The 135,760-nt window shown below is 55.8% G+C and overlaps 8 protein-coding genes, 1 long non-coding RNA gene and 1 pseudogene across 15 annotated transcripts in view; 6 read left to right on the top strand and 4 right to left on the bottom strand.

Moving 5' to 3' along the window:
- Window positions 1-28,578: 28,578 nt before the first annotated feature.
- Window positions 28,579-32,032, top strand: SLC7A4 (solute carrier family 7 member 4). The gene is made up of 5 exons (XM_062182285.1): window positions 28,579-28,616; window positions 29,248-30,288; window positions 30,673-31,313; window positions 31,510-31,618; window positions 31,731-32,032. Exons 2-5 carry the CDS (start codon window positions 29,307-29,309, stop codon window positions 31,904-31,906), a joined length of 1,908 nt encoding a protein of 635 aa, XP_062038269.1. The 5' UTR covers window positions 28,579-28,616; window positions 29,248-29,306; the 3' UTR covers window positions 31,907-32,032.
- Window positions 32,033-33,029: 997 nt separating this feature from the next.
- On the bottom strand, window positions 33,030-39,964 carry P2RX6 (purinergic receptor P2X 6). Its single transcript, XM_062182098.1, has 12 exons — window positions 39,831-39,964; window positions 39,208-39,358; window positions 36,869-36,940; window positions 36,533-36,608; window positions 36,320-36,413; window positions 36,130-36,210; window positions 35,887-36,028; window positions 35,699-35,808; window positions 34,607-34,700; window positions 34,427-34,492; window positions 34,202-34,279; window positions 33,030-34,095 (listed from the first exon to the last, which is right to left on the bottom strand). Exons 1-12 carry the CDS (start codon window positions 39,962-39,964, stop codon window positions 33,973-33,975), a joined length of 1,221 nt encoding a protein of 406 aa, XP_062038082.1. The 3' UTR covers window positions 33,030-33,972.
- A 698-nt stretch (window positions 39,965-40,662) lies between these two features.
- On the top strand, window positions 40,663-53,854 carry LRRC74B (leucine rich repeat containing 74B). Its single transcript, XM_062182640.1, has 9 exons — window positions 40,663-40,822; window positions 41,445-41,587; window positions 41,955-42,087; window positions 42,979-43,185; window positions 47,044-47,153; window positions 48,023-48,138; window positions 50,695-50,773; window positions 52,156-52,251; window positions 53,702-53,854. Exons 1-9 carry the CDS (start codon window positions 40,678-40,680, stop codon window positions 53,852-53,854), a joined length of 1,182 nt encoding a protein of 393 aa, XP_062038624.1. The 5' UTR covers window positions 40,663-40,677.
- Window positions 53,855-60,079: 6,225 nt separating this feature from the next.
- LOC133752291 (tubulin alpha-3 chain) lies at window positions 60,080-63,700 on the top strand. Its single transcript, XM_062182770.1, has 4 exons — window positions 60,080-60,290; window positions 61,056-61,204; window positions 61,492-62,172; window positions 63,404-63,700. The coding sequence occupies exons 1-4, from the start codon at window positions 60,170-60,172 to the stop codon at window positions 63,698-63,700; spliced, it is 1,248 nt and encodes a 415-aa protein (XP_062038754.1). The 5' UTR covers window positions 60,080-60,169.
- Window positions 63,701-64,249: 549 nt separating this feature from the next.
- THAP7 (THAP domain containing 7) lies at window positions 64,250-66,427 on the top strand. Of its 3 annotated transcripts, none has more exons than XM_062182044.1 (5): window positions 64,250-64,329; window positions 64,505-64,584; window positions 64,969-65,124; window positions 65,435-65,575; window positions 65,640-66,427. In XM_062182044.1, the coding sequence occupies exons 2-5, from the start codon at window positions 64,505-64,507 to the stop codon at window positions 66,193-66,195; spliced, it is 933 nt and encodes a 310-aa protein (XP_062038028.1). In that variant the 5' UTR covers window positions 64,250-64,329; the 3' UTR covers window positions 66,196-66,427. The 3 variants fall into 3 exon arrangements, with proteins under 3 accessions (XP_062038028.1, XP_062038030.1, XP_062038029.1); XM_062182045.1 differs by lacking the exon at window positions 64,250-64,329 and adding an exon at window positions 64,331-64,372; XM_062182046.1 differs by having other exon boundaries at window positions 64,291-64,584; window positions 65,661-66,425.
- LZTR1 (leucine zipper like post translational regulator 1) lies at window positions 66,410-77,992 on the bottom strand. The gene is made up of 21 exons (XM_062182043.1): window positions 77,734-77,992; window positions 77,282-77,344; window positions 75,099-75,155; window positions 74,705-74,784; window positions 73,886-73,994; window positions 73,446-73,529; window positions 73,108-73,165; window positions 72,533-72,672; window positions 71,821-72,022; window positions 71,324-71,479; window positions 70,990-71,100; window positions 70,516-70,608; window positions 70,318-70,413; window positions 69,819-69,984; window positions 69,403-69,572; window positions 68,852-69,008; window positions 68,434-68,560; window positions 68,195-68,344; window positions 67,612-67,717; window positions 67,447-67,527; window positions 66,410-67,358 (listed from the first exon to the last, which is right to left on the bottom strand). Exons 1-21 carry the CDS (start codon window positions 77,931-77,933, stop codon window positions 67,242-67,244), a joined length of 2,523 nt encoding a protein of 840 aa, XP_062038027.1. The 5' UTR covers window positions 77,934-77,992; the 3' UTR covers window positions 66,410-67,241.
- A 162-nt stretch (window positions 77,993-78,154) lies between these two features.
- Window positions 78,155-91,098, bottom strand: AIFM3 (apoptosis inducing factor mitochondria associated 3). 4 transcript variants are annotated; one of them, XM_062182290.1, is made up of 21 exons: window positions 91,059-91,097; window positions 89,363-89,432; window positions 88,664-88,835; window positions 84,763-84,976; window positions 84,532-84,641; window positions 84,197-84,306; window positions 84,062-84,106; window positions 83,732-83,828; window positions 83,525-83,637; window positions 83,163-83,249; window positions 82,740-82,831; window positions 82,520-82,650; window positions 82,309-82,424; window positions 82,132-82,203; window positions 81,976-82,039; window positions 81,703-81,779; window positions 81,488-81,605; window positions 80,342-80,440; window positions 80,088-80,163; window positions 79,573-79,677; window positions 78,155-79,099 (listed from the first exon to the last, which is right to left on the bottom strand). In XM_062182290.1, the coding sequence occupies exons 3-21, from the start codon at window positions 88,692-88,694 to the stop codon at window positions 79,060-79,062; spliced, it is 1,797 nt and encodes a 598-aa protein (XP_062038274.1). In that variant the 5' UTR covers window positions 88,695-88,835; window positions 89,363-89,432; window positions 91,059-91,097; the 3' UTR covers window positions 78,155-79,059. The 4 variants fall into 4 exon arrangements, with proteins under 4 accessions (XP_062038274.1, XP_062038277.1, XP_062038276.1 ...); XM_062182293.1 differs by lacking the exon at window positions 79,573-79,677 and having other exon boundaries at window positions 91,059-91,098; XM_062182292.1 differs by lacking the exon at window positions 89,363-89,432 and having other exon boundaries at window positions 91,059-91,094.
- LOC133752009 (uncharacterized) lies at window positions 81,851-83,306 on the top strand. Its single transcript, XR_009864881.1, has 4 exons — window positions 81,851-82,056; window positions 82,153-82,215; window positions 82,342-82,404; window positions 82,512-83,306. It is a non-coding gene; the product is annotated as an uncharacterized LOC133752009 (long non-coding RNA).
- Window positions 91,099-97,043: 5,945 nt separating the features above from the next.
- The window catches only part of CRKL (CRK like proto-oncogene, adaptor protein), a 40,075-nt gene continuing 1,358 nt past the window's right edge, over window positions 97,044-135,760 (bottom strand). Inside the window, exons 2-4 of one of the 2 annotated variants that reach the window (XR_009864872.1) lie at window positions 125,786-126,251; window positions 98,129-100,602; window positions 97,044-97,940 (exon numbers count right to left, since the gene is read on the bottom strand). Coding sequence is in view for 1 of the 2 variants with exons in the window: in XM_062181937.1 (XP_062037921.1) it covers window positions 100,468-100,602; window positions 125,786-126,251 (601 nt within the window). In the remaining variant the exon portion in view is untranslated. Of the gene's footprint in view, window positions 100,603-125,785; window positions 126,252-135,760 lie in introns of both variants that reach the window. The other variant, XM_062181937.1, reaches the window with a different exon arrangement.
- On the top strand, window positions 122,037-122,701 carry LOC133751805 (tubulin-specific chaperone A-like; annotated as a pseudogene).

The raw sequence follows: 135,760 nt of genomic DNA on the forward strand, positions 1-135,760 counted from the left end.
AAAGTGATAAACTGTTAGCCAGAAGAAGCAAAGCAACTAATGTCCACAACCAGGAAAGAGAACAAGGATATCACCGCTGATATGATATTAAAAGGATAAAGCAATATTAGGAACTTTGTGCCAAAAAATCTGACAACACACGAAGTGGAAATTCCTTAAACATGCTACCAAAGCTCAAAAAGACAGAAACAGAATAGAAGTGGAATAGGCAGGCAAAATGGTCACATCATGATCAAGATAATTTTTTAATTTTTTATAAGGCAGAGTTAGACAGTGAGAGAGACACACACAGAGAGAGTTATAGACAGTGAGAGAGAGACAGAGAGAAAGGTCTTCCTTCTGTTGATTCATTCCCCTAATGGCCTCCACAGCAGGCGCTGCACTAATCCGAAGCCAGGAGCCAGGTGCTTCCTCCTGGTCTCCCATGCGGGTGCAAGGACCCCAAGCACTTGGGCCATCCTCCACTGCCTTCCTGGGCCACAGCACAGAGCTGGACTGGAAGAGGAGCAACCAGGACTTGTACCTGATGCCCCAGGCAGAGGATTAGCCAAGTGAGCCACGGCGCCAGCCGATCAAGATAATTTTTAAAAGATTTATTTCAAAAGCACAGCAAGAGTGGCCCAGGAAGGCAGTGGAGGACGGCCCAAGTGCTTGGGCCCCGCACCCGCATGGGAGACCAGGAGGAAGCACCTGGCTCCTGGCTTCAGATCGGCGCAGCACCAGCTGTGGCGGCCATTTGGGGAGTGAACCAACGGAAGGAAGACCTTTCTCTCTCTCTCTCTAACTCTGCCGTTAAAATAAAAAACAAACAAACAAAAAAAAGAGCGAGAGAGATCTTCCATCTGCTGCTTCACTCATCAAATGGCTGCAATGGCCAGAACCGGTCCAGACCAGAGCCAGGAGATTTTTCCAGGTCTCCCACATGGGTATTAGGGGCCCAAGCATTTGGGTCATCCTCTGCTGCTTTCCAGGTGCATTAGCAGGGAGCTGGATCAGAAATGGAGCAGCTGGGACTAGAACCGGCACCCATATGGGATGCCAGTATCACAGGCAGCGGCTTTACCTGCTACACCACAAGGCCAGCAACATGATCTAGATAATTTTAGGTGAGAGCACAAGTGGGGACTTCAAAAGTTCAAGGGAAATGAATTTAAATATAAAGCAAATTTTCCATGAATTTTTGAGGCCCACTCATTCTTTTCCCATCATACAATGATCACATTTGAGTTCAGAAATCTCAGCTACTTTGAATTGTTTCTAATTTCCTAACACATGAGGCAGGCATTCGATGCAGTGGCTAAGATACCAGTTAGGGGATGGGTATTGTGGTTCAGCAGTTTGAGCTGATGCTTTGGACACCTGCATCCCACATCCGAGTGTGCAGATAGAGTCCCACCTCTGCTTCTGATCCAGCCTCCTATGTGCAGTCTGGGAGGCAGCAGGTGCTGGTTCTAATACTTGGGTCTCTGCCAAGTACTTGGGTTCAAGGACTTAGTTCTTCCTTGTAGGAGACCCACATAGAGTTCCTGGCTCCTGGATTTGGCCTGGCCCAGCCCTGGGTTCTGCAGGCTTTTGGGGAGTCAATCAGAAGATGAAAGAACTGTCACTGGGGCCAGCGCTGAGCATAGCAGGTAAATCCTCCTCCTGCAGTGCCGGCATCCCATATAGGTGCTGGTTCTAGTTCTGGCTGCTCCACTTCCGATCCAGCTCTCTGCTATGGCCTGGGAAAGCAGAAGATGGCCCAAGTCCTTGGGCCCCTGCACCCGCGTGGGAGACCCAGAAGAAGCTCCTGGCTTTGGATCGGTGCAGCTCCGGCGGCTGCGGCCAATTGGGGAATGAACCATTGGATGGAAGATTCTCTCTCTCTTTGCCTCTCCTCTGTGTAACTCTGACTTTCAAATAAATAAATAAATCTCTAAAAAAAATATATCTGTTACTGTGCCTTTCAAAAAGAAAAAGCTGTTGGTGCCAGTGTTGTGGTGTAGTGGTAAAGGCACTGCCTGAGAAGCTGGCATCCTGTAAGGGCGTTGGTTCATATCTCAGATGCTCCACTTCCAATCCAGCTCCCTGCTAACGTGCCTGGTGAAGCAGCAGCAGATGGCTCAAGTGCTTGGGCCCCTGCCACCACATGGGAAATCCAGGTGAAGCTCCTGGCTCCTGGCTTCAGCCTGGCCATCGCTGCCATCTGGGGAGTGAACCAACAGATGGAAGATACCTACCTGTCTCTCCCTCTCTATAACCCTGCCTTTCAAATAAAAATATATTTTAACAAAAGAAAGAAAAAGATGCCAGTTAGAATGTCCTAGCATACTGGAGTACCTGGGTTCAGTGATCCAGCTTCCTTCTAATGCAGACCCTGAGAAGAAGCAGTGATGGCTCAAGTAGCTGGGTTTCTTTTTTCTTTTCGTTTAATTTTTTTTTTTTTAATTTGACAGGTAGAGTTATAGACAGTGAGAGACAGAGAGAAAGGTCTTCCTTCCGCTGGTTCACCCCCCAGTTGGCTGCTATGGCTGGCGCACTGCACCGATCTGAAGCCAGGAGCTTCTTCCTGGTCTCCCATGTGGGTGCAGGGCCCAAGCACTTGGGCCATCCTCCACTGCCCTCCTGGGCCACAGCAGAGAGTTGGCTTGGAAGAGGAACAACCGGGACTAGAACCCGGCGCCCATATGGGATGCCAGCGCCGCAGGCGGAGAATTAACCAAGTGAGCCACGGCGCTGGCTTTTTTTTTTGCTTAAATATTTATTTATTTAAAAGGCAGAGTGACAGAGACAGAGAAAGAAGGAGAGACAGAGTGCAAGAGAGACTTTCCATCTGCTGGTTCACTCAGCAAATGGCTACACTAGTCAGGGCGAGCCAGGAGCCAGGAATTCCATCAGGGTCTCCCACAAAGAAGAACCAAGTCCTGGAACCCGGGATTCTCACATGGGTGGCAGGGGCTCAGGTACTTGGGCCGTCATCTGCTGCTCTCCCAGGTGCATCATCAGGGAGATATAACGGAAGCACAGCTGCCTTCACTCAAACTGACTGCGTATGCGCCATTACAAGCATTTGGGGAGTGAATCAGCAAGATGGGAGCACACTGAGTGTGTGTGAGTGTGCATCTCTCTTTCAAAGAAACAAAAATTAACATAACTGCTAGGGGCCTGCACTGTGGTGTAGAGGGTAAAGTCGCCACCTATGATGCCAGCATCTCACGTGGGCACTGGTTAGAGTCCCAGATGCTCCTCTTCCAATCCAGCTCCCTGATAATGTGATTTGGAAAGCAGCAGATGGCCCAAGTACTTGGATCCCTGAGCCCACGTGGAAGACCGAGAAGAAGCTCCTGGCTCTGGCCTGGCCCAGCCCTGGTCAATGTGACAATCTGGGGAGTGAACCAGCAAATGGAAGACCTCTCTCCCTCTGTAACTCTGCCTTTGAAATATATAAAATAAATCTTTGAAAATAACAAATAGGGCCGGCGCCATGGCTCACTTGGCTAATCCTCCGCCTGTGGTGCCGGAATCCCATATGGGCTCCGGGTTCTAGTCCCGGTTGCTCCTCTTCCAGTCCAGCTCTCTGCTGTGGCCCGGGAGGGCAGTGGAGGATGGTCCAAGTGCTTGGGCCCTGCACCCGCATGGGAGACCAGGAGGAAGCACCTGGCTCCTGGCTTCGGATCAGCGCAGCACACCAGCCGTAGCGGCCATTTGAGGGGAGAACCAATGGAAAAAGGAAGACCTTTCTATCGTCTCTCTCTCTGAAACTCTACCTGTCAAATAAATAAATAAATAAATCTTTAAAAAAAAGAAAATAATAAAATAATTGCTTAAGCTAGCACTACAATCTCCTAGCTCTTAAGCACAACAGTGTGGAAACCTAGCATATTCTCCTCTTGTCCTTATCCTTAGCAATGTAAGATCAGCACCTAAGTCTCTTCTGGCAGTCTAATTCTGACTCCAACCAACCTAGGGTACTGAGCCAAAAAAAACTATATATATATATATATATATATATACGTATCTTCAGCTTTCAGCAGAGGTTGCTCTCAGGACAAAACTCTCCAGAGCTAATAAATTCTATAATGAGGTTCCGGGGTTCATGAAGTAGGATGTTTACCGATTTCTATGGCTTAGGTTTCCGGAACACAAATCATTTGAACACCAAGGAAGGGCGTCTGGACTGTCCAACACTGCCCAGAGATCAGCAGGAGTCCTTCTGGGTTATATTCACAGCAACTCACATTAGCAGGGATCTGGATGGGAAGTGGAGCAGCCAGGACTCAAACCAGCGTCCATATGGGATGCCAGCACCACAGGTGGAGACTTAACCTACTATGCCACAGCGCCAGCCCCTTTCTTCTAATTTTGAAACTCCCTTTCATCTGTGGGATAAGATTAGATATTTTACCTTCACACCTGGAATAACTTTCTTCTTAGAAACCACCACCTCCACCCCTCCTCTGAGCAGAAAAATGTTTCGAGGACAGTGATTTGACCAAGTACTTGCACTTGTGAAATCCTGATTGATGCATTTGAACTTGAGGAAACCATCACTGAACTGTCTATCTCTCCTAAAGTTATTTAATCATAGTATTTTCTTCGTAAAGACAAAGCTTTTGCTCAAAATAACTAAAAATGGGAAAATGTACCATTTTATTCTTTTTTTTTTTTTTTAAAGATTTACACAGAGGGAGAGAATGATCTTCCATCTGCTGGCTCACTCCCTTTGGATGGCCAAAATGGCCAGAGCTGGGCTGATCCGAAGCCAGGAGCTTCTTCCAAGTCTCCCACATGGGTGCAGGGCCCCAAGCACTTGGGCCATCTTCAGCTGCTTTCCCAGGCCACAGCAGGGAGCTGGATCGGAAGTGGAGCAGCCAGGACTCAAACCAGCGCCCATATGAGATACCAGCACCACAGGTGGAGACTTAACCTACTACGCCACAGCGCCAGCCCCTTTCTTCTAATTCTGAAACTCCCTTTCATCTGTGGGATAAGATTATTTTCTCTTCACACCTGGAATAACTTTCCTCTTAAAAACCACCACCAGCAGCAGCCAGCAGGGGCCTGTGCTGTGTGGATGAGAATAAGCCTCAAACCAACTTTTTTCAGAAGGAGAATACAGGGGTTAATCTGAGTTACAACACAATTGCATATTTTTAATAAACCTGGAAGCTACCAAACTTTATACATTGCAGTTTGGGCAGAAATTGAGGCTGAAGGGGCAATCGCTGTGGTGTAGCCAGTTAAGCAGCTGCCTGCGAAACCAACGTCCTGTATGTGCGCTGGTTCGAGTCCCAGCTGCTCCACTTCCAATCCAGCTTCCTGCTAATGACCTTGGGAAAGCAGCAGAAGATGGCTCAAGTACCCTGCACAAACACGGGAGACCCGGATGAAGCTCCTGGCTCCAGCCAGGCCCAGCTTTGGCTGTTGCATCCGTTCTGGGAAGTGAACCAGCGGATGGAAGATATCTCTCTCTGTCGCTCTCTGCCTTTCAAATAAATCAATCTTAAAAATACAGAAATTAATTAAGGCTGAAATGACTGGTCTTTGGCTTTAGTTAACTGGGGCCACCTGGACCATGTAAAGTCCTTCCCAGGAGCATCAGCAGGAAGCTGAACGGGAAGCAGAGCAGCCGGGCCTGCAATCAGGCCTGGGATATGGGATTTCCGCCCTGCAAGCCGGGGCTTAACCAACTGGCTTGCCAGCCAGGATCTTAACCACGGCACCAAATGCCGGCCCCATCGGGGCAGCCTTCTGTGTAGACACTGGAAAAGAGCCAACTAGTCCAGCCATCGTGGGCAGGGTGAAAGACCTGTGGAACAGCCGCGTGCCTGGAACACAGCACAGCCGGAAAACAAGACGCCCACGGGGCTATTTTAGCGCATTGTAAAAAGCCAGACCGCACACTGCGAGCTACCTTTGGTGCAGGAAGGGTGTAAAACCTAACTATTCCCGTGCACTGGGGTTTGCTTTTAAAAATTAATTGCAAGTCTAAACACACATACAAACCCTATCCAGTGGAGGAAGTGACATTTTTTTCCCCCAACACGTCGTTTTTATATCAAGTTTTAAACAGCGCCCATGTTGCAAGGAGCTCACAAGTATCATAAAGACTATAAATAGAGATTTGGTTGTGTTGCGGTTGGGAAAGGCGTCCCATTCGTGCCGGGGGCGCTGCCCAAGGGCAGAAAGTGGGCCCCCGCCTGCTGCGTGGTCGCAGGACGGACTGGACCCCCACGCTCAAAGCACACAAGGCCTGCAGGGAAGAACCCATGCAGCAGCGCCACGGCCCCGTGTCGCCCGGCCTCGCCGCTGCCCACGGCCTCCTGCGGAGCGCCCACCTCCCAGCAGCCCCGCGGGCGTCCACTCACCATGCCGGTCGCCGCTGGCCGCACACCGCCTTCTCACCTCCGCTCGCTCCAACGCCACACGCCCCACTGCCGCGCGCAAGCGCTGTGTGCCGCGTCCTGATTGGCTCGCCGCTCGCTCAGCGGCCATTGGCTTTTTGACTGCTTGGGGGGGTGGGTCGCAGGCCCGGTTCTCCATCGTGATTGGCCATCTTCCCTGCCCGGCAAAGCCATCCTTCTGATTGGTTGCCACTTTAGGCGGGAAGTTGGTGACGCTGCTTCGGCGTGAAGCGGCGGGGGCTGAGGTGACCGAGGCCGGACTTAAGAGTCTGGTTTTTCTCTGCTGGGCGGAAGTTGAAGGGCGACCGAGGCAGATTGGCGTGGTTGTTTCGCGGGAATGTGTGGCACAGAGTGACTCAGGGCGAGGTGGAAGGCGGGAGTCGCCGTCAGCCGCACCACCCACGCACCTCGGTGAACGGACACAGAATCTCCAAGAAACATCCACCCAGTTTCGTGCCACTGATCTGAGGGGAAATCGATAAAAAAACACCTTAGGGGGCAGGCGTTTGGTGTGGTGGATAGGCACACCCCCACCCCACCCCTCCGTGGAGTGCCTGGGATTGCGGGATTGCGTCCGCCTTCGCTTCCGGTCCTTCCTTGCTAATCCCACCCTGGGAGGCACCCAGGATGGCTCAGGTGCTGGAGTCCCTGGCCACCCCCGTGGGACAACCAGATTGAGCGTCGGGCTCCCACCTGGTCCTGCCCTGCTGTTACAGGTATTCGAAGACTGAACCAAGAGCTCTGGATGCTCAAATAAATAAAAATTACTTATTAAAAAAGATTTATTTGTTTATGTGAAAGGCAGAGTTAGAGAGAGGAAGAGATCTTCTGTCCTGGTTCACTCCCCCAAAGGACTGCAACTGCCAAGGCTGGGCCAGGCTGAAGCCAGGAGCATTTCGGGTCTCCCACGTGGGTGGCAGGGACCCCAGTACTTGGGCCATCTTCTGCTGCTTTCCCAGTTGCATTAGTGGGGGCCTGGATTGGCAGTGGAGCAGCTGGGTCTTGAACTGGGTCCCTGTCTGCTTTTTTTTTTTTTTTTTTAAGATTTATGTTATTTATTTGAAAGTTAGAGAGGTAGAGTCAGAGAGAGAGAGATCTTCCATCCGCTGATTCACTCCCCAAATGGCTGCAACAGCCAGAGCTGAGCTGATCTGAAGCCAGCAGCCAGGAGCTTCATCCAGATCTCTTGTGTGGGTGCAGGGGCCCAAGCACTTGGGCCGTCTTCTGTTGCTTTCCCAGGCCACAGCAGGGAGCTGGATCAGAAGTGGAGCAGCCGGGACTCGATCTGACACCCATATGAGATGCCGGCACTGCAGGCGGCGGCTTCACCCACCACGCCACAGTGGCGCCCCCTCCCCGTCTGCTCTTTTCTAAGTTGCTGCTTTTTTTTTTTTTTCTAAGTTGCTTTTTAATAATGTCAAATCATCCAAATTCTTTCCTTTTCTCAGAGGCTTTTTACTACTACTGCTGTCTGGGCTATAACTGTCTTTTATAACTGTCAGTGCCAGTATGAGCTACCATCCAGGACTCATATATTCATTTACAGGTTTGGGTGGCAAAGCTGTTGGAAACACAGTGTTCTTTTGTGTTTATTTTATTTTGTTTTTGTTTGAAAGGCCCAGAGAGAAACATTGACTGGTTCCCTGCCCAACTGCTTGCAAGTACGAGGGCTGAGCCAGGCGGAAGCCAGGAGCCAGGAACTCAATCCAGGTCTTCCCCCTGGGTAGTTGGGACCCAAGTACTTGAGCCATCACTGGCTGCTTCCCATCCCACGGTGCACATTAGCAGGAGGCTAAATTGAAAAAGTAACGAGGACTTGAACCCAGGGAGTCTGACATGGGATGGAGGTGTGCCAAGTGGCGTCTTAACTGCTGAGACAAACGCCCAACCCACGGTCCACAGTGTTTAATTCATGTGCTACTCTGTCTTCAATTGTCCTCCCTCGTCACCTGGAGTAACTCCTGGCACTCAGCAAACCCCTCACAGTTCGTACCACCACTAGGCACCAACATTTTGGACTCAGCCTGAAAAAACTCAATAGAAAAATCCCAGAAACAGTAAGTTTTAAATTGTGGCCGGTACCATGGCTCAACAGGCTAATCCTCCGCCTTGCGGCGCCGGCACACCGGGTTCTAGTCCCGGTTGGAGCGCCGGATTCTATCCCGGTTGCCCCTCTTCCAGGCCAGCTCTCTGCTATGGCCCGGGAAGGCAGTGGAAGATGGCCCAAGTGCTTGGGCCCTGCACCCGCATGGGAGACCAGGAGAAGCACCTGGCTCCTGGCTTCGGATCAGCGTGATGCACCGGCCGTGGCGGCCATTGGAGGGTGAACCAACGGCAAAAAGGAAGACCTTTCTCTCTGTCTCTCTCTCTCTTTCACTATCCACTCTGCCTGTCAAAAAAAAAAAAAAGTTTTAAATTGTGCACCATTTTTAGTATTGTGACTAAATCCCAGACAAGCCCACCCAAAATATGAATCATCCTTGTGTCCAGTGCACAGTACTTACAGTAAGATATTTTGAGAGGGGGCCATCATGGTTCAGCAGGCTAAACCACTGCCTATGATGCCAGCATCCCACATGAGCACCAGTTCAAGGGAGCCCTGGCTGCTCCACTTCCAATCCAGCTCTCTGCTAATGCACCTGGGAAAGCAGTCAAGGATGGCCCAAGTACTTGGGCCCCTGCACCCAAAGGAGACTCTGATGGATTTCCAGGCTCCTGGCTTTGGCCTGGCCCAGCCCCAGCCATTGTGGCCATCTGGGGAGTGAACAAGAGGATGGAAGATATTCTCTCTCTCTCTCTCTCTCTCTCTCTCTCTCTGACTTTCAAACAAATCTTTTTTAAAAAAGAGATTTGGAGAGAGATTACATTCACTTAAGTTTTATTTCAGTATATTATAATTGCTGTATTTTATTGCTAGTTATTCATTTCTTATTGTGCCTAATTTATAAATTAAACTTTATAATAGGTTTGTATTAGGATTAGATACTATCCACTGTGTCAGGCATCCACTGGGGTCTTTGAATGTATCCCCCACAGCTAGGGAGGGATTACCGTTGACTCAATTGAACAAGACTGCTAAGCTATGAAGAAGCAACTAACACTGGGGAAGCTGCAAAGATAAGTCATTTTAATAAAACCTGCACAGAATTTTCTAAGTCTTTGCATCCTTGAGAATAAGGATGTGCCATCTTTCATCTGAGAATTTCATCTTCTGCTTTTTAAGAAATAGCACAGGAGCTAGTGCTGTGGCATAGTGGCTAAAGCCGGTGCCTGCAGCACCGGCATCCTATATGGGCACCAGTTCGAGTCTCAGCTTCTCCACTTCCAATCCAACTCCCTGCTAATGGCCCAGGATAGCAGTAGAAGATGGCCCAAGTCCTTGGGCCCCTGCATGCACGTGGAAGACCTAGAAGAAGCTCCAGGCTCCTGGCTTCAACCTAACTCAGCCCTGGCCATTGCAGCCATCTGGGGAGTGAATCAGCAGATGGAAAATCTCTCTCTGCCTCTGCCTCTCTGTAACTCTGCCTTTCAAATAAATAAATAAATCTTTAAAAAAAAAAAAGCACAAAGATCAGGGTGATCTTTTTGTACCTGCCATTTTTCAAGTGGTTTTAGCTTACTCAGTATGCTACAGGGGTATATGAGGGTACTCAAAAAGTTCATGGAGGGGTCAGCATCACGGCACAGCCAGTTAAGCCCCTGCCTGCAACCCTGGCATCCCATAAGAGCACCGCCTCAAGTCCCAGCTGCTCCACTTCGGATCCAGCTCCCTACTAATGAGCCTGGGAAAGCCACAGAAGATGGCCCAAGTCCTTGGGCCCTACCAACTATGTGGGAGTCCCAGACGGAGTTCCAGGCTCCTGCCTTTGGCCTGGCCCAGCCCTGGCCATTGTAAACATTTGGGGAGTGAATCAACAGATGGAAGAGCTCCCTCTCTATCTGTAACTCTCCCTTTCTCTCTGTAACTCTTTCAAATAAATAAAGTAAATCTTAAAAAAAAAAAAAGTTCATCAAGGGGTAAGCATTTAATCTAGCAGTTAAGATGCCTGTATCCCATTCTGGAGTGACTGGGCTCAACTTCTGGCTCCGACTCTCAACTCCAGTTTCCTGCCAGTGTAGACTCTAGTAGGCAGCACGGATGTCTCAAGCAATTGGGTTCCTGTTACCCATATGGGAGACTTGGATTGGGTTCCTGGCTCCTGGTTTTGGCCCAGTCCAGCCTCAGCCATTGTGGGCATTTGGTGAGTGAACCTGCCCATTCTCTCGCGCTCTCTCTTTCTCTCTGTACCCCTCAAATAAAATAAATTTCAAATTCTTTTAAAGTTTGTAGAAAATGCTTATGATGAAAAAAAAAACAGCATGGTTTCAACAATGTTTGGCACCAAAATAAATTTATCTTTTCATTACATCTTCTGCAAACTTGCTGAAGTCCCCTCACATTTTAACTATTTCATTTCCCCACTTGATTTGATGCCTACGGAGAGAAGAAATGAATTAGCAGCTGAGTGGCAAAAGCAAACCAAGAGAAAAACGTGACTGACATACGCAGGGAAGAACAAACCTACGTGTGCTGTCCAGTACCTTACTGAGCTAATCTCTTAGGGACACAGATAATGCAGTCCCATTAAGCCATGGTGTCTCCTCTCAGGAGGTGAGGTTATAGGTGAACTCCGGTCTGAGTGAAGCCTTGCTCTGGTATGAGCAAACAGGTATTTGATGAGAAGTATTTTTATTGAAACAGAAATAAAGCAAAGGTTAGTGACTGGAACAGATACACACCCGGTTTTTGAGTTCAGAGAGCAATCAGTTGAAGAGATTTCTGCACGTTGGATTTGAGCTATTTTTAGTTGGAGTGAGGGTAGGCAGTGACAACTCCGATGAATTTCCTTGGAGCTTGATGTTGCTTGGTGATGTCTCCGGCTGTCAGATGGCCTGTGTCGAAGCCCACGTGAAGGTTGTCCATCCCTCGTCTGTTGTAATTGCTCTGGTGTTTGTACCAAGCTGTCCAGATCTTAGCTTCTTAGGACTTCAGGAGAATGATGATTTGAGTTATTAATGATTTATTTTGTAAAGATTTATTTATTTATTTATTTGAAAGTCAGAGTTACACAGAGAGAGAAGGAAAGGCAGAGAGAGAGAGAGGTCTTCCATCTGCAGTTCACTCCCCAATTGGCTGCAACAGCCAGAGCTGCACAGATCCAAAGCCAGGAGCCAGGAGCTTCTTCCAGGTCTCCCATACGGGCACAGGGGCCCAAGGACTTGGGCCATCTTCTACTGCTTTCCCAGGCCACAGCAGAGAGCTGGATCAGAAGTGGAGCAGCCAGGCCTTGAACCGGCGCCCATATGGATGCGGGTGCTTCAGGCCAGGGCTTTAACCTGCTGCGCCACAGTGCTGGCTCCATTATTAATGATTTTGTTTTGGGAAAATTCAGAAGGTGGAAGGTACAGAGAGATCTAAGGAAAGAGGTGGGCAAGCCCAGGATCACGCGGAGTGTCATTTTCTGGGGAGCTGAAGCGTGGTCTCAGGCAGCCGTGAGACATGCAGATCTGCACCCGAAGGCAGGAGGTAACGGATTCCATGGACAAAGTGGCCCGTGGCTACTTGGAAAATGAGAGACAGTGCAGGATTCTATTGAGAACGTCGGATTACCGTAACAGCTTCATGAACCTGTAGGGCTCATGAAGATGACCTGCAGGATTACCTGAAGGGCAGGATAGTGACCTGTGACCAAAATGGCTGTGGAGATACTGAGTCCCTGCAGAGACTGTTGATGAGCTGTTGCTGTACAACACGGCAAGAGCCAGTTCACAAAGAGGAAGCAGCTTGATACCAGTGACACAGGGCACTGCTTGACAACCCACAGGGTGTGTTCCATACAGTCTTCCTTTTGAATCATAGAATTTTCCCCTCCAATCATCTCTGTGTTTATTAAGGAGACCAAGAGGGGAAATGTTAACTTCCCTGATTGGATCACTACACACTGTATACCTATCTCGAATGTCACACTGCACTCATACATACAATCAGTGTTCATTAAAAATAATGGGGAGGCGCCGGCGCTGTGGTGCAGTGGGTTAATGCCCTGGCCTGAAGCACCGGCATCCCATATGGGTGCTGGTTCAAGTCCTAGCTGTTCCACTTCTGATCCAGCTCTCTGCTATGGCCTGGGAAAGCAGTGCAAGATGGTCCCAAGTCCTTGGGCCCCTGTACTTGTCTGGGAGACCCAGAAGAAGCTCCTGGCTCCTGGCTTTGGATCGGCACAGCTCCGGCCGTTGCAGCCATCTGGGGAGTGAGCCAGTGGATGGAAGACCTTTCTCTCTCTCTGCCTCTCCTTCTCTCTGTGTGTAACTCTGACTTTCAAATAAATAAATAAATCTTTAAAAAAATAATAATGGGGAGTGGCATATGGTAACGCAGTTGGGATGCCTGCATCCCATGTCAGAGGCCCTGAGTTCGAGTCCAAGCCCCACTTCTTTTTTTAAGACTTATGTTTTTGTTTGAAAGTCAGAGTTACACAGAGAGAGAAGGTGAGGCAGAGAGAGAGAGAGAGAGAGAGAGCTCTTCCATCTGCTGGTTCACTCCCCAGTTGGCTGCAACGGCTGGAGCTATGCCAATCCAAAGCCAGGAGCCAGGAGCTTTTTCTCCTACATGGGTGCAGGGGCCCAAGGACTTGCGCCATCTTCCGCTGCTTTCCCAGGCTATAGCAAAGAGCTGGATCGAAAGTGGAGCAGCCAAGATTTGAATTGGCACCTATGTGGGATGCTGGCACTACAGGCAGAAGCTTTACCTGCTACGCCACAGTGCCAGCCCCTCCACTTCTGATTCTAGCCTCCTGCCGATGCACAGCTTGGGAGGCAGCAGGTGATGGCTCAAGTACTTGGGCCCCTGCCACCTACATGGGAGACTTACATTGAGTTCCAGGCTCCTGGCTTCAGCCTAGCCCAGTTGCCAGCATTTGAGGAATGACCCAACAGATGGAAGATGGCTCTCTGTGTCTTTCAAAGAAATAAATTTTTTTAAAATGTTAAAGAATAATGGCAATGGGGCAGGCCGTTAAGATGCCAGCTGGGATGCCTGCATCCCAAGTCCAAGCGCCTGGGTTCGAGTTCTGGCTCCATTCCTGATTCCAGTTTCCTGCTAATGCAGACCCTAGATAGCCGTAGATGTGGTTCGAGGAGCAGAGTCCCTGCCAGCCACATGGGAGACCTGGATTGAGTTCCAGCTTTGTCTGGTCTGGCCCTGGCTGTCTCAGACATTTTGGAAATGAACCAACAGATAAAAAGATGTGTGTGTATCTGTGTGTGTGTGTCTTAAATAATTAAATAAGCAAAGTCTTTAAAATAATAAAATTAATATATTTGTAAAATAAGTTTAGTTTCATTAATTTTGCCTGGCTATTTATGTAAGTATGGTAAAAATACTTAATGATTATATAGGCCCTTAAAAGTCTGGTTTGTTGAACAGGAACAAGAAGTAATCTCAGATTGGACTTTTGAAAGCATCTCAAGGAGGCCCCCTGGGAAAAACTGGCTGGTGTTGTGGCGTAGCGGGTTAAGCCACCGCCTGCGATGCTGCAATCCCAGATGAGTGTGGGTTCGAGTCCCAGCTGCTCCCCTTCCAATCTAGCTCCCTGCTAATGCGCTTGAAAAATCAACGGAAGACGGCCCAGTTGCTTGGGCCCCTAACAGCCACGTGGGAGGCTAGGATGCAGTTCCCAGCTCCTGGCTTCAGCCTGGCCCAACCCCAGACGTTACAGGCATTTGGGGAGTGAAACAGTGGATCTCTCTCTCTCTCTCTCTCTCTCTCACACACACACACACACACACACACAACACATTCAAGGCCGGCGCCGCGGCTCACTTAGGCTAATCCTCCGCCTTGCGGCGCCGGCACACCGGGTTCTAGTCCCGGTCGGGGCACCGATCCTGTCCCAGTTGCCCCTCTTCCAGGCCAGATCTCTGCCGTGGCCTGGGAGTGCAGTGGAGGATGGCCCAAATCCTTGGGCCCTGCACCCCATGGGAGACCAGGATAAGCACCTGGCTCCTGCCATCGGATCAGCGCGGTGCGCCGGCTGCAGCGTGCCTACCGCGGCAGCCATTGGAGGGTGAACCAACGGCAAAAAGGAAGACCTTTCTCTCTGTCTCTCTCTCACTGTCCATTCTGCCTGTCAAAAAAAAAAAAAAAAAAAAAACACATTCAAATTTTTTTTCCAAGACAGCTTAAGAAAGTAAAGCTCCTCCTTGCTAACCAGGAAGGTTGAGACAATTCAGACCAGTTCCCCTGGGAACTTGCATGTTGGACAAAGAGACTCTCATGTTTTGATCCCCAGCGAGCCGGCTGGCTGCCCCATGCAAACCCGACAGCCTGCACCACTCTACCCCAACCCCCAGGGGTCACAAAGCCACACTCTCAAGACATACAAGATCAAAGAACAATTTTATCTTCCGATCCCCCCCGCCCCCCATGATAAACCACACAGAAGACAGAGGCAGGCTGTGGCTCAGTCAGACAAGGGTACTCCTAACCAAATTCACAAGAGTCCTGATACCACAAACTAATTCTTTTTTAAAAAAAATATTTGTTTATTTGAAAGGGAGAGTTACAGAGAGGCAAAGGCAGAGAGACAGAGAGAGAGGTATCTTCCATCTGCTGATTCACTCCCTAGATGGCCGCAACAGCCGGAGCTGGGCCAATCCGAAGCCAGGAGCCAGGAGCTTCCTCCAGGTCTCCCATGCAGGTGCAGGGGCCCAAGCACTCGGGCCCATCTACTGATTTCCCAGACCATAGCAGAGAGCCTGATGAGAATTGGAGCAGCCGGGATTTGAACCAGTGCCCATATGGGATGTTGGCACTGCAGGCAACGGCTTTACCTACCACACCACAGCGCTGGCCCCACAAACTAATTTTTACTAGTTTTTGTGCTGCCAATCTGAACTTGGAAAGGGATGAACAGATTGACCCTCCTCTGCATCTCACCACTGCAGACAGGATGTGGTAAAAAGCCCTTACCTTCCGCTGGCTCCTGTCGGCTCTCCCAGGCTCCAGAGGAAAGAGGGTGGGCAGCCCAGATTTTTAGGATTCTATCCTTGTCACACACCAAAAAAAAAAAAAAAAAACCTGTATGGGCAGTAAAACTCTGCTTCTGTCCCTTCTGAGTCCCTTGGGGCTCAAGTATTAAAGTGACCTCTGGCAGATGAACAAGAGCAGGCCCGATTGTTTTACACGGCGAGGGGCCTCCTAAGAAGACCCAAAGAAGCAGTGAGAGGCAGTCAGTTATATACTGAATTGGGCAAAGACTACTAAGAAGCAGTAGAATTAGGTGGGGAGGTGCAAAAGATAAGAGTTATTCTGACAAAGTCCATGCAAGATTAATGGGCCTGGGCTTTCCGTCCTTGACACTAAGAATGTTGCATTTTTCACATAGAAATGCTATCTCCTGTCTAAGAAACATCCACAAGGTCAAAGTGATCTTTCTGCACCTGCTGCTTTCCTTTTTGCTTTGTTTTGTTTTAAAATTTCTTCTATTTATTTGAAAGGCAGAGAAAGGGAGAGACACACAGAGAGATCTTCCATCCTCTGGTTCACTCCCCAAATGGGAGATGAGATGTCAACATCTCAGGCGGCGGCTTAGCCCACTGTACCACAACACTGGCCCCCTGTGCCTGCTGTTTTTCTTTAAGTTTTATTTGTTTATTTATTATTTGAAAGTAGAGTCACAGAGAGGCAGAGGCAGAGATCTTCTATCTGCTCGTTCGCTTCCCAAATGGCCACAATGGCCAGAGCTGGGCTGATCCAAAATCAGGAGCCAGGAGCTTCTTCCCGGTCTCCCACGCGGATGCAGGGGCCCAAGGACTTGGGCCATCCTCCACTGCTTTCCCAGGCCACAGCAGAGAGCTGGATCAGAGACCAGGAAGAAGCTTTTGACTCCTGGCTTTGGATCAGCTCAGCTCTGGCCATTGTGGTCATCTTGGGAGTAAACCAGCGGATGCAAGACCTCTGTTTCTCTCTCTCTCTCTCTCTCTCTCTTTCTCTCTAATTCTTTCAAATAAATAAAATAAATCTTAGAAAAAAAAGGAAGAGAAAGAAGAAAAGGATGTCCAAAGAGCTTGGGTCCCTGTACCCACGTGGGAGACCCAGAAGAAGCTCCTGGCTCCTGGCTTAGGATCAACCCAGCTCTGGCCATTGCAGCCATTTGGAGTGAACCAGTGGGTGGAAGACCTGTCTCTGTGTCTCCCTCTCACTGTAGCTCTGCCTCTCAAATAAATAAATAACTCGGGGCTGGCACTGTGGCGTAGCGGGTAAGGTTGCTGCCTGCAGTACCAGCATCCCATATGGGCGCTGGTTGGAGTCCAGCTGCTCCACTTCCAATCCAGCTCTCTGCTATGGCCTGGGAACAGTAGAAGATGGCCCAAGTCCTTGGGCCCCTGCACCTGTGTGGGAAGACCCGGAAGAAGCTCCTGGCTCCTGGCTTTGGATCAGCACAGCTCCGGATGCTGCAGCCAGTTGGGGAGTGAACCAGTGGATAGAAGACCTCTCTCTCTCTGTGCCTCTCCTTCTCTCTCTGTGTAACTCTGACTTTCAAATAAATAAAATGAAACTTTAAAAATAAATAAATACATAATTAATTTAATTATTTAAAAGTACATTAAAAGGAAACTAATTCAGAGGAAGAAAATGATTTAACAATCAAACCAGGGGCTGGCGGTGTGGTATAGCGGGTAAAGCCACCGCCTGCAGTGCCGGCATCCCATATGGGTGCCAGTTTAAGTTCCGGCTGCTCCACTTCCAATCCAGCTCTCTGCTATGGCCTGGGAAAGCAGTAGAAAATGGCCCAAGTCCTTGGGCCCTTGCACCCACGTGGGAGACCTGGAAGAAGCTCCTGGCTCCTGGCTTTGGATCAGCTCAGCTGCAGCCATTGCAGACATCTGGGCCATCTAGGGAGTGAACCAGCAGCAGATAGAAAACCTCTCTGTCTCTTTGCCTCTGCTTCTCTGTAACTCTGCCTTTCTAATGAATAAATACATCTTTAAAAAATAGGAAGCTGGAACCAGGAATGGAGCCAGAACCCATACCCAGGCACTCTGAAATGGGACGCCATTATCCAAACACATCAGCTTCACCCCCGTCTTTAGAGCAGCTTATAACTCACACATGGTAATACAGATCAGAAGTTCTAATATATTCAGAGAATTACACAACCATCACCACGACCTAACTGCAGATAAGAAAACCGGTACCCATTAGCATTCCTTTCTCCCCCACCCACTGGAAACCGCTAATCTCTTCTCTGTCTCTACTGGTTTGCCTGTTCTGGATCTTTGGTTGAAATGAAATAATTTACTATACGGTCATTTGTGGCTAACTTCTTCCACTGAGCAAGAGTCATCTATGTTGGATCAGCGCTTGATTTGTATAGGCAAATACTATTCCAGTGTACGGCTAAATCAGTTTATTTATCCATCACCAGCTGACGGGTGTTCAAGTGGTTTCCGAATGATACTTTTATGGAAACTCACAGGCTGTTTTCCGCATGGATGCACGCTTTCACTTCTCTTGTGTACATATGTTATGGGGGTTGGGGTGGGATAGAGGTTCTTTTCTTCATACAAGAAAGAATTCAAACGTAAGACAGAGCAGCAGTAAGGACGCTCGCCAATTTTCATGAAAAGAATACACCTGGGGCCGTCGCTGAGGCTGAGCGGGTGACCCCGTCTGCAGCGCCGCCATCCCATGGGGGCAACCTTCCGGCTCTGGCTGCTCCACTTCCGATCCAGCTGCCTGCTAATGTGCCTGGGACAGCAGCAGAGGCTGCAGAAGAAGCTCCTGGCTCCTGGCTGCAGCCTGGCCCAGCGCAGGCTGTGTGGCCATCTGGGGAGTAAACAAGCAGGTGGAAGATTCTCTCTCTCTCTCTCTCTCTCTCTCTCTCTCTCTCTCTCTCTCTCTCTCTCGGGCTGATTTCTTATCTTCCTACCTAACATATATACACCTGAAACACAAGGGCTGCTTCCCATCTACCTCATGTTTAGCACCTGGAGAGACTGCCCAGCTGTTTTCCAAGGCAGCCACGTAATCTTACTTTCTCACTGGGCCGGCACCATGGCATAGAATGTGGAGCCTCTACCTGTGGCGCTGGCATCCCATATGGGTGCCAATTCGAGTTCCACCTCCTCCACTTCTGATCCAGCTCCCTTAATGTGCTTGGGAAAGGAGCAGAAGATGGCCCAAGTGCTTGGGCCCCTGCACCTATGTAGGAGACCCAGAAGAAGCTCCAGGCTCCTGGGATTGGCCTGGTGCAACCCTGGCTGTTGCAGCCATTTGGGAAGCGAAGATGGAAAATTCTCCCTCTCTCTCTCCATCTCTCTCTCTCTCTCTCTCTCTCTCTGCCTTTCAAACACATAAATAAATCTTTAAAAAGAAAATTGTGGAAATGCCTATTAAGAAAAAACTATGCACAGGTTTCAAAAATATTTTGCACACACGAATTTGGAATAATGAGGCTGATTTATGAATTACCAAAGGGTCTTGTAGCATGGTCTTCAATATGTGCCCTTAGAAGGAAGAACTGTTATTCTTTATTTTGGAGCTTTCTGAGTTCGATTTCAAACTTCCTGATTCGTTTTCAAGTCAAAATTCAAGAATGTAGAACCAGTAATGTGAAGACCTAGGCTTTCCTAAAAGATAAATGTTCGTATGGGTAACAGCTTCTGTGGTGATTAAAAACACCAGGTCCTTACTTGCATACTGATGAACACAGAATACAAATGAATTCTTTTTAAGGGCAAGTATTCTAAGTTAGCGTATTTACCTTTCCCCCATTTCTTATTCCCTCTCCTCCCAAAAGAGAAATCATTGCAGAAAAACTGCAGTCAGGCCAGGCGTTAGAGCTCAGTTGTGTAGTATGCTGCTAGCATTGATGCTGAACTCAGCAGCATTCTTTTATCATCTTATTGCTGATGTATTTATATGTATGTGTAGTGTTTATCAAATTTTATTACAGAAGATGCTAACTAGAGTTTTAGGGAACTAAGGGAATAGCTGATGTGCCCAAGTAATCATGCATTGAATTCAATATTTTATATTAAACCCTCAGTGTTGAAAAAAAAATATTTTGCACACAAATAAACGTAGCTTTTATCTCCAATTCCCCACGAGCTTTTTAAGTATCCTCATCCAAGTAGGAAGGGAAGGCGGAGGAGATCTCAAACCGGTTTCCACCCCATCTGGGAGGGCAGCCGGCATCTGCAGGTGTGACTGAGCTGCACTCGACCCCATTCCCACACTCCTGCCTCCTACTTGCCACAAGGATCATCCTGGACTCTGTGGAACGCAGTCTTTGCACGACCAGGACAATCAACTCACTCCTCATCTTACCGCCCTCCGGCCAGCAGCTCAGAGGCAGACACATGCAACGTAACAGAGCAGAGGCTCCTGGTGCCTCTCACTATGGCCACTGGCGGGCTGGGCTGGAGATGCCAGTCCTGCCTGTTGTTCACCTCCCAGCCAGATTGTGTCATTTTAGATGAATCAAGAGACCTAAGAGAGGGGCCGGCGTTGTGGTGTAGCGGGTAAAGCTGCCGCCTGCAACGCCAGCATCCCATATGGACGCTGGTTCGAGTCCCTGCTGCTCCACTTCCGATCTAGCGCTCTGTTATGGCCTGGGAAAGCAGTGGAAGATGCCCCAAGTCCTTGGTCTCCGCATCCAGTGGGAGACCAGGAAGAAGCTCCTGGCTCCTGGCTCCTGCTTCGGATCAGCCCAGCTCTGATAGTTGCAGCCATCTGGAGAATGAACCAGACTTCTCTCTCTGTCTCTACTTCTCTCTATAACTCTAATTTCTGATCCAGCTCCCTGTTTATGCACCTGGGAAAGCACCAGAATGTGGCCCAACTGTTTGGGCTCCTGTACCCACATGGGAAACTCTGAAGAAGCTCCTGGCTCCTGGCTCCTGGCTTTGGATCAACCCAGCTCTGGCCATTGCAGCCATTTGAGGAGTGAACCAGCAGATGGAAGAGTCCCCCCACCCCCTTCTCTCTTCCTCTCTTTCTGTAACTCTGTCTTTCAAATAAATAAAAGAAATCTTTAAAAAAAAAAAAAAAGACAATTTAGGGACTGGTGCTATGACATAGCAGGCAAACACCTGGGGTGTGGCATCCTATATGGTTCAAGTCCCAGCTGCTCCACTTCTAATCCAGCTCTCTGCTATGGCTTGAGAAAGCAGCAGAAGATGGTCCAAGTGTTTGGGCCCCTGCACCCATGTGAGAGACCCAGAAGAAGCCCCTGGCTTTTTGCTTTGGCCTGGCCCAGCTCAGGCCATTGGAGCCATTTGGAGAGTGAAACAGAGGATTGAAAACTTCTCTCTGTCTGTCTCTCCCTGTCTCTCTAACTTTGCTTTTCAAATAAAACAAATATTTTTAAAGAGATTTATTGGCTAGCGCCATGGCTCAATAGGCTAATCCTCCACCTGCAGTGCTGGCACTCCGGTTTCTAGTCCAGATCGGAGCGCCGGATTCTGTCCAGGTTGCTCCTCTTCCTGTCCAGCTCTCAGCTGTGGCACGGGAGAGCAGTGGAGGATGGCCCAAGTGCTTGGGCCCTGCACCCACATGGAAAACCAGGAGAGGCACCTGGCTCCTGGCTTCAGATTAGCGCAGTGCACCGGCCACGGTGGCCATTGAGGGGTGAACCAATGGAAAAGGAAGACCTTTCTCTCTGTCTCTCTCACTGTCCACTCTGCCTGTCAAAATAAATAAATAAATAAATAAAAAAGATTTATTTATTTATTTATTTGACAGTCAGAGTTACATAGAGAGAGAAGGAGAGGCAGAGAGCGAGCGAGCTTCCATCCACTGCTTCACCGCCCAAATATCCGCAATGGCCGGAGCTGCGCTGATCCAAAGCCAGGAGCCAGGGGCTTCTCCCAAGTCACCCATGTGGGTGCAGGGCCCAAGCACTTGGGCCATCCTCTGCTGCTTTTCCCAGGCCATTAACAGGGAAGTGGATCTGAAGTGGAGCAGCTAGGTCTTGAACCAGTGCCCAAATGGGATGCTGGCATCAAAGGCTGTGGCTTAACCCACTACACAACAACACTGGCCCCAATCCGGCAGTTTCTTTCTTTCTTTCTTTCTTTTTTATTTTTATTTTTTTATTTTATTTTATTTTTTTGACAGGCAGAGTGGACAGTGAGAGAGAGAGACAGAGAGAAAGGTCTTCCTTTTGCCGTTGGTTCACCCTCCAATGGCCGCCGTGGCTGGCGTGCTGCAGCCGGCGCACCACGCTGATCCGATGGCAGGAGCCAGGTGCTTATCCTGGTCTCCCATGGGGTGCAGGGCCCAAGCACTTGGGCCATCCTGCACTGCACTCCCTGGCCACAGCAGAGAGCTGGCCTGGAAGAGGGGCAACCGGGACAGAATCCGGCGCCCCGACCGGGACTAGAACCCGGTGTGCCGGCGCTGTAAGGCGGAAGATTAGCCTATTGAGCCACGGCGCCGGCCAATCTGGCAGTTTCTTACAAAACTAAACATATTTTTACCATATAACCCAGAAATCACACTCCTTGGTATTTTCTCAAATGAGTCGAAGATGTGGCCACAGGAAAAACCTGGGCGTGGATGTTTATAACAGCTTCACTCATTATTGTCAGAACTGGAGAGATACCAAGATGTGGTTCAGAAGGTGCGTGGAGAAACTTCGGCCATCCAGACAACAGGGAGTTACTCAGTGCCAAAGAGAAACATGTCATCAAGCCATGAAAAGATAGAGGAACCCTAAATGCATATTGCTAAGCAGAAAAGTCCAATCTTTTTTCCAGAACATTTTGGAAAAGGTAACTCAATGGAGACAGTAAAAAGATGGGAGACTGGCGTTGGGACATAGCAAGTTAAGCCACCGCCTGCTGACACTGGCATCCCACCTGAGAGCCTGTTTAAGTTCCCTCTGCTCTGCTTCCAATCCAGCTCCCTGCTAATGCTCCTGGGAAAGCAGTGAAGGATGGCCCACGTGCTTGGGCCCTTGCTAGCCATGTAGGAGACCCAGATGAAGTTCCTGGCTCCTGGCTTCAACTTAGCTGAGCTGAGGCCACTATGGCCATTTGGGGAGTAAACCAGCAAACCAGCAGGTGAGAGATTTGTTTGTGTGTGTGTGTGTGCATGTCTTCCTTTCTCTCTCTAACTCTGCCTTTTCAAATAAAGAAAATAAATCTTAAAAAAAAAAAAGTAGGGCTGGCACCACAGCTCACTAGGCTAATCCTCCACCTGCTGCGCTGACACCCTGGGTTCTAGTCCTGATTGGGGCACCGGATTCTATCCCAATTGCTCCTCTTCCAGTCCAGCTCTCTGCTGTGGCCCGGGAAGACAGAGGAGGATGGCCCAGGTGCTTGGGCCCCTGCACCTGCATGGGAGACCAGGAGGAAGCTCCTGGCTCCTGGCTCTGAATCAGCACAGCACCAGCCGTGGCGGCCATTTGAGGGGTGAACCAATGGAAAGAAGACCTTCCTCTCTGTCTCTCTCTCACTGTCTAACTCTGCTTGTCAAAAAAAAAAAAAAAAAAAGTAGAAATACCGTTGTTTTCCTGGGTTGGGGAGGGAGGTATTAATAAGTAGAGCAAGAAGATTTTGAGGAAGGTGCAGCTACTCTAAGACACTCTCACAGTGTACACATTACACATGTGTCAGAACCCACGGGCTGCACAGCGCAGGCAAGAGCCCTTCTTTCAGCCATGGACTCTGGGTGACAAGGATGTGTTAGCGTAGGCCCCTGGGTTGTAACAAATGCACGGCTCTGGTGTGGATGTTGGTGGGGAGGCTGTGTCTGTGTGGGGACTGGCAGTAAATGGAACTCTCTGTACTTTCTGCTCAATGTTGTTGTGAACCTCACACTACTCTGAAGAAGAAAGACTATTAAAAAACAATAGACCATAAATAAGGGTTTATTTTTGGGTGCAATTCTATCCCTTTGATCTCTACGACTGTATGTAAATACTACAGTCTTCATTATTGTGACTTTGTAGTCAGTTTAGAAATCATGAATTGTGGGCCGGCGCTGTGGCTCAACAGGCTAATCCTCCGCCTTGCGGCGCCGGCACACCGGGTTCTAGTCCCGGTCGGGGCACCGGATTCTGTCCCGGTTGCCCCTCTTCCAGGCCAGCTCTCTGCTGTGGCCAGGGAGTGCAGTGGAGGATGGCCCAAGTGCTTGGGCTCTGCACCCCATGGGAGACCAGGAGAAGCACCTGGCTCCTGCCATCGGAACAGCGCGGTGCGCCGGCCGCAGCGCGCTACCGCGGCGGCCATTAGAGGGTGAACCAACGGCAAAGGAAGGCCTTTCTCTCTGTCTCTCTCTCTCACTGTCCCCTCTGCCTGTCAAAAATAAAAAAAATAAAAAATAAAAAAAAGTAAAAAAAAAGTAAAAAAAAAAAAAGAAATGAATTGTGAACTGTCCAATTTTGTCTTTTTTAAAAAAGATTTATTTATTTATTTATTTATTTGAAAGGCAGAGTTACAAGAGAGAGGACAGGAAGAGAGAGATAGAGAGGTCTTCCATCTGATGGTTCCTGCCCCAGATGGCTGCAACAGCCAGAACTCAGCAGATCAGAAGCCAGGAGCCAGGAGCTTCTTCCGGGTCTCCCATATGGGTGCAGGGGCCCAAGGACCTGGGCCATCTTCTTCTGCTTTCCCAGGCTATTAGCAGAGAGCTGGATTGGAATGGGAGCAGCTGGGACTTGAACCAGTGTGCATATGGGATGCCGGTGCTGCAGGCGGCTCCATGTCCTCCTCCTCCTCTTCCTCCTCCTCCTCCTCCTCCTTCTTTTAAGATTATTTGAAAGGCAGAGCAATAGGGAGAGAGGAACACGCACACACACACACGCACACACAGATTTTCCATCTGCTAGTTCACTCCCCCTACCACACACACACATAGGGGGCAGGGAGAGAGAGAGAGAGAGAGAGAGAGATCTTCCATCCACTGGTTCACTCCCCAAATGGCTACAACAGGAGCCAGGAACCAGGGCTTCCTCCAGGTCTCCTGGGTGGATGAAAGGGCCCAAGGATTCGGGGCCATCTTCTGCTGCTTTCCCAAGCACACAGCAGGAAGCTGGATTGGAAGAGGAGCAGCCAGGACTCGAACCGGTGCCCATATGGGATGCCAGCACTGCAGGCTGGAGCTTTAACTCACTGTGCCACAGCGCCAGCCCTTAAAAAGATTTATCTTATTTATTTGAAAGGCAGAGATGATAGAGCTAGAGCTAGAGCGAGAGAGAGAGAGAGAGAGAGAGATGGAGAGAGAGAGAGAGACCTCCCTTCACTGTCCACTCTTCAAATGGCCTTAATAGTCAGCGCTGGGTCAGGCCAAAGCCAGGAGCCTGGCACTCCATCCAGGTCTCCCATGCGAGTGGAAGGAGCCCAAGCACTTGGGCCATCCTCTGTTGTGTTTCCAGGCACATTAGCAGGGAGCTGGATGGGAAGTGGAGCAGCCAGGACTTGAACCGGTGCTCATATGAGATGCCTACATCGTAGGCGGCAGCTTAACTCACTCAGCCACAACACCAGCCCCTCAAAGTATTTTTATAAATGAATTTATTCAAAGTACCTTATTATTTTTGACACTATGTGTAGGACAGAATTGTTCTGTTAATTTCATTTTAGGATAGTGCATTGCTGGGGTATAGAAACACATTGATTTTTTTGTTTATTGATCTCATATCCCACATCTTTGTTGAGCTTTTGTTAGTTCTAATAGGTTTTTTTTAAGAAGTTTATTTTTATTTATCTGAAAGGTGAAGCATGGCTAGAACCTCCAGTACAATGCTAATACAGGTGGTGAGGGTGAACAGCCTGTGGCCGGCACTGTGGTGCGGTGGGTTTAAGCCACTGCTTATTAGAGGGCTCCAGTCCTGGCTACCCTGCTTCCTATCCAGCTTCCGGCTAGTGCACCTGAGAAGGTAATGGGTGACAGTCCAAGTTCTCTCTCTCTCTCTCTCTCTCTCTCTCTCTCTCTTCCTCTCACTCTTTCAAATAAATAAATAATCTTTTCAAAGATTTATTTATTTTACTTGAAAGTCAGAGTTACACAGAGAGGAGAGGCGGTGTGGGGGGGTCTTCCATCTGCTGGTTCACTCCCCAGATGGCTGCAACGGCCGTAGCTGCGCTGATCCAAAGCCAGGAGCTAGGAGCTTCTTCTGGGTCTCCCACATAGGTGCAGGGGTCCAAGAACTTAGGCCATCTTCTACTGCTTTCCTAGGCCACAGCAGAGAGCTGGATCAGAAGTGGAGCAGCCGGGACTCAAACCGGCGCCCCTATGGGATGCTGGCAATGCAGGTGGCTGCTTTATCCACTATGCCACAGTGCCAGCCCTGGATATTAGCCTTGTAGTTTTCTTTTCTTGTAAGGTTTCTTGGTCAGATTTGTGTCAGAGTAACCCTGGCTTCATAGAGTGAATTGGAAATCACCCCCCCGCTACTTTCTTCTCCCTCTTGCACTTGCCTGAGGTTGTTGCGTGGTGTAAGTGGGGTCCCTGCTCAGGGGGGTCCCAGGACTTGATCTGCCATGTCCCCAGAAATTTACGATTCACTGCATCAACCAAGCTTGGTCTCAAATGCCCGCTGTGGGCTGGTGCCTGCAGTGCTCTGGTCTGTGGGCCCAGTGTTGTGGCTCAGAGGGTTAAGCTGCCACCTGCGACACCAGCATCCCATGTGGCACTGGTTCCAGGTCCCAGCTGTTCCACTTCTGACCAAGCCCCCTGATAAAGCAACAGAAGATGGCCAAGTGGTCCCTGCCGCCCACGTGGGAGACCAGGCTGGAGCTCCTGGCTCCAGGCTTCGGCCTGGCCCAGCCCCAGCTGTTGCAGTCATTTGGGGAGTGATTCAGCTAAGTGGAAGATCTCTCTGTCCCCTTCTCTCTCTCTGTAAGTCTGCCTTTCAAATAAATAAATAAATCTTAAAAAAAAAAAAAAAAAGTGGGGGCCGGCGCTGTGGCACAGCGGGTTAAAGCCCTGGCCTGAAGTGCCAGCATTCCGTATAGGCGCTGGTTCTAGTCTCAGCTGCTCCTCTTCTGATCCAGCTCTCTGCTATGGCCTGGGATAGCAGGAGAAGATGGCCCAAGTCCTTGGGCCCCTACAGCCACGTGGGAGACCTAGAAGAAGCTTCTGGCTTTTGGCTTCGGATTGGCGCAGCTCCGGCCGTTGCGGCCATCTGGGGAGTGAACCAGCAGATGGAAGACCTCTCTCTCTCTGTCTCTACTTCTCTCTGTAACTCTGTTTTTCAAGGCCGGTACCGCGGCTCACTGGGCTAATCCTCTGCCTTACGGCGCTGGCACACCGGGTTCTAGTCCCGGTCGGGGCGCCGGATTCTGTCCCGGTTGCCCCTCTTCCAGGCCAGCTCTTTGCCGTGGCCAGGGAGTGCAGTGGAGGATGGCCCAAGTGCTTGGGCCCTGCACCCCATGGGATACCAGGAGAAGCACCTGGCTCCTGCCATCGGATCAATGCGGTGCGCTGGCTGCAGCATGCCAGCTGCGGTGGCCATTGGAGGGTGAACCAAAAAAACTCTGTTTTTCAAATAAATAAAATAATTTTTTTTAAAAAGTGCTCCAGGCCGGCGCCATGGCTCACTTGGTTAATCCTCTGCCTGCGGCGCTGGCACCCTGGGTTCTAGTCCCGGTTGGGGCGCCAGATTCTGTCCCGGTTGCTCCTCTTCCAGGCCAGCTCTCTGCTATGGCCCGGGAAGGCAGTGGAGGATGGCCCAAGTGCTTGGGCCCTGCACCCGCATGGGAGACCAGGAGGAAGCACCCGGCTCCTGGCTTCGGATCAGAGTAGCCTGCCAGCCGTAGTGGCCCCTTGGGGGGTGAACCAATGGAAAAAGGAAGACCTTTCTGTCTCTCTCTCACTGTCTAACTCTGCAGGTCAAAAAAAAAAAAAAAAAAAAAGTGCTCCCAAAATATGATAAGTCAATCAGAGGTAAGACCTTGGGGGAAGTCTCCGTGCAGAATTGCCCAAGCCTCTTGGTCTGAAATGCATTTTTCTAGACTTCTGTGAAGGCATTTCAGGACAAGGGACATCTGCTAAGTTAAGTTCAGGCAACACAGGGGGAGGGAGGGGATATGCCAGGTCCACAGGAAGTGAGAGCCTATCTGAGAAGCTCCTCAAAGCAGTACCAGCAAAATGTTGGATGTCATCCAGGGTGTTGACCAAGTGGCCCTGGGGTCATCTGGCAGTCCACCACCCTGTTACCAGGCCGTCAAGCCAGGCAGGCTTGCAGGTGCCCCTACAGTCTAGCTGATTCCACGACCACGCACAAACCTCAAAATGTGTGTGGCGTGCTGGTTTGCAGCATGTGTACCCGCATGGGTCTTTGCTCGCCTTGAGTTATTATCGTTTATTAACATCCTGTCATACTAACTCTTTCATTTTCCAAGAAATGGCTCCAGGGAGGAAGGAGCGGTGGGGAGTCTGTGATGGCCACCTGGTGGGGCCCCTGGAGTCCAGCCCCAGGCACCGGGCCTGATATGGAGAAATCAGTACCCAGTGAGTTGCGGGTGCTCCCAGGCCTGGCAGGTGCTCCTAGGCTCGAAGAAGCTGTTGGTGGCTTGTGAGGCCTAGGGGCGGCCCCACCAGCAGCTGAAGATTCTACCAGGAGGCTGCTTTGCGGGATCACACACTGTACCGGGAGACTCAGAACAGCGGGTGTGAATCTCTCGCTCACAGAACACTCTCCAAAGGGTGCACTCTTTTGCCAAGATGTGTGACCCTGGCTTCCTGCCCTGCCATTAGAGGAGAGAGGCCAGCGACTGCCCAGGGCCACTCAGCCAAAACCATGCCCTCATCTCAACGCACGTGAAGTTCACAGAGCCCACAGCACCATGGCTGCGGAGGGAGAGGGCGAGGAAGGCTGCTTGGTACCAGGGTGAGTGACAAACACGTGTTGGCTTGACAGGTAAAGTATTTCCTGCAGGCCCAGGTAGGTGCGCTGGCTACCCCCCCGCCGTGGACCCTGCCCAATGACATGATCTGGGGCTTCCTTCTCTGTTATAGGCTAGGATTGCCCTAGAACTGAGTGATCTATGGGGAGGGTGCGGTGTCTGGGTGTGTGGCGGTGGGTGGGTCTCTGTGCCTCACCGGGCGGGGTCTAGGGGCTGCGGAGCCCAGCGCGCTGGATCCAGTCCCTGGGGGTGGGGGCGGGCCCTTCGCGCAGGCGGTGCCAGCGGGCGGGGCAGGCGCAGCACGCAGAGCGGCGGCGGCGGCCACGACAGCAGGTGGGTTGCAGCGGCTCCTGCCAGGACGGCCTCAGGCCCAGTAGCGGGAATAGGCTTGGGTAACTGCGGACAGGGGCGCGCGGAGCTGGCGCCGATGGTGTTTGGGCGCAGGGAGCCGCTGCTCCGGGAATCAGGGCCCGGGGAACCGCTGCCCGCCCCTCCACCTCTCGCCTCTGCGTGTGCTGGGTGCGCTGATGCCCCGGCCTGGCGGTGGAGGGGGGTGACCGTGCTGTCTGAGGCCAGGTGGCCGCCTGGGCCACGCCCCGGTCTGCAGAGCGGCTCCTGTTCCGGGTCCTGACGGCCTGGCCGGGCGCCCGGGGAAGCCTCCGATTTCACCTTGCTCCTGGATCTCAGACCAGCCTCTTGCTCCTTTGGGGCTGCCTCCTCCCACCCTCAGGGCTGCCTAGCTGGCGCCCAGTCTGCGGATGCCCCCTTGGCTACCCTGGAGGCAGACGGGACCTCTCCCTCCCTGCAGGCCCTGGCAGGGCCCCATCTCAGCCTTCCGGCAGGTGCAGGTGTCCTGGGGGAGAGGCGGGGGGCAGCGGGAATCCCCATAGCGGGGATACAGAGAGGACCGAGGGCTGGCCAGAACCTGGCCCGGCAGCCTGTCACTCCCCTTTGTCCCTGATAGATCACCGCTCAGCAGTGAGTGTGGTGTGGTGAGTGTGGTGCTCCTCTCTGCCAGCTGCCATGGCCCGGGGGCTGCCCAGCGCTGCCAGCCTGGCGCGCCTCTGCCAGAAGCTGAACCGGCTGAAGCCGCTGGAGGAGTCCACCATGGAGACTTCGCTGAGCCGCTGCCTGTCCACACTGGACCTGACCCTGCTGGGCGTGGGTGGCATGGTAGGCTCGGGCCTCTATGTGCTCACGGGTACAGTGGCCAAGGACATGGCTGGCCCTGCCGTGCTCTTGTCCTTCGCCGTGGCTGCCGTGGCCTCGCTGCTGGCTGCCCTATGCTATGCAGAATTTGGAGCACGTGTACCCCGAACAGGCTCTGCCTACCTGTTCACCTACGTGTCCATGGGTGAGCTGTGGGCTTTCCTCATCGGCTGGAATGTGCTCCTGGAATACCTCATCGGTGGCGCCGCAGTGGCCCGCGCCTGGAGTGGCTACCTGGACGCCATGTTCAGCCACAGCATCCGCAACTTCACCGAGACCCACGTGGGCGTCTGGCAGGTGCCCTTCCTGGCCCAATACCCAGACTTCCTGGCAGCCGGCATCCTCCTTCTGGCTTCTGCCTTTGTCTCCTGCGGTGCCCGGGTGTCCTCCTGGCTCAACCATACCTTCTCGGCCATCAGCCTAATGGTCATCCTCTTCATTGTCATCCTGGGCTTCATCCTGGCCCGCCCCCGCAACTGGAGTGCCGAGGAGGGCGGCTTCGCACCCTTCGGCTTCTCCGGCATCATGGCCGGCACCGCCACCTGCTTCTACGCCTTTGTGGGCTTTGACGTCATTGCTGCCTCCAGCGAGGAGGCCCAGAACCCGCGGCGGGCCGTGCCCATCGCCATCGCCATCTCCCTCAGCCTGGCAGCCAGCGCCTACATCCTCGTCTCCACCGTGCTCACCCTCATGGTGCCCTGGCACAGCTTGGATCCCGACTCAGCCCTCGCTGACGCCTTCTACCGGCGGGGCTACAGCTGGGCTGGCTTCATCGTGGCGGCTGGCTCCATCTGCGGTAAGGGACCCAGAGCCTTCCAGGGAACACACTTCCATCTGGGCCTCAGTTTTGCCAGTTGTATAATGGGCCCAGAGAAGTGCCACTCTCTACCAAGGCATGTTGGGAGTCGGGGGCGGGGCTCCTCCAACAGATTAACAGATTACACACAGAATGTCAGTTCTGGGCAGAGGGACTCAGCTGCCATCAGACTCCCACAACGGCCTAAACTGGGTGCCCATTTCTGGGTTGGGGGCTGACAATCCAGCACACCCCCCCCCACATACACACGCATGCTGTGAGCGCCTAGACAGCGACCCCTCAACCCATGTTCCCAAGGGGCTCCCCATGCACCGGCTCCCAGCAGAGACCCCCCACGCTGACCCTCCCCGCTCTCTGCCACAGCCATGAACACCGTCCTGCTCAGCAACCTCTTCTCCCTGCCACGCATCGTCTACGCCATGGCGGCCGACGGGCTGTTCTTCCAGGTGTTCGCCCGCGTGCACTCTCGGACGCAGGTGCCCGTGGTCGGCATCCTGGTGTTCGGGGTCCTCATGGCTCTCCTGGCACTGCTGCTGGACCTGGAGGCGCTGGTGCAGTTCCTGTCCATCGGCACCCTGCTGGCCTACACCTTCGTGGCTGCTAGCATCATCGTGCTGCGTTTCCAAAAGGCTTCCCCGCCCAGCTCCCCCGGCCCGGCCAGTCCTGGCCCCCTGGGCAAGCAGCACGACTCCTTCTCGGACCACATCCAGCTGGTGGAGGCCGCGCAGGCTTCAGTGGCTGAGCCTGGGCACCTGCGACCGGCCCTGAAGCCCTACCTGGGCTTCCTGGGCAGATGCGGCCCCGGAGCCGCCATAACCTGGGCGCTCGGCTTCCTGGTGGCCTCGGCCATCATCCTGGACTGCGTGGTGGTCTTCGGGGACTCAGCCCTGAGCCTGCCACGCTGGGGCTACGTCCTGCTGCTGCTGCTCAGTGGTATCGTGTTTTTGCTCAGCCTCCTGGTCCTGGGGGTCCACCAGCAGCAGCACCGACAGGACACTTTCCAGGTACCGCTCCCTCCACCCCGCCCTCCTCCTCCCCTGCCATCCCAGAATGCACCAGGACTCGTGGGGGGCGCAGGGCATCCATGCCCCCTCTCTCCCACCCGCGCCCCACTCTCCCTCTGCCTGGCGAGGGACCAAGTGGAACAGAAAGGACCTCGGGCCTGCAGCCCTGCTCAGCCCCACGCTTGTGCCCCTTCAGATTCCCCTGGTGCCCCTGACGCCAGCCCTGAGCATCCTCCTGAACATTTGCCTCATGCTGAAGCTGAGCTACCTCACCTGGCTACGCTTCTCCATCTGGCTGTTGATCGGTGAGTGGGAGCCAGCCTGGTGGGCTTCCAGGGCACGGCAGGGGGCGGGCCAGGAGGGCTGGGATCCGCCCCTCAGGCTCATGCCACTGCCCCCTTCCCCTGGCCCATGCAGGACTCGCCGTGTATTTCGGCTACGGCATCAGGCACAGCAAGGAGAACCAGCGGGAGTTACCGGGGCCGATCACCACTCGCTACGTGGTGTTCCCCAGCAGCAGCCTGGAGGAGTCCGTGCAGCCCGTGCAGCCCCCCAGCCAGGCGCCAGCCCACGAGCCTGGCTGCACCAAGTAGCTGGCCAGGGCGGGAGGCCAGCGAGGACTGCCCATGCTTGCCCTGCCTTCCCCACCGCATCGGGAGGCTCGAAGGGCTTGGTGGGGAGCTTCTTCTGTCCAGGGCAGCTTGAGTGTGTAGGCCTGCCGGGGATTGCGGATGGGGGCAGGGGATGGGGTGGGGCAGAAGCCTCAGGACTTCAGCCCAGGGGTTGAGCCCCTGGTGCAGCCGTCTCGTCGCCCGACACCTTCCTTTTTCTGATCAACTCCCGCTACCTGGGCAGGCGGGGAGTGGGTGGTGGGAGAGGAGGCCAGCCGCCTCAGGGTTACAGAATAAGAACTGCTCAGCCAGATAAGCGGCCCACCGCCAAGTCCGCCGTGACATTCTTTGTGGCACCGAGTCCTCACCTGTGCGTGTCCGAACCGTGAGATCGTGCCCAGTCCACAGCGAAGATGCTGCGGCTCGGCAAAGCGGAGGCCACCCACCCTGGGACCACCCTGAGTCAGGATCCAGGGCCCTCTGCCCAGCTCAAAGAGGGGCCACGCACACCAGGCACGAGGCGTCCACGATAGCTCTCCCGACATGCCCCCTTAGAGGGTTGACTCAGGGTACAAGGCCTAGGCCCCTCAAGGAGGCTACCGAGAAAGGGCAGCTGGGTTCTGGGGTTTCCTTGGTCTCCCAGGGCTCCCAGAGAGCAGGGCATGTGCCCTAGGGCTGTCCAGGGACATCAAGGCACACCAGGTGCCTGTGCCCACCCGATCCACTTAGCTGCACACCTGTGTGCAGACTGAACCAGCAGCTTTCCACGCCCGGGTCCCCAGAGCCTATGCTCCTGCTGTCTCTGTCTGTCTCTCTGTCTCTCTTTCTCTACACCCACTCTGCCAGGGCTTTGGCATAACGGCTCAGGAGGGGACACACGTGCCCGGTACACATGTATGTGCCCAAGGTGCATAAGAAGCTGGGCCTGCTCCGACTGCCTTCCAGCCCAGCTGCTGGCTGGGGGACTCCAAGTGCAAAGGGAAAAGGGAGGGCCCCAGCAAACCTCACACCCACCCTGCACTCCCTCCCCGGGGCCGTGCTGTGGCCACAGTTGGCGCGTCCCCTTCCTATCCCGGCCCACAAGGACTACACAGGAAGCTGCTGGCTTTGGCACGCTTTACTCCAGCAGTGATGTCCGCTTTCCCAGAGGATGATGGGGCCATGGGACCTGCCTCCAGGAACCAGGAGACCATGCCCACGCCCAGCCCCTCAGAGCCTGCTTCCCTAGAAATGAGTCTCAGGGGACTGAAGGTGGCAGGGAACCTAAGGGCTTTGCAGAGGCTGCAAGTGTCAGAAAATTCCAGATGCAAGCCCCAGGTGACTCCACCCCTCGCAGGTGCCCTCCCCAGCAGGAGAAGGCAGCCCCTCAGCTCCCTGGGGTGGGTACCCCCCAAACCCCTGCCCCACGCTGGGATCAAGTGAGAGTTTGGACCATGGGTCAGGGGGCACAGGGAGATTGGTAGGACTTGCCCCCCCCCCACCACCACCAAGGGGATTCCAGTGCCAGAACCTGGCCAGCCTGAGGAGGAGCTCTGTGTCCTTTATTGGGGACGTTTCATCCAGCCACTCTGCTCTACCCAAGGTCAAGGTCAGGACCTCCCATGGGCAGAGTGGGCAGCTGCCCTGAAAGGTCCCTAGATGTGACCCAGAGTGTGATGAACCCCAGACGAACAGTCTCCCACCCCTAGGGTGCCGGAACTCCCGTGGTGTGCAGGTTCTAAGGAGTTGGGGGTCTCCAAAGAGGCATATAGGAGGTCCCCAAGGAGCCAAGGATTGCCAACTCTGGCCCCACTGCCTGGCACTCGTCAGCTGGGGGAGGGGTGGCCCTCTACCTGTCACCGTCTCCACGGCCGACCCCATCTCCACTGCTCTTCTCCAAACAAAAACGTGGCTTCTGTGTTTCCCCAGGCCCCAGAGGGACGGTCAGTCCAGGAGTTGGAGGGGAATTCCTCCCTCTCCCCTCACCGCACTCCTATAGGGGCTTTGTCCTTGAGGTCCCCCGGGCAGGGCCCCCACCCCCAAGCACCCAAGCAGGGGTCAGTACAGGCTCAGGAATGGGCAGGCCTGGGGGCAGGCGCTGAGCCCTGCCTCAGGCACCTGGGCGGCCGGGCTCCAAGTGAGAAAGCAGGTTTGATCCATGCGGGCTTGGCAGTCATCTTTGGGGCTTTTGCCTATGGTCAAAGACAACGGGTCAAGGATCCCCTCCCTGCTCCCCGTCCCGCTGGCAGAACCCGGAGGTGGGGTGGGGGGAGACCCAGCCATGTGGCCCACGCTCACCTCCTCATATTTTTTCTTCCAGTAAAAATGGGCTTTTCTGTCCACATACAGCAGCAGCATGTCACAGAGGAAGGTGACCTGGGCAAGAGGCAGGGACAACCCCCATGCTGGTCCCTCGGCCAGCCCTCCTGCCATCTCCCCAGCTCTCACCCAGAGCCGTGTGCTCAGCAGGCTGGAGCAGTGCTGGCTGCAGCCAGAGGGCGCTCTGACAGCAGTCACACTCACCACGCCGAGCCCTGCAGCTCCCGTGCCCACTGTGATGGCCGTGGGGATGATCCCGAATTTCCCTGCCTGACAGAGGGCTGGGCTAAGGCTCGAGGCCTATGACAATGGCCCACGCCTCCTCCAGCCATGTCTGTCTGTCCCCCCGCCGCCACATACACAGCGTCCCAGCCCTGTCCCTACCTGCCCAGTGACGAGGATGTCAAAGCGGATTCCGTAGAGCTTGAGCAGGCTCCGGGCCTCCACGCCTGAAGCCTCCCACCAGTGAGTGGCTGTCCTGGGGGCAGGAGAGAGGGGGCCCTGGTCGCCTGCTCTGTGCATGTCCAGGCCAGGCTGGTCCTCCCATTGGTTCCAGGAACCCCAGGCCCATGCCTGAGTCCTGGCCCTCTGCCTTTATTGAGGGCATGGGAGAAAGCAAACCAGGGCCTGCCTCTCCCTGCCTGCCAAGGGCTCAAGGGAACAGAAGGGGCCCTTAGCACACACCAGGGATGGGAAAAGAAAGGCAGGTTGGAAGTGGGGGCAGGCCCAGGGCTGCCCCGGGGTGGGGAACTCACTCTTCCCCAGGAACTGGAGGGAAATGTGCCCCCTCCCAGGATGTGGCCGGGGAAGTGCGGCATTGGGGGAGCCACCCCCATGTGGTTACAAAGGGCTGGGGCAGCCGACAACAGGCAGGGTACGATGATCTACGTCAAAGGGTATCATCCCCAAACCTGGTGGCCTTGTGTGCGCTGGTGCGCACGGGCACATGTGCGTGCACATGTATGATGCGGTATGCATGTATGCAGTATGTGGTCTCCAAGACATGATAATAAATGCACTTTGAGATCTGTCGAGTGCATCCTTGGGAAACAGATGCGGACTGTTATTGGCACAATCCATGGTGAAACAAAACCAGCAGAAATCCCAGTTAGTCCAGAGGAGGTTCATGACTCTTTAAAGGTTGCTGTAGGTTGTGGGAAATTTTTGGATAAAATAGAAGGAATGTTTTAGACAGAAATGAAAGGCCCCTGTGCCCTGCAGGGAAAATGCCAGAGTCAGGTGAAGGAGGGGCTGTGCCAGGGTCCACACTGGGCACAGGGTGGGGATGGAGGGGGTGGAGGGCTCAGGGGGATACCAGAGAGGACCTATGCTGGGGGCCCTGGGGCTGAGAGCATGCCCACACAGTGGAGCATCCAGAGAGTTGGGCCCTGGCTGTGGGCTGTCCTAGCCCCTACAGGGACACAGGTGGAGGGGGACACACATGTGCACTGAGGGCAGTGGGGAAGGGGGCCACACCTGAAGTTGTAGCTCCTCTGTTGCAGCTGGAAGGAGTAGTGGGGCCAGCAATCTGAACCCCCGGCGTCCAGGTCGCAATCCCAGTGAACGCTGATGCCCACGGAGCCGCCCTGCACACAGTGACCCCCAGCTCCAGCAGCCAGAGTGCCTGGAGCCCTCCCACCACTCTGCCCCCATCACAGACCCACCAGCAACGCCAAGTCCTCAAAGTCTCCCCCGGCCTCAGCCACTAGGTCCCCGATGCGGAACACGGGGCAGTAGGGGCTGGAGTGTGGATGGTAACGGCAGTGTTTGAAATAGTTGGTGTCCCAGGTCTCCAAGGTGTTGGATCTGGGAGGGACCAGGAGGGGATCAGACAAGGTGGCGGTGGGAGTGGGGTGGGGGACCAGCCTTAGAGGGTCTGGGGCCAGCGGGGACCTGCTCACGCTCACTTGGAGAAGTCGAACTTGCTGAAGGTCACCGTGTTTTTGATGAACAGGGTGAAGTTCTCCGCCTGGACCAGCAGGGGCCTCCTGCAGGTGGAGGGGAGGGGTGAGAGACACTACCCATCCCATCCCTCCCCCACTGGGGGGGCCTGTCCTAGGGGTCCGGGGCTGGCTGGAGGGGTGGTGGGAGACTTACTTAGGCACGGTGTCACCCTCCACTGGGCACCAGCCCCAGATCTCACAGGTCTTGTGGGTCCCATTGAACACCACACACTGGCCCGTTTTGATGCCTTGAAAACACAAGATGAATTCTAGGCTCTGAAATTTCAACAGGAGCCAGGGTGGGGGTTGGGTAGTGGGGAGGAGGGTGGTATAGATGGAACAGGGAGACACATGGAGTCTACATTACCATGGCTGTACGTCCCTGTCTCCCCTTCAGGGCAGTCCTCGTCGGTCCAGCAATTAGCCAGTGGGACAGAGGGATGCTGAGGTAGGCGAGAGAGCAGAGTCACCAAGGGCCCAGGGCGATGTCTCAGCCCTCTCCCCCCCTTAGCCTCCAAGGATACCCTGAGCTTGGGGGCACATGGGAAAGCTGGAGGATGCAAGTAAAAGGGGGTGGGCATCACGCCACTTGAGACACCCGCATCCCATATCAGAGTGCCGTCCTGGATACTCTGTGTTTCTGGTCCAGCTTCCCGTGGAAGGAGAAGCAGAGACCCACTGGAAAGCTCTTGAGCAAGCTTACCTCTGGGCATCTGCCTTGAACTTGGTCCGGTGTCACCTGGAAATTGGTCACCAAGAAGAACACGTTTTCTCCCTAGGAGGTGAGTCTCAGGATTAGCCCACTGGAGAAGACAGAAGCTGGTAGCCTGGGTGGGCCCCACGCCCTGAGAGAGTGCCTCTGATGAGGCAGCTGGTGGCAGATGCCTGGGTCCCTCTCTGGGAGACAAGATTCCTTCTCGGGGCCGTGCTGCCTCCCATGTGGGTGCCAGTTCGAGTCCCAGCTGCTCCACTTCTGATCCAGCTCTCTGCTATGGCCTGGGAAAGCAGTAGAAGATGGCCCAAGTGCTAGGGCTCCTGGTCCTGCATGGGAGACCTGGAAGAAGCTCCTGGCTTCTGACTTCGGATCGGCCCAGCTCTGGCCATTGCAGCCATCTGGGGAGTGAACCAGCGGATGGAAGACCTCTCTCTCTCTCTGCCTCTGCCTCTCTGTAACTCTGTCTTTCAAATAAATAAATATTTTTTTTTAAAAAAAGAGAAAGATTACTTCTCATGATCACAGTCATCTAGCCAACCAGAATTTTCCGAGAGCCCCTCCTGCTTCTGCGCACTGGAGAGTCAGAGGTGTATTGGGCCAGGCACCCACCCAGGTGAGAAGGGACTGGGCCCTCATCACACGCAAGGCAGCACTGGTACAGCAAGGACCAGGAGAGCACATGGAGACCGCTGCCTGGGGGGCCGAAGATGCTCAGAGAGGGGGCCAGCGCCCCAGTGCCAGGTACTTGGGGACTGTGCCCCTAGGAAGGGGCGGTGACGAGGGCACAGGGAGGCAGGACGTGGCAGCAGTGAGGACACGGAGGGCCTGGGTGGCAGCCGTCAGGGGAGGGACTTGGATATTTATAACAACATTATTCACGGACTGTACAAAATGATCAACTTAAAAATCAGCCCACTGCCCACGTACTGAATTCCAAGTCCCACTTGAGGCCCATGGACTGGATGCTCCCCAACCCTGCCGTGAGCAGGTAGAAAGCAGATGCGATTATCAGGCTATGTGATGCTATCCAGGGTAAAACTTGAATCCAGCTGCTGTGCGACGTGCACTTAGGGGCACAGGGGGAGAAGCGAAGGGCCGCCAGGAGACCACAGCCTCATCCAGGCACAGGAGAGGTGGCAGTGAAAAGTGCTGGGAGAGGAGCTGGTGCTGTGGCATGGCAGGTAAAGCCGTTGCCTGCAGTGCTGGCATCCCATATGGGCGCCGGTTCAAGTCCTGGCTGCTCCACTTCTGATCCAGCTCTCTGCTATTGCCTGGGAAAGCAGTGGAAGATGGTCCAAGTCCTTGGAAACTCGCACCTGTGTAGGAGACCTGGAAGAAGCTCCTGGCTCCTGGCTTCAGTTTGGCGCAGCTCTGGCTGTTGCAGCCAGTTGGGGAGTGAACCAGCAGATGGGAGATCTCTCTCTCTCTCTCTCTGCCTCTTCTTTCTGTGTGTAACTCTGACTTTCAAATATATAAATAAATCTTTTTTTATTTTTATTTATTTATTTTTTTGACAGGCAGAGTGGACAGTGAGAGAGAGAGACAGAGAGAAAGGTCTTCCTTTTTGCCGTTGGTTCACCCTCCAATGGCCGCCGCGGTAGATGCGCTGCAGCCGGCGCACCGCGCTGATCCGATGGCAGGAGCCAGGTGCTTCCTCCTGGTCTCCCATGGGGTGCAGGGCCCAAGCACTTGAACCATCCTCCACTGCACTCCCTGGCCATAGCAGAGAGCTGGCCTGGAAGAGGGGCAACCGGGACAGAACCGGTGCCCCAACCGGGACTAGAACTCGGTGTGCTGGCACCACAAGGCGGAGGATTAGCCTGTTGAGCCGTGGCGCTGGCCTAAATAAATCTTTAAAAAATTGCTGGGAGGAATAGGAAGGTGTTGGGGTTAGGTCGTGGGTCTGGCTTTGGCACAGGTGGGTGTCACAGCCCTCACTGGATAAAGACAGGCCGGGCCAGAAGAGGGGAAGTGATTTGTCATGGGTCATGGTTGGATCGCAGAAGGCAGCTGCCCTTGGCCGGGGCAGGTGTGTTGGTCGTGGCAGTGGGGTGACAATTTGGGCATCCTGGATGAGCTGGTTGGAGATGGAAGGCTGGGAGGGGCACACCTGACGGCGGTACCCCAGGTCACGGATGGGCGCTACAGGGAGCTCCAGGCCCTGGCCTCCCACTGTACCAGGAGCTCGAGCCTCAGCGTTCCGGACTCTCTGCTCCTTTCTAGACACAGCCTCTGTAAAAGCAGCTTCAGGGCCTGCCTCCCGGATCCCCTTGGCCCCTGCCTATGCATTCCCAGATTCTCACAGCAGCAGCACGGCGGCAACCCACCTGCGGTGGCTTCACGAAGTCAGCCACGTCCCACAGCCGGTTACCCAGCTCCTTGATCTGGGTCACAGAAACCCCTTTGAGTTTGGTGATGACGGAAATCTGCGGGTCCAGGTCCCGTTCCTGGTAGCCTTTTTTGGTGAGGAGGGCCCACCTGGGGAGGAGGTGACAGGCAGGGTCGTGTGTCCCCGGCACACTGGAACAGCATGGCAGCCCCCTCCCCCCACACACATACCCTACAGGCTGCCAACTCAGTACTGCGAGTCCCTGCCTGCTCTCTAGCCTCCTCCATCACCCCAGATGCCCAGTTCCCTCCTTAAAGATGTCCCTGATCCCCAGCCAGAGCCGCTGGTGTCCCTGGACTACCCCTGCCCTGCAGTGCAGCCAATTCTACTCTGCACCCACAGCAATGGCACAGGGCTGGGGACAAGGCCCTGGTGAGGCGGCAGGACCCACACGGGCAGCTCGCTCTTGTATCCCACTGGCCTCTGGACGGATGGATCGCTTTTCTTGCCCGCCTGCCACCCCTACACCAACCAGTCCAGGCCCCTAGAGAGCCAATCTCAAGCCCGCAGGACCAGCCCCGATCCCTTGTGCCAACCTGGCCAGCAGCCAGTCTCCCTTACCCTATCACATAGGCCACAACTCCCAGCTGCAGCAGCCTCTGCAGGGCGCCTACCCGCCAGTTCCTGGTCATCACATACTTCTCCGTCTTGTAATCCAGAAGCCCCCAGTAAGCCAGAGCCCCCCGGGAGCCCATGCTCTCTGCCTCTGCCGGCTGCCGGGACGCATGAGTCAGCGCAGCAGCTGCGGGCAGCTGAACAGGCTGGCCAGGCCCGACGCTGTTAAAGGGACACCAGCCTCGACCGAGAGTTCTGGGCTCAGTCCCAAGCCCCAGCCGCCCTGGGCCTCCCATCATCTGCAGAGTCCCTCTGTGGGGCCCTGGGGGCAGAGAGGAGCAGTTCCGTGCCTGAGCCAGGGAGTGACAGGTGTTCTAAGTGCCGTGAGAGGAGGGCATGGGGGCTGCAGGAGCCCAGAAGAGGGCTGTCCCCTCGTGTCCCCGGAGGGCACCGGGAAGAAGTGACCGCTGAGCGTGCCCATTCTGAAGGTCAACAAGCAATGTTGGGGAGTCAGGCGTGTTTCCCAGTGCATAAAGGGGGGCGCTGCTGAACCTCACAGGGAGGCGGAAAGAACAAACGCCCGCAAGGCACCCAGCCTTGCCTGGTCAGCGGCACGGGTCTTAGCCGCCCTGGGGAGGCAGCGCTGTAAGTCTGCAACCTACAACACCCGGTTGCCTGGGCGCCCGGCGCCAGGGAGGCGGGAGGAGCATCGCTATTGGCTGCTGAGGGAACCCGTTCGCCGTACGCCATATTCTATTGGTCAGTGCTGCCACAGGGCCCGCCCACATCCCCGGGCAGAGTTCTAGGCGCGATGCGACGCAACGCGCTCTCCCAGCCTCTGGCAGCTTGTGGAATGGACGCAGCGATTAGGGGTCCTTGTGAGAGACCTGGAGAAGATGAAGAGCAGGACAAAGAGCGGGTGTCGGGCGCTGGGCATGTGGCAGGGCTCAGGGAGGCCGAGGAGAGCCCAGATTCGGACTCCGACCTGGAGACAGCAGGTGCCCCCTGGACTGGGGGGGGAGGGGGGGAGAGCAGACTTGTTTCATTTGAGAGCTTCTTCCGCGGTGGGGGGGGGGGGGGCGCTGGAGACCCCGATTCCGCCAGGAGCGGATCTTGGCATGGGGCCCCTTCCGGACAGCCGGTGGCCCCCGCAGCCCCGCGCTCTCCTCGGCTGGGCCATTTCTAGAACAACGCCTAAACGCAGACTGCACGAACAGTGTTCCGAAGGGGCATCCCGCCCTGGGATGGATTTAGAGCTGGGTTGTCTGAACCCGCAGGAAGAACTAAGCTGATAGATAGAATTGACAGTGTCCAGCCCACCACCCCACCCCGACAGCTGTCCGTAAAACATTGGTGGTCTGCACTGGGGGGCAGGTGGAGGTGAGGAAGACACAACAAGCAGGCGGGATCTAATCCTAATGCTATCCTGACTCTTGACTGCCTGGGCCACTTTGGGGAAGGGATTTGCTTTCTCTGAGCCCCCATGTGCTCATCTGTAATATGGGAACAATCAGTCCCACTAGCACGGGAAGCAAAGGCTGTTCAATCACAGAGGGCAGGGGAGGAGGCAGGTGGCTGACCTGTGAGGGAGTCCACCGTGGTCCTCTTGTCTTCTTCCAGGCACCCCTGGGAGTGGAGAACTCGCCAGAGACACCCTCTACCTGAGGTCTTGCCGGGCCCATGGCGTTGTGCCTGCTTCTTGCTTTCTGCGCCAAGGGAGCACCCCAGAGCTGAACCTGCGGCACCGTGGCCTGGGGCCCCAGGTACCCCTGGAAGAACACCCGGGGCCAGGCTTGGAGAGGAAGGACCCAGGAGACAAGAGCAGCGGGGATGCCCCTCCCTGAGTCCATCCCACAGCTGAGTCCAACCCACATTCCCCACTTCCTCTGTGCCAGGGACCTGGGACCTGGGACCGAGGCTGTGACGGATCAGTGAGAGGGCTGGGGAGCCTGGCCAGGATGTGAGATTGGGGTGCCTTATGGAAGGAGAAGCAGGTGTCCCTTGGGAGACGGCACGTGGGAAGGGGACAGTTCTCAGTTGCAAGGCGTCAAATGGACCAAGCCCTGGGTATATGAGGCTGGGTAGTGGGCAGCTGTGTCTGGTCCCTCAGACCCCTGTGTTCTGTCCCAGGGGGCCCGCGCCCTGGCTCCCACATTGGCCTCCATCCCTTACGTCAAGCGTCTGGATCTTCGGGACAATGGACTCCGTGGGGCCGGTGCAAAGGCCTTGGCAGGTGCCTTGAGCAAAACCAGTAGCATCTGCGGTAGGTGCTGTGCTGAGGGCCGATGGTGGGCTTTAGTCCTCCCGTTGCTCAGAAATGCAGTCCCACACACAGCCCCTAAGCCAGGCCTTCTTACCTGGGCCCTGCTGGTGCTGCTGGGGACTGGGGGAGGGGCTTCATCACAGGGTGGGGCACATGGGGTGGAGTTAGACTCTCGGCAGTTCACCTAGTCTGGACCCCAACCCAACTCCTCCTCTGCTGGCCAGCACCCCAGCATCTGGAGGTCCCCCAGTGCCTGTGTGTGGGGTGCGAGAGCCTTTGGAGACAGAGAGAACGGGGTGGGCATGGTGAGGAGGGGACACAAGGTAGGGGTTCAGTGGGGCCAAATCCAAATGCTGGCTCTGCCACTGCTGTGTGGGGTGACATGGACAAGCCACTCGAACTCTCAGAGCCTTGGCTTCCACCCTGCGAAATGTCTCCAAGTACACCATGTAGCCCTCGAGGTTGTGGTGAACATGGAGTGAAGCTGTGTTTGTGAAGTGGTCAGCCGAGCATCTGGTCCACACGCGCGCCCTGTGCTCGGCCACCCGGCCGATGCCTGCTGGCCTCTGGCAGTGGGGGCCTCTGTGCGTGGCTGCTGTCGCTGTGGGAGCCAGCTGTCAGCGGGGTGGCTCGCCTCCACCACAGCACCACCTGACAGGTGCTTTTAACCCTTGACAGAACAGCTCTTAGACGCACAGGGAGGGAGGTGTCAGGGGTCCACTGGGACCCAGCTGATGGGGGACGCGACCACCTTGCAACCCCAGGCCAGTCCAACCGCACAGGGTCTCCCTCTGCCTCCAGCCTGGAGGGTTGGGGGAATGGAGGGAGGTAGAGGAGGGTGGCACCTGTGCCTCTGCGTCCCACTGACCAGAGAATGCTGTCGGCCCTCAGATGTGGACCTGTCTGAGAACCAGCTGGGAGCAGCAGGGGCCCAGGCTCTCTGTGCCGGCCTCTCAGGGAACCAGAGTGTGCAGAAGCTGTGGCTGGCAGGAAACGGACTGGAGGAGCAGGCGGCCCAGTATCTTGCTGAGCTCCTGCTGGCCCACACAGGCCTGAAGTTTTTAGACCTCAGCTATAACCAACTGAATGAGCAAGCAGGTAACAAACACCCGGCAGCCCAAGGTCACCGTGGCGCATCAGAGCTCATCGTCCTTGGTCCTGGAGAAGAGTCCAGGAAGTCTCTGGTTTTAAAGGGATGTCTGGGGAGGCTCTCTAAGGAGGGACGCTTAAGACAAAATGATGCATGCTGGGAAAGAATCAGCCGTAGCAAGATCAGTCAAGCAGAAGAACGGGGACATCCAGACCTGTTTCCCAGACAGACAGACGCCAGTGAGACCGGGCTGGTGAGCCAGGGGAGCATGGCCAGGCTGTGGGGTGAAGATGCAAGGGTAGAGGTGCTACAGGGCAAAAGACGTGAAATTTTACCCCAAGTGCTGTGAGAGACCTGGATGGAGCTCCATTATCTCATTGCTCTCATGCCCCAGGGCCTTTGCACAGGCTGTCTGCTTTGCCAGGAATATGTACTCCTACATGCCCATCCCCAGATGTTCCAATCAATCATAAGAATCACCTGTGGGGGAGAGGAAAGGGTAGTGTTGTGCATAATGGATTAAGCTGCCGCCTGCAACGCCAGTATCCCTTATGGGCTCTGGTTTGAGTCTCAGCTGCTCCACTTCTGGTCCAGCTCCCTGCTAATGCACCTGGGAAAAGCAGTGGAAGATGGCCCAAGTCCTTGGGCCCCTGCACCCACATGGGAGACCCAGATGAAGCTCCTGGCTTTGGCCTGGCACAGCCATGGCTGTCTGGGGAGTCAACCAACAGATGGAAGGTGGCTCGCTCTCTCTGTTTTTGTCTCTGTCTCTCTCTCTGTAACTCTGCCTTTCAAATAAAATGATTCTCTTTAAAAGGGTGGGCCGTGCTATGGAGTAGCAGATTAAGTGCCACCTACAATGCTAGCATCTCACATGGGCGCCAGTTTGATTCTCAGCTGCTCCACTTCCAATCCAGCTCCCTAATGCACCTGAGAAAAGCAGTGGAAGATGGCCCAAGTGCTTGAGCCCCTGCACCCATGTGGGAGACCGGGAAGAAGCTCCTGGCTCCTGGCTCCTGGCTTCAGCCTGGCCCAGCCATGGGTGTTGGAGCCATTTGGGGAGTGAACCAGAGGACAGAGGATATTTCTGTGTGTGTGTGTGTGTGTGTCTAACTCTGCCTTTCAAATAAAATAATTAAAAAATATATATATGTATGTATATATATATATATATATATATATATATATATCCACCTGGGACCCTGCATTAAGAATACAGGGTCCTGGGCCCTGGACCAGCTAACCATACTGTTGAGGAAGTGCCTAGATCTGCATTTTAATGGATGTCCCAGGAGAATTGTCTCATCTGGAAGGTCCAAGAATAACGGCTTTGTCTCGGGCTGCTCTGAATGAGGTAGGTGACACCAGCCTTGGGCTGTGAGAAACTTCCAGAGCCAGTCTAAGAGCATTATAGCGGGAAGTCTTGAAATGGAAGAGAGGCGGACTTGCGAGACTGCTACAATAAATAGAGATGTCTCTCGAGGTCTCTAGGCCTGTGTGTGGGCAGAGATCCTGCCACTGCTGCAAAAACTCACACTCTGTACTGGGTGGGGGGAGGCAGGGTGGGGCTCGGGGAAGGATGGGCTCATGGGGCCACCTTGTTTTTCTGAGAGGGGTTCTGTGGTTGGGCCCAATTCCCCTGGGGTGAGGGGCTTGATCCATGGTGACCATGCTGCTGCCGCCAAAGGCTGGCTTCAGGGGCTCATGGAGACCAAGCACTGGCAGGTTTCCGGCCTGTGGAAGGAAGAACCTTCTCACCCTTCAGCTATTCAGCCAAGGAGGGGCTTCCCTGTAAAAGGGGGCACTGCTGCCCGCCCCTCCCATTTCTGTGGAAGCAGGAAGCTACCCTTGTATGAGAACCTGCAGGTATCAGATGTGGGGCTGATCCTGGGCGACGAGTCCTCCTTTCCCTTCCCCAGCGCAGGGAGCTCTCCAAGGTGCTAAAAGCGTCAGCTGCCAGGCAGCTGGCCCAGCTCTGGTTGAGCCGTCGGTTTTTTTCTTCCTTGCATTTTTTTTTATTTTTTATTTTTCAAACAAATCTCATGAGACCTGTGCTGGGTCACATCCAGGAGGGACTCCCAGCCTGATGGCAGAGACCGGTCAGGCAGCAATGAGTCGGATCCTGGAAGAGTGGGAGCACAGTGGACGTGGGGCTGGAGGGGATTGGGCTGGGCGGGCAAGGCGTCCCGAGGATGTGAGCTTGGGTTGCACAGATGAAGAGCTCTTAGCCCAGTGCTGGTGTACAGGGACGGGGAGCAGGTCAGACTGGCCGAGTGATGACAGAGGGGAGAGCAGACCCAGGAGTGGGATTCTTCCTGTTTTACAGGCTAATTCTCTCCCAGGGTTTCTTTGCCCAGCACCATCCCCTTGCTTTCTCTATCATCTCTACCTTATCCACACCACACATGTACCTACTTTGTCACCTTTCACCCAGACTATGGCTCCAGCACTCCAAGGTCCCCCAGCCCAAGCGCTCTCTCTCTCTCTCTCTCTCTCTCTCTCTCTCTCTCTCTATTTATTTGACAGGTAGATTTATAGACAGTGAGAGAGAGAGAATGAGAGAAAGGTCCTCCCTCCGTTGGTTCACCCCCCAAATAGCCACAATGGCCGGAACTGCGCCAATCCAAAGCCAGGGGCCTCCCCCCGGTCTCCCATGCGGGTGCAGGGTCCAAGCACCTGGGCCATCCTCCACTGCCCTCCCGGGCCACAGCAGAGAGCTGGACTGGAAGAAGAGCAGCCGGAACTAGAACTGGCACCCATATGGGATGCCAGCACCACAGGCGGAGGATTAACCAAGTGAGCCACGGCGCTACCACCCCCCTTCTGCTAAAATATTTATTTGAAAGACAGAGTTACAGAGAGGCAGAGGTGGGGGCCAGGGTGTTCTATCCACTGGTTCATTCTCCAGATGGCTACAATGATCAGAGCTGGGCTGATCCGAAGCCAGGATCCAGGAGCTTCTTCCAGGTCTCCCACTGGGTGCGGGGGCCCAAGGACTTGGAGCATCTTCCATTGCTTTCCCAGGCCATAGCAGGGAGCTGGATTGGAAGTGGAGCAGCTGGGACTCAAATGGGCACCCATATGGGATGCCAGCACTGCAGGCAGTGGCTCTACCCGCTATGCCACAGTGCCAGCCCCAAGGTCTCTTTAAAAAAAAATGTATTTGAGGCCGGTGCTGCGGCTCACTAGGCTAATCCTCTGCCTGCAGCGCCGGCACCCTGGGATCTAGTCCTGGTCGGAGCGCCGGATTCTGTCCTGGTTGCTCCTCTTCCAGTCCAGCTCTCTGCTATGGCCCAGGAAGGCAGTGGAGGATGGCCCAGGTGCTTGGGCCCTGCACCCGCATGGGAGACCAGGAGAAGCACCTGGCTCCTGGCTTCGGATCAGTGCAGTGCACCGGTCGCAGCAGCCATTGGGGAGTGAACCAAGGCAAAAGGAAGACCTTTCTCTCTGTCTCTCTCTCTCTCACTGTCCACTCTGCCTCTAAAAAAAAAAAAAGAAGAAGAAGAAGAAGAAGAAGAAGAAGAAAAGAAAAAAAAGTATTTGAGAGGTGGAGACAGAGAACTCCCAGCTACTGATCCATTCTGTAGTGGCCTGCAACAGCTGGGGTCTGGCCAGGCTGAAGCTGGGAGCTGGGATCTCAATCCTGGTCTCCCACAGGGGTGGCAGGAACCCAAGCACTTGAGCCATCAGCCGCTGCCTCCCAGGGTATGCCTTAGTAGAAAGCCGGAATCTGGAACTGGAGCCAGAGCCAGGAATTGAACCCAGGCTGTGCGTGTCTCCAACGCTAGGCTAAATGCCCCCGGCAGTCTGGTTTTCTGAAGGAATGGACAGAGTGACTAAGAAGGTCTCTCTGGCTGTTTCTAAAGGGGAGACCCTTGCACCAGCCCTGGCAGAAAACACAGGACTCACCGAGCTTCACCTAAGCTGGAACCACCTCCGAGGCCCGGGAGCCGTAGCGTTTGCCAGGGGACTGGAGGTACGAGGCCCACGTGCAGGCGGGCCCTCAGGCATGCCCTCTGGGGCAAGTGTCCCAGGGGCCAGCTCCTTGTCTTTGCCACTCTTCAGAAAGGAACCTTGGTTCTTCCAACAGAGCTCAAAGGGTTTTTCTTTAGGGAACTTGGATTTGCTCCGCTCCCATCGAAGGGCTGTAATTTACCCAAGGGCCCCCAGCTGTGTGTCATGCCCCTCCCCCAGACTCTGCAGACACAAGTGTGCACTCCGGTGACGCAGGCTCCCTGTTGGGGCCTATGCAGATGCGACCCAACAAGACGTCCCCTTGTTCCCTTGAACGCCTTTCAACACATCCCACCTACTCCCCTGGATGTTGCTGCTCACAGGCTGTGGGCATGGGTGGCTCAAGCCCGCCAGGGTGGCACAAGGTGCCTCCAATATCCCCAGTGCCACCAACTTTGTAGGGTCATCTTTGGGGAATGACAGCTGCTGCCCTGTCCCACAAGGCGGCAGGTGAGGCTGTTTTCCCAGAGTGCCCATCCCTTTCGCCATCACAGTCCCCCTGCCCTGGGGCCTCTGCTGGGCCCTTGGGACTGCTCTGTGTCCCAGGACCCTGCCCTCCGTACCCCAAGTGGGTGTGGAGTCTGATCACTGTGTCTCTGGGACCTGGAGCTGCTTGGTCTCCGGGTGGTCCGTCGCATCTACACATCGCCATCTCCTGTTGGGGCCATTCAGATCTGCTCACCACTGTCCAAGCCATGGCTAATGAGGGGGTGGGGAGGGCAGTGTCCTTCCACACTGTGTACCTCGGGCCTCCTGAGCTCAAGGGTCGTGGCCAGCCTGGCATTTTCCGTGGTGGGATCCGGTCCCGTGGCCTGCTCTTTTTTATTTCAGGCAAACATCTTCCTGAAAGTTCTGGACATCTCACATAATGGCTTTGGGGACCCTGGAGCCTCTGCAGTGGGTGAGGCCCTCAAGACCAACAATGTGCTGGAGGAACTCAACATGAGGTGAGGAGCACCAAGTGCTGCCCCAGGGACCCCAGGGCCATTTAAATTTTTTTTTTTAATTTATTTGAAAGGCAGAGTAACAGGCCAGCACCGCAACTCACTAGGCTAATCCTCCACCTGCGGCGCTGGTACCTCGGGTTCTAGTCCCAGTTGGGGCGCCGGATTCTGTCCTGGTTGCTCCTCTTCCAGTCCAGTTCTCTGCTGTGGCCCGGGAAGGCAGAGGAGGATGGCCCAGGTCCTTGGGCCCTGCACCCCATGGGAGACCAGGAGGAAGCACCTGGCTCCTGGCTTCGGATTGGTGCAGCACGCCAGCTGTAGTGGCAATTTGGGGGGGTGAACCAACGGAAGGAAGACCTTTCTCTCTGTCTCTCTCTCTCTCTCTCTCTCACTGTCTAACTCTGCCTGTCAAAAAAAAAAAAAAGCAGAGTAACAAAGAGAAACGAGGAGACAGATCTTCTATTTGCTGGCTCACTCCCCAAATGCCCACAATAGCCAGGACTGGGCCGAGCTGAAGGCAGGAACCAGGAACTCCATTCAGGTCTCCCACATGGGTGGCTGAGGCTCAAGCACTTGGGCCATCTTCCACTGCTTTCCTAGGCACATTAGCAGGTAAGCTGGGTCAGAAGTGGAGCAGCTGGGACTGGAGCCAGCACTCATATGGGATGCTGGTCTCATAGTTTAACCTGTTGTGCCACAACACCAAGATTTATTTTTATTGATTTGAAAGGCAGAGTGAGAGAGACAGCAGAAGAGACAGAGAGATCTTGCATCTGCTAGTTCATCCCCCAAATGGCCACAATGGCCAGGGCTGGACCAGGCCAAAGGAAGAAACCTGGGCTCCCACATGGGTCTCCCATATGGGTGGCAGGGGCCTAGGTACTTGGGCCATCTTCCATTGCTTTCTCGGGTGCATTGGCAGAGAACTGGATTGGAAGTGGATCAGCTGGGACTCCAGCTGGTGCTCTGGTATCCAATATGGGATGCCAGCAACGCAGGTAGCTGTGCCACAGCTTAACTCGCTGTGCCACAGAGCCCCCCCACACACACACCAAATCTCTGTAATTTCCAGATCAACTACAGTCTACCCAGGATGGGGCTTGAGCCACAATTCCTAAGTGCCCAGCTCTGTCTTTTTCACTCAACCTCATGATTTACACATCGAGACTTGTGATTGAAGTAGAGGTGGGGTCACGAAGCTGTGAGCAAGATGCATCTTCACAGAGCTCGGTGTGGGGCCTGGCAGGGCCCGCCACGTGGCTGGTGCATGTGCTTGCCTCAACATGCGAGGGGGCGGCCTCATGACATCAGGGAAAGTGGACGCCTCCAATGCCGGCATCCCATATGGGTGCTGGTTTGAGTCCCGGCTGCTCCACTTCCCATCCAGCTCCCTGCTCATGGCCTGGGAAAAGCAGCAGAGGATGGCCCAACTTGCTTTGGCCCCTGCCACCCATGTGGGAGACCCAAAAAAAGCTCCTGGCTCCTGGCTTCAGCCTGGCCCAGCCCCGGCTGTTGCGGTCATCTGGGGAGTGAACCAGCGGATGAAACATCTCTGTCTCTGTCTCTCACTCTCTCTCTGTAACTCTGCCTTTCAAGAAAAATAAATAAATGAAAAACAAAACAGAAAACATGTGATGGCTAGGTGTCTACACTGTGTGAGGCGCCCTTCCCAGTCAAATGGGGTCTCAGCATTGGCAGGTAACCACGGACAGGGGTGAGGAATGGGGCGTGAGAGAAGGACAGAGACAGAGTCCAGGCAGGCCATGCCCCTCCCCTGTGGGCAAGGAGGTCCCCTTGATCTTGCCTTCTCTTCCTGCCCATGGGGTGATCCAAGGCTGTTGGCCTCCACAAGAGATGCTGAGATTCAAGGTACAGAGGTGGGAGTTGGCGGGATGGAGTCCCTGTTTGGGCCACCCTCATCCCACGTTAGAGTGCCAGCTCCTTTGCTTCTGATCCAGCTTCCTGTCAGTGTGCCTGGGAGGCAGCAGGTGATGGCCAAGGACTTCTGGGTCCCTGCCAGCCACACAGAAGACCCGGATGGAGAATCTGGGTTCCTGGCTTTGGCCTGGCCCAGCCCTGGTGACTGCAGGCATTTGAGGAGGGAACTAGTAGATGAAAGCTGTGTGTGTGTGGCTCTGGAGACAAAGTGACTCACAGCAGCGCTGAGATCCGCAGTTTGGGTCCAGCAGGAGGAGGAGGAAAGGACGTGGACAGGAAGCCGTGTGCTTTTCCAGAACAGATGCTGTCATGGTGACAGGGACGGGCCCAGCTGGGCCAGAGCATGTGGGCGGGCCCACTGAGCTCAGTGGGCCAGAAGCAGCAGCTGGTCTCCACCTGGGGGAGGAGGGTGGTGGGCAGCCCTCTGCGTGTGTTTGCTGCCTGAGAGCCCCTGCGCCCTGGGAGGCAACATCTTGGCCATCTTTTCCACATTGGCCGCCGAAGCCCTGGGGGTGGACAGAGGCCTAGAATATAGAGGTGAACCTGCTGGATTCGGCTGCAGCTCTGGCGGGGACCCTGGGCCAGGGGGCTCAGTGCCACTGTCTTCTGTTATTGTTACAGCAACAATCGCATCTCTGCAGCCGGAGCCCAGAGCCTGGGCCTGGGCCTCCGGGTCAACCAGACCCTAAGGATTCTTGTCGTGAGTGGGAATCTGAGGGGGGAGGCCCCAACACCCCAATCCCTCCCCTGCCCCATCCCCCCATCCCAAGGGTAGCAAAAGGGCGGGGTACACAGGCTCCAGGGTCCAAATTGTAGTGGGGGTGGTCTCTGGCTTCCTCCTGGCGCTGCTTCCTCCCCCTGCCCTCCACACCCCCACCTGCCATCGGGCCAGTGACTGTTCTTCATTGTCTTCCTCTCTCCGCCCGGAACAGTGGCTCCCCATCCTCCTCTCTGCACTTGCTCCCCAGCCCGCTGAGATGCGGAAGGTGGCTGGGGCTCCCCTTGCTGCCTCATCTTCTCTGCTGCTTCTCCTGCACACCCCCATGGAAGCCAGGGTCAGTCTTGACTGCTGGGCACTGCTCAGAGCCTCCCTGAGGTCCTGTGTGCCCAACAGGGGTTCTGAGACAGAAAAGGGAAGGAGCCAGGCGAGGGTGGCATGGGTATGGGAGGACCACTGTGCCAGCAGCTCGTGCTGGGGGACAGTCACGCCCGCTGCAGAGGCATCCGGCTCTGCCTGGCCCTCCGCTGCCCACCCTCGGGCTTTGCCATAGCTCTCCCACCTCCCCCACAGCAGAAATCCAGACTTCGCCCTCAAGCCCGGATCTGCGTTCCCAGCCACCTACTGGACAGTCCCCCTCCAAAGTGCCACAGTCAAGTCAGCTCTGAGAGGCCAACCTGAACCCATCACTGCTCTCAGGGCTGCCGCTCCTCAAGGTGGACGCGGAGGCCCAGGGCTGGACCCATCCCCCCACCCCACCACATCTTCCCTCCTACAGAGTGAGTGCTCAGGCTGCGGGCTCCTGCCTCTTTTCACTTTCCCATCTCCCAGTCACTCCCTGCACTAAACCCTTCAGCAGGTCCCCACTAGATGAATCGCAGCAGGGCTTGGGGGGATCTGGGTCCTGCTAACAACCTCTTCCAAGTTCACTGTTCTCATGCCAAGTTGCTCAGAAATCCACACACACACACACACACGCACACGGTACTGTTTCTCACTTGCACTTTTGCTCTGGCTGCTCTTGCTGAAACACCCACCTCACCTGTAACCCTGTAACCTCAGGTGTGTTCTCCCGGGTAGAAGGGCACGCATCACACTGCAGTGTTGTGCTTCCTGGTCTCCTCTCCCCGGCAGTGAGTGAGCTCTCTAAGGGCCACAGCGTCTTCTTGTGTCTATTTTCGGTGCCCAACACAGAGCTAGACACTGGGTGGGTGCTCGGTTGGTGTCCACTTCCTGCCTCTCCTCCCCAGCCCAGCAGCCTCATCCGGGGCACTGGGCCCCACGGAGACACCTGGGGCCAGCCTTCCCCGCCCCGTCCAGCCTGCCCCAAGCCCACTTGCCTTTGTTTTGTGTGGGTTTCCTAGGTGACCAGGAACCCTGTGCGAAGCGAAGGCTGCTTCAGTCTTCTCCAGGCTGTCCAGGACAATCCTGCGTCTGCCCTTGAACTGCTGGATGTCTCTGTAAGAGCTGTGTCATAAACCTGGTCTCTGGTGCTCCCTACAGCCCAGGGAGGTCTGTTTCAGAGGAAGAAAGTGGGGGTGAGAGAAATGAAGCGCTCTGCCCACAACACAGCGTGGCAGAGGCAGGCGGTGAGGCCGTGCTAACCCCGGTCCTGCTCCCGCTCTGGGCTGATGGCCCTGCTGTGGTTTCTGTCTTGGGCCCCTGCCTGAGTTCTTCATTGGCTGAGCGAGAAAAGGTGGGATTCTGGGGACACGATGCCACCCTTCATTGGTCTGCAGGGCCAGCACCGTGCAAGCTGCTCTTGTCTTCTTTGCTCCTGGCCTGGACTGCTTGCAAGTGGACTGTGATGGTGAAAATGCTCCTTTGTGACTGTGAGGGAGATTAGGTCCCCTTTACAATTCAATTTTGCATTTAAATTTTTTAAAAAGATTTATCTATTTGAAAGGCAGAGATACAGAGAGCAAGTGAGTGAGAGAGATCTTCCATCTGCTGGTTCACTCCCCTAGCTGGGCTAAATCTGAAGCCAGGAGACAGGAGTTTCTTCCAGGTCTCCCACGTGGGTGCAGGGGCCCAGGTACTTGGGCCATCTTCGGCTTTCCCAGGTGCATTAGCAGGGAGCTGGGTTGGAGGTGGAGCAGCCGGGACTCGAACCAGCACTCATATGGAATGGCAGGACTGCAGGTGGGATCTTTACCTGCTCAGCCACAGTGCCAGCACCAAAAAAAATTTTTTTTTATTTAGAGGCATAGACAGAGCTCCCATTCGGTGACTCACTCCCAAAATGCCACAACTGAGAGGCAGAACTCAATCCAGGCCTTTCCTGGGGGTGGAAGGGACCGAGCTGTTGCGCCATCACCACTACCTACCAGGGACTGCATTAGCAGGAAACTAGAGGCAGGAGACAGAGCTGGGAACTGAACCCAGGAGCTCCAGCGTGGGACAGGGGTGCCTTCCCTGCTAAGCAAAATGGCCCCTCCCCGCCCTTGTTGTTGTTGTTGACAGGCAGAGTGGACAGTGAGAGAGAGAGACAGAGAGAAAGGTCTTCCTTTTTGCCGTTGGTTCACCCTCCAATGGCCGCCACGGTTGGCACGCTGCGGCCGGCGCACCGCGCTGATCCGATGGCAGGAGCCAGGTGCTTCTCCTGGTCTCCCATGGGGTGCAGGGCCCAAGCACTTGGGCCATCCTCCACTGCACTCCCAGGCCATAGCAGAGAGCTGGACTGGAAGAGGAGCAACTGGGACAGAACCGGCGCCCCGAGCAGGACTAGAACCCAGGGTGCCGTCCCCGTGGCTTGGGGAATATGTGACTGTCACCCAAAGGAGAGAAATGACCCAGAGGGAGCCTCTTGGAGACGTGTGTGTGTGTGTGTGCGCGCGCACGTGTGTGTAAGGACAAGTCAAGTTCTCTGAAAGCAATACACACACTGCCGTGTCACGGGTTTCTCCTCAGGATGTCCAGGTGAACAGAGAGTTTGACGACCTCGCTGGCTCGCTGCAGGTCACCCTTCCAGGGCTTCGCATCAAGACTGGTGCTCGCCGAGCGGAGCCTAAGAATGAATCGCCACCCAGCCTCAGACCGTCCCTATCAGCGTCCGTCCCCTAAGTGACCGTGTGGCCTCATTTCCTCCAATCAGCTGCTTCCTGCTCCACGTGCAGGGTTCCTCCACCGCCCACACCCTACCCACACTTGTGTCAACAAAGAGACCCCCACCCACCCAACCCCGTCCACCGGGAGCTAAGCTCCCAGTCTTTCACGGTCCTAGGACACCGTACCCTCCTCTCTGCCCCGTGCCTCCTGGTGATCGTCTGGGATTTTGTTCGCTCTCATTCACACAGCACAACCCCCTCCCACGCGCTGCACGTTGTGCTGGACACAGAACAGGGGACGCCCGAGGAAGCCCCTGTCCTCCTGGGGTCTGTGTCCTGACCGACTGGGGAGACGGGAACTCTCCAAGGAAGTGTGCAGCTAGCATTTCCAAACGCTACTTCAGCGAATGTGGACTGGCACAACCTTGAGGGAGGCAATCAATCATGATTCACTGAACGCCCAGGGGCTGGTGTCGCGGCGCAGAGGGTTAAGCCACCACTTACATATGGCATCCCATGTCGGAGTGTTGCTTCCCATCCAGCTCCTTGCTAATGCACCTGGGAAGGCAGCAGGAGATGGCCCTACTTGGGCCCCTGCCAGCTATGTGGGAGACCCAGGAGGAGTTCCAGGCTCATGACTGCTGTGGCCATTTGGGGAGTGACCCAGCAGATGGAAGACTTCTTTGTCTCTCTCACTATGCCATTCAAATGAATCAAGTAAATACATTTTTTAAAGTTCTATTGTGGTGGGGCCGGCACTGTGGCTCACTTGGTTAATCCTCTGCCTGCGGCACTAGCATCCCATATGAGCAGCAGGTTCTAGTCCCGGTTGCTCCTCTTCCGGTCCAGCCTTCTGCTGTGGCCCGGGAAGGCAGTAGAGGTGGCCCAAGTGCGTGGGCCCTGCACCCGCATGGGAGACCAGGAGAAGCGCCTGGCTCCTGGCTTCGGATCCGCGCAGCACACCAGCTGTAGCAGCCATTTGGGAGGTGCACCAACAGAAAGGAAGACCTTTCTCTCTGTCTCTCTTTCTCACTAACTCTGTCAAAAAAAAAAAAAAAAAAAAAAAGCTATATTGTGGATTCAAAAGGCTTCCATAGCCTAGGCAGCTCATGTCAGGAGCCAGATGTCATACATAAGAGTGTTAATTGTTAAATTAACAACAGAAGTCACTGTGCACTTACTCCCCATGCAGGACCTCTGTCCTCAATGAGTTGTATTATGAGAGTTAACTGTAAAACTTGTTCTCAAACAGTTTTGTGTGTATGTGTGCATGTGTGTGCAAATTATTGAAATCTTTCCTTAGTATAGAGTTGATCTTCTGTGTACAAAGTTAATTGAAAATGAATCTTAAGGAGAATGGGACTGGGAAGGAGAGAAGAGGGAGGAGAAGGGGTGGAGTGTAAGTGAGAGGGTGGGTATGGTGGGAAAAATAAATATAGTCCTAAAGTTGTCCTAATGAAATTTGTGTTCCTTAAAAAATAAATAAATAAAGTTCTAAAATTGACTATGGTGATGGCTCTGCAGTTCTGTGGTGGATATAGTAAAAGCAATTGAACTGTATAGTTTAAATGAACAAATTGTACAGTCTGTAAATTGTATTCCAATAAAGCCACATTTCAAAGGGAAAGACTGGAGTTGGGTGTTTGGCATAGCAGTTATGACATCCACGTCCCGTATAGGAGTGCCTGTTTTTTTCTTTAAAGATTTATTTATTTGAAAGAGTTACACACAGAGAGAAGGAGAGGCAGAGAGAGAGAGGTCTTCCATTCTCTGGTTAGCTCTCCAATTGGCTGCAACAGCCAGAGCTGCGCCGATCCAAAGCCAGGAGCCAGGAGATTCTTCCGGGTCTCCCATGCGGGTGAGGGGGCCCAAGGACTTGGGCCATCCTCCACTGCTTTCCCAGGCCACAGCAGAGAGCTGGATCAGAAGTGGAACAGCCAGAGCTAGAATCGGTGCCTATATTGGGTGCTGGTACTGCAGGCTGCAGCTTTACCTGCTACACCACAGCGCCGCCCTAGGAATGCCTGCTTTGAGCCCCAGCTGCTCTTGCTTCCAATCCAGCTGTTACTGATGTGCACCTGTAGGCAGCAAGTGATGACTCAGGGACTTGGGGCCCTGAGAGACCCGGATGCAGTTCCAGGCTGCAGACTTGGGCCTGGTCCAGCCCCATCTGTTGTGGGCATTTGGGGAATGAATCAGTGGATTTACGATGTCTCTCTGCCTTTCAAATAAAATGAAAATCTGTTAAATAAATAATTTTTATAAAAGGAAAAGTAGAACAGGCATGGTGGCTCAGTGGGTTAACCCGCTGCTTGGGATGCCTGCATCCCATATCAGAGTGCGGGTTCGAGTCCCGGCTACTCTGCTTCCAATCCAGCTGCCTGCTCATGTGATCCTGGGACGCAGTAGGTTATGGCTCAGGTAGTTAAGTCTCTGCCTGGGGCCGGACCGTGGCTCACTTGGTTGATCCTCCGCCTGCGGCGCCGGCATCCCACATGGGCGCCGGGTTCTGTCCCGGCTGCCCCTCTTCCAGGCCAGCTCTCTGCTGTGGCCCGGAGGGCAGTGGAGGATGGCCCAAGTGCTTGGGCCCTGCACCCCATGGGAGACCAGGAGGAGCACCTGGCTGCTGCCTTCGGATCGGCACAGCGCCGGCCATGGCGGCCATTTGGGGAGTGAACCAGCGGAAAGAAGACCTTTCTCTCTCTGTCTAGCTCTGTCAAATTAAAAAGAAAAGTAAATTTAAGATGATCTGTACCAATCGAAAAAAGCGGACAACTTTTCCGAAGTCCACCAGAGCGGGCACTCGACCCCCCACCCCGTCTTCTGGGAGGAGGGGGTGCCCTCCCGCTCCTGTGGCCCGGAAACTCATTCCTCCTCACCAGAGCGGCGATCCGACCCTGCCGGTCTCCTGAGTGCTGCGTGGGGATGGCTTCCTGCCGGGAGAAGACGGAGCAGGGCCAGGACCGGGTCGACAGGGAGGGAGACCTCTGGGAGCGGCCATGTCCGCAAAGACCGAGCGAGAGCGAGGAGGCGAGCAGCCCTAGGGTCCTGGGGAGCGGGCGGACAGCCCACCTCCTCCTCCTCCAGGCATTCGCACACCTGGGCTTGGGTGCCGGCAGCGCCCCCAGCTCCACCACAGCGCTTCCGCCCTCACCGTCCGAGGAAGCCCCCGGAAGGCCCGGGTCTGTGCAGCCGGCGGCCACTCCGCGCCCTTCCCGCCAAACCCACACCCAATCAGAAGGCACCACAGAGCCGCTGGCCGAGCATCAGCCAATAGGACGCAGGATCCGGAGCCTTGGCCCGCCTGGAGGGGCTCCGGACCAATGACTGCCCCCCAGCGAATCCGGGGCAGCGCGAGGCCCCTAGGGGCGGTTGGGCGCGCGTGCGCCGTGGTGGCTCCGGCGGCCGTTGAAGTCCAGTAGCGGCGTCAGGCGGCTGCGGCGAAGCTCACCATGGTGGGGTCCCGGGACGGGCCCAGGCCGGCGGGCGGCCCGGGAGGAGGGTGGGAGAGGAGGCCGGGCAGGACGCGGGCGGTGCGCTCGGGTCTGAGGGCGGTGCTGGCCGGATGAAGGCGGATTGCCCTGGAGTCGGCTAAGCGGCCGGGGTGGGGGTGGGGATGTTTTATTTTTGGAAAGCGGTGCCCGCGGCGCTGGTGGAGCTGGGCAGCGTCAGGGTTGTGGGTCTGCAGTCGCGGTGGGCTCTGGAGCCTGGGGCGCTTATCCCCGCTCCTGGAGGAGCCCGAAGCGCCGTTGTGCACACAGCCATGGCTGTTCTTCCTGTGGGAAATCCCACTGAGCGGCTGCTGTGGTGGCGCCTTGGACCGGCGGCCTCGGCGAGCGCCGCTTCCGGCCGTGGCTGCTCCACTGCCGACCCAGCTCCCTGCCCGTGCGCTGGGAAGACAGTGGAAGGTGGCCCAAGTGCTGCCCAGGCAGCTCCAGGCCCCCGGCTTCGGCCCGGCCCAGCCCTGGCATTGCAGCCATTTTGGGAGTGAAGCAGCAGGTGCAAGATCTCGCTCTAACTCTGCCCTTTTTCAGGTCTTTTAAAACAAAAGTTCAACTGAGAAGTCCTAAAAAGTTGTATTCTCCATTTTGTTTGAGAGACAAAAGATCTTCCCTTTGCTGGTTCACCCCCCAAATGGCCACGACAACGGTGCTGGGCCATGCCTGAAGCCTGAAGCCAGGAGCCCTGGTGGCAGCCGGTCTCCCACGTGTGCATCAGGAGACAGAGTACTTGAGCCGTCCCCTGCTGCCTCCCAGGAGCTGGAGTTGGGAGCAGAGCCAAAACTCAACCCAGACATTTGGATATGGGAAGCCAAGTGGCATCGTAACCAGTGTCAAGCGCCCACCCTAGAGAAGCTTTTTTTAAAGATTTATTTATTTATTTGACAGGTAGAGTTATAGACAGTGAGAAGGAGAGACAGAAAGGTCTTCCTTCCGTTGATTCACCCCCCAAATGGCCGCTACGTCTGGAGCTATGCCGATCAGAAGCCAGGAGCTTCTCCTGGTCTCCCATGCAGGTGCAGGCGCCCAAGCACCTGGGCCATCCTCCACTGCTTTCCCAGGCCACAGCAGAGAGCTTGACTGGAAGAGGAGCATCCAGGACTAGAACCCGGCGCCCATATGGGATACCGGCACCAAAGGTGGAGGATTAGCCAAGTGAGCCGCGGCGCCGGCCCTAGAGAAGCTTTTAAAAAGCTTATTCATCGGGGCGGAGCTGAGCATAGCAGGTAAAGCCTCCTGCAGTGCCGGCCTTCCATATGGGTGCTGGTTCTAGTCCTGGCTGTTCCAGTTCCGATCCAGCTCTCTGCTGTGGCCTGGGAAAGCAGAAGATGGCCCTAGTCCTTGGGCCCCTGCACCCACTGGGAGACCCAGAAGAAGCTCCTGGCTTTGGGTTGGGCCAGTTCCAGCTGTTGTGGCCATTTGGGGAGTGAACCAGCAGATGGAAGACCTCTCTCTTCGCCTCTACCTCTCTGTATAAGTAAATAAATCTTTAAAGTAAAAAGCTACTCGTTTCGAAGCAGCACACGGGATCCTAAATAACTACCCACGTCTGAATAACCCAGTTTGTCAGCTTGCACTCAGCCATCCCAGCGGTGTTCTCTCCACAGCAGAGAAGAGAGACAGAAACGTCCCCTCTGTGAGTTCACGCCCCAGATCGCAGCCACAGCCAGGACGGGGCAGGCCAAACCCCAGAGCCTGGAACTCCGTGGGGAACTGCCACGTGGGTGGCAGGGACCCAGGTACTTGAGCTGTCACTTGGCAGCCTCCCAGGGTGCAGCGTGGTGGGGAGCTGGATGGGAAGCAGTGTCGCGGGGACTCAAACCAGGAACTCGGATAATGGGATGCGAGCCTCCCTTTCAGTAGCCTGTGCCAGATGCCTGCCCTGGAAGTGGTTTGACTGAGAGGAGAGCTCACTAAAGAAATGTGCAAGTGGGGGTGAGTGTTCAGCAGTTAAGGTGCCGGTTAACAAGCTCTGTCCCCCATCGGAGCATACAGGTCCTATACCTTCTGACTGCTGAATCCTGCCTCATGCACACCCCGAGAGGTGACTGGACTCCTGTGCCCACATGGGAGATCTGGATGGAGTTTCTGGCTCCTAGGCAGTTGTGGAGTGAACAGGCCATGGGAGTTCACTGTCTCTTGTGTCTAATTTCAAATACATTTTTAAAACAGAGTTATTTAGTTGAAACACAGACTTACAGGGAGAGAAAGGGAAAGCTAGAATCTTCCATCCACTGGTTTGCTCCCCAAAAGGCCGCAGCAGCCATGGCTGGGCCAGGCAGAAGCCAGGAGCAGTGGCTTCATCCAGGTCTCCTATGAGGGTGACAGGAGCCCAAACTTGGGTCATCTTCCACTGCTTTTCCCAGGCTGTTAGCAAGGAGCAGAATCGGAAATGGAGCAGCTGGGATGGGAGATGATGTTGCAGGCAGCGGCTTCACCTGCTATGCCACAGTGCTGGCCCCTGGAATTCACTGGTGATGTTACATGGCCACCAACTTTAAAATAATGTGATTTTTGTGTGATGGCAAACATTTAGGTTCTAGGGCTAACTCTGGCACTTCATAGCTAGGGTGAGCAAGGATACAAGGGTGACCTAACCATTGCAGAAAATAAAAGTTGAAAAAGCCCTAGAAGCTGAAGCGTTATAAACTATGAAAGTGTGTCACATGCCCTGTAGCTGCAGCTTGCCTGACAATGAGCGAGTTTCACGTTTATGTTCTGGTTCCCAGCGCGAGTGTATCTCTATCCACGTGGGGCAGGCGGGCGTCCAGATCGGCAACGCCTGCTGGGAGTTGTACTGCCTTGAACATGGCATTCAGCCCGACGGTCAGATGCCAAGTGACAAAACCATCGGTGGCGGGGATGACTCGTTCAACACGTTCTTCAGTGAGACGGGGGCGGGCAAGCACGTGCCCAGAGCCGTGTTTGTGGACCTGGAGCCCACGGTGGTCGGTAGGTGCTCGGGCACCGGAGGGTGGGACGCCTGGCGTGGGCTCCCCCGCAGAGAGAACGGCTGTAGGAGCCCATGCTGTTGTTGAGTGAGAACCGAAAGGTTCACGATGGACAGTCTGACTGTGCGACTCGGCAACCCCCGACCCACAGCTGCTCTGCCGGCACACAGTGGGCCGCGGAGAGATGTGCCGGGGGCTGCCTCGGCCTTGGTCGGGTGGCTTCTGCAGACCCCGTGTGTGCTGGTTCCCTCCCTGCCGCCGTGCTCTGTGTGCTGCTGCGTGAGTCTTGAGGTGCATCTCCCACATGACAAGGTCAGCGTAGAGCATTCGTGTGGCTCTCCCAGCTTAGAGCCCAAGGTCGTGTGAAGGAGAGCTGCAGAGAGATGGGTGTGCCAGGGGACGACAGTGTCACAGCCTGGGAGGCCCAGAGCACCTGGGCAACCCCGACAGGACTGCCCAGCCAAAGCCACACTGACCTGGGCACTGCCCAGTTTTAAATTATTCCTTGAAAGAAGTCGGTCCCCATGTGAGGGGTGAGAGCTGCTCTCCCTTCACAGCAGCAGGGAACTCTGGGATTCCTTCGGTGAGTTGACCTCACCCGCTGAGCTCCATGAATTGCGTGGTGGTTTTGCATCACAGACATTTTCTGAGACACTTGTGCCCGTGGGGGCTGCAGGGCACAGTACGTGCTTTGTGGAACTGAGCAGGGCCGGCCGCGCCGTCTCGGTGAGTACAGCAGGCCCCAGCTTCCCTGGTCTCTCTGCAGACGAAGTGCGCACGGGCACGTACAGGCAGCTGTTCCACCCGGAGCAGCTGATCACCGGGAAGGAAGACGCGGCCAACAATTACGCCAGGGGCCACTACACCATCGGCAAGGAGATCGTGGACCTGGTGCTGGACCGCATCCGCAAACTGGTACGGGGCGCCCTGGTCCCGCACAGCCGTGGGGTGGCAGGGGAGGTCGCGCCCCAGACTCAGGCCAGGATCAGGAGCCGACCAAACCTGCAGAGGCCTCCGCGGAGGGTCGTGTGGGACTCGGCGTGGGTCTTATCGTGTGCTGCTTTGCTTCTGCTGTAACACGTGCTCACCGCGGGCGGTCTGAGTCTGTGTTAACTCGCTGAGGCCGAGAGAAGTGAGCCCGGCTGGGCAGGTGGGCGGTGCGGCCTGCCCGGGCCCGGCTCACTCTGTGTGGTTTCTTGCAGGCGGACCTGTGCACGGGGCTGCAGGGCTTCCTCATCTTCCACAGCTTCGGGGGCGGCACCGGTTCCGGGTTCGCGTCTCTGCTCATGGAGCGGCTGTCAGTGGACTATGGCAAGAAGTCCAAGCTGGAGTTTGCCATCTACCCGGCGCCGCAGGTTTCCACGGCCGTGGTGGAGCCATACAACTCCATCCTGACCACCCACACGACCCTGGAACATTCCGACTGTGCCTTCATGGTGGACAACGAAGCCATCTACGACATCTGTCGGCGCAACCTGGACATCGAGCGTCCCACATACACCAACCTCAACCGCCTGATCGGGCAGATCGTGTCGTCCATCACGGCCTCCCTGCGATTCGACGGGGCCCTGAACGTGGACTTGACGGAGTTCCAGACCAACCTGGTGCCGTACCCCCGCATCCACTTCCCGCTGGCCACCTACGCCCCGGTCATCTCCGCGGAGAAGGCCTACCACGAGCAGCTGTCCGTGGCCGAGATCACCAATGCCTGCTTCGAGCCGGCCAACCAGATGGTGAAGTGCGACCCTCGCCACGGCAAGTACATGGCCTGCTGCATGCTGTACAGGGGCGACGTGGTCCCGAAGGACGTCAACGCGGCCATCGCCACCATCAAGACCAAGCGCACCATCCAGTTTGTGGACTGGTGCCCGACCGGCTTCAAGGTAGGCCTGGGCCGGGAGGTGTCACCCCGTCAGCGGGCAGCAGACCTCCGGGAGAATGCTGTCCCCACGCCCACACCCCATGGGGAGACTGCAATGACAGCAAGTTTAGAAATTAATTCGCTAAATGTCTAATAGAAAGTTGTCTCTGAGGCGTCCTGTGATTAGCAGGCTGCGTGCCCTGACACACCTGGTTTGCATCTTCATGCCCTTTGGTTTTTACCCTTGTCCACAATGATTTTCCCCATAGACAAAGCTATGGATTCCACATCTTTAAGCTCTGCAGCGTTCCAATGTAGTGCGGGAGTTTCGAGTTCCAGAATCATTCTGATGGAAAATGACATGAGAAACCCAGCGCAGTGTGTCTGCCTTCTCCCACGTGGATGGCTGTGCTTCCTCTGATCACACACCACTTGTTAGACGCTCTCAGCCCCCTTGATGACAGCCTGACACAGATGACCTATTTTTTCTTTAATGATGCATTTTATTTATTTGAAAGGCAGAGTTAGAGAGAGGCAGAGGCAGAGAGAGAGAGAGGTCTTCCATCTGCTGGTTCACTCCCCAAATGGCCACAGCTGCCAGAGGTGGGCTCTTCCAGAGCCAGGAGCTTCTTCCAGGTCTCCCACATGGGTGCAGGGGCCCAAGGACTTGGGCCATCTTCTGCTGCTTTCCCAGCCACAGCAGAGAGCTGGATCAGAAGTGGAGCATCGGCTGGCGCTGTGGGTAGCAGCTAAAGCAGCTGCCTGCAGTGCCAGCATCTCATATGGGGACCAGTTCATGTCCCAGCTGCTCCACTTCTGATCCAGCTCTCTGCTGTGGTCTGGGAAAGCAGTGAACGATGCCCCAAGCCCTTGGGCCCCTGCACCCGCGAGGGAGAACCAGAAAAACTCCTGGCTCCTGGCTTCAGGTCAGCACAGCTCCGGCCATTGTAGCCATTTGGGGATTGAACCAGCGGATGGACGATCTCTCCCTCTCCCTCTCTGTAACTCTTTCAAATAAATAATAAATCTTTAAAAACCAAAACAAGTGGAGCATCCGGGACTCGAACCCGCACCCATGATGGGATGCTGGCATCAGGGGCAGTGACTTTACACTAAGCCACAACGCCTCCCCCCCAGCAGAGTCTTAATTGCTATGCCAAGGGCCTGTTCCCAGGGCGCTGTTTTCAACTGGCACACAGCGCCTGTCTTAGAAGTAAGCCGCCCTTTGTGACTGCTGTGTTCTCCTCCGGCAGGTGGGCATCAACTACCAGCCCCCCACCGTGGTGCCCGGGGGCGACCTGGCCAAGGTGCAGCGGGCCGTGTGCATGCTGAGCAACACCACGGCCATCGCCGAGGCCTGGGCCCGCCTGGACCACAAGTTCGACCTCATGTACGCCAAGCGGGCCTTCGTGCACTGGTACGTGGGCGAAGGCATGGAGGAAGGGGAGTTCTCCGAGGCCCGCGAGGACCTGGCCGCCCTGGAGAAGGATTACGAGGAGGTGGGCGTAGACTCCGTGGAGGCGGAGGCCGAGGAGGGGGAGGAGTACTGAGTACCCGCGGTCCCCTCCCACTTGGGACACTGCAGGAGCTATTTTACCTATTAAAGTTTGGGCATTGAGCCATCGCCTGTCGTGTGCTGTACTCTGACACGTGTGCGTCCCAGCGGGTCTCGGGCAGAGCCGTGCGACTGTTTCCCGTGAGCTTACCCAGCGTGTGTGCAAGTTCAGTCCCTGCGCCCCTCCCGGGACTCGAACTAGGGAAAGGCTTCGTCCGCACTCGGAGCCCGCGCCTCCAGGCCCCGCCCCGTGGGTGGAGCCACGGAGCCCCGCCCCGGCCTGCGAGCGGAGCACGGAAAGCCCCGCCCACCTCCCCTCCAGTCCTCGTCTCCGGCGCCGCCAGGAGCTCAGCACGGTTCTGCGGGCCGGGGACGGGACCCTCGACTCAGTCAGGGGCCTTCCGGGAGGAGGCCGGGGCCCGTGCCGCAGCCGCCCCATCCGTAACCGGGAACTTCAACGGGAGCCCAAAGCACTACCACGGCGCAGGCGCGACGGCCGCCCTCGCCCCGCGGCGCGCCCGCTACGCCCTCTTCCGGCGCCGCCCGCTCCCGAGTCTCTATGGTCCCGACTTCCGCCGCGCGCCACCCCTCGCGAGACTTCGGCGGCGCAGCCATGGCGAGACCGTGAGTGCCGCCGACCGGAGTCAAGAACTCGGGCTGTGACTGGGTTTGGGCGCGATCGGGCCGGGAGCGGGAGCCCCGGACGGGCCAGGGCACCCTGTGCGGGCGGCGGCTGAGGGCGCGAGGCCAGCCGGGGCCCCGACGGCCGCCCGCGACCTAGCTCCCACCTCTCCCCCAGATGCCGCGTCACTGCTCCGCCGCCGGCTGCTGCACACGGGACACGCGCGAGACGCGCAACCGCGGCATCTCCTTCCACAGGTCAGCGCGCGTGCGTCGTGGCGCGCGCGGGGGCTCCCTTGCGCAGGCGCCTGTTGGGGCCGCGCCTGCGCATGCGCGCCGTACCTTTTTCGGGCGCTGGTGAGATTTGAACTTGTGGGTGGCGCGTGCCGGTCGAAGGCGGTGTGGGGGGGGGCGGGTTCCGGAGGGATTGAGGCCGGTGGACGCGGCGGGGTCCAGCAGGCTTGGACTCGTTGCTTTCTGGCCCTTCCCTGAGCTCGCCGCCTCGGCGTCTCGAGGCCTCAGCCGTCCCCATGCCCGGGCGGGCCCGCGCGTACCCCGCCGGTCTCGGCGGCTGCGGGTGCGGCTGCGGGGCCTGCTCTAACTGCCGGGCACTCACGCACGCACTGGTTGGTGGCTTCGCAGACTCCCCAAGAAGGACAACCCGAGGCGAGGCCTGTGGCTGGCCAACTGCCAGCGGCTGGACCCCAGCGGCCAGGGCCTGTGGGACCCGGCATCCGAGTACATCTACTTCTGCTCCAAACACTTCGAAGAGAACTGCTTTGAGCTGGTGGGAATCAGGTGGGCCCCCTTGGCCAGGCCCGCGCGGGGCGGGGCGGCTGCGTGTTCCCGAGAGGGTCCCTCGAGCAGCCGGCGTGAGGACGGGCAGGGCCGGGCCGGGAAAGCCCCCCTACCCCCATGAGCGCTGCCCAGCCCCCCCAGCAGGAATCCCTTGGGGCTGCTGATGGAATGTTCCAGACACCTCAGTTTCCGGGAGCCGTGCAGGGAAGAGTGGTGTCGCCTTCTGCCACCCTCAGCGCTGGGACCGTGCGGCGGGGGTGTGGGGGGCAGCACCCGCTCTCCGGCTCACCAGGCTGCTTCCTCCCCACAGTGGGTACCACAGGCTGAAGGAGGGCGCGGTCCCCACCATCTTTGAGTCTTTTTCCAAGCTGCGCCGGAGCGCCAAGAGCAAAGGGCACGGTTACCCGCCCGGCCCCCCGGACGTCAGCAGGCTGCGGCGATGCAGGAAGCGGTAGGTGCGGGGCGGAGGCCCGGAAGCTCCGCGGAGCGCACCCCCAGCCCGGCCTGGCTGTCAGGCTGTCTCTCTGTCCCCGCAGCTGCGCCGAAGGCCGGGGGCCCACCACCCCATTCTCTCCACCCACGCCGGCCGACGTCAGCTGCTTCCCTGTGGAAGAGGCCTCGGCGCCCGCCACGCTGCCAGCCTCGCCCGCCGGGAGGCTGGAGCCCGGCCTGAACAGCCCCTTCTCAGACCTGCTGGGCCCGCTGGGCGCCCAGGCAGACGAAGCGGGCTGTAGCGCGCAGCCCTCGCCGCTGGAGCCGCGGCCCGTGTCCCCGTCCGCCTACATGCTGCGCCTGCCGCCCCCTGCCGGCGCCTACATCCAGAATGAGCACAGCTACCAGGTGGGCAGCGCCCTGCTCTGGAAGCGCCGGGCCGAGGCGGCCCTGGACGCCCTGGACAAGGCCCAGCGGCAGCTGCAAGCCTGCAAGCGGCGGGAGCAGCGGCTGCGGCTGCGGCTGACCAAGCTGCAGCAGGAGCGGGCCCGGGAGAAGCGGGCTCAGGCCGACGCCCGGCAGACGCTGAAGGACCACGTGCAGGACTTCGCCATGCAGCTGGGCAGCAGCATGGCCTGAGGGGGCCAGGGCGTGGCCGGACGCCGGAATAAAGTGGGTTCCAGGAGGTGCTGTTGCCTAGCTCGGTTGGGACTCAAACACTGGGCCCCTGCCCACCGCCCAGCCCGGGTGGGGCAGCTGGGCTGCCAGGGGTTCACCCTGGGACCTCAGAGTGCAGGGGCTCACCTGTGCCACCCGCCACCCAGCTGAAAGCTTTCTGGCCTCAGACACAGTGTTCCAGCTCTAGACGGTCACTTCATTTATTCACAGTCACGGGGTGGGGGGCAGTGATGAGCGGGCCTTGCGGATCACCGTGGGGGTTTGCAAAGCCAGCCCTGGGGAAGGGGGTTGGGATGAGCCCGCCAGGAATGTGGTGAGACCCGCAGCCTGTGGAAGCTTTGGGGCAGCCGGCTCTGTGGCCCGCTAAGGGGGACTCCAAGCTGCCTGCTGCTTCCTCCCCAGCGCCGCTGCAGGCTCCTTCCTGGCTTCCTGGCTCTGCTTCCCTCTGCTGGGGGCTCGGGGCCTCCTGCCCACCTGCCCACAGCCCCCTGGGCGCTACAGCTGTGCAGGGCACAGGCAGAGGAGGGAAGAGCCCTTCATCTGCCCATGGGGTCCTGCCAGCCAGGAGAGGCAGAGTGGTGCCCCCACTCCCGGACACACGCGCTGGCCTGGCCCCATCACGGCTCGGGTCACACCACACCTGCCCCTCACTGGTCTCCGCTCACAAGCTGCTCCAAGGGTGGCCAGGCCGACTCCAGAGCCACAGCCCTTCTGCCAGTCCTCTCCCCAAAACAGGCAATGGGACCCAGCGCCTGGATCCACAACACCCAGGCCACAGGGGCAAGGCCCAGCCTCGCAAAGCCACATTCTCTGGTCGTCTTCTGCCTCCTCCCGTGGCAACCCCACCCAGGGGAGGGTGCCAGGTGGGGAGGGGTCTGCCATACCATCTCCCTGGGACACCTGTTCTTGGAGGGGCGGGGCTCCCTGGCCCAGCAGGTGCAGCTGTCACAAGCACACTGCATGGCCAGGGCAGTCATTGTCCACACAGGGCAGGGTGCTACGAGCCCTCAGATGTCAGCGCCCAGCTCCGCGCACTGCTTGTCGGAGATGTGGGAGGCCAGCGAGTCGATTATGTCCAGTAGCAGCTGCTGGCTCAGCGAGCGCAGCGTGGGCAGCTTGGAGACCTGCAGAGGTGGCCGGGAGACACACGGGCTGGCAGGCCGGCTGGGGGTGGGGGGTGGGGCGGGCCAGGGCCTCCAGGACAGGGCTGACCTTGGTGAACTGGTGCACGATGATGTGCAGGCAGTGTCGCTTCATGTCCAGCGCCTGCGTCTTGTCGGCCGCCTCCAGGATCTGCCACAGCAGGGACCCTGAGGTGCTGTCCCCCCATCCCCACCCTGACCGCCCTCAGTGGGGCCACGGGCCCGGGGGCGCTACCTGCAGCACGTTCTGCACCGTCACGTTCATCTCCAGGTTCTGCTTGCAGTAGGCCTGCAGCCGGTTGTTGTAGAAGCCGTAGTAGTAGGGGGCCGCGAACAGGTAGCTGGGGGCTGGTTAAGGAGCCGCCCGCCACAGGAGAAGGGACCACGTCCTCCCACTCAGGACAGTGTGGCTGCAGCCCCATGCATGCCCGGGGCCAGGGCTCCAGCCCACACCCAGCTCTCAGTAGGCTACGAACCACTAGGGCTCAAAGGGTGCACACGAGACCCAACAGATGGGCGCACAGATTGGGAAACGCATGGCTGGGCCGTCTGCTCAGGTGCCATCACCGAGGACACCTGCCTGTCCCCGGGCCCCTCCACACCGCAAGCTCAGGGCCGCGCAGGAGTGAGGCTCAGGAGCCACTCTGCTGGCCTGCTGCTTGGAGCCGTGACTGGGAACCCACCCGTCTCTCCTGGCTGCTCCAAGGAGCTCTTGGGAGAGCCCTGGGCAATCCTCCCGCGCCAGGCAGCAGGCCCAGGCTGCCCCGCCCCGCCCCCCACCACAGCGGCACCCGGGGGCACGGGGGTCGTGAGGATGCAGCGAGTCCTCGGGCGGCATGTTCACCTCGCCGTAGTAGATGTAGCGCAGCATGGACTCGAAGGCCTGCCGGCTGGGCACCATCTCCCCGATGGAGATGTTCACCTGCCCCGCCTCGGGCATGAAAGACCGGAACATGGCCTCAAAGTAGCTGCAGGTGCGCAGTGCGCAGGCTCAGGCTGGGGAGCCCAGCGCGCGCAGCAGGGGCCCGCTGCCCTCCCATCCGCGCCCCCGACCCACCTGGAGCGGGCGGCCAGGATGGCCTTGTGCGCCGGGCGCGGGTGCCCGTCCAGCAGCAGCGTGATGTCACAGAACTCTGCGCCCGCCCCCTCCAGGTACGCCTTCATGTCCTGGATCAGAGATGTGCCTGGGGGGGGAGGGGGTGTGTGTGGAGGGACCCTGAGCAGGTGCCTCCAAACACCCAGAGTGAGGGGGCAGCCTCGGGTTCCGGCCCTGGGACCTCATGGGCGTCGCCGCCTCCAGCCAGAGACCTCCCGCTAGGCCAGCAAGAGGTTCCCCGGTTCACTGGGCCCCGGGCTGGCTGGCGGGTCTCCATCCCTCTGCCCCCGGGAACCCCACAGCGCCACACCCACCCCACCCCTGCCACAGGCCGGGCAGGTGCCCCCTCTGGCTCCCCACTCCTCCCCCTCTTCCTTACCGATGTCCCCGGGCTGATCCGAGGGCGCGCGAGGGGGCGGCTGCTGCTTGCGCCGCACGATCTCCACGATGAGTGGAGACGAGAGGCGCTCGAACTCCTTCATCATGATCACCTGGTTGAAGTGCGACTCCTTCACCACGAAGTTCAGGCAGTGCTCCTGGGGCGGACGCGGGCAGACAGGCAGATCAGCCCAGGGCCCTGGCGGGGGTGTGGGGGTATGGCCCAGCCCCCCCCCCAGCACGGCTCAGGCACCCCCTGGGGGAGAGCGCAGGGGTGTGGCCCGAGCCCGCCCAGCCCCTGCCTGGCCCCAGCCACGCCCCGGGAAGGGCGGGGGTGTAGCCCCAGCCACGCCCCGGGGAGGGCAGGGGTTGTGGCCAGAGCCCGCATGGCCCAGCCACGCCCCGGGGAGGGCAGGGGTGTGGCCCGAGCCCATCCAGCCCCAGCCACACGCCGGGGAGGGCGGGGGTGTGGCCCGAGCACGCCCAGCCCCAGCCACGCCCCGGGGAGGGCGGGGTGTGGCCCGGGGGTGTGGCCCGAGCGCGCCCGCCCACCTTGAGCTGGCTCAGCTGCAGCCTGGCGGCGCTCTCGCACACTAGCAGCACGTTCTGCAGATCCACTGAGGCCTCGATGTACTGCCGGCACAGCTGCTCCAGGCGGCACAGCTGGAAGCCCAGCGCCAGCTTGTACACGTCCATGATGAGCAGCACGTCCTCCACGTGGCCTGCACCCAAGAGCCCCTGAGACCCCGAGGAAGGCGAGGCCAGGGGCAGGGAGGGGGAGGGGCCCGGGGCTCCCTTCACGAGCAGCCAGGCGGGAACGCGGCAGTGAGGGGCGTCAGGTACCCTCCAGCTGCCTTAATCACGATGCAGACCGCGGCCTCCGAGCCCCATCTGTGTGCAGAGCTATGGCTGCTGCCTGCGCCCGCCCCCCGCGTCCCGCCCCGCGCCGCCCCCCAGCCAGGGCGGACCTTTCCGCGGGTATTTGATCTTGTCGGTGTAGAGAAACTGCATGAGCACCTCGAACGGCCGGGCCTCGGCCTCCCGGATGGCCACGTGCAGCAGAGGCAGCCGGGCCCCAGCCCCAGCCGCACCAGGGGCCTCCCTGGGAGCCGAGGCCGCCTCTTCTTCCAGCTTCTGTGGGGAAAAGAAAGGGTCCCTGGGGCTGGCACCCAGCACAGCCGGTTAAGCCGCTGACAGCCCACGTGGGCACCGGTTCAGGTCCTGGCTGCTCCACTTCCGATCCAGCTCCCTGCAATGCCCCTGGGCAAAGCAGCGGAAGATGGCCCAAGGGCTCAGGCTCCTGCCACCCACATGGGAGACCCGCAAGAAGCTCCCGGCTCCTGGCTTCGGGCAGGCCCAGCTCGTCATTGCAGCCATCTGGGGAGTGAACCCGCAGGTGGAAGTAAAAAAAAAGAAGAAAGTGGGGGGATTCCTTGAAAGACACCCCACGGGTGATGGGCACCTCACCTGGGCCAGCCGCTCCCGCGCCTGCACAATCTTCCGGCGGAGCCAGCGGCTGCGAGCAGTGACAATGGCCACGTGGCCCTGCACGCACTCCTCCTTCTGTACGGACAACGATGCGTGGCTGAAGGCTCGCGACCCCCAACCTGGGCGCTTGCTGGGAGGCCGGCTACACCCCGTGGGCACGGCAGGAAAGGCACCCACCTCGCCCAGCACAAACTCCACGTCGCAGAATTGACGGCTCTCCCACAGCCGCCCGTAGTCCTCGTGCAGCGTGCACTTGGGGTAACAGGAGAACTGCGGGAGGAGACCCCCCACCCCAGGTCACCAGAGACAGCAGGGCTGGCCATCATGGCTGGCCGGCAGAGAGCAGCCGCCGCCCACCCCACAGGCCCTCCGAGTCTGCTGCAGCCACGGGCCCACACCCCGGGTCACCAGAGACAGCAGGGCTGGCCATCATGGCTGGCTGGCAGAGAGCAGCCGCCGCCCGAGTCCGCCACAGCCACGGGCCCGCACCAGACCTCTGCCCAGACACCTGTGTGCATGCTGGCCGCACCGCTACGCCCTGAGCTCCTGCAGGAACCTGACCCTGACCCCCTGTCCCTCCCAGCCTGGGAAGGGGCCGGCAGTGGCCACTCTGGACCCGGCTCCCCACACCGGTTCTGCCGTGAGCCCCACCTGGAACCGGTACATCTCCCCACTGCGGATGTTGTTGTCCACGGTGCCTCCGAAGATGTACATGGCGTCCGAGATGACGGCAGCCGCGTGGAAGAGCCTTCCGCTGGGCAGCTGGGGGCGGGGCGAGTCAGCAGGGGGCAAGGCACAACGCACCACGTGCGTGGCCACGACGAGGGGAGAGGGCTCCCCAACTCAGCACCTGGCTCAGGGGCCCGTGCTGACCCCGGAGGCTGAGCCTGGGCAGGGGCCTCCTTGCTTCTTGGAGCGTTGGTGCCCCCACCTGTGAGCGGGGCTAAGGGGTGATGGGGCCTGACTGAGGGGCCCCGGCCCTTACCTCGGAGGCCGGCTGGGAGGGCTGCTTGGCAGAGGTGGTGCCGAAGTCCAGGCCAAACACATCCCGGGACTTCTTAAAGGCGCCCCGCTCCTCAGACGTCACAGTGGGCGCCTCCTCGGACGCGGACGCCCGCTCTGGCACTTCGGCCCCGCTGACCTGGGTGGGAGGGGGGCACGCAGGCTCAGGGCAGCGAGGGGCCCAGCCCTGGGCTGAGGGGCTTCCCAAGAGAGGCTGGGCATGCGATGTGAAAAGCCTGCAGGCTGCAGGAGGCAGATAGACTCGGGGCCCGAGGGTCAGGCGCCAGTCCTGGGGTCCCAGGCGTCCTGGCCGTGCTCCTGGGGCTGTCCGGAGCCCCGGGAGGGCCCTGAGGCTTGCAGAGCTGGGCGGGCCGGGGGTAGCATGCAAGCCTTTCCTTGGTGTCCAGTGGCTGTTTGGGATGCCCCGGGGAGCCCCCCGCCCCCACCCCCGCCCCGCGCCCGTGACCTGGCAGCGCTCACCTCGCTGTCAGAGCTCGGCTGCACGACTTCCCAGGTCTGGAAGTCCACGTCGTAGCAATGCAGCTCGTTGGGCAGCGTGTTGTCGGCGGCCCCCCCAAACACATAGAGGTGACGGTCAAAGGCCACCATGGTGTGCCCGTAGCGCCGCTGGGGGGGTGGCGGGGAGCCCCGGAGCAGGTGCTCAGTGGGGATCCGTGTCCACCTGGGGCACAGGATGGTGAACGAGTGCTGGGGCAGGGAGCAGCACTCGGCTCCCCCTGCAGCCTCCCTACAGCAGGCCCCTGCTGGGAAGCCCCCCAGCCCACAGCGCGGCAGCCCTGGCCCCATGGCACTCGGGCATCAGCCTTGCCCAGGTCCATGCAGTCCACGAAAACCGTCCTGCCCCAGCCCCCCCAGCCATGGAGCAGGCAGCAGGGCCGGGGGGGGGGGGTGCAGACAGGTGCACTCCCAGGTCACCTTGCCCAGTCAGATGATCCTGCAGCCTAGCCCCTACCTACGGTCTCACACACACACACACACACACACACGGGGGTGGGGGCGGGGGCGCCTGCACATCCCTGCTGTGGTCTATCTGCTCCACACACACACACACACACATACACACTCGGGGGTGGGGGTGCCTGCACATCCCTGCCCCGTCTATCTGCCCCCCACCCTATGCGCCCGAGTGTCTGGGAGCTCAGCGGGGACGGCCCACCGCGGCTGCACTCACGTCTTGTCCTTGAACTCGAACTGGAAGAGGTTGTTGGTTATCTTGGCGCCGCTCTGCCCCGAGAACACGAACATCTTGTCCCGGCACACCGCCACCGGGAAGTTGCAGCAGGAGGGCGGGATCTCGCCGCTCTGCGCCACCTGGCGGGCAGGGCGGGGAGGGCAGGGAGGGCAGGGAGGGCAGGGAGGGCGGCTCAGGCTCCGCCCCCACCGCGCACACAATCCCTGCTGGGGGAAGCCTGGCAGAAGCGCTTAGGGCCCGATCTCACCCACCTAACCCGGTCCTCAAATCCAGAGGGTGAGCGAGAAGCCGCGGGAACCAGGCCTTTCTCCAGGCCAACGGAGCCTTGGGGCAAACCGGCCGCGCACAGGGCACCGGACGGCACCGGGCCCTCTGCGCCCCAGCGAGGCTGGCCTAGGCCCCCGATCCCGTGTGTCGCCGGTGCCTCTGCCCATCCAAGCCGTGCAGCCTAAAGTTACTGCCACAGGTGCCGCTGGGGACGGCCGAGCAGGCGAAGCAGGCAGCATCGGCCCCACCCCCACCCCACCCCCACCCCAGCACCCTGCGGCCCTCACCTCCTCCCAGCAGGTGAGCTCCCGGTCCTGGAGGCCAATGGTCCACATATCGTTCAGCCTGCAGTGGGACACAGGATCAGGAGCCCTGCGGACTGGCTGTCCCCTGCCTTACCCCCTCACTCGGCCCGCTCCGGGTCACTCCATCCAGCGATTCAAGGGACCACGGGCCTGCTGCAGGATGCCGCCCAGCGGCCTTGGCCCCCACCTCCCACCCCTGCCGTCTGCCCACACACCCTTCCCCACACACCCCTTCCTGAGAAGACCCCAACAGCGGGGAGTTTGACACCCACCAGGCTCCGCCTCCCCAGCCCCATCCCCCAGGATGCCGGAGGAGGTACCTGGCATTGCCGTCATAGCCAGCAAAGATCCAGAGCTTGTCGCTGTACACCGTGGCTCCGTGGGCCGACCTGGCAACTGGCAACCTGCAGCACCAGGGGCAAAACCAGGAGTGAGGCTACACCGGGCAGGACCCAGCCACGAGGTAAGGCAGGGCCCCAGGCACCTGCCATGCAGGCCTTAAGGACCTCAGAACAGGGCACTGGGACCCAGGCGTCAGCTGGGAGAGGAATTCAGTCATCAGTCACCCACCCAGCCCAGCACCCCCTCCCACGGCCACCAGGGGTGCCACAAAGCCACGCCCCCCCAAGTGGCTAGCAGTTGAGGGCAGCAGTTGGCAGCAAGCGCTGGGGTCCTCGGAGCTTCTGCAAATGCCACAGGGGACAGCGCACAGGCCCGCTGCCACCCAGGACCCCACCAGATCCAGCGACAAGTCTCTCACCGCCCTTCAATTTTCCACTCGGTCCACTGGCCGGTCGCAAACTTGTACTCAAACAGGTCGTTTTTATTCTTCAGGTTAGAATTGGAATAAATGTCCCCAGTGTAGCCCCCTGGTGGCAAGAGTGAGCCACAGTCACTCCCAGAGGCAGAATTTAAGTCTTCAACACCCCCCCACCACCCCCTACCCCCCGTGAGGGGAACACAATTTGGCCATCTTTAAAGGGCACCTCCTGGGGCTGGCGCTGTGGCATAGCGGGTAAAGCCGCCACCGCCGCCTATGATGCCAGCATCCCATATGGGCACCAGTTTGAGTCCCAGCTGCTCCACTTCCGATGCAGCTCCCTGCAAATACATATGGGAAAAGCAGCAGAAGATGGCTCAAGTGCTTGGGCCCCTGCACCAACGTGGGAGACCAGGATGGAGTTCCAGGCTCCTGGCCTTGACTGGGACCAGCCTGTGCCGTTGTGGCCATTTGGGGAGTGAGCCAGCAGATGGAAGGGCTCTCTCTCTGTCCCCTTCCCTTTTCTCTACTTTTTCAGATAAGTAATTTTTAAGTGCACCTGCTGCCTGCCGGGCTCTGTGGACACACAGCTGAACAGGACTGTGCGCCCTACCCAGGCCAGTCCCAGAGGCTCCCAACCTAGCCCCGGGAATCCAGGATGGTTAGGGGGAGGGGGCTCCCAGCCAGTGCAGCAATTCCGAGGGCTCTGGCATCCAGGGCAGGAGCCGGCTAAGTGCAGCGGGTGCCAAGATGCCCGAGCCCAGCGCTGGCGGGGGCAGGGCATCCATGGGCCCAGCGCTGGGGTGCGGGGCTCCTTACCAAACACGAACATGCTGCTCCCATACACGACGGCCGAGTGGTGGTAGCGGGGTGCTGGTGGGGTCCCTGTGGTGAAGGCCCTGGGGCAGGCACAGGGGTACTGGGTGTCAGCAAGGGGCCGGCCACCCGGACCACACCCCCTGCACGTCCCTCCTCCATCTGGGTATTCTAAAGGTGAAACCTGTCCCATTACAAGAGCTTTCAGGAAAGCAGCAATAAGGAAACAACAACAACAACAACAGAACAGGCACCGAAGCTCCAGCCACTGTGGCCATCTGGGGAGTGAACCAGCGGATGGAAGACCTCTCTCTCTGCCTCTGCCTCTCTGTAACTCTGCCTTTCCTATAAGCACCACTGTGCACTGGGAAGAGGGCGGGGTTCTGGGGCCGCGCACCTGCACCAGGAGCAGTCCTTCACGTCGAAGCGCAGGAGGTCGTTGAGCATCGTCTTCCTGAAATGCAGTGGGAGACAGGGTGGCATTGGCTGGGTGTACGCGGCAGAGCTTCAGACAGGCACTGCATGTGGCCCCTGGCAGGGCTGTCTCCTCTGGCTGAGTCACTGACCCAGTCGGGGACCTGGCCAGAGCCAGGCAACCAGCTAATGCCCAAGGGACGAGAGCGGTGACACAGAGGAGCCCCTCTCCCTGCTGATGTGGGTACTGGGGCTGCCACACAGGCAAGAGCATGATCCCGACCCCCCAGGTGCCCACCCAGAGGCAGATGGGAGGGCACGAGACGACCCCCAGGCCAGTCATCATTCAGAACTCAGAGCAACCTCCAGAACCGCAGAGCACCACCGGGAGGTGCCTGTCCTTCTCTCTCACCTTCTTACGTATGTAGCAACCAGGCGGCATAATGGGTTAAGCCGCTGCCTGGGCCACCCACATCCTGTATCCAGGTGCCTGGGTTCAAGCCCTAACCTCCACTCCAGATCCAGCTTCCCGCTAATGCGCACCCTGGGAGGCAGCCGGTGATGGCTCAGGTACTTGGGTCCCTGCCACCCACTGTGGAGACCCAGTTCGGTAAGGAGCCCCGCACACCAGGCGGGTGCATGGTGGGGGGGATGTGTGCTCCCCACCTCCATTTTATAGAAGATGAAACAGCCTGGGAGATTAAAAAGCTGAACTTGAGGCCACCCCTTCCTGATTCATACCCCAGGAAGCCACCTTTCTTTGGCACACCCAGGGGAAAAAACTGCACCCAGGGAAAGGCAAGTTTGCGTCCTGTTTCTTGGCGTCCCCATTGTTAAAGAGAATCCTGGGAGGCCACTGCTTCAGACTGAGCTCCTGCGCTAGGCCAAACCAGAATGGCCTCACTCCTGCTAAACGCCTCGGAAACGGAAAATCAAAGGAAGCGGAGAGATACCCAAACAGGTGCAGCCGGCGCACCTGAGTCAGCATCACAGCCAAGTCCCCTGCACTGTCACCGTCACCAAAAATGTAAACCGCAGCAACCTACGCCTAACCCAGCCCGGTTCTTGTCTGTGGCTTAGTGCCCTGGCCCCAACCTTATAAAACTCCCTGTTTTACCAGCCACGGTGGCTGCTCCTCCGAGTTTGTATGATACAAGTTGTACTGATTTTCGAATTACCAATAAAAGCCAACCGCCTTTTGTCTTTTGACACTTTGTATGTAGCAGCTTACAGAAAGGGTTGGGCTTCTTGCTACACAGTTGCCACACACAAACTGCCTGCTACACAGAATGGAGGGGTCTATTTCCCACCCACTGCCCTGGGCAGAACACTAACACCTCCTCTGCCCTGGCACTCCCGCTCTCTCTGGCTAACACCTGCGGGTGGGATCTCCCTTCTTTCATACGTTCAGTGGACAAACCCTGCGCTGTCTGGGCTGGGATACAGAGACGCAGGGAGCACCAATGTCTACGTGCTACAGGGACCAAGGGAGACAGTGAAGAAGAGCAGGGGAGGGGCCGGCTGCCCGTGTGCCCAGGTAGCCAGGGAGGGTCTCACAAGCAGCATCATAGGGCAGCAGGGGAGAGCCAGGGCAGTGCACATGCAGTAGGGCAGCCAGCGTGGCCCAGTGCAAGGAGGGGACAGACTGGGCAACGGTGGGGTGGACACAGAGTAGGGGGCTAGGGGCCGGCGCTATGGCGCAGCAGGTTAACACCCTGGCCTGAAGCGCTGGCATCCTGTATAGGCGCTGGTTCGAGTTCTGGCTGCTCCTCTTCCAGTCCAGCTCTCTGCTATGGCCTGGGAAAGCAGTAGAAGATGGCCCAAGTGCTTGGGCCCCTGCACCCACGTGGGAGACCTGGAAGAGGCTCCTGGCTCCTGGGTTGGGATCAGCTCAGCTCTGGCCCTTGCAGTCATTTGGGGAATGGAAGACCTCTCTCTCTCTCTGGCTCTACCTCTCTCTGTAACTCTTTCAAATAAATAAAATAATTATAAAAATAAAAATAAAAAAGATGCTGCTAGGGATGCCCGCATCACACATCGGAGCACCAGGGTTCAAGTCTCAGCTCTGCTCCTCACTCCAGCTTCCCGCGTGCACAGGGCCCAAGCCCTAGCCCACAATGCTTCTCCCTGCCTGGTCCAAATACCCTGACAGTCACAATCACTCACCCGTTGTCACCACCAAATACATAGATGGCATCTTTATAAGCCACCACCGTGTGTTTGCTCCGGCTGCGAAGAAAGAAATGGGATGGCTGGTGAGGCCAGGGTCCTGGGTGGATGGGTGGGGCACCCAAAGAACAGAACTATGCATGGGGACTGCCACATGACCTAGATGGCAGGTTACAATTGCCAGGATCCACAGACACCTAACCCACCCCTCCCAAAGGACTCTGCACGTGGGCCCCTAGGGACCGCCTCAACCCGAGACCCACCAGATCAACAGCTCTCGGACTCTGCGCAGGTGTCCCACCCCACCCCGACACCCTCGCCAGCTCCGGACACCGTCCCACGGACACCATCTCCGTCATCCCCACTTCCAGATCGCAGCCCCGGAACACCACGTCTCGGCCTCGCCCCTGGACCCCGCCCTGGGACCCCCTTGAACCCCGCCGCCGTACCGGGCACCCACAAACTCGTCGCAGGGCGGGAGGCGCCGCCAGCGATGCACCGTCTCGAACGGCCCAAAGTTGAGTGTCAGGTACTCCACACTGTCCGAGCAGCTGTGGTCAAAGTCCACGCTTGGGGCTACCTTGGACCGCGCGCCACCGCCCAGGGCCCCGGCCCCGATCGGGCCCCCGGAGCCACCCGGCCCAGCCATCCCGGGTCCCGCCGGGTTGGCCACCGGGGCCACAGCACTTGCGGCCACCGCCCCGGAGGGACTACATCTCCCGACGGGCCTTGCGCCGACGCGAGCGGCACTTCCTGCCGGCGCCGGGGGTTCGTCGGCCCGCACTTCCCGGCAGGCCTAGCGCTCTGCGTGACGCGACGGGCGAGCGCGGAACCTGGTTTCTGGCCTTGTGGCCAGCGTGTAACCCTCTAGAACGCATTTCTTGCGAAATATGGGCGCCAGGGACTGCGGTGTCCCGTCTCCAGTTCCCCCGAGCTTGCTAGGCCCACTCCACCCGCAAACCCATCAGACCGGGCTCTCGTTTCCCGGCATGCCCCGTGTCTGCGCGGGGTTGCGGCTGGGATCGTCCGCCACTTCCGGAAACCCAGACTATGGGTTCCGGGCTCGGCAGCGGCTCCCGTCGGCCGCCCGCCGAGCCCCTCCTGGCTCTCGCCTCCCCAGCCGTGAACCTCCGGCCTCCCGGCTCCCGGTGGCGCGGAGCCTCCAGATTCTCAGTCCTACTTCTGTCACCTGCGAGGTGGGATTGCAGAAAACTGGCGGCAGTGAGCGGCGTGGGGTCTGTGTCGGGACCAGCTCCTGCAGACCGCCCCACAAAGTGTGCCTTTGCACCTGCTGTCGCTTCTGCCTGTCTGCTAGAGCCAAAGGCACTTGCTGAAAAGCCCCGTCTGGCCCTGGTGGGGAAGAGGGGCGCGGGCGGGGGTGTGCTCGGGGCCAGGCGTCCCTGTCGTGACACCTGGCGTTCTGTGCCTTGTGCCTGCTAGCGATGACACCGGGAGTCACATGGGTCTGGAAGTGTGTGCGTTTTAATGTTCAGGTACTATCTAACACGACCTGACCCAACCGCGGTTAGAGCAGCAGCGCCTGGCGCGCCCCCAGGGCAGGCTGTCAGTGCCGGCCGAGGCTCTGGGCGCGTGAGCATCTTCTGCAGGCAGCCGATGCCTCTCTAGGGGGGTGGTGCCAGGCTGCTGAAGGCAAGCACTGTGAGAGGACTCGGGTTCTGCCCTGGGAAACTGGAGGTTGATTGGCACCTGCCCCTGGGGCTCGGCCTCTGCCCCTGGGGCCCCAGCATGGCCGCCCAGATCCAGCGTGTGCAAGCTCAAGATCCTTTCCCGGTGAGCCAGGACATGTCGCCCGTCCTGCGGGAATGAGGAGAGAGATGGGGCTCAGGGCGGGCTCCCCACTCGGGCCTGCTCTGTGGCAGCCCTGGGGCCCAGAGGGGACGAGCCTCTGGGCAGACAAAGGTGCAGGCTCTGGGCTGAGATGGGAGAGTCGGAGGCGGGACCCGGAAGGGCAGAGGTTGGCACACGTACTTGCTGTGCAGCGTGAACAGCCTTTGCGAAGGCAAAAAGGAGAGACAGAGAAGGCCAGGGAGAGAGCATGTCATTTGCCATCACGCTCCCCTGCTGGTCCGCCACTGTTAGCAGACTGCCCCGTAGCCTCTGGCTCCCACTGGCCCTCCAGGCTTGCCCCCACCCCGGGGATCCTCAGACAGATGGGGACCAAGAGTGCAGGGAAGGGCTTGCCCGGGTGCCTGGCTGCCCAGTGGGCAGCTCCAGCCAGTCTTTCAGGGCACTTTCTGCACACCAGAGCCTCCCGCGCCCACACTCACTCCACCTCCCGCTTCCGGATGGCGCGGCCAGAGGCCAGCACCTCAGCCACCTTGGACACGATGGGATCGTAGTTCATGCTGGCCACGGCAATCACCTCGTCACCTCTGTGGGGGGAGGGTGGCTGAGCGCCAGGCCTGAGCCGGTGACACCTCTTCCACAAGACCTGATGCACTCCTGTCCAGCTGGGACCCCCGGGGGGGGGGGGGGGTCCCGGCTCCAGCCCACCCTGCCTGCTTCGAAGGTTTTCACTGTGGGGCCCAGGGCGGGCTCTGGGCTCCACCTTAGCAGAGCTTGAGCCTTCTGTCTCCTGCATGGGCTCAGGGCTGGGCTCCTGTCCTGGGCTCTCCACTGTCTGCCGGGGCGACCTCCCTCCGTGCAGAAGGGGGCGCGGCAATCAAAACCCACTTGGCAGAGCTGTCCTGCACGGAGGCCGCCCACCCCATCTCCTGCCCAGGGTGCTGCCCTCCGCTCCCTTAGCTGACTCCTGGATGAGGCCCCACCGCTGCTCTCTCACTTGGTGTAAAAAGCCACGAACTTCAGCTCGTCCAGAGCCCCCTGGATGATGACGTCATCGAAGCCTTCTCCGTAGCCTGTGGGCCAGGGCAGGGGATGCGGTGGCTTCACAGGGCCAGTGCCCTGAGCCCTTAGCCCCAGCCCCGCCCCAGCACGTACTTAGAGGCGTCTGCCCAGGGAGGTCCTAGCCCTGCCCTCAGGCCCCGCCCCCTTTGAGGATCGCCACCCACCCACCCACACATACTCGCCCCTTACCAGCATATCGCAGGCTTTTGCCGAACATGGCCGTCCAGAGGTAGGGCACCGTGCTGATCTCCGCCTCTTGGGCCAGCATGTTCTGCGCCGCCACGCGCCCTGCGGGGACCCCGGGTCATGGGAATCGGGACCCTCGTCCTCACCTCCCCGACCCTTGCCTGTGTCCGGCACTTTGGCGACCCCTGGCCCCAGTGGCTACTGCGCTGGCCTCCCCAGAGGTCAGGAGGAGCAGCATTGTTTTCAGCTCAGGGCTGCCACCGGCCAGCCAGCTGTGGTGGTCTGGATGGCTTCTCTGCGCAGGTGTGGGGAGCACACTAACACATCACACACATCAGGCCCAAGAGGAGGAGACCGGAGCACCCACAGCCGAGCTGTGGCAGAGCTGACGCCCATACCCAGCACCCGGCGGTGGAGGGGGGGGCAGTGCCTGTGGCTTCCCAGTTCCTGGGAGACCCACACGTAGTCAGATGGCCCAGAGACCCCTGGACTCTCCCAGCTAAATCCTGGTTACTCCACGCAGCTCCCCGGAGGAGTGGGCTTTGGCTTGCTTGGTCTGAGACTGGTACCAGGAGTGGGGTTTCAGGCTGAGACACCAGGCTGAGTGTCTGGCGCCGTCCTCTCTGACACTGTGAGATGGTTAACTTGCTGGCGCCTGCAGTGCCGGGGGAACCAGGCCAGGTGTGTCTGGCGCACTCCCACCCCACTGAGCCTGGGATGTCGTTGAGCCTTGATGGCAGCCTCTGGGCTTCCCTACGGGAGCCAACTGAACTCACGGAGAGTTGAGTAGTTCAAGTACAGGCAGAGTGGGAGACTGGCCTGCAACTCTCTCCCTCTCTCTCTCCCCCCCCCCCTTCCTCCCCAGGTTCACCCCACAGGTCTGTCAACAGTTCTGCAGCACGTGTCCTTCAGGATCCGAGGAAGGATGGAAGGACACGGGGGGTGGAGGGGGGCTGTGGCTGGCTCCGACGGGGTGTCCAGGGGCACTGGAGGAAGGTCTCTGGGGAGGAGGCACAGGGCTTGCTGTGTGCACTGGCTGAGGGCCTAACACAGCACCAGAGACTCGAGACCAGCAATTGCTGCATGGGCCTGGGGAAGAGGCGGCGGCAGGGGGAGGGACACTGCGGGGGGGGGGGGTCTTCGCCATACCCTGCGCATGCGCCATCTGCCAGTGTGGGATGTTCACTTTCCGGTTGTTCCTCCAGGCTAGCGGGAAGGTGATGGCGTCGCCGGCTGCAAACACGCCGGGGACGTTGGTTTGCATCATCTGTTGGGATGGGGAGCCGAGGCTCTGTCTGTGGGCGGGAATGGGGGCCACACACCCCCCAGCCCAGCACCCTGCCCGGCCCACAACCCAACCCCACCTTGTTGACAGGGATGAAGCCGCGGGAATCCAGGGCAATGCCGCTCTGCCTCAGGAAGCCGGTGGCAGGCACCGCACCTGGCAGGACAGATGCCTGTGCGTCTCTAAGCACATCCCCGCCTCGAATGCCCAACCACAGGCCACCCACCCTGGGGCCGTTGGTTGTCCTGACCCCTCAGAGCCTGAACCCATCAGGCTTGGGCGGGGGGGAGGGGCTCAGAGAGTGGCTGGGCCCGGCCCCCCTTCCTCCCACCTTGACACCCACCCCACTCACCAATGCCCACCACGCAGATGTCAGCCCGCACAACCTTGCTGCTCTTCAACACAACCTCCTTCAGCTGCGGGGAGCAGGCAGGTGAGTGGAGACAATGGGGAGGGGGGCAGGGGCGCCCCGGTTCCCCGGCACAGGGCAGAGTGGGGAGGGGCCCACCTTTCCCTCCTGGGCCCGCAGCTCCAACACCTCCGTCTGCATGTAGAACTTTACCCGGTTGTCCTCAAACATCTGTCAGAGCAGGTGAGTGGGTGAGGGCCCGGCCGGCAGGCTGTGGGCTGCGCTGAGCACCCCCCACCAGGATTCCCGGGCTGGGGAGGGGGAACTGGGCCTCACCTTCATGAGGGCTCGACCGACGCGCTCCCCCAGGAACCTCCTGAAGGGCGTCTCCTCCAACTCTACCACGGACACTGAGTGGGCCTTCTCGGTCAGGTAGGCGGCCACCTCCATCCCTGGGGTGGTGGCAGGCTGGCACCCTACAGCTCCCCGGGACCCCCTAGGGAGCCCTCGGCCTGACCCTGCCCCCCACCCCCCCCCAGCTGCTCACCCAGGAAGCCAGCTCCCACGACCACGGCATTGCGGCCCCGGGCCAGCCTCACCACGCGGTTGGCATCCTCAGGTGTCCGGATGGTGAACACGTTCTCCACCTCTTTGCCTTTGCAGCTGAGGGTCTTGGGGCTAAGACACACAGAGCAGTGCGGTGAGGGCCAGCCAGGACGGGAGGGCGGGACAGAGATGCCCTTGCCCCGCCCCCGTGGCCTTTGCACCTGCTGCCTGGCGCCAGCAACAGTTTGCTGTACTCCAACTTGAAGCCATCCTTGAATACCGCCTTCTTGTTTCTCACATCCACGGTGACCACCTGCAAACCCCACCGGGCACAGCACGGACCTGAGCTTGTACCGCAGCTCTGCACCCACTCCCAGGTCCTCCGAGATGCCCAGAGCCCAGACGGGGGCTGCCCCATTCCTTTAGCCCATCTCGTAATCGCAGTCCCACCAGCCCTGCACAGCTCACCTTTGGCCCTGCCAGGAAGTGGGTTCCAGAGCCATGTCCGAGGCCTGGCCAGGGCAGCCGGGAGGACAGGCCCCACCCCACCCCACCCCCACACACTCCCAGGGGCCCACGTGGCCTCGTGCCTCTCCTGGCTGCTTCTAGCCCCTTCCCCAGCCTGTTGCCTTCTTAGCCTGTACCTGGGCCTCTGTGAGCACCTCGATGCCGTAGGCCCGGAAGAATTCCTTGGGCCTCAGGGCCAGCTGCTCAGGCTGCGCATCCAGGGACTGCAGGAGATGGCCGGCTCAAGATGGCGCCAGCTGGCCACTGTTCCTCTTGTTACAGCGGGGGATGTGGGGCCCTGGCTTACGTGGGGTGGGGGGTGGGGTGCTGCAGGACAGAACTCCACGGACTCCATCTTTTGGAGGCTCCGTGGCTGGGCTCTGGTGTGAGTACAGAGGACTCACGCCAAGGAGGTCACGAGCGAGGTTCCAAGTGGGCCTGCGTGGGGCCCAGTGGGACAGCTTCTCCCTGCCTGGTCCACGCTCCCCCCAACACCCACCTTGCTCAGCTTGGGCCGGTCGTAGGGGAGGTGCCGGTCCAGCGTGCACAGGACGATCCGGTCTGAGAAGCCCTCCTGTCTCAGTGTCTCCGCACACACCAAGCCTGCTGCACCTGAACGGACATGGCCCAGGGGCCAGGGACCCTCCTCTCCAACCCCCCATCCCCCCAGTACTCCCCTGTGTCCCTCCAGGACCGCGCCACCAACCTGCACCCACAATGAGCACATTGGTGCTGCCGCTGTGCCCGGCACTTGGAGAGATACACTTGGCCATCATCTTGGTCCTCCTCTGCATTTGTAGGGCCTGCGAGTGGAGAGGGAGTAAGCGGCAGTTGGGAGCTGGGGTCCTCGTCCATCACCTTGCCTGGTGCAGTTTCTCCCAGGAACTCCAGCTCCTCCTGCCCCCAACCCAGCCCCATCGCCACTGTGCAGCCCGCACTCGGCTCTCCGGCCACAAGGACCCCACCCTCAGCCCGAGGACCTTTGCAATGGGCCAAGACGCCCTCCCAGCTTCAGCCTCAGCTCCCCCAAGCTCACCTGCTTGCTGGCCCGGACGTACACCTTCTCCTTCTCAATCTTCACCTGCAAGGGCTGCGTTGCTCAACCCCACCACGCTTCCGGGATGCTCTGGTCCCTGACCACCCTGCCCCCGTCCCGGGCTCCTGGCCCCACCTGGAACTTGTGCAGGCTGTCCAGGCCCGGGAAGTCTTCCAGGTCCCCGGTGCTGATGTTGAAACAGGCACCGTGCCAGGGGCAGCGCACGCGGCCCCGGGACAGCACGCCTAGGAGGGGGCGGTGCTAGGCTGGGGCCGGCAGCAGGGGTGTCCTCCCCGAGGGGAGGGTCCCGTGTTCCAGCACCTGCTGGGTTCCCCACCCACCCAGCCTGCCCCACCACCCCCACTGCTCCACAGGCCTAGATGAAGACATTGTGGGGTCAGCGGGGAGGGAACCCAGCCAACCTGGGATGGGGCATCCCTGGGCTCCCCCTGAGGACCCCGTAACCTCACCTTTGACCAGGGGTGCACCGTAGTGTGGGCACTTGTGGCCTAAGGCATGGAATTCCCCGCCATCTTTCACCAGCAACACCTTCCCCCAGCCTAGCTCCACTTCCCGCATCCTGGGGTGGGGGTGGGGGTGTGGAAACCGCATTCTTGAGGTCAAGGCCGGGTGGCCAGGCACCTCTTCCTGGCAGCGCCCAGGGCAGGCCGCCCCACGCCCTTCCCAAGCCTGGCACCCACTGGCTGTTTTCCAGGTCTTTGACGTGACAGACGGCGGCCTCCACGCAGTCCTGAGGGCCGGGGTAGGGGTGCGGGGCCGGCAGGTGCTCCTCGGCGTGGAAGTGGCGGGCGGTGCCATTGCCCTGGTAGGTCCGGGGGCTGCCCTTCCCGCCGGCCACCAGCTCCTCCTTGCTTCGCTCCTTCTCTGGTAGTACCACCTCGATTTTGAGCTCCACTGCGGGCAGGGGGCCCCCGTGAGTCCTCCGGCTTGGCCCCTGGCTCTCCCACCGCGCAAGCTGGGGGTGGGGAGTGAGGCAAGGGCACTGGGGGAAGGGGGCTCAGGAATCTATGTGCCGGGAGGACCCTGATGCCCTGAATGCTGCCTCTTCTGCCGGACAACACCGATGTCCCTGACGGCCTGGGGACAGCTTTTTTGGGGGTGGATACGCCCACCGAAGCGGGGTGCAGCTGGTCAGTCATCCTAACTGGAGATGCTGGGGGGGAGGGGCTCACAGTCCTGGTCCTATTCTTAGCAAATTTCCTAGGAGCCAGAAATCTTGTTTGGTATCCAAAGGAAAAAATAAAAAGTCTTTGCAACATGATGGTGACTCCATATAAACAGCTCTTCTGATCAGCAGTGTCACCCATCCCTTCCCAGAATCCTCTGGGTGTCTGTGTGTGCAGGTGGCTGGGGCCCCGTGGGGCGTGAATCCCACTGAGCTGAGAGCCTGCAGACAGCGCAGACAGGACAGGGTCCCCCCGACCATGGCTTCCCCACGGATGACATTTCCTCAAGACGCCCGGCTCCGGTGGGGACACTGCCATTTTACATGCTTGTCTGTTCTGCATTTTTCAAATTCCCTGTGATGTGTGCCTGGGGTATTTTTTTTTCCTAATTAGAAGGGAACAATAAACAGAATCTTTAGCAGCGATAATCCAGCCTCCTGGGGGCTGCTGGTGCCTAGAGAAGGGTGAGTGACGGAAGCTAAACCCCGGGCCCAGCGGGCGCCGAGGGGGGAGCAGGAGGTGCCCAGCCCCCCAGCCCTCGCCTGTGCCCTTAGGTCCCACCCACTCACCATCATCGCTCCATGGTGATGCCTGGGTCTTCACCCTGCCCGGGGCCTGGGGAGCCTCGGGTGGCCCCTGTCCCCATCCTTGTGTCCCAGCCCCCAGCTGCAGCCCAGGCACGCACGGCGGGGGCCACGGGGGTGACCTCAGCACACAGACTGTCAGGTGGGGGCTCCAGCTGCAGGGGCAGTGGGGTGGTTTCCCCACCCTTTATGTAACAGAGTTCAATGTTTTTAGAAGAATTAAAAAAAAAAAAAAGACTCTGGACTCAGCTGCCACCAGCTATGCGAGCTGTGGGAGCTCATAGGAACAGGCTGGCTGGGGGCCAGAGAGCAGCCAAGCCGGCTGCTTTCACCCTCCTCCTCCTCCTTCCAGAAGGTTCCAAGGCTTGCTCATAGTCCGCCGGGAAGCCATTGAGTCAGGAGCAGTGGCAGGATGACGAATGGATCCACAGAACTGGCTCAACCAGGGATCCAGGAATTTCAGCCACCCAGCAGATGACCCCCACCCCCAGCCCGGTCCCTGTCAGCTTCCAGGAGCTGTTGTCAGGCAGAGAACAGCACCCACCTCCTTGCTGGACAGTGAAGGCTCAGGAAGTAACAGATAAAGGCCCTTTGAGATGCTCCGAGTGCCTGGGCCCCTGCACCCACGCGAGAGGCCCGGCTGGAGCTCCCAGCTCCTCCTGGCTTCAGCCTGGCTCAGTCTTGACTTGTAATGGACCTTTAGAGCCAGCAGGTAGCAGGTGTCTCTCTCTCTCTCTCTCTCTGCCTTTCAAATAAATACATTTTTTAAAGATTTTACTTATTTATTTGAGAGGCAGATTTACAGACAAAGAGACGAAGAGACAGAGAGAGAGAGAAGAGAGGTCTTCCATCCGCTGGTTCACCCCCTCAAATGACTGCAATGGTCGAAGCTGGGCCAATCAAAAGCCAGGAGCCAGGAGCTTCTTCCCGGTCTCCCACAAGCACTTGGGCCATCTTCTACTGCTATCCCAGGCCATAGCAGAGAGCTGGATGGGAAAAGGAGCAGCTGGGACACCAAGCAGTGTCCATATGGGATGCCGGTGCCGCAGGTGGAGGCTTAGCCTACTACACCACTGTGCCAGCCCCATATATATATATATATTTTAACAGGCAGAGTTAGACAGAGAGACAGAGAGAAAGGTCTTCCTTTTTCCATTGGTTCACCCCTCAAATGGCCACCACGGCCAGCGAGCTGTGCCGATCTGAAGCCAGGAGCCAGGTGCTTCCTCCTGATCTCCCATGCGGGTGCAGGGCCCAAGCACTTGGGCCATCCTCCACTGCCTTCCCAGACTACAGCAGAGAGCTGGACTGGAAGAGGAGCAACCGGGACAGAATCCGGTGCCCCAACCGGGACTAGAACCCGGGGTGCCAGCGCCGCAGATGGAGGATTAGCCTAGTGAGCCGCGGTGCCAGCCTCAAATAAATATATTTTTTTAAAAAGTATGAGTTCATTTCAGTACAAAGAAAATTTTTTGTAATATGTGGAAAATGTGTACTATGATTTTCAGAAATGTTTTTGCACCAAAACAAACTCAGACTTTTCATTCCATTTTCCTTGAGCTTTACAAAACACCCTCATATGTAACCCAGAGGAAGAGCTCAATAGATGGAACTGGGTGGTAGAGATTTAGCAATGGGCTCTGAGCTTCCTGGCAGCCCAGGTGAGGAGGAGGGAAAGTCTTCAACTAGCACTTGTGGCTTTCACAAACCCCAGGCTGACACTCTGCAAGTGCTTCCCGCCTGCCAGGCCCACTGCAGGCAGGAGGGCCCCGGGGCTCGGCCCCGGAAATGGAGGTGGTGCCGGATCTGGAATCTGAGCGCTCAGTTCTGAGCACAGCCTCTGGGGTGGTGAGAGTGACCGCTCCCCATCCCCCATACTGGAGGTCCCCAGAGGAGGAATCCCAAGCAGGCCAGCGCCTTAGGGGCCTTTAAAAGAAATCTGCAAGCAGCATTGTCTGCCCAGAGCCCCTGCTAGCCAGCAGTCCCCCAGGTGCCTGCTTTAGGGGAGGGGCATCTTCCTGGGCCGTGTCTGGAGGGGAAAGGCTTGGATCCCTGGGAGCTGGGCAAGGAGCGCCATTGCCTGGGGCAGGTGCACCTCTCCCCCTCCCCCTCCCCCACATTCTCCTTCAGACCCAGGGAAAGGAGAAAGGCGCATGGCTTCCAGGGTAACGGAGCCGATGGGTATCAGGTACCAGGGCGAGTTGGCCGGGGGCAGGGACCTGCAGAGCCAGGCTGGGTTCCAGAGGCCTCTCCCAGCCTCGGTTTCTCCATTTATTACGGCATATGCCCCCAGGCCTCTGGGTGTTAGGAGGAAGGCAGAGGGAGAGTGGGGACCCCAGGGAAAGCCTCCCCACCGCCACAGACACAGATCTCCAGCACACGCCCCCCACCTGCCGTGTTCCTGGAGACGCGTGCCCAGACAGCCCAGGGCAGCAAGGTCAAGAGGGTGGCGCCCCTGCCCACCACACCCTCGCAGCAACTTTGAGAGCTCAGGACAGGCCCACAGGCAAAGGGAGGTGCCCAGTGCCCAGGGATGCCCGCCACAGCCCTCTTTCCCCAGCCCCAAACCAGGAGACACCCTCCCCTCGGCTCTCCAAGGGAGACCGGGCTGCTGCTCCCACCACATATAGAGGGACATCCACAGGAGGTGGGGGGGCGTGACCGAGAGAACAGCCCGCAGGGCCCCCTGCCCGCTCCTGCCCGAAGCAGCGTATTAACATTCCGCAGGCTCCTGCCTGGCCTGACCTACTTCCAGCCCCAGGCTGCCGCCCAGTGCAGAGGGGGAGGGGAGGGGGGAGGGGGGAGGGCGCAGGCGGGAAGAGAGGAGGTACCTGGCTTGGGTTTGGAGAAGCAGCCGCCCATGGCTGTGGTCTGTGGTTGGGTGGGTGGGGCCGGTGGGGAGCACGGGTGATGGTTAAGCTGTCACAGGCCTGGGGTGCCCCGCTGAGGGGCTGAACCCCCTGCAGCCCTGGGAGATGCTGGAGCCACTGCCATCCCTGGATCCTGCAGAGCAGACGGGGTGGGGGGCGCATCGGGCCCCGGGGGGCTCTGAGACAGAGACAGACTTGGGGGGAGGCAGGACCTTCTAGGAGACGCCTACAGGTGAGCTGGGGGTTGCCTGTAGGGGAACCTTGTCCCGGAGGCACAGGGGAAGGCACCACCCCCTGGAAGCCCTCCAGGCTCTTCTCCCCCACCCCCAGCCCTGCCCCACCTCGGCCTGGGCTGTGCCGGCTGCAGGGCAGCCCCTCGGGCCCACACCTCAGCCATCCTCTGTGCAGCCCCGCAGACCCTTTAACCATGAAATCCGCCCTGCTCTCGGCTGCTCCCTCGAACCCCAGCCCTGGACGTCTCTCCAAATCCCAGGAAGGCCCCATCCCGGGGGTGAGAGCCCAGGTCCTTGCGGCGGGCAAGCCAGAACCCTCCCAGTCCTCCTCGGGTCTCTCCTTCTGACAAGAGCCAGGCTGGGTGGGACAACTGGGTTCTCCCTGGTCCCGGCCCCCACCCCGGCTGGGTGGTCCCTGGGCACCCACCTCCTCCAGGGGCAGCCACAGCTCCTTGCTCGTGGGCCAGCAGTGGATGGAAGCTGCCAGGCCAGGCGGGCTGTGGAAGGCAGGGTAAGGAGGGCAGGGGTCCAGGAGGAGGCCCAGCCCCCACCCCTCCTCCCACTGTGAGCTGTGGGCCAGTCCATCCGTTCCCCAGGGAAACTCAGCTCCGTGGTGAACAAGAAGCGGGCGGCCAGCCTGAGCCTGATGGGTTTCGGGGAGAGGAAAGCCAGCCACGGAGCCCTTGCCTGGCAGCCACGGCTCCCAGCACCCCTCCTGGCCCTGTCCCTCCCGCCCAGCGGGGGGAGGAGTCGGCAGAGCCATCACCGCCATCACCGGGGCCACAGGGTGGGTCTTGGGGAAAAATGCAGCCTCCAGGTGGACTTTGGAAGGTCCGGGACAAAGGTGGAGCCACATTGTTTACCACTGACCACCCCCATTGTCCGTTCCCCCTCTGTTTCCCCTGGAAGTTCTTCCTGGAATCTAACTGGAGTTGGAGCTGAGGCTCCCTTGGACCGGCCCAGATGCCAGGAAGGGCCGTGGCCCAGGGTGGGGAGCGGGGGAGTGCCAGACATGAGGGGGCTGAGAAGGAAGGAAGGAAGTTTAGGTAGAGGACCCCCTATGCCTGCCCCCCATCTTGCCCGCCCTGCCTGCAGGTGCCTGCTACAGGTAAGGCAGGTGGTAGCTTCCAAAGCCACCCAGGGGTGCCCTGGCTGTGTCCCCCACTCACCACCAAACCTGGCTACCGCCTACCCCCTCCCAGGCCCTGGCTTCAGCCGTGGCTTGGTTCTGCCACCTGTTCCCTCCCTTCCCAGGTGCCCCAGGGAGGGGGTCTCTCTAGATTCCCCCGCCCCCCAGGGCCTCGTGCCTGGCAGAACTGGTAGGGGCTGTGCTTTCCACCAAGTGTGAGCCAGGCTGGCCTGGGGCCCGGAGGTGCTCACGAACCAAAGGCCAAGGTCGCAGCCAGGAGTGCAGGCAGAGGAGCCCCCCAAGAGCCCCCAAATGGCTCTGCCTTGTGCACCAGCTGCTCTTTGCTGAGACAATCCAACAGCACCCAACACGCCCTGCCACCAGGAGCCTGTGTCCTGCCCCAGGGGCCCCCAGCGACACCTGGGGCGGGCACTGAATGACCCCCATGTCACGCAGGTGCACCGGCTGCCAGGGTCCCTCCCAGAAGCTGCAGGCTGGGCAGGAGCCTGTGGCCCGCTGCTCTCCTCCCTGCCCCTAACTCCTCACCCAGGGGCTCCTGCCTCCAGCCTGGGCCCCCCCACCCCCGCAGCTTCCAGGCTTCCTGGGGTTGGAAGCTGAGCCCCCCCCAGCCCTGCCTTCCAGTCTGGGGGGCTCCGGCTCCAGCCCTCTCCCAGGGGGCTCTGGTGCCCACAGCCGGTCCACTCTCCCTGACTTTGCACGTGGCTGCCACCACCCGGGGAGCTGCACAGAGCAGCCAGGCCGGCTCTGGTCCCCTCTCCCGCTAAGACCCGGCGGCCCAGCGAGGAACTGGCTCCCGGGAGGCAGGGCCAGAGGACCGGGGCGCTCCAGCACCCTGCCTCTCGCCTGAGCCGACCCCGGGTCCGAGACCCACGAGCGCGCGCGATGGCCGGGCCGCTCTGGGCGCGAGGACCGGGGCGCCAGGCGGCGGGGCAGGGGTGGGGGTGGGGGCCGGGGTCCCCGGGGCGGCGCTCACCTGGGCTCGGCGCGGGGCTGGAAGCGCTCGGGGCTGCGGCCGCAGGGGTGGGGGGGCAGGGGAGGAGCGGGCGGGCGGGCGGGGCGGGGCCGGCGCTGCGGCTGCACTGCGGCCGGCCGGGGAGCCCGCTGCGCCCAGCACCGCCCCGCGCGGGCCCGGAGCAGGTGCGGGGCGGCCGAGGGGGTCAGGGGTCAGGCCAAGGCGGGGCCGCGGCGTTCCACGAGAGCGCCCTGAGCGTGGGGCGGCAGCCCGGGCCCCCTTGGCGCACTTGGATGCCCCAGGCTGGGTCTGGGTGCTGCCCCCACTCCCGACCCCGGCGTCTTAGACAGCCCCCTCCCTCGGTCCAGGGTCACCAGGCTGGGCTGCACGCGGGTTGGTCCGAACCATCCGTGGGCGGCGTGGGGGAAGTTGAATCGCCCGAAGAAGGCTCCACAAGAGAGAAAAACCTGTTCACTGCCCACCACCCCTTAGATACCTTAATTAGAAATAACATTTTCTTTTCCCCAACTGTCAATGTACCAGAACTTTCTGGGTCTCTATCCATCGTAGTGAACCTCACTGTTGTGCCCCCTCCTCCAGGAAGCCCTCCCTGACCAGCCTCCCTAGTGCCTGGGTGTCTGTCTCAGACATCTCCTGGATGCGATGCAGCAGAATGGAGTGTAAGGAATGAATCACATTTCGGCAAAGTGAAGCCACTTGTCACTAACCACCGGCCCTGGTCCCCCCACCCTTGTCTTACCCTGGGCATCCCCGGCCCTGGAGCACCCATCAATCAGCAAGCTTGTCTCTGGCGTCCTCTGCCAACACCCCCTCCCACGCCCCTCCACCCCGCCCCGCTGCTGTCAGTTCCCCCTAGGGTGCGGGGGGGGGGGGGTGCAGGCAGACAGCCTTCCCACGTTACAAAGTGAACCTGCGCCCATAGCTGCCATTGGGACGGACACTGGCACCCCCTGGTGGCCGGTCTGAGGATTGGCACGGCGCCCTGTAAACTGGAGAAGGGATGGGGGTCGTGTGCGCAGGGGCAGGAGTTGAGGGCCTCTTCCTGAAGGTCAGGTGGATCTCCAGATGGGCTGCAGACTCCCTGCTGCCGCCGGACCGCTCTCCAGCCCAGGTCTGTTGGCGTGGGTCTGACCGGCCGGCACTCTCTGGGTTCCCCGGGGCTGACTCTGAGTTCAATTCCGGTCCTTGTGGAGGGAGGTGGGGCCCCGGGGCAAGGAGGCGCCAAGGCTGGTTCTGGGGAGCTCTGAATGTGCCCGCCCCTTCTGGCCTTGGGCAGGAGCCGGGGAGGAGCAGGCGAGGGGTTTGCATCACGTTTGTCTTTAGGAAAGAAATATGCCGGTAACGAGAACTGGCACTGGGCCAGAACAGAGCAGGCAGGTCTGGAGACACCCAGGGTGTGGGCTGGGTCAGAGCCAGCCACAGGGGGCCCTGCCCACTTCCCAGGGTTTTCTGTCAACAGCTGGGCACCACTCTGTACAGTGTAAGTTGCCTCTGCCACACGGTGGAGTGTTGCTTAGCCATAAAAAGGCGTCTGTGGAGGCATTTGGGGAGTGAACTCCCAGATGGAAGCCTCCCCTCACCCCCAGTCCCCCATCACTCTTTCTTTTTTTCTTTTTTTTGGATAGGCAGAGTGGATAGTGAGAGAGAGAGACAGAGAGAAAGGTCTTCTTTTTTTGCCATTGGTTCACCCTCATCCGAAGGCAGGAGCCAGGTGCTTCTCCTGGTCTCCCATGGGGTGCAGGGCCCAAGCACTTGGGCCATCCTCCACTGCACTCCTGGGCCACAGCAGAGAGCTGGTCTGGAAGAGGAGCGACCGGGACAGAATCCGGCGCCCCGACCGGGACTAGAACCCGGTGTGCCGGCGCCGCAAGGCAGAGGATTAGCCTGTTAAGCCACGGTGCTGGCTGCCTTTCAAACAAATAAATTAATGTTAAAAAAATTTTGGCCAGTGCCGCGGCTCACTAGGCTAATCCTCCGCCTGAGGTGCCAGCACCCCGGGTTCTAGTCCTGGTCAGGGCGCCGGATTCTGTCCCAATTGCTCCTCTTCCAGTCCAGCTCTGCTGTGGCCCGGGAGTGCAGTGAAGGATGACCCAAGTCCTTGGGCCCTGCACCTGCATGGGAGACCGGGAGAAGCACCTGGCTCCTGGCTACAGATCAGCGCAGTGCGCCGGCCGCAGTGGCCATTGAGGGGGTGAACCAACGGAAAAGGAAGACCTTTCTCTCTCTCTCACTGTCCACTCTGCCTGTAAAAAAAATTGGGGGGCTGGCATTGTGCTGTAGTGGGTTGAGCCACCGCCTGTGATACTAGCATCCTGAATGGGCGCTGTTTCAAGTCCCAGCTGCTCCTCTTCTGATTCAGCTCCCTGCTGTGGCCCAGGAAAAGCAGCAGATGTCCCAAGCCCTTGGACCCCTGCACCCCTGTGGGAGTCCCAGAAGAAGCTCCTGGCTCCTGGCTTCAGATTGGCCCAGCTCCAACCGTTGCAGCCATTTGGGGAGTGAAACATCAGATGGAAGCGCGCTCTCTCTCTAATTCCACGTTTCAAATATAAATAAGTAAATTTTAAAATTAAAATTTTTTTCTTATACATCCCTAGTAAAAGTGTAAACTGAGGCGATTCCCACAGAGGGCAATTTGGCAACAGTTCTCAAAATTGCAGATGCGCGGAACGTTCGACCTAGAAATGCTACTAGGGGAACTTGTTGGAATGCGCCCGAACACCTGGGATTGGGAAGGACCTAACGTCCATCAACAGGGGATCACTAGAGGGCCAGTCCACCTATATCATAGGATACTTTACAGTGCTGAAAAGCAACAAAGGCATTCAACATGCTGATCCATACGCTGTGTAAAACACAGCGAGGCGGCCATGTGGATGCCACTTGGATATCCACACCCCACATCGGAGTCCCTGGGTTTGAGTCCTGGCTCTGCCTCCCATGCCAGCTTCCTGCTAATACACGTCCAGGGTGGCAGTGCCTGGGTTCCAGCCAGCCATGTGGGAGACCCTGATGGAGTTCTGGGTTCCTTGGCTTGGGCCTGGTGAGGTGCAGAGAGCAGTTAAGTATGTTACAGGAAAAAAAAAAAATTGAAAACAAAACAAACACAACAAGATCTGCCTGTGTGTTCTAGAGTAACTCAGGACGGACAAATAATCAGCTGGGAACTTCAGGGTGGAGGGCTCTGGCGGCTTGGTCCCTGCCTGCTGCCCACGGGGAAGACCTCGGTTGAGTCTCCAGCTCCAGTGCACCAGTGGGTGGGAGATTTCTCTGTCTCTGCCTTCCAAATATCAAAGAACCCCAAACACACCCCATCTTTTCTATTTTTAAAAATTTATTTATTTGAAAGTCAGAGTTACACAGAGAAAGGAGAGGCAGAGAGAGAGAGAGAGAGAGAGAGAGAGAGAGAGGTCTTCCATCCAGTGGTTCACTCCCCAATTGGCTGCAATGAACAGAGCTGCGCCGATCCAAAGCCAGGAGTCAGGAGCTTCTTCTGGGTCTCCCATGTGGGTGTAGGGGCCCAAGGACTTGGGCCATCTTCTACTACTCTCCCAGGCCATAGCAGGGAGCTGGATTGGAAATGGAGCAGCTGGGACTCAAACCAGCGCCCATATGGGATGCCAGCACTGCAGGTGGTGGCTTTACCCCCCCCAAGCAACAGTGCTGCCCCCCCAATCGTTTCAATGTTGGATGCCCTCCAGCACCCCCACCCCACCCCGTGCCAAAGCAGAATCCCCAAACTCCTTGGAGCTGTGGTGGGGAGCTCAGGTGGTCTGCAACCCGCCGTTCCCAGAGGGCTGGCACTGAGGCCGGGGGCCCGCTCCTCTCATGCCCACCTTCTGAGAGGTGCTGGGCTGATCACCCACTGCCTCTGTAGCCCGGGCTGGCTGAGGGGGGCTCGGGGCGCCCAGCCGGAGGGCATCGCCCTTGGCGGTCCTCCCTCCCTCCACCCAGGGCTGTCCCGGGGCCGCCCCTGGCCTGGAGCCCGCGGAGCTCCACACCCCTGAGCGCTCCGCTCCCGAGCACACAGGGGCCTGTGGCTGAGTCCACACCGAAAGCCGCCTCAACGTGCAGTCTGTCCCGGATCCTCGCAGCCACAGGACGCTCCTGAGGACAGCGAAGGAGTCAAGCCCTCTCTGGGGTCTGAGGACCGCAACCCCCGAGCTCGGCCGCGGACGGTGCGTCCGCCACCCTTCTCCCTCTTCTGTCCCACCCCGGACAGCTGTGGGACTGGGGTCCGGAGGATCCGCCGGGCGGGCACCGAGGTCTGAGAGCAGGCCGGCGAGTGCTCGGGATGCAAGTGCGGCGGCCACGCACCGGGTCTGAGCTGGCCTTGAGATTTCTGGGTGCACGGTCCCTCTCCCCACCTACACTGTGCCCTGCAACGGTGCCTGGGCCGTCCGCCCCCAGGGTTTCACGGCCAAGGTTGGACCACAGTCCCTGGGCTGAGGGAGCTGGAGCCATATCAAAGTCCCCTGGAGAACTTCAAGTCTCCAGTACCCAGACGCATGCAATCGTAAACTGAGCTGCAGCCCGCGGTTGCACCTTGAGTCAGCGCCTGGGCTCCCTCCCCGGGCAGCGAGGAATCGCCCCCGTCAGAGCACTGGCCACTAGTCTGCACCCGTGCTGCTGGCTGTCACCTCGCGATACCGCGGATGTGGGTGGTGGTGTCAGTGACTTGGCCCGAGCAGAGCCTCCCAGAACGACTGGCCACAGGTGAAGGCGGGCAGTGTCAAGTGTTGGCCGCCCGGTAAGGTTTCAAGACCTGGGGCTGGCTTTGATACTGCCCGGGTGGGGAGACTGGGCATGGGAGGCACCCCCCACCCTGGGCTCCAAGTCCAGGATTCCCCTTGCTTCAGGGATTTTTTTTTAAACATTTTATTTGTTTGAAAGAGTTAGAGAGACACAGACAGAGGTCTTCCCATCTGATTCACTCTCCACATGGCTGCAATGGCCAGTGCTGGGCTGATCCGGAGCCAGGAGCTTCTTCTGGGTCTCCCACGTGGGTGCAGGGGCCCAAGCACTTCTGCTGCTTTCCCAGGCACATTAGCAGGGAGCTGGATCAGAAGTGGAGCAGCCTGGATTTGAACTGGAGCCCATATGGGATGCCGGCACTGCAGGCAGCGTTTTATCTGCTGGCCTCCTTTTCCAAACAAAGATGTCTCTGTGTGTTTCTTCCAGAAATTCAGAATCCTCAAAGGAGCCAGGGGCTGCATTTTAGCAGGGTGGTTCGGGATCGATATACGTTGCTATTATATCCTGAGGTTTGGCAAGACGTGGACCTCTCAATACACACGTAAATAAAGAGTTCAGGTGATGTCAGAGACAAGGCACGCAGGGCTGGGCACAGGGCCCTGGCTGAGGTGCTCAGTGAAAGGCCCTTAGAGGGAAGTCTGGGGCCCCCAAACACTTCAAGTCACACACTCTGAGCCTAGCGCCCCCCGCTCACCAGGACCACAGAGAGACAGGAACAGAAAACAACTGAAGGAATCCACACGGACATGCGCTGCTGCGGCTGGGCTGCCGGAAGCCTCCATGTGGGCGCTGAGAAGGGGCAGCATTGGAGTTCTCGGTGTGGTGCGCCGCGCCGCGTGGGAACCACTGCCTCACGTGCAGAAGGCACCAAGCTCCTGGTCCACGGCCACGCTGCCCACACGTGGGGAGCCGGATGCTTTTTCTCACTTGCAGGCAGGCCCCATGCGTCCCCTCTGGGCGCCCAGCTGCGGGAGCGGGCGGCACCTTGGGCAGCAGCAGCACAGCCGGGTCTCTGGGGAGCACAGGGGTTCTGCCATCGCCTAGCGGCTCAGTGGGGGCCGACTGAGGAGACACTGAAACACCGAAGCTGCCGCCACCACTGGCTGATGCAAGTTTTATTGAGACAATGTACAAACAGGCCACGGAAACAAGGGTTCTGATGCTGGGACCAGTAACGTAAAATGGAATACAAAAATAAAAAGGCACAAATCTGTTAAGAAAAGACACTCGATGTATTCTAAGAATATAAGTCATTTAATACTGTTAATTTTATAGCACAAAATAAAACAAGCTATGATCCCCCAAAAATAATTTTAAAAGCTTACACAGAAAATATTATTGCCTGAAGTTTATGATCTTTAAGTTACAGGTCAAAAGAGTTTTACATTGTCGTCATTGTTTGCAAACACACAGTGAAGACCGTCTCGAAGCAAGGCCACTGTTCCTCCCGCAGGGGCAACAATCCCGTCTCGGGACTGTCTTCCTCCAGAGGCACAGCCAGCTCAGTGTCTGCGAGGACAGCAGTCGCCAGGAACGTGGCTCTCCGGTCCCAGAGCGTGGTGCCTGAGGCGGGGCTCAGTGTCCACAGAAAGCATTAGTCTTAGGGACTGTGTTAAAACAATCAAGAATTCACTGATTTTAAGAGGTTAATGGACATAATATTAAAGGATTAAATTATAAACGCCTGGCACAAAAAAAGAAACACACATCATCCCTTTTCAAAACTGAAATGCTCCATTCCTCTGAGCGAACATGGCGAGAGCAGTGGCCGTCCTTGGTCTGTAAACAGCTGTGAGGAAGCCAGCGTGGAGCCGGTGCAAGGCGCCGAGGAGCACACAGCCGTCCTTCCCGCCTCGCCACGTCCAACCACGAGCACAGAAGCCGTCCAGGCTGGGGGGGCCGAGTCGTTTGCTCAACGCATCCTCCTCTCTGTTAGCAGGTGGCACAGAAGTGACAAGCCAATGCACCCAGGCTCGACAAGTCTTCAGGGGGACGTCCTTCCCAGGTGAGAAGCCACAGCGGGTTAATCTAGCATCCAACTGCTGTCCTTCTTTAACAGGGCAGCACACAGCAGGCAGCAGTGAGGACCAATCCTCCGAGGAGCCCCGCCCCCAGTCAGAGCACAAACACCTTCCCCATCACTGGGAGCCCAGGCCCAAAGCCGAGACAGGCAGCAGTAAGGACCAATCCTCCGAGGAGCCCCGCCCCCAGTCAGCACAAACACCTTCCCCATCACTGGGAGCCCAGGCCCAAAGCCGAGACAGGCAGCAGTGAGGACCAATCCTCCGAGGAGCCCCGCCCCCAGTCAGCACAAACACCTTCCCCATCACTGGGAGCCCAGGCCCAAAGCCGAGACAGGTGCTGCTCTCATACTTACTGTGACAGAGAATCCCCCGGCCTGATTACAAAACTGTTAAGGGTTCTAGGTTAAAAAAAAAAAAAGTTACTAGTTTTGGCACGTTATCTTGGGTTCACAACGGCAGGCTCACCTTCCTTTGAGTTCTGAAGACACCTCCATGGGCCGAAGCAAGGAGGGCACTCGCTGACCCCGAACCTGAGGCTAGTGGGTGTTGTGACTCTGAGGCCCTCCCCTCTGGACGAGTCCTGCAGTCGTGGGAAGGGAAACAATGCTTTCCCAAACAGCCACACGTGTGCTCTCAGTCAGCTGCGACAACCAAAAGCTGTCAAGCCTCCCAGCCGCACCTGGTTGGAAGAGGCCTTAGGTTTGCCTTCCTTCAACAAGGCACATACCCCACCTCCTGCTGGACACTCAGCCCAGGCACAGCACCAACAGGCTAGGGCCGAGTGGACCACCGGTCAGAAGGCCAGCACTGCTTCTGGGCACTTTGGAGACTATCACATGGGCTGAGCCGGCCGGACTCAGTACAAAGCCCACTGAGCAAACCTTCCCAGACCAACCAGAGAGGTCAAGTGCGAGCGCAGACTTCAGAGCAGGAGGCAGCCACGGCTCTCAGCAGTCAGGAAGAGCTCCTCCTTTCTCAGCGCCTCCAGGAAAACCACAGGTGGGCAGGCAGCAATGATGACGATTTTTCTCAACTGATCGTCAATCTCGTCACAGGAACACTTCCAGGATTCTGTACCGGGGTAGCTATCTGCCTGATGCACTACTGATTGAAAAAACACTGCACAATGGCTGTGCCGGGATTCTGTCACCAGACTACACTGCTCTAAACCTCAAAACCTAAGAGCGTACAGAGACAGGGTCGTGTTAGAGCAGACCCTCGGTAAATGCTGAGCCGCACATGAAGCTGCTGCTACATTTCTAGGTCTGCTGTATTTGCTCTGGGCTGAGGCCTGTCTTCACCAGCATCCAGAAGGAAGGATGGGCAACTGCATAATGACTCCAGGATTCTGGCCTGGTCTGTGCAGGTGAGGGGTCGGTCGTACGTTGGCATCAGCCGGCTTCTAGGAACAGGCCTCTCTCAGCTAGTAGGGAAATGCTGTACATCAACAAACTCATCAGTGGTTCATAGTTCTCCACAAGAACGCGAGACATCAAATGCACCAACCAGTTTCCCCAGAGCGTGCGTTTCCTTTGCTTGGGAGCATCTCAGCCACGTGGCCCATGGGCCCAGTAGCTGCAGCGCCATCTTCCTCTGCAGCGTGCGGAGGCTGGGCTGGGGCAGGCAGGATGAGCTTCAGTGAGCAGATTCCACGAGTCAACGCAGGACTCATCAATGAGTCCAAGGATTCTATGAATAACCTCCCTTTCTGAAGAAATGTTGAGTCCTACACCTTCAATGGGTGCACTCACTGAGCTGCTGGACAGAAAGCTGGCCAAGTGTCCCACCCCCTCCCTGTTCCTGTCCCCAACAAACAGGTAAGCAAAGGTCTCCTCAAGCACCCCACATGGATGCTTTTGGGGACAAAGTAATCCAAGAGGCTGGCACACAGCCTGGCACGCACGACTGCTCGTGTGTGTGTGTGTGTGTGCTACACGGCGACCAAGACCATGGGCCTCTACTTCACGAGTGCTCTCTTCTTAATCCTTCAGCTACAGCAGCTTCAGTTCTGAAGCTCAGAGGCATGCGTTACTCCTTGGGCTTCCACAAAAATCCAACCTGCTACTTAAAAATCTGTTCAGAACACACAAGTCTAATTAATTAAGTCTTCCAAAACCAAACCAAACCAAAAGAAAACAAAACAAAAGCCAGACTGGGGAGTGGGGTGGGGTTAAGGACAGAATTCTCTCCTCCTTTAAGGTTCACATCCTCTGTTGTCTAGAGAAAACCAAGACGGCAGCGGTGCCACCACTCTGCAGAGCGGCGACACGCCGTATCTCGCTGTGGCCCCGGGCCTTCCCGGGGGAGCATGCTGGAACCAGTCTCAAGGACATACAGGGCAGTAATGAGAAGACCCTCTCCCGCCAGCTTCTCTCCGCTCGTGTGCTTCCACCAGTATTTCCAGTTTGTGATCCAAAAGAACTCTAAGATCGGCTACTCTTTGACAAGACGACTATGATACAAACGCCAGGAGGCAGCCGCTGTGTGCATTCCAAATGTGCATGAGACGGCCAGTCTGCAGGGCTGGGCGTCGGCAATGCAGCGTGACCGCCTATGAGAGAGAACACTTTCCCACTTCAAAGGAGACTATGACACGCAGAACGACGAAGCAGCAGGAGCCAGGGTGACAGCAATCACTCGTTTTCATCCGGGTTTTGAGGGTCAATGATTTTGACATGCGTAAAGGGGAAAAGCCCCTTGCGCCCGTTCACCTCGCCTTCCCATTGGCCGTTTATATTCATCCTCGTGACTTTCACAATGTCACCAACCTGTGGGCATGGAGCAAGAAGACGAAGTTAGTGAGTCTCTGCGAACAAGAAAACGAAGCTCACATTAAATCACAAACACTCCCCTAGTCGAAGGAACCTACACACCTGGCAGACGCACCAGTTTCTCCAGTGTTTAGGCCTAACCATCAAGCAGTGCCCAAGACACAGGTGCTACCGAGAAGCTCAGTGCACTTCAGTCGGCGAGAATGCGTAACAGGGGCCGGCGCTGTGCTGTGTGGGCGAAGCCTCCGCCTGCAGTGCCGCAACCCACATGGGGACCGGTTCATGGCCTGGCTGCTCCCCTTCCAATCCAGCTCTCTGCTATGGCCTGGGAAAGCAGTGGGAGATGACCCAAGTCCTTAGGCCCCTGCAACCGACGTGGGAGACCCAGAAGAAGCTCCTGGCTTAGGACTGGCTCAGATTCAGCCCTTGCGGCCATTTGGGGAGTGAACTAGAGGATGGAAGACCTTTCTCTCTGTCTTTAACTCTGCCTCTCAAATAAATAAATAAAACCTTAAAAAATTTTGAAAGAATGCATGACAGGAGAAGCAGCTTCTGTGTACAGAGCAGCCTTTCCCTCCCACAGCTACTGACCTCAGCCAGCCAGAGAGCACCTGACCCTGCCGGAACAGCTGCAGGGAAGTCACAAAAAGGAGTAGCTTGAAAAAAAAAAGAGAGAGAGAAGCCTGGGCTGGTGTTGTGGCATGGTAGGCAAGCTGCTGCCTGTGACATCCTGTATGGGGTACAAGTACAAGTCCTGGCTGCTCCACTTCCAATCCAGCTCCCTACTAATGTGCCTGAGACAGCAGAAGATGGTGCAGGTGCTTGGGCCACTGCCACCCACGTGGAGACCTGAATGGAATTCCTGGACCCTGTCTTTGGCCTGATCCAGCCCTGGCTGTTGTGGCCTTTTGGGGAGCCAACCAGAAGATGGAAGATCTCCCTCTCATCTCTCCCCCTCTATTGCTCTGCCTTTCAAATAAATTAACCCCCACCCCCAACCCCCATTTAGATGGGATCAGCCACCATGCCTCTCCCCTCCTCCTGAGGTGTCCATTCTTGGTGCACTGTTCGGGGGTTGCTAGGGGCAGGAAGCCCAGCTCTGAGTATCTTCAACCTGCAGGGTGACAGGACTTCTACTCAATGCCAGGGATGGGCTGCTCTTCTCAAGAGGAACACTTTGAAAGCAGTGTTCAGGTTGTTCTAGAGACACGTGGGGCCCTGGGGAGCTGCCTTAAGGGCCCAACAGTTGGCTGACTGGGACTTCAATGTGCTGTGCACTGCCACGGAAAGCTGTGGTTATGCAGACCTGCTTTGGAGCGGGCTTCTTTGCCATGTGCCTGAGTGAACATCGTCCCCCAAGTAGCAAGGTAAAGGCTACCTTCCATCCATTACCACTTCCAATGAAATGAAGTCAGAAATACACCGGATGGTAACACTGAGACTTCGTCTGACATTCATAATGTTATTTCTAATTTTCCTGCCCATTAGAAGTTAACCTTTCCCCTCGAATGCTTTTGATAGTGATGTTTATGAATCTCAACTCACACATTCATGTCTGTGGAACTTTCCACCTGTTTCATATCGGCTTCCACGCTCGTGTGCTGAAGCCACTGCTCTAACCACGCTGACAGCCAAGGCAGTGTCAGACACCCGCAGCTGTGCTGTGTGAAGATCGGCCCCTGCCTGACACAGGCCTCTCCTGGTGACCAGGTCCAAGCCTCTCAGAGGACTGGACTCCAGGGAAGTCCCCAAGGAGCACACATTTTTGCCTCAAGATTGGAATCTTAGTCTGTTCTGGCTGATGTCTGATAAACCGTGGAAGAGAACAGAATCACCTTCCCGACATTCCTGTCCCAGGCAGCTGTCTCCCATCTTGGTGAGCTCATCTTTTCAGCATGGGGGATATGCGTGTGCTTTGCTTCCCCTAGCCTCTACCTACCTGCCCCAACCAGCCCAGCCACCAGGTCTGAGCCACTCAGTATCATCTTTGTCACTCTAGCTCAATCATCCCGACTCCCAATCAACCTCGTCTCCTACAGCCAGCCCCTACCCAGCATAACCCGGCCACCGCTCTCCCCACTTCACCGCAGGCCCCCCAATGGCCCCATCCCAGCTCTCCACTCTAAGTCAGAGACCTCACCCACACACCTCCCTCCGCCCTGGCCCTCTTCCTGGGGGTATTGTGTAAAATGCACACTTTCCATTTGACACTGAGGGAAGGAAAGGAAGCTTCCCCAGGACTCCCGCAGACATGGCTGACGAAGCCCCGTTCTCTGCGTGTCCACAGTCAACTCTCACTCCACATACAGCATACAGCTCTCTGAAGGAGGGCACCCCCTTGCCTCATTTTGTATCCCATATAGGTTATGTACTTTTGCAGAAGCCCACAGAAAAGAGAGCACACACGGCTGCCGTGCCCCAGGTGCTAGCAGGTGGCTGAGCAGCGTTCTCAGGACATGGATGGCAGGCCAGGCAGTGAGAGACTGACTCCTTCAGAGAGAAGCGCACTGTTCTTTTCAGATCACCTGAGCCCTCCCTCCGCACACAATAACCGCTCAGCTCTGATCCTCAAGACCACCCCCACCCCGCCTCTGACTCCTCTTCCTGCCGCTCTGCCCCTCCCTCTCTCCAAGCACCCTGGCTTCCTTTCTTACAGACTTGCCAAGCTCTTTCCCAGAGAGGGACTGTGACAGATGAGGACACGACGTGACAGAAATCTCCTTATACTTTTAATGTCTCAAGATGTTGAACAGTCGCATTTTAGCTTCGCCCAGCATTGCCAAGATAGTACTAAGAAACCTTAGACCAAGCAACACCGACCAAAGTCAAACAAGGCCCAAGGGCTACCGAAGCTACCTTATAAAGCATTACCCTGGCCAGCGCCGTGGCACACTAGGTTAATCCTCCACCTGTGGCGCTGGCATCCCATATGGGCGCCGGTTCTAGTCCCGGTTGCTCCTCTTCCAGTCCAGCTCTCTGCTGTGGCCTGGGAGGACAGTAGAAGATGGCCCAAGCGCTTGGGCCCCTGCACCTGCATGGGAGACCAGGAAGAAGCTCCTGGCTCCTTCGGATCAGCACAGCTCTGGCCGTTGAGGCCATTTGGAGAGTGAACCAAAGGAAGACCTTTCTCTCTCTCTCTCTCACTCTCACTGTCAGTAACTCTACCTGTCAAATAAATAAATAAAATCTTAAAAAAAAAAAAAAAAAAGCATTATCCAGAGACAATGAGACAACAAGGACCTTCAGGGGGGTCATACTGAAGATGGGGGCTTGGGGGAGTTGTCCAGCTCAGAGCAGGGACTAGGACCTGTCCTGCGTTCCTAGGCTATCAGACATACCTAGCAATGGGAGGTAAGCCTCTAGTTGCTTAAGCTAAGTATGAGGTGGGGCGGAGTGGCAGGCAGTCTGTCCCACAGGCTTCAGAATGGCAGGAGCAGTGACTGTCTCGGTTCTGCCACTTCAGTGCCTACATGACCATGGCAGCTGCTCAAGTTTTCCAAGGCCCTTCTGACTCTGGAAGGGTCTTGCAATACTTAAATAAAGTCCTCCACAGAAACTGTTATCTAGAACCCAGCCTTTACATAAATGGTAGCTGTGATGGGAGTGGGAGACGCCGGAGCAGAAGCAGCCAGAAGCCCCGTGCCCTGGCAGGCTTCTGATGGCCATGCACCCTCCGGAAGCAGGGGAGAGTGGACTCAGCGCGGAGAACGCTGCTGCTTCAGCCACTCTGTCCGCAACGAGGTAACCGGGCCGTGCCAGTGAAGACAGGGCTCTACTAAGCGACTGTGACGGGCACTGAGCAGCTGAGGGAGAGCACGGAAGGCGGCGAGGTGGGCCAGCACTGAGCACTGCCAAGAACATCCACACCTCACGTCTGCCTAGCCTGTGACCCCACCCTCCCTCACCTCGCCCTCCCCATTGCGAACAGAAAGCAAGCAGGTTAGTTCCTCTCCTCAGGGAACTTCTGTCTCTGCTGCAGCACGTAGAGAAACTAGCCCACTGTGCGGGCAAGGCAGGTGCTCAACGAGTGAACATCAGATAACAGCACAGTGTGAAAAGCAGCAAGTGGCAGGGAAGCAGCACGGAATCAACGGCAGAACACAGGAGCAAGGAGCTTTCACTACAACCGAGGGAACGCGGACCTGCAGAGATGGGTCAGGCTGGGGACTTCTGATCACTTCAAGTGACCACTAATGCCTTGTTCTGGCCTGGCAGGAGTTTTCCCATGCCAAAACACAGCATGTCATTTCTCATGCTGCTCCTTAAAAAAATAAATACAAAGATTATTTAGGAGCCAGCATTGTGGTGTAAAGGGTTAAGCCACTGCCTGCAATCCAGGCATCCCATACGGGCATCTGTTCAAGTCCTGGCTGCTCCACTTCCAATCCAGCTCCCTATTAATATGCCTGGGAAAGCAGCGGAGGATGGTCCAAGTGCTTGGGCCCCTGCACTCATGTGGGAGACCTGGATGAAGCTGTGGCCTGGCCCAGTCCCAGCCATCGAGGCCATTTGGGGAGTAAACCAGCAGATGAAGATCTCTCTCTCTCCCTCTATTCTAACTCTGCATTCCAAAGAAATAAATCTTTTAAAAAATTACTTATCTGAAAGGCCAAGTGACAGAAAGAGACACACAGAGAGATATCCCAACCACTGGTTCACTCCCCAAATGGCCACAAGGGCTGTGGTTGAGCCAGGCTGAAACCAGGAGCCCAGAACTGCACTGGGGGTCCACCACTGTGGGTAGCCTACTGCCTTCCCAGGCCTATCAGCAGTGAGCCAGATTGGAAGAGGAGCAGCTGGGACTGGAACTGGTGCTCCAAGATGGGAGGCCAGTGTCACAGGCGGTGGCTTAACCTGCTGTACACTGCCAGGCCCTCTCATGCTGTTTTCTACCTCAGACCAAGGCTCTACTGTGGGGAATGTGCCCCAAGACATCAGCACTGAGAATGGCTGTGGACCAACGTTTTTTGCAGCTGGGCTTGGATCCTAAAATGGCCAGCAGCCTCTCAGTCACCGCCGTTGCTCCTCTGCCTTCCTCACTCCCTACTCTATACGGTGTCCTTGCTCTGGGTTCATGGCAGAAATACAGCGCCCCAAGAAGCACTCACCAGCTATCAGTCTGGTTTGAGGAGCAAACTAAGCCTGGGAGGGCTGGCTGACCCTCTCAATAGACAGAGCACGCACCTCATGTACTGCTTCATTAATCTCTGCCGATACAACAGGACAACCCGAGTCATCATTACAGCTGTGCTTGGTGGCGTTCAGCATCTGTGGAGCACATACCTTAGCCAACATGAAGCACGCAGGGGCCATAGTTGTGGAGCGTGTTAAACTGCCTGTGATGCCAGCATCTCATATAGACACTGGTTCAAGTCCCGGATACTCTACTTCTGACCTAGCTCCCTGATAATGTGCTTGGGCCCCTTCCTCCACATGGGAAACTTGGAAGAATCTCCTGGTTGCCGGCTTTGGTCTGGTCCAGTCTTGGCTGTTGCAGCCCTTTGGGGAGTGAACCAGCGTGTGGTTAAATTTTTTTTTAAAAAAAGATTTATTTATTTATTTGAAAGGCAGAATTACCAAGAGAGAAGCAGAGAGGGAGAGGGAGGGAGAGAGCGTGATCAATCTTTCATCTGCGGGCTCACTCCCCAAATGGCTGCAGTAGCCAGAATTGGGCTGATCCAAAGCCAGGAGCTTCTTCTGGGTCTCCTACATGAGTGCAGGAGTCCAAGCACTTGGGTCATCCTCTGCTGCTTTCCCAGGACATAAGCAGGGAGCTGGATTGGAAGTGGAGCAGCCAGGACTCAAACTGGCGCCTATAAGGGATGCTGGCACTGCAGGCAGTAGTAGCTTTACTTGCTACACCACAGCACCAGCCACCAAGAATAAATCTTTAAAATAAATATTCTTTTCTATCTTATTTATTTATTTTTTGACAGGAAGAGTGGATAGTGAGAGAGAGAGACAGAGAGAAAGGTCTTCCTTTTTGCCATTGGTTCACTCTCCAATGGCCGCTGCGGCCGGCACATCGTGCTGATCCGAAGCCGGGAGCCAGGTGCTTTTTCCTGGTCTCCCATACAGGTGCAGGGCCCAAGGATTTGGGCCATCCTCCACTGCCTTCCCGGGCCATAGCAGAGAGCTGGCCTGGAAGAGGGGCAACCGGGATAGAGTCCGGCGTCCTGACCGGGACTAGAACCCGGTGTACCGGCGCCGCAAGGCGGAGGATTAGCCTGTTAAGCCACGGTGCCGGCCTATCTTATTTATTTTTAAACACAGTAAGAATTATAGAGAGGGACAGAGAGATCTTCCATTTGCTGTTCACTCCCCACATGGCCACAATACCAACCCTTTATTATTTTTTAAAAGCATTTATGTATTTGAAAGGCAGATCTTCCATCCATTGGTTCACTACCCAAATTGCTGCCGACAGCCAGGGCTAGGCTAGACTGAAGCCAGAAACTCCATCTGGTCTCCCGTTTGGGTGTCAGGAACTCAAGCACGTGGGCCATCTTCCGCTGCCTTCACAGTCACATCTGCAGGCTACTGGACTGGAAGCACAAAGCCAGGACTCAACTCCGTACTCCAACACGGCTGTTGGTGTTGCATGCAGTGGCTTCACCAGCTGTGCCACGGTGCCGGCCCTGGACTGATATTCTGAGTCTGCAACCTCTTACGTTACATAACAGTAAGATCGGGAGCACAAGTTACTCTGGTCTCAGAAGTTCCAACCTGGGTGCTATGAATAGGTCTCAGTGATCAAATAACATCGCCCAAGTGCACAAGGAATGCACCAACGTGCTGTGCTCCTGCAGAAAGACCCTACACAGCTTTCAGTGGATTCTCAAAGGGTCCAGCACCCAGAAAGATCTAAATCCAACATCTAGGGACCACAATTTCGAGGTGAGTTTCATCCTCTTTGTGGCTTTGTTTACTAAAACAAATACTGAATACAGCTGTGCCAGGCCCTGGAGTGACACGACCAACGACAAAGCAGATGAACACTCTGGCCCTCACAGAGCTGCTGGGGCCTCCACCTGCTCTATTCCCTGCCCTGTGTTCTCTGTGCACCTGACAGGGAAATCAGAGCTGCCGGAGCTAGAAAGGCTGTAGAGGACTGGGGCTCTTGTCCCTGGGCCCCTGCTAGCAGTCAAGTTGTCTCGCACACTTTTACCTACAAGTAAATGCTATCTGCTTTTGTAAAAAATAGTATTGTTATTCATGCGGGAGGTGAAAGGTCAGAGCACTTCGAACTTGAACAGGCATTTGTATGCCACGAGTTTGCTGTAGCAGTATTCACAACAGCCAAGAGACAACCAAGTGGCCATCAGCAGATACACTCACTAATAAACACAGTGTGCATACACACACTCACACAACACAGTGTTGTTCACCTGCACAAAGAATGAAGTACCGATACAAGCGACAACATGGATAAAGCCTGAAACTCAGAAGACAGCTGCTGTGGGATCCCACTTACCTGAGATGCCTAAAACAGGCAAATTCAGAGACAGAAGGTAGGTTAGAGGTTGCCAGGAACGGGGGGGAAGGGCGGGTTATTGCTAAACAGCTCCAGAGGTTCTGTTTGAGGCGATGGAAATGTTTCAGAAACAGCAGTGATGCTTGCACAACACTGAGTGTCACTCACACCGAACTGTACACTGAAAATGGCCAAAATGGCAAATTCTGTAATACGTTTCATCTCAGTAAAGGAACCCAACACTCAGCTGAAGGCCACTGAACTGTATGATGTCAACTACACAAGTACCTAAATAAAATGGTCAGAAAAGTGGCTTAGTGCTAGCTCTGTCGTCTACTGCTTGTAAACTGTCAGCGAATTCCATAAACCTCAAGTTCTAGGCGTGTAAAACAGGGCGGTGCAAGCAGGACCAACTGCGCGGAGAAGGCTCTCGCCAGTGATTCTCCCTACGTAGCAGCCACTACCACAAACAGAAAACGGAGGCTGACAGAATGACCAGGCTGGCAGAGGCAGTGTCATCGTGTTCTCACCCATTTTATAATTAACCAACAACAAAAACCTCTTAAGAATACTTTTCTGATTCACAACCCAGTGAGAACATAATGCCAGGAAGGAAAGTTTTATTTTTTATTTATTTTTTGATTTTTTTTTTTTATTTGAAAGACAGAGTCACAGAGAGAGGTAGAGAGAGAGAGAGAAAGAGAGAGAGAGAGAGAGAGAGAGAGAGAGAGTCTTCCATTTGCTGGTTCACTCCCCTGATGGCCGCAATGGCTGGAACCGCAACGATCTGAAGCCAGGAGCCTCTACCAGGTCTCCCATGTGGGTGCAGGGGCCCAAGGACCTGGGTCACCCTTCACTGCTTTCCCAGACCATAGCAGGGAGCTGGATCAGAAGTGGAGCAGCCAGGACTCAAACCGGCGGCACCCATATGGGATGCCAGCACTGCAGGCATCTTACTCAATAGTCTTACTCAATACACCACAATGCCGGCCAAGACTGGTCAATTTAAAGGCCCAAGGAGAGGGGTAGAAATAAATGCTCAGGCCTGGATACTCACACAGCATCACACGCCACAGGTAAAGCACGCCTGTGAGTCTTTCTTAAGAAGGTCAATGCTAGCTTGTGGGCATCTCTTAAAACCTTGCAGACCATGTGGACAAGCAAGGAGAGAGCCTCATGACATGAAGGGGCTGTGACCGTGAATGGCCCTCCAGCCGAGCCACACTCAGCACAGACCCAGTGTCACTGCTGTCTGTGTGCACTGCAGGTCTTCTCAGCCAGCAGCACTCATGTTGACCCCCGAGAGATTAAAAACACAATCAATACCTCTGAAATCTACATTTGCTGTTCAGACCACTGCACCTCAGTAAGTAGAGCCAGCTCCCTGAAAAGGCAGTGGAAGATGGCTCAGGTACTTGGGCCCCTGCAGCCACGTGGAAGACCCAGATGAAGCTCCTGGGTCCTGGTCTCAGTCTGGGCCAGCCCAGGCTGTTGTGGCCAACTGGGGAGTGGACCAGTGGATGGAAGAGCTGTCTCTCTCTCTCTCTCTGTAACTCTGCCTTTCAAATACATAAAATAACTGGGGGGTGGGGGGTGGGGGGGTTCTGAGCATCATAAAAAGAACAAGCACCAAGAACATTTAATTTTTCTTATTTTGAGAGGCAGAGAGACAGAGACAGACACAGAGAGAGGTGCCACTCACTGGTTTACTCCTTCCCTCAGTGCCCACAACAGCCAGGGCTGGGCCAGGCTGAAGCCAGGGGCTGGGAATTCAATCTGGGTCTCCCGTGTGCACACAGGGACCCAAGCACCTGAGCTCTCAGCTGCTGCCTCCCAGAGCCTGCATCAGCAGGAAGCTGGAACTGGCCAGGGCTCAGATGCAGGCGGTCTTATATGGGATGCGGGGTCCCAAAGGGCCTTCCTGACCGCTGCAATGCCTGCCCCTCAATGTTCTTATGTGGCTAAGGACACATGTGTGCGGACCAAATACACGGGCAAGCAGGCGTCATTTCAAGACTGGTCTCCTCCACAACGACACTGCCTCACAGACACGGGCAGACCTAGGAAAGGTCAAAGATCTTGGTTTCTATTTAAACAGAGAGATAGCCAACTCTATAGACTGTAAATTGGTAAGACTGAAATCAAACCTGCACAAAACTCTGGATGAAAATAGCAAACAGATGGTCTGTGAAGATTTAGAACGGGAAGTGCAGTAACTGAAAGCAAAAAGGGCTCAATCAAAAACAAGACACAGCAGACCAACCTGTCTTTTCTACAGCTAGGAGAGATTTCTCAGAAAAAGCTGCACAGGAGGACTTCAGTACAAAGATCTGGATGGTGCTTTCAGGAAACCTATAGGCAAAGATGAAAACTAAAGAAGGGCCGGCGCCGCAGCTCACTAGGCTAATCCTCCGCCTAGCGGTGCCGGCACACCGGGTTCTAGTCCCGGTCGGGGCACCGATCCTGTCCCGGTCGCTCCTCTTCCAGGCCAGCTCTCTGCTGTGGCCAGGGAGTGCAGTGGAGGATGGCCCAAGTCCTTGGGCCCTGCACCCCATGGGAGACCAGGAGAAGCACCTGGCTCCTGCCATCGGAACAGCACGGTGTGCCGGCCGCAGCGCGCCTACCGTGGCGGCCATTGGAGGGTGAACCAACGGCAAAAGGAAGACCTTTCTCTCTGTCTCTCTCTCTGTCTACTCTGCCTGTCAAAAAAAAAAAAAAAAAAAAGAAACTAAAGAAGGTAAAAAGGGCTGGTGTTGTGGCACAGTGCGTTAAGCAGGTGCCTGCAGTGCCAGCATCCCAAATGAGCATCAGTTTGAGTCCTGGCTGCTCCACTTCAGATATAGCTCCCTGCTCAAACACCTAGGAAAGATGGAAGATGGCCCAAATGTTTGGGTTCCCGCACCTGATGTGGGAACAGTCAGGGAGACAGATTAAGTTCATGAGCTGGAGGCCACACCTCCCCTACCCACACGTAATCCTATCAATCAGATGATCCCTCCCAAGATGTACCTCCCCTTACCTGGGGGCAGCACTATATAACCACTATCACCCCCCTTTTTAGATTTATTTTTTATTTGAAAGGCAAAGTTACAGAGAGGCAGAGGCAGAGAGAAAGAGGGAGAGATGGCTGCATGGCTACAGCTGTGCCACTCTGAAGCCAGGAGCTTCTTCCCAGTCTCCCAGGCAATACAGGGACCCAAGGACTTGGGCCATCTTCTACTGCTTTCCCAGGCCATAGCAGAGAGCTGGATTGGAAGTGGAACAACCGGGACACAAACCAGTGCCCATATGGGATGCCGGCAACTGCAGGCAGCAGCTTCACTCGCTATGCCACAGCACCGACCCCATCACTCCCCTTTTGGAAGCTCACAGGAAGCCTAGTGAAGGGCAGGGGACTCCCTTTCTCTCTTTCCACCTCCAGGGCCCAGGACAAGCAGAGCAGTTATGAAGTTCCCAGTTTTACCTTGCCTGCTCCACTCCCCCTAAACAATGCCCTCATGGGCCTGTGCATTCTTCTCATTTGTAAATAAACCTTATCATGTTTCATGCGTGTTTGTGCCTGTACTTAAGGCTTCTTTCTCTAAGTAAAAGGCAAGAGCCTGGGTTATTAACTTTGGCCCAACCTAGGCCACAACACACCCACACGGAGACCTGGATGAAGCTCCTGGCTCCAGCCTGGCCCAGCCCCAGCCACTGCAGCCATTTGGGGAGCAAACAGCAGGTGGAAGATCTATCACTCTGTGTCTCCATCTCTCCTTCTCTTTCTGTAACTCTGCCTTTTAAATAAATACATCTTTTTTTTTTTTTTTTTTAAGGGAAAGTAATCATTTTGCTAAATGACAGAATCAGGATCTAGAAATATTCACAAGTGTATAGATACTGTAACAAGGCAAAACCAAAAGCCCTGATCTAATTGTTAGGTAGGAAGTCAAATATGAGCTTATGTGTGTGTAACAGGCCATATATATGTCCAGCATATGCATTTGCATCTCAAAGTCATCCTGTTAATGTTTCAGGAGCAGCCTGGTATTCGGTATTCGCATTCTGCCCTGCCCCCTTCTACCTGATAACCTACCAGGTGGAGGTCCACGCCCCTTCTGCCTGACAAATCTTCCACAATCTCCCAGATACAGCCCAGATTCTCTAGGGGGCCCTGCTCACCCTTCCTCTGAACCCAGGATGGCGCCAGCTAGGCTTCCTCCAGTCTGATACCTTCAAGGGAAAACTTAGATAGGAGCTTCTTAATATTTACATCCATAAAATCCTTTGTTTCAGGAGGAAATGTGTGAAGACAAAGACCCATCTCCTTAAACCCCCCCCCCCCCCCCCCCCCGCCCTCAACCGGACTGCGCGCTCAGCCCTCTGTCTCTCTGCTAAGCCGCCCACCTGGCCTGGTCAGGTGTAATCTCTCCACTCAACATGTAACCTCACTCCCCAACCCCCCACAGCCACCCCCAGTCCGAGCGACTGGGCACTCTCAGGTCCTGTCTGGAGAGGTGCCCATCCGTTCTTGCGGATGTCCCTACCCTAATAAACTTCGCTACCTTTTACTTTCCACTACTCTGTCTCCCGCCTGAATTCTTTCTTGCGCGAAGACAAGAACCCTGCCATTCTCCGGTAACATAATCATTACCTATCAAAAGATATACTAAAAATGAAAATAAGAGCCAGAAATTCAACAGGGACAACACCAGGCTAGGCAAACACAGGAAGAGGACTGGTTGTGGATGGTTTCTCCCTGGAGAAGAAGCAAGCAAGAACTTTTAAATTACTTGTAGTTAGTCATACAATAGGGGAGAAACTGCCTCAGGAGACAGTCTGCTCCACTGGTTTCACAAGGACAGAAACCTTTGTTTTATTGCTATATCCCAAGTTCCTAGCATACCACCTGGTAAGTACTCAATGAACATTGTTGAAGTTGGTTGTTTTTGGAGATTTCCGTGTTGAAACTGGAAGGCCAATGGTAGAAGTCCAAGAGCTTTAAGATGATGGCTGGACTAAATGACATAAGCATTACTGTAACTTCTTTTTCTCCTTGCTTTTTATCAATTCCATCCCAAATTAACTAAGTCTCACTTGCAGCCTGAAAAACTGTTATTCTTCCTCCACAGAATCTGTTCTACTTCAATTTCTGCAGACACCCAACTCATGTCACCATTTTCTTAACCCATGCCCTACAAGAACCTGCAACTGAGGCTCCATTTAGACAGCTGGATATAAAGTTTTATTTTTATTTTTGACAGAGTGGACAGAGAAAGGTCTTCCTTTTCCGTTGGTTCACCCCCCAATGGCTGCTGCGGCCGGCGCACTGTGCTGATCCAAAGCCAAGAGCCAGGTGCTTCTCCTGGTCTCCCATGCGGGTGCAGGGCCCAAGGACTTGGGCCATCTTCCACTGCACTCCTGGGTCACAGCAGAGAGCTGGACTGGAAGAGGAGCGACCGGGACAGAATCCGGCACCCCGACCGGGACTAGAACCCGGTGTTCTGGCGCCACAGGTGGAAGATTAGCCTGTTGAGCTGCGGTGCCGGCCTGGATATAAAGTTTTATATAGCAAATACTTATGGGTGTCTGTACCTGGAGTTAAGTAGTAGTATTTTTAGATGCTAAGAAATTTTTTTCCCTTTCACTCTGAATCAGGAAAGCATATAACACAACTTACGAGGATAGTATTATAAGGAAATCAAGCATTTGGTCTAAAATCAACTACAACGAAGGTGAACGGCAAACTTTAGTATTTCCATCAGTTGTGACAAACTGGCTGCTTCATGCCTCAAAGACATGTGAAAGAAAAAAATCGTAGAGGCCAGTGCTGTGGCGTAGCAGGTAAAGCCAGTGCCAGCATCCCATATGGGTGCCTGTTTGAGTCCCAGCTGCTCCACTTCCAATCTAGCTCTCTGCTATGGCTTGGGAAAGCAGTGGAAGATGGCCCAAGTCCTTGGGCCCCTCCACCCACATGGGAGATCTGGAGGAAGCTTCTGGCTCCTGGCTTCAGGTTGGTGCAGCTCTGGTCCTTGTGGCCATCTGGGTGGGGAGAGAACCAGCAGATGGAGGACCTCTTTCTCTCTCTCTGCCTCTCCTCTCTCCGTGTAACTCTTTCAAATAAATAAATCAATCTTTAAAAAAAAAAAAAAGAGAAGAAAACATAATCTCCTCTCCTTGGTGACAGGGCAACAAACTAGTTTTCTTGCTTTGTCTGATGTCCAACATGCTCACCTATTTGCAGCTACTCAGTGGTGTTAACCTAGTTCATGGAAGCTCTTCCCTCTGTCAGGACTGTCTTCTCCCACTTCACTCTTCAAAACGCAGTGCAGGAGTCATCTCTTCCAAAAAGGCCTCCCAGTCCAGGACCTGCATACACTCCCTCCCCAATTCCCACTCCCCTTCCTCATCACACTGCTGGTTTCTGTGTCTATTCTTTGCCTAGGTGGAAGCTCCTCAAAGGCGTGCATGTCACATGTTGGCTGCGTGAATGGATAATTAGCGAACAAATATCAAATCTTAGAGCCAGAGAACTAACACAACTTGCCCAAGATCACGTAAAAGCCAGGACCTGAACACAGGTCTGTGATATATTCCTAATCATCTTGCTTCTTCAGTGTCACAGAACCAGCTTTGACAACAGGGATCCTGTGACAGCATCCTTGCTTCAAATATTCTCTTCTACACAACTGTCTTTTTTTTTTTTAAAGGATTATTTTATTTATTTGAAAGAGTACAGAGAGAGAGGGAGAGAGAGAGATAAAGAGGTCTTCCATTCTGCTGGTTCATTCCCCAAATGACTGCAAGGGCCAGAGCTGAGCTGATCAAGAGCCAGTATCTTCTTCCGGGTCCTCCCACATGGGTGTGTGGGCCCAAAGACCTGGGCCATCTTCTACTACTTTCCCAGGCCACAGTGGAGAACTGGATCAGAAGTGGAGCAGCTGGGACTTGGACAGGCGCCCATGTGGGCGCCAGCACTACAGGCAGTGGCTTTACCCGCTACGCCACAGTGCCAGCCCCTCAGTTGTCTTTCATAAGGGGCTGCAGTGCTTCCCTCAATCTGGGATTGCCCCACAGTCCCACGTCACAGGCACCAGCAAGCTACATTCTCAAGGAACAGGACACCCACCTCAATGCACCTAACAGAGGTACCAAGTGTTCCCCTACAAATCAAATCCTGGGGGTCATCTTGAAAAGAAGTGAGCAAGAGGTAACAACAGATAAACACACACTAGCGGGGCTGGTGCTGTGGCACAGTGGGTTAAAGCCCTGGCCTGAAGCACCGGCATCCCATATGGGCGCCAGTTCTAGTCCTGGCTGCTCCACTTCCGATCCAGCTCTCTGCTATGGCCTGGATAGCAGCAGAAGATGGCCCAAGTGCTTGGGTCCCTGCACCCATGTGGGAGACCCAGAGGAGGCTCCTGGCTTTGGATCAGCTCAGCTCTGGCCATTGCGGCCATCTGGGGAGGGAACCAGCAGATGGAAGCCCTTCCCCCACTATTGTACTTTTTTTTTTTTTTTTGACAGGCATAGTTAGTGAGAGAGAGAGAAAGGTCTTCCTTCCGTTGGTTCACCCCCCCAAAATGGCAGCTTCAGCTGGCGCGCTACACTGATCTGAAGCCAGGAGCCAGGTGCTTCCTCTTGGTCTCCCATGCAGGTGCACGGGCCAAGCACCTGGGCCATCCTCCACTGTCTTCCCGGGCCACAGCAGAGAGCTGGACTGGAAGAGGAGCAACCGAGAGAGAATCCGGCGCCCCAATCGGGACTAGAACCCGGGGTGCCGGTGCCACAGGCAGAGGACTAGCCAAGTGAGCCGCGGCACCAGCCGATATCTCTACCTCTCTCTGTACTCTGTCTTTCAAATAAATAAAAATAAATCTTAAAAAAAAAAAAAAAAACACTAGCTTTAAAATATCTCTTTGCTTACAGAAAGTCTTTAAAAAATCAGGTTCTATGGAGGAAAAAAAGCTTCTGAAATAATTCAAGAAATAAGGTAGATCATCTAAGCTAAGCCAGAGATGAAGAATATTTTTGTAACATCATCTGTGGGCCATACAAAATTAGGAACTTAAAGATGAGTCTGTTGTAGATTTATTGGAGTTTGAGCCCTGCCTGCAGTTGCTTTGGCAGGGCTGACAGAACGATTTCACAGGCCTCATATGGCCTGCAGACGGACAATCCCCACCCCGACCTAAGCCACCATCCTTCCCTGTAATGCTGTCAAGGGGAATAAGGAAGCTTCAATGACTGGCACATTTTGTCCTACTTGTCTCACTGTTTCTCATTCTAATTTTAATACTTTTCCTGGTAACCTAGTTACAACAGTCCCAAGAGAATTCCTTTGAACAAGATCAAACTGGCAACATTATCCTAATAGTTTTAGAGATAACATAAGCATACACATTTATTTATGCTATGGTCAAAGCATCATTTAAATATATACTATAGAAAGTCAGGGCTGGCATTGTAGCGTAGTAGGTAAAGTCGCTGCCTGCAACGTCAGCATCTTACGTGGGCACGTGTTTGTGTCCCAGCTGCTCCACTTCTGATCCAGCTCTCTGCTAATGGTGTGGAATAAGCAGTGGAAGATGGCCCAAGTGCTTGGGCCCCTGCACCAACGTGGGAGACCAGAAGAAGCTTCTGACTCTTGACTTTGTTTAGGCCCTGTGCTGGCCATTGCAGCAGATGGAATGCCCCCCCTCCCCCCAACTCTTTCAAATAAAAACATCTTAAAAAAAAAATACAGAAAGTGAAACACCATTAAGTGGAATTTGGTAAAAGCATATTTTTCTGACCAAAAATGCTCTCTCAGAGAAGCACCAAATAAGGCCTTTAAAGAAACTCAGACGGCTGTGGTGGCGTCATGAGGAGGCTCAGATGTTGAGACTTCTCTCTAGAGTTTAAGAGCCTAGGAGAGGCCAGCGCCGCGGCTCACTAGGCTAATCCTCCGCCTTGCGGCGCCGGCACACCGGGTTCTAGTCCTGGTCAGGGCACCGATCCTGTCCCGGTTGCCCCTCTTCCAGGCCAGCTCTCTGCTGTGGCCAGGGAGTGCAGTGGAGGATGGCCCAAGTCCTTGGGTCCTGCACCCCATGGGAGACCAGGATAAGTACCTGGCTCCTGCCATCGGATCGGCGCGGTGCGCCGGCCGCAGCACGCCAGCCGCGGCGGCCATTGGAGGGTGAACCAATGGCAAAAGGAAGACCTTTCTCTCTGTCTCTCTCTCTCACTGTCCACTCTGCCTGTCCAAAAAAAAAAAAAAAGAGCCTAGGAGAGCTGCGTGATGGCCAATAATATTGGCTGTCTTAAAATAGGCCCCATCATCTGGGGCACCACTGTGGTGTAACGGGTTAAGCTGCTGTTGGGATGGGGACATAACATATCAAGAGTCACAGTCCCGGCTACTCCTCTTCAGAATCAGCCGACGATGGCGACGATGGCCTAAGTATGTGGGTTCTCGCCAGCCATGTGGGAGAACTAGCTGGAGTTCTGGTTACTGACTTTGGCCTGGCCCAGCCCTGGCTCCTAATGGCATCTGGGGAGTGAACTAGCTAACGGAAGATCTCTCAGTCTCTCCCTGACATGCTGCCTTCCAAATTAGTAGAGAAAATTTAAAAAATATCCATCATCAGGTGGGCAGGCTCTTTCTTTTAGTCCTGGCCTCTTAGGCACCTATTTGCCTGGGCACCCACTCACCAAACTCTAAAAGATCCCCAGTGCAATACTTGGTGTTGCTTCCTGCAGCCTCCTTACACATACTCCAAGGAACTCAAACAGAGCAAACACAAGGTCTCTGGAACACACACAGTTTAGGGGTAGGTGTTTGGCCTAGCGGATGAGACACTACTTGGATGCCCACATCCTCTATAGGTGTGTATGGGTGAGTCCCAGCTCTGCTCCTGACCCCAGTTTCCTACTAATAGGCACTTTGGGAGGTAACAGTGATGGTTCATGTGGCTGTCTCCCTGCTACCCAGGTGGGAGACCTGGATTGGATTTCCTGACATGGCCCAGCCCTTGCCATTGCAGTCATTTGGGGAATGAACCAGGAGATGGGAGCTCTCTGCCTCTCAGAATAAAAGAAAAAAGCAAGCAAGCAAGCATGCACACAGCACAGAGCTAAAGATCAACAGGTAGGTGGCTCAAAATTCTGACTGGGAGCTTGACCCCCCCCAAGGTTCTCACTCTGGTGTGCTAACATAAATGAGTGGCCTAACATGAGTCACACCCATTTCTTTAATCCCATAATCCCATGCTGAAATGACAGATGTGAAAATGCTTCAAAATGCTGAAACCACAATGCAAACTGGAGAGTATTTAAAAACTGTTTTTGATTATTTATTTGAAAGGCAGACAGGAGATCTTCCACCTGCTGGTTTACTCCTCAAATGCCTGCTGGGGCTGAGCCAGGAGCCTAGAATTCAACTGGGTCTGCCATGTGACTGGCACGGACCTAAACACTTGAGCCATCACTTCTTGCCCAAGGTGCACACTAGCAGGGAGTTGGACTCTAGGGTGGAGCTGAGACTCAAAGCCAGGCACTCTGATAGGGGATGCAGGCGTCCAAAGCAGTGTTTGGTTTTTTTCTAAGATTTCTTTAGTTGAAAGGCAGAGTTGCAGAAAGAGGAAGAAATACATAGAGAGATTTTCATTCCATTGGTTTATTCCCAGAATGGCTGCAACAGCCAGGGCTGAGCTAAGGTGAAGCCAAGGAACCAACAAATCCATCTGGGTCTCCCATGAGTGTGGCAGGGGCCCAAGTACTTGGACCATCCTTTGTTGCATTGCCAGGCACATTAACAAGGAGCTGGATCAGAAGTAGAGCAGCTAGAACTTGAACTGAAGCTCATGGGATGCCAGCTGCAGGCAGTAGCTTAACTGGCTGCACCACAATGCTGCCTCCCAAAGCAGTGTTTTAACTGCTATGCCAGACACTCCTACAAACCAGAGGGCATTAAAAAGTCCAGGGAGGGCTGGTGCTGTGGCAAAGCAGGAAATGCTGCTGCCTGCAGTGCTGGCATCCCATAAGGGTGCCAATTAGAGATCTGGCTGTTCCACTTCTGATCCAGCTCTCTGCTGTGGCCTGGGAAAGCAGCAGAAGGTGGCCCAATTCCTTGGGTCCCTGCACCTGCATGGGAAAACCCAGAGGAAGCTCCTGGCTTCGGATCATCGGCATAGCTCCAGCTGTTACGGCTAATTGGGGGGGGGGGGGGGGTGTGAACCAGTGGATAGAAGACCTCTCTCTGCCTCTCCTTCTCTCTCTCTGTAACTCTTTCAAATAAGTAAATAAATCTTAAAAAAAAAAAAAAAAAAAGTCCAAGGTGGGACTGGCGTTGTGGCATAGCGGGTTCAGGACCCTCCTGCTTAACTTCCAACCCAGCTTCCTTCTAAATGGCCTTGGAAGAGCAGCAGAAGATGGTCCAAGTGTTTGGGCCCCAGCCACCCATGTGAGAGAGACTGGAAGAAGCTCCTGTCTCCTATCTTCAGTCTGGCACAGCCCCGGCAGTTGCTGCCATCTGGGGAGTGAACCAGGGATGAAGATCTCTCTCTGCCTCTCTGTTAACTCTGATTTTCCAAATACATAATCTTTCTTTAATTTTAATTTTTTAAAAGATTTAGTTATTTCAAAAGCAGAGTTATAGAGAGAAATGACTTCCATCCACTGGTTCACTCTCCAAATGGCTTAAAAAAAAAAAAAAAAGATTTATTTATTTGAAAGCCAGAGTTACAAAGAGGAAGAGGCAGAGGGGTGGGGTGGGGTGGGGTAGGTCTTCCATCTGCTGGTTCACTCTCCACATGGCCACAAAAGCTGGAGCTAGGTCAATCCGAAGCCAGGAGCCTTTTCCGGGTTTCCCACAGGGGTGCAGGGGCCCAAGGATTTGGGCAATCTTCTACTGTTTTCCCAGGCCGTAGCAGAGAGCTGGATTGGAAGAACAACTGGGACTCACACCAGCGCCCACATGGGATGCTGGCCCTGCAGGTGGCAGCTTTACCTTCTATACCACAGCGCTGGGCCCCAAATGGCTTCTTCCAGGTCTCCCATGTGGATGCAGGGGCCCAACTACTTGGGTCATCCTCACTGCTTTCTCAGGCCCATTAGCAGGGAGTTTGATTGAAGTTGAGCAGCCAGGACTTGAACTGGCGTCCACATGGGATGCCAGTGCTACAGGCCATGGCTTAACCCGCTGGGCCATACTGCTGGCCCCAAAATAACCTTAAAGGTGAGGGTGAGGGGGGCAGGTCCCTGTTTTGTCTAAGGCACTAAATGGGAGAAAGCTGGATATTTATCTGTAGAGCCAGGATTCTTATCTGTAGAGGCAGGTTTCTCTTGTTTTCTTTGCTGTTCTTCCCCTGGGAAGTGTAAAACCACTTGGGTCCTCCCCATCTGTGGTCTCTGCCACAAGCCTCAACAACCAACATGAGAGGGAGACCTCGTCACAGACTCTGAAATAAACCTTCAGGTGTAGTTCACTCAGCTATTTCTCCTGGTCCAAAGAGAACTGAGGATACCAAGGGGAAAATAATACACAAAATGAATTCTAGTGACTTTTATCTGTCGGTAGGCTGTTTGGCAGGTTAAGTTTTGCTCTTCTGAAGCAGCGGGTTCCATTATGTCATCCTATGATATAACTGGGCTCTCAACCCTCTCTGTTTTGACCTTAAATACAGACAACTGTCACTAACATAATCTTGGTTTCTCTAATATATATGCAATTCGATAATATCAAAGAAAGGAACTCAAGTGACCATTATACAGCAGTCCGTGGTTTACAAAAAATTTTTTACAAACATCATTTGATTTTTTTTTTTCTTCACCACAGCTACTGAGCATAACAGAGCTATTTACATTATACAGGTAAGGGCAAAAAAGCTCAGATGTGGGGATGCGCTGTGGCATGCAGAGTAAAGCCTGGGAAGGCAGTGGAGGATGGCCCAAGGACTTGGGAGACTCAAAAGAAGCTCCTGGCTCCTGATGGGACCAGCTGCAGCCATTTGAGGAGTGAATCAGTGGACAGAAGATCTCTCTCTCTGTAAACTCTGCCTTTCAATTAAATAAATAAATCTTAAAACAAAACAAAACAGGGGCTGGCACCATGGTGCAGGTTAATCCTCTGCCTGTGGCGCCGGCATCCCATATGGGCACCGGTTTGAGTCCCAGCTGCTCCTCTTCCAATCCAGCTCTCTGCTGTGGCCTGGGAAAGCAGCAGAAAATGGCAGAAGTGCTTGGGCCCCTGCACTCGCATCAAGACCAGGAAGAAGCACCTGGCTCCTGGCTTCGAACTGGCATAGCTCTGGCTGTTGTGGCTATTTGAGGAGTGAACCAACAGAAGGACCTAGCTCTCTGTCTCCCTCTCACTATCTATAACTCTACCTCTCAAATAAATAAATAAGATATTTTCAAAACAAAACAAAACAGGCTGGCGCCGCGGCTCACTAGGCTAATCCTCCGCCTTGCAGCACCGGCACACCGGGTTCTAGTCCCGGTCGGGGCACCGATCCTGTCCCTGTTGCCCCTCTTCCAGGCCAGCTCTCTGCTGTGGCCAGGGAGTGCAGTGGAGGATGGCCCAAGTACTTGGGCCCTGCACCCCATGGGAGACCAGGAGAAGCACCTGGCTCCTGCCATCGGATCAGCGCGGTGCGCCGGCCGCAGCGCGCTACCGCGGCGGCCATTGGAGGGTGAACCAACGGCAAAAAGGAAGACCTTTCTCTCTGTCTCTCTCTCTCACTGTCCACTCTGCCTGTCAAAAATAAAAAAAAAAAAATAAAAAAATAAATAAAAAAATAAAACCCTCAGAGGTGAAGTGCTCTTCCCCAGGTTAAACAGTAAGTACAAAAGTACAAGAGCTGGACTCTATGGCACCAAATTCCATGTTCTGATGCAGGTATTTAGGTCTTGAGGGTGTTTGATATAGCAGTTAAGATTTCTCAGCCGCCTGGAGGGCGGCTCGGCTCCCGCCCCTCCTCCGCGGTGCTCCGGGACCATGGCCGACCCTCCCGTGAGGCAGATCAAGAATAAGACCAGTCAGGCCGGCGCTGTGGTGCAGTGGGTTAAGGCCCTGGCCTGAAGCGCCGGCATCCCATATGGGCGCTGGTTCTAGTCCCGGCTGCTCCTCTTCCGATACGGCTCTCTGCTGTGGCCTGGGAAAGCAGTGGAAGATGGCCCAGGTCCTTGGGCCCCTGCACCGACATGGGAGACCCGGAAGGAGCTCCTGGCTTCAGATCGGCACAGCTGCGGCCGTTGCAGCCAGTTGGAGAGTGAACCAGCAGATGGAAGACCTCTCTCTATCTCTACCTCTCTCTGTAACTCTGTCTTTCAAATAAATAAAATATTTCTTTAAAAAAAAAAAAAATCAAGACCGGCGTGGTGTAGCGATTGGTCAAAGAAAAAGTGATGTATGATAAAGAAGCAAAACAACAAGAAGAAAAGATTGAAAAAATGAGAGCTGAAGATGGTGAAAATTATGCCATTAAAAAGCAGGCAGAGATCCTGCAGGAGTCCCGCATGATGATCCCGGATTGCCAGCGCAGGCTGGAAGCCGCCTACGCCGCCCTTCAGCAGATACTAGAAAGAGAAAAAGACTTGGAAGAAGCCGAGGAACAGAAGGAAGCCCGGCTAGCCCTGGACTTGGTGAAGTTGGAAGCCTGAAACCTGTCTGCGCAGGGTGCTCTTCGCGCTACAGCCTGGGGTCCACTCTACAGTTCATTACTGACCACTGCTCTGTTCAATGTGATTGTTCTTATGCAGTTACATATATTTTTCTTTGCCTAATTTAGTGCATCAATGAGTTTATCTAATAAGCTTGTTTATTTCAGATTTTATAAATATTTTAATTAACCTGTTATCATTCAATCGCATAGACATTTTTGACAAAATAAAATCTGTTAGATTCTGGAAAAAAAAAAAAAAAGATTTCTCTTGCGGCCAGCGCCGCGGCTCACTAGGCTAATCCTCCGCCTAGCGGCGCCAGCACACCGGATTCTAGTCCCGGTCAGGGCGCCGGATTCTGTCCTGGTTGCTCCTCTTCCAGGCCAGCTCTCTGCTGTGGCCTGGGAGTGCAGTGGAGGATAGCCCAGGTCCTTGGGCCCTGCACCTGCATGGGAGACCAGAAGCACCTGGCTCCTGCCATCGGATCAGTGCGGTGCGCCGGCAGCAGCGTGCCAGCCACGGCGGCCATTGGAGGGTGAACCAACGGCAAAGGAAGACCTTTCTCTGTCTCTCTCTCTCACTGTCCACTCTGCCTGTCAAAAATATATATATATATATTTCTCTTGCAATGTCCACATCCCATATCAGAGTGCAAAGGTTCAAGTCCTGCCTCTTCTGATTCCAACTTCCTGCTAATGCACACTCTAGGAAGCAGGGTTCCTGGGCTGGCATGGCCCAGCCCTGGCTGTTGTAGGCATTTGGGGAGTGAACCAGTAGATGGATGATCTCTCCGTTTTGTTCAAATAAGTTAATTTAAAGAATACTTTTTTTTTTTTTTGACAGGCAGAGCGGACAGTGAGAGAGAGAGACAGAGAGAAAGGTCTTCCTTTTGCCGTTGGTTCACCCTCCAATGGCCACCGCGGTAGGTGCGCTGCGGCCGGCGCACCGCGCTGATCCGATGGCAGGAGCCAGGTGCTTCTCCTGGTCTCCCATGGGGTGCAGGGCCCAAGCACTTGGGCCATCCTCCACTGCACTCCCTGGCCACAGCAGAGAGCTGGCCTGGAAGAGGGGCAACCGGGACTAGAACCCGGTGTGCCGGCGCCGCTAGGCGGAGGATTAGCCTATTGAGCCGCGGCTCCGGCCAGAATACATCTATTTTTAAGATAAGTGAAAATGAAATAATAAGGTTCTACCTCATTGTATGTATTTGTATACCTTGGCCAAAATTAATAAAAATAAAAAAAGAGGCTGCTGTTGTGGTACAGCAGATTAAGCCACCACCTGTGATGCTGGCTACTCTGTTTCTGATCCAGCTTCCTGCTAATGTGCTGGGGAAGGCAGGCCCCTGCCACTGATATGGGGGACCAGGATGGAATTCCTGGCTCCTAGCTTCAGCCTGGCCCAATCCTAGCTGTTGTGGCCATTTGGGGGAATGAACCAGTGGATGTAAATCTGTGTCTGCCTTTTAAACAAATAAATAAATCTTAAAAGAAAAGAAAGGAAGTATATAGGACTGCTCTGAAAATACAAAAATCTTTTTTTAAAAAAAGATTTATTTGAAAGGCAGAATTACAGAGAGAAGGGAGAGAGAAAGAGAGAGAGAAGTCTTCCATCTACTGGTTCACTCCTCAAATGGCTGCAATACAAGCCAAGAGCCAGGAGCTTCCTCCAGGTCTCCCACTCAGGTGGCAAGGGCCCAAACACTTGGGCCATCTTTTGCTGCTTTCCCAGGTGCATTAGCAGGGAGCTGGATCAGAAGTGGAGCAGCTGAGACTTGAACCGGCACCATATGGGATACCAGTGTTGCAGGCTGTGGCTTAACCCACTACACCACAGCTCCGGCACAAGAGTCTTCTTCTTTTTTTTTTTTTTAATTTTTATTTATTTTTTATTTTTTTAACAGGCAGAGTGGATAGTGAGAGAGAGACAGACAGAGAGAAAGGTCTTCCTTTTTGCCGTTGGTTCACCCTCCAATAGCTGCTGCGGCCGGCGCATCTCGCTGATCCGAAGCCAGGAGCCAGATGCTTCTCCTGGTCTCCCATGCGGGTGCAGGGCCCAAGCACTTGGGCCATCCTCCACTGCCTTCCCGGGCCATAGCAGAGAGCTGGCCTGGAAGAGGGGCAACCGGATAGAGTCCGGAGCCCCAACCGGGACTAGAACCCGGTGTGCCGGTGCCGCAAGGCGGAGGATTAGCCTGTTAAGCCACGGCGCCGGCCAAGAGTCTTCTATTTTAAAAAGGCAGTTAGTATTTAGTAAGAAGAAAATGATATGGTGATTAAAATGTTCAAGCTCTATTTCATGACACATTATAAATTTACAAAATCTGTAACATCCAAGGACTGAAACATTTTACAATCATTTCTCTGCCTAGCTGATCTACTTAGCAGGTTAGAAATATGGGAACTGCACAAATGACTATGTTTCTGTATGCTGATTTCTCCTCAAGGTCATGGACTTTTTTTTTTTTTTTTTAAAGATTTATTTATTTATCTGAATGGCAGTTAGAGAGAGGCAGGGGGGAGAGGGAGGAGGGATATCTTCCATTTACTGGTTCACTCCCCAAATGGCTACAACAGCCAGAGCTGGGCCAATCCGAAGCCAGGAGCCAGGAGCTTCTTCCAGGTCTTCCATGCGGGTGCAGGGGCCAAAGGATTTGAGCCATCTTCTACTGCTTTCCCAGGCCATATTAGAGAGCTGGATTGGAAGTGGAGCAGCTGGGACTCGAACCAGCGCCCATATGGGATGCCAGCACTACAGGCAGCAGCTTTACTTGTGACGCCACAGCACCAGCCCCTGGACCTTTCTTAATTATCATCTTTCCTTACTGGAAAGAAAACCAACTACTGAAATCAAATCTAGGGGCTTTTAGGAACAAGAAGTAAGAATAAGCAGGCTGAGAACTTGGAAGAAACAAGAAAAAGGAAAGGACAAAAAATTCATGTGCAACACTAACTGCATCTTTCAGAATCACCCAGTTTTTTAACTCCCATGAACATAATCTTAAATGAGAAGTCACGACTTTGCAGAAATTAAATGAAAACCAAATGTCAAAGAACCCAAAAGGCCAGTCTGAACAGGTTTTACCTCTAACGCCAAGGCTGTCTTGTCGTAAGCACAGGGCACTCTTTTCTGGATTGCTTTCGCAAAGACAGGTCCATTCTGTGTGGATGGCAAGGGGTTGATGGCTGCCCCAGGAGTACTGGGAACTGCAGGTAGAGGAGTTGTGGTCTGAGGTTGAGCATACGCGTGAGCAGGTTCTGGGATCCCATAGCTATTGGAATTCCTATTTCCGTGCTTTCCGTGTGGCGAGGATCTCACGAGCTTTTCAACATAAGGAACAGGGATCATCCCAATCCGACCATCCTTGTTCCGGGCGCTCCACCACTGTTCTTCAGGCTTCTCTACTATCACCAGGATCTCACCTTTCTTAAAAGGCAGGTCTTCAGCATCATTCCCAGGAAAATCATAGAGAGTCCGTACATATTCCAGATTTTCTTCTGCTGTAGGCAGGTTGGGTGCCGAGACAGATCCCATTTGTGGGCTTGGATACCTTAAGAGAAAGAAAATTAGGAGAAAAATCTTACCAGTGTCATCAAACTTTTTTTTTTTTTTTTTTTAAGATTTTATTCATTTTAGAGGTAGAGTTACAGACAGAGAGAGAGAGACAGTGAGAAAGGTCTTCCATCCACTGGTTCACTCCCAAATGGCCACAACGGCCAGAACTGGACCAATCTGAAGTCAAGAGCCAGGAGCTCCCTATAGGTCTCCCATGGGGTGCAGGGGCCCAAGGACCTGGGCCATCTTCCACTGCTTTCCCAGGCCACAGCAGAGAGCTGGGCCAGAAAAAGAGCAGTCAGGACTAGAACCAGAGCCCATATGAGATGCCAGTGCCGCAGGCAGAAACTTAGCCCACTATGCCACAATGCTGGTCCCTATCAAATTTTTTAATAAACCACACTCCTCCATAATGAATTATTTCTCTATATTTATTCTCAGGAGTAAGAAGGTTCTTTCAGATTGTACTTTCTGTAGTCTTTAACGAAAGTCAATATCCTGAGTATGCCTTTTCAAATTACATGTCAAATGTATATACACACCACATCTGATTTATAAGTTTTTGTTTACATATAGATACCTTTTTTTTTTTTGGACAGGCAGAGTTTGACAGTGAGAGAGAGAGAGAGAGAGAGAAAGGTCTTCCTTTTTCCGTTGGTTCATCCCCCGCAAGTGGCCACTATGGCCGGCGCGCTGCGCTGATCAGAAGCCGGGAGCCAGGTGCTTCCTCCTGGTCTCCCATGGGGTGCAGGGCCCAAAGATCTGGCCCATCCTCCACTGCACTCCCGGGCCACAGCAGAGAGCTGGACTGGAAGAGGAGCAACCAGGACAGAATCTGGCGTCCCGACCGAGACTAGAACCCAGGGTGCCAGCCGATACCCAATCTTAATTTATTTTTAAAATCTTAAGTTCAGTAGCTGCCTTCCATTAGACTTTGTCACAAATGCCACAAATTCTTTCTCCCAGTCCTAATCTAATGACACATCCTGCACACTTCCCTGGCTACACAGAGAAAAGATGAGAAAGGTCTGCCTCTGGTCCCTCAAAGTACAAAAACCAGATGTCTACCAAAATAAAATTACCACCTGATCATCAAAATGAGCATCTATGAAACGTTCACTGCAAACGCACAGGTCAGAGCCCCCGGGTAAGTGTCAGTCTGCTGGCACCACTGCAGCCCTGCGGTGGCTACAGATACATTGACATCTGCCCAGCGACATGGAGGTGAACTCCCATGGTCAGCCACACAGCACGGTCTTGCTAACAGCCACCAGAAACAAGAGTCTCTCCTCACCTGAGACAAGGTCTGAAAAGCTGTAAAGCCCCAAGTGGGAAAAAACGTTCCTTCCCCTCCCCCTTTTCTGAAGCACAGACTCTACCCTAGGCTGGGCTGCCTCCGGAGTTTGTATCTCACTACGAGGGGGCTTCACCATAGCCTGGGTCCACTCTAGGAACACTGCGGCAGCTTTTCTTCCTCACATCACAACACAGGTGTGTCTGCACATCACGGTCTCCACCTCCACGGCCACAGCACTCTGTGAGCACACCACGAGGAAGCACCCTGGACAGTTCACTACTGCTTCATCTTTAACATCAATGCCACACACTTTGAGCATATTTTCCCTTTATCACTTTTTTAACTTATGACTCCCAGAACTCAAATAGCTAGGTTAAAGAACATGAACATTTATTATGGCCCTGAATATATACAGCCACATTACTTTTCTTTTTTTTTTTTAAAGATGTATTTACTTATTTGAAAGGCAGAGTTACAGAGAGGCAGAGGCAGAAGCAGAAAGAGATCCCCCATCTGCTGGTTCACTCTCCAAATGAAAGCATCGGCCAGAGCTGGGCTGATCTGAAGCCAGGAGCTTCTTCCAGTCTCCCATGCAGGTGCAGGGGCCCAAGGATTTGCACCATCTTCTCTACTTTCCCAGGCCATAGCAGAGAGCTGGACTGGGACCAGTGCCCATATGGCACCTGAGGCTTAGCCCACTATGCCACACAGCACAGGGGAAAATAAAATCTTAAAAAACAAACAAAAACTTGTATCTCTTTTTACTACAACTACTTTCATAATACTCATAATGATTAGGTGATTAGGAGCTTGATTTAAAATTTCAAAGGCCTTGTTACTTATTAACAATTTTATAACCAAGGGCAAACTGCTTAATATCAGTATGTCTTAAAAACAGCAGGTGTACCAGGAGCAGCAACATTAATGAAAAGTTAATACTTATTATCAATACCAGGCACTGATTGTAGGAAGACATCATCCATATCGATTATCCAATTAGCAAGTTTCTTTGCATATCCTTAAAGTACAAGAGCATTTCAGGGCCAGAACTGTGGAACAGCCGGTTAAAGCCCCGGCCTGCAGTGCCGGCATCCCGTATGGGTACCAGTTCGAGTCCCAGCTACGCCACTTCCAATCCAGCTCTCTGCTATGGCCTAGGAGGGTAGTGGAGGATGGCCTGCACCTTCGTGGGAGACCCGGAAGAAGCTCCTGGCTCCTGGCTTCGGATCAGCTTGGCTCTGGCCACTGCAGTCATTTGGGGAGTGAGCCAGTAGATGGAAGACCTCTCTCTCTCTCTCTCTCTGGTTCTACCTCTCTCTGTAACTCTTTCAAATAAATAAATCTTAAAAAAAAAAGTACAAGAGCACTTCAAAAAGTTCACGGAAAAATGGAATTAAAAAGATCAGTTTAGGGGCAGGCCTTTGGCAGAGCAGTGAAGTGAGACCTGAAACACTCGCATTCCATCAGCACATCTAGTAAATCCCATCTGAACCCTGCTGCCTGCCAGTGGGCACCCTAGGGAACACCTAATACATCTGGGCCCCTGCCACCCACACGGGAGACCCAGACTGAATTCCAAGCTCCTGGCTTCAGCCTGGCCCAGCCCTGGCTGCTGTGAGCATTTGGGAGTGAACCAGAAAATGGAAGATCTCTCTCTCTCTCTCTACCTTTCAGTCTTTAAAAAAGAGGTCGGCACACCGGGTTCTAGTCCCGGTCGGGGCACCGATCCTGTCCCGGTTGCCCCTCTTCCAGGCCAGCTCTCTGCTGTGGCCAGGGAGTGCAGTGGAGGATGGCCCAGGTCCTTGGGCCCTGCACCCCATGGGAGACCAGGAGAAGCACCTGGCTCCTGCCATCGGATCAGCGTGGTGTGCCGGCCGCAGCGCGCCTACCGCGGCGGCCATTGGAGGGTGAACCAACGGCAAAAAGGAAGACCTTTCTCTCTGTCTCTCTCTCACTGTCCACTCTGCCTGTCAAAAAAAAAAAAAAAAAAAAAAAAAGAGGTACCATGAAAATACTACGGGGGGCCAGTGCTGTGGCACAGCAGCCTGTGACGATGGCATCCCAAGGAGTGCTGGATATGGGTAGCAGCTGCTCTGCTTCCCATCAGCTCCCTGCTCCTGGGAATGCAACAGCAGGTGACCCAACTGCTTGAACCCCTGCTACCCATGCAGAGACCCAGATGGAGTTCCAGGCTCCAGGCTTCTGCCTGAACCAGCCCCAGCCATTGTGGCCATCTGGGGAGGGAACCAGCAGATAGGAGTTCTCTCTATCATTCCCTCTCTGTCACACGTTCAAATAAAATATTTTAAAAAGCTAGATTTCAAATTGTTGCACTACAATAAACTTATCTCAAACATTTATTTATTTTGAAAGAGAGAAAAAGCTTTCACCTGTTGGCCTACATGCACTACACCCCTCGCCTGCCTTCCACATCTCCTCTTGCTCTGCTCATTCCAGTTTTTTTTTTTTTTTCTAAAGATTTATTTATTTGAAAGGTAGAGTTAGAGAGAGGCAGAGAGAGAGAAAGATCTTCCATCTACTGGTTCACACCCTAAATGGCCCCAACAGTCAGGTCGAGCTTCTTCCAGTCTCCCATGTGCGTTCCCAGGCACATCAGTAGGGGTCTGAATCGGAAAGTACCTCAGACTGGAACCAACCCACATGAGATGGGGGCGCCGCAGTTTTAACCCGCTGAGCACAGCACCAGCCCCATTCTGTGTGATTCTAAGGGCCAAACCAACAGACTCAGCCCCCACCTCTTCCCTCAGTAACAAACCCATCAGGTTACTAAAGCACACCTGGCTACCCTTAGGTTCCCCAAAAGACTTCCTATTGAAAACAACTGCCCCTCTCACCCAATCCTTTCTCTTCCCTCAAAGGCACTTAATTCTCTCTGAAGTCAAACCTCTTCCCTTTCTTTCTTTCTTTTTTTTACAGGCAGAGTTAGACAGAAAGGTCTTCCTTTTCCGTTGGTTCACCCCCCCAAAATGGCCACTACGGCCGGTGTGCTGCACCGATCCGAAGCCAGGAGCCAGGTGCTTCCTCCTGGTCTCCCATGTGGGTGCAGGGCCCAAGGACTTGGGCCATCCTCCACTGCCTTCCCGGGCCACAGCAGAGAGCTGGACTGGAAGAGGAGCAACCGGGACAGAATCCGTCACCCCGACCTGGACTAGAACCGCCACAGGTGGAGGATTAGCCAAGTGAGCCACGGTGCCGGCCTCTTCCCTCACTTTCTATGCCCAACTGCCCAGCAAGGATTGAGTCCCCACTTTACATTCCCAACAGAGTTAATCTTAGTTCAGCTGGTCATGGTTTCTCTCCCATAGTAGCGCTTAATTAACTTCCAGTCTCTTCCTAACCCAATCCACACCAGAACAGTTTCTAAAAAGTAAAAACCTGGCGGGCTCCCACTGTCAGACTCATTTACAAGGCATGGGGGTGGGGAGAGGGGCCCCGGCTTTCCAAGTCAGCTTTATCCCTCCTACCTAGCTTCCAGCGCATCACTCACATTAATTACAACACCTTGCCTCTCCCAGCAGGCACCATCCACCACCTCTTCTCTCTCAGATCCTGTTCCCATCCTCCAGACGCGGAAAGAGCAAGCCCTCTGAGCCTCGTGGGACTCCTCGGGCACCGGCAGTCGCCCGAGCCTAAGGCACATGCATTCTGTTTTACTTTTTCAACAAACTGAACTTCTGAGAAACAAAACCCGTGGTTTACTCCCATAATACGCTTTGTCTGGTACTGGTATACAGGGCTGCAAATGTTAGAACTTCCCATTCCTATTTCCATTCCTGTTTCCTTCTGAAAGCACAAAAGCCCAGCTTGTAGCGCTAAGGACCTAACTCTGGCTTAACTCTGTTACACAGACAAGGAGAACTCCGTGTGCCGCTTGGTGCGCCTGTGCAGTCCGTTCACCTTGTCATTCCTCCGCCTGTATTTCCAGGTTCTCAGCCTGGCCGTTCTCAGCCATCATTCCAGGCAGGCTGACACATGCCTGGTGGCCCCACCTTGCTTGTAATGATCTTGGCTCAGGATAATCTCAACTCCCATTAATAAGCAGGGTCCACTTTTACTCATCACAAAGAACTAAAATATTCTGGCCTCAAGGACCCTTAGAAATCATTTAGTCCATCTGTTCAAAACAAACGGTCTGACAAAAAGCCACAAATCAAATGGCTTCCAGTAGTTTTTTTTTTTTTTTCTTGTTTATAAAGATTTTATCTGAAAGGCAGAGTGACACAGAGAGAGGTAGAAACAGAGATCTTCAATTTGCTGTTTCACTCCTCAAATGGCAGCACCTGCTGGGGCTGGACCGGGGTGAAGCCAGGAGCTCCACGCATGATCTTTCCACAGGGTGGCAGGGAGCCAAGCACTGAAGCCATCCTCCACTGCCTTCAGTTGGATCAGAAGCACAGCAGCCGGGACCTAGACCAGCGCTCTGATAGGGAATGCCGGCATCACAAGCAGCTACTCGACTCGCTGCACCACAACACCAGCCCTGGCTTCCAGCACTTTACATGCGTAGGAACACAACTCTTAACTGGACAAGCTTCCATTCTAAGCATAATGAAGCAAACTTGGGTGACTGACACTACCGGTTGGCTTCAATCAAAGGCTCAAATTCCATGCTGATCAAAGCCGCTGGTAATCCTTCTCCTCTATTCCCAATTATGAAAGTTTACATTTGTGTCCTTAATATTTAGAACAGGGTATGTGGACGGAGGCATCGCTGTGCTTTCTGCGTCATAGGTGTGGGGGTCTACCTCTGGGCCCTTCGGTTAGACTAAGCACCCTTTCTTGGTTCTCTCATTTACCACGCGTGGAAACGGCCTTAAAACAAAACAAAACCCTCAGGAACCAGCAAGCTCCCCCAGGAGCATGACAGGAACCGTCAGATTAAATGCTGGCTCCGAATTACCAGAAAAACTCAATGTTCAATGTCTGTTGAGTGAAAACAGACATGATTTTCTCAAAGGGTCAAGTTCCCTCAGTTCTTTTTTTTTTTTGACAGGCAGAGTGGACAGAGATAGAGACAGAGAGAAAGGTCTTCCTTTTGCCATTGGTTCACCCTCCAATGGCCGCCGTGGCCGGCACGCTGCTGCTGGCGCACTGCACTGATCCGAAGGCAGGAGCCAGGTGCTTCTCCTGGTCTCCCATGGGGTGCAGGGCCCAAGCATTTGGGCCATCCTCCACTGAACTCCTGGGCCATAGCAGAGAGCTAGCCTGGAAGAGGGGCAACCGGGACAGAATCCGGCGCCCCGACTGGGACTAGAACCCGGGGTGCTGGCGCCACTAGGTGGAGGATTAGCTTGTTGAGCCACGGCGCTGGCCAAGTTCCCTCAGTTCTTAATGATAAATTTTTATTTCTGATGATCTTTTTTCTTATCCTGCATATTATCTACATAAACTAGAACTAGATAGGAGTGCACATTTGGCTCGATGGTTCAGCTACCCACATCCAGTGCCTGGATCTGATTTCCAACTCTGGCTCCTTACACCATGTGAGAAACCCAGATTGAGTCCCAGGATCCTGGCTTCAGTAAGGCTCAGCTGTGATCATTCTGGCATTTTTGAAGAGTGAACCAGTGGATGGGTGCTCTTTCCACCCCTCAAATAATAAAAACTAAAAACAAAAAAGACCATCTGCATATTCCGACAATTTGTCCAGAAATCTTCTTTAGAATGCTTCCAATCAAATAAAATGGGAAATACAAGATTCCTGTTCATGCATCATAAAAATGACAGCCATGTGCAGAAGGAGAATTCTACTGGCTCGTTCAAAATCAACGAAAGCCATTCAACATGGATACCCGGTGGAGGGTAAACTTAAAACCCACCACAGGAATCCAACAAATAGGAAAAACAATTAATAAGATAAACCTAGAGGACACCCAGCTACAAATACATCACACCATGATCTTGCTTCTCCCCCATCGTGCCTCCCAGTCATCAGAAACATCAATTTTATCTCCATAATAGGCACCTCGCAGTCACAGACTCACTGCCACTATCAGTCACCATCATTTTGCACCTGGATTACACTGACAACTTCCTTCCTTTCAAGGAGCCCATATCACTTTAAATAAAACCGATTTCCTTCCCTTGTCCACTAATTCTGAGTTCTTCTCAAGCAAACCCATTTCTCCTCCCAGAACCAGCACTGCTTTCTCAGAGCTTTGCACAAGCTTCCCCTCTGCCGGGCAGACTCCTCCAGTCCAAGCTTGCTGCTTCCACAGCGGCCATGCTTTCTTGGACCGCACTACCTCAGGAAGGTCCTTTCTGTGATACCTCTGAGCCCAGGTTCCTTTCCTTTGTTGTGTTACTCCTCCACGTACTTTTTAGTCTGTCTCCTCCACTAATACGTAAATTCCACGAGGGAGTATCTGTCAGTAGGGGTGACACTGTGGTGCAGCAGTTAAACCGCCACCTCTGAGGCCAATGTCCCTTATGAGTGCTGGTTAGAGTTCAGAATGAAAATAGAAAATGAAGAGTTAAGAAAAATGCCAATAAATATGACCAGACATAAAAGCATCTGCCCTTAACTTCTGAGGAAAATACTTCAGTTATGACCTTCAGCAACGGAACAACAAAACCAAATAAATGAACTGTTAGCCAAGGGGCCCCAAACTCTGGTTCAGTTCTCATGCCTGAAGATAAATCGTTGAATTTATCCTGTTTGGGTTGTGAAGACATACCACACTGAGTCTTCCATTTGGTAACTTTCCACTAACCACTAGCTTTCTGTGAATTTCAAGCTTGGGAGTAGCATCTCAAAGATCCAGGGTAACAGGAGCTCAGGCACTGTGGTGCCACCACCTGCAACACTGGCATCTCATATGATCACTGGTTCAGCTTCAAGTCCCAGCTGCTCCGCTTCCAATCCAGCTCCCTGCTAATGCGCCTGAGAGAACAGTGGAAGATGACCCAGGGCTTAGGCCCCTACCACCCACAACAGAGACCTAGATGGGGTTCCAGACTCCTGGCTTGGGCCTGGCCCAGCCCTGACTGTTACTGCCATTTGGGGAGTGAACCTGAGAGGATGGAGGGTCTCTGTCCTTTCCCCCTCTCTCTGTAACTCTGAATAAAAAAAAAAAAAAAAAAAAATCTTTAAAAAAAAAGATTCAGCATAAAAAAGTAAATCCAGTCCAGATCTAATTTGACCAGTACTGGGATACTCAGGAAAAAACTAACAGCAACCTTGGGCAGAGGGCACAGAGAAAGAGAAAGAATTATACAAGCGGACTGTGAGGGGGAGGGTCAGGGCGAAACACCCTATTATTTGTTGAGGGGACTGACACAACAGGTAGGATTTCAATAGGTGGAGTGTGGGTGGAGTCTGTCAATGAACAGCCAAAGGTACAGAGGCGTACCTCATCAAAGGATGAGAGCGGCCCACACTGGGAAGTCGCCTATGGGAAATCTGGGTTTTGTGGGGAGTGGGAAGCCCACCATAGCGTACTTCCTTCTCTCCCTCTGGTGGAAGCTCACCCATTAACTCACACTTTTTCGAACCAACGGCTGTATTACAGCAACTGTCCCCTCGTTATAACCACACAGTATAGCTTCATAAAGGCAGTTCACTTGTACAAACTAGAGAAGTGATTTACTTGTATTACAAATATGCTCATATTACAGTGGTAAGGTTCTCATCCACCTCTTACACTGGGATGACACTCGTTCGGACTTTATCTCCTAGCAGGTTAGGATTTGGAGTCTGACCAATGAGATTCTTGGCGTCATGGCCTTTGTTATACGGTATTTGATTTATAGGACTTTCTCTCTTAGATAAGTAACCTTACAGTCAATATACCGCTGTGGCTTGCTTTCTTCTCTATTTCACAGAAGCAACACTTATGCATTCAGTTGGTGTTTTTAATTAATTATAATAGCTCTTAATGTTTTAAGTTTAGCGCAATACCTTGTTATTAGGCAATCTATAAAGTCAGGAACACCTCACTCCAGGAAAAAAACTACATCAACATCCCGTTCCTTTTAAACAAATGTTTTAGGAAACCAACTGGGCAGTGAAACACCCTTTGAAAAAAAATCTGGGCAATTTTTTCAATTCCAATTTGGCATAATTTTAAACAAAAGAAACCGCTAAAAAAAAAAAAAAACCGCTTAAGCCAATTAAAGAAAACAATCCAATAAAATAGCGCATTTTACTCGGCAATGTCACTGCGGGTTCTTGTCTTTAAAAAACA

This window comes from Lepus europaeus, chromosome 23, assembly GCF_033115175.1.
Source record: "Lepus europaeus isolate LE1 chromosome 23, mLepTim1.pri, whole genome shotgun sequence".
Taxonomy (NCBI): Eukaryota; Metazoa; Chordata; class Mammalia; order Lagomorpha; family Leporidae; genus Lepus; species Lepus europaeus.

Coding starts and splice junctions, on each gene's coding strand:
- THAP7 (XM_062182044.1), top strand. CDS start 64,505: ATGCCGCGTCACTGCTCCGCCGCCGGCTGCTGCACACGGGACACGCGC. Junction 64,585..64,968: donor CGCGGCATCTCCTTCCACAG/GTCAGCGCGCGT, acceptor GTGGCTTCGCAG/ACTCCCCAAGAAGGACAACC. Junction 65,125..65,434: donor TTTGAGCTGGTGGGAATCAG/GTGGGCCCCCTT, acceptor TCCTCCCCACAG/TGGGTACCACAGGCTGAAGG.
- AIFM3 (XM_062182290.1), bottom strand. CDS start 88,694: ATGGGCGGCTGCTTCTCCAAACCCAAGCCAG. Junction 81,780..81,975: donor CATCTGCGTGGTGGGCATTG/GTGAGTGGGGTG, acceptor CTGTCCTGCCAG/GTGCGGTGCCTGCCACCGGC. Junction 81,606..81,702: donor GCTTCATCCCTGTCAACAAG/GTGGGGTTGGGT, acceptor CCATCCCAACAG/ATGATGCAAACCAACGTCCC.
- P2RX6 (XM_062182098.1), bottom strand. CDS start 39,964: ATGGGCTCCCGGGGGGCTCTGGCTTACTGGGGGCTTCTGGATTACAAG. Junction 36,941..39,207: donor ACTTCGTGAAGCCACCGCAG/GTGGGTTGCCGC, acceptor CTCACCTCCTAG/GGAGAAAACGTGTTCTTCTT. Junction 36,211..36,319: donor GAGGGTGACACCGTGCCTAA/GTAAGTCTCCCA, acceptor CTCCACCTGCAG/GAGGCCCCTGCTGGTCCAGG.
- LOC133752291 (XM_062182770.1), top strand. CDS start 60,170: ATGCCAAGTGACAAAACCATCGGTGGCGGGGATGACTCGTTCAACACG. Junction 60,291..61,055: donor CCTGGAGCCCACGGTGGTCG/GTAGGTGCTCGG, acceptor GTCTCTCTGCAG/ACGAAGTGCGCACGGGCACG. Junction 62,173..63,403: donor GGTGCCCGACCGGCTTCAAG/GTAGGCCTGGGC, acceptor CTCCTCCGGCAG/GTGGGCATCAACTACCAGCC.
- SLC7A4 (XM_062182285.1), top strand. CDS start 29,307: ATGGCCCGGGGGCTGCCCAGCGCTGCCAGCCTGGCGCGCCTCTGCCAG. Junction 31,314..31,509: donor ACCGACAGGACACTTTCCAG/GTACCGCTCCCT, acceptor GTGCCCCTTCAG/ATTCCCCTGGTGCCCCTGAC. Junction 31,619..31,730: donor CTCCATCTGGCTGTTGATCG/GTGAGTGGGAGC, acceptor TGGCCCATGCAG/GACTCGCCGTGTATTTCGGC.
- LRRC74B (XM_062182640.1), top strand. CDS start 40,678: ATGGACGCAGCGATTAGGGGTCCTTGTGAGAGACCTGGAGAAGATGAA. Junction 40,823..41,444: donor CTCCGACCTGGAGACAGCAG/GTGCCCCCTGGA, acceptor GTCTTCTTCCAG/GCACCCCTGGGAGTGGAGAA. Junction 48,139..50,694: donor CTGGAGGAACTCAACATGAG/GTGAGGAGCACC, acceptor TTATTGTTACAG/CAACAATCGCATCTCTGCAG.
- LZTR1 (XM_062182043.1), bottom strand. CDS start 77,933: ATGGCTGGGCCGGGTGGCTCCGGGGGCCCGATCGGGGCCGGGGCCCTG. Junction 71,101..71,323: donor CCTCCCAGCCGGCCTCCGAG/GTAAGGGCCGGG, acceptor CCCCGCCCCCAG/CTGCCCAGCGGAAGGCTCTT. Junction 69,573..69,818: donor GATCAAATACCCGCGGAAAG/GTCCGCCCTGGC, acceptor TCTTGGGTGCAG/GCCACGTGGAGGACGTGCTG.